This window comes from Cervus elaphus, chromosome 5 (assembly GCF_910594005.1).
Source record: "Cervus elaphus chromosome 5, mCerEla1.1, whole genome shotgun sequence".
NCBI lineage: Eukaryota > Metazoa > Chordata > Mammalia > Artiodactyla > Cervidae > Cervus > Cervus elaphus.
Window position 1 is genome coordinate 3173597 of NC_057819.1, and position 138244 is coordinate 3311840.

The following is a 138244-nucleotide window of genomic DNA, read 5'->3' on the forward strand; positions in this document are numbered from 1 at the left end:
CCAGGCTAGAATACTGGAGTGGGATGCCATTTCTTACTTCAGGGCACCTTCCTGACCCAGGGATTGACCCTGCATCTCCTGCGTTGGCAGGCGGAATCTTTACCATCGAGCCAATGGTAAATGGTGCTGGGACAGCTAAGCAAACACATGCAAAATATAACACCCAAAGCACAAACAACCAGAGAAAAAAACTTTTGTGCATCAAAGGACTCGCAAGGGACTTCCTTGGCGGCCACAAAATGGAGAGGAAACCAAGTATTTTCTACCCCATTTCTAGATCATGTGGATTTTCATAACCATCAGCATAACAAGAGCAAAATCAGAGGCTCAGCTGGGCTTCAGCTGCTGATCTGAGACGGTGGCAGTAACAACAATCATATTAACAATAATAGCTCTTCATACGTGTGAGACGCTCTTCTAAACGCTTTACATATGTTAACACTGTCGTGTTTACTGGAGCAGGTTTTACTCCGACAGCCAGGAGAGCGCAGAGCCAGAGCAACAAGCAGTGAAACAGCTGATGGCAGAGCCACCCGGGGAACGGGAAGCTTCTTCATAAACCTGATGACTCGGGAAGGTGACAAGAGGCCCCTCGGTGCTGGAAAGGACAAGGTCCTGGAAAGTGGAAGTGCCCCTCCACCACCTGGGCAGCGACAGCCTGGCTGCGACTGGGCGGAATTTCTATTTCTAATATCAGGACAATAAGGAAGCGGCTGCCAATACTGCATAAAACTCGAGAACGCTAGGCGGCAATGGCTGCGTTCCAGCTGAGCCATTAAGGTAAATGTAGAAGAAAGTTCCAGGTAGAAATGTCACTGGGAACTCACAGGATACACTGAGAGTCTGAGGCTGATACATAACCTCCTATCACTGAAATCAAGGTCTTGCCGAGCTGGGGCCAAACTGTGTCCACTTACGACTCTCCTGTGACACACGTGGTTCTGTTATCGGGGCTTCGCAGTAATAAGACATTCATTTCCCTCATCCTTGCACCTCCTCCTGCCACAGTCACTTTATGATCCTGTATGCAATTTTTTTTTTTCTTCTCTCTTCATTTTACTGTAACAGAGTCTAGAGATTATATATTACAGTGCTTATTAATATTTTCTTAAACTATATATATATATTATATATATATTTGGGGGGAGGGCTGCTCTGGGTCTTACCTGAGGCACATGGGGTCTTAACTGTAAGCAGGTGGGATCTTTAGTTGTGGCATAAGAACTCTTAGTTGTGGCACTCGGGGATCTAGTTCCCTGATCAGGGATTGAACCCAGGCCCCCTGCATTGGGACTGTGGGGTCTCTGAGCCACTGGACCACCAGGGAAGTCCCTAAAGGATATCTCTGAAGAGAAGATGGGATGAAGCTAACTGTGGGAAAAGGTGGGTGAAGATAAACATGCATGTGACAGTGCAGAGCAGGAGCGGGAGGAGAGGAGAGTGCATGGGAAAGGAGAGTCAGCCCAGACACAGCTGCTACTCAGAGAACCAACAGGATTCAGTAGAGGAAAATTTCAGGATTCAAAAGGTGGTACAGTGATATTTTCCCAGCTACATGCTAATTCCTGCATCCAGGACAGATTTAACAGTTAAACACCCAATTTACATACTGTTCACGTAAATATAAACGCTATTAATAACTACTGCCATGTAGGACAAATTAAAATAATTCATGGCAAACACTACGATCATGCTAGGCACACCTGAAATGACACGGATGATCGCTTTTACATTTTGAAGACACGGCAAAAGTGCTGCCTCCCTAAAGTCAGCCTGCAGAGTTCATCATGTCATGTGACTGCCCACACCAGGCCTAGCAACTGGCCAAGGTCAATGACTCCAGCTCCAAATCCAAGTTGTTCCTTTCCTGCTTCCTCTCCCTGACAGTCTACAGCTCCTGGACTCCACACTCCACTTCTGACCTCCCCAGTTTATGGCAAAAAAAAATTTTTTTTTTGGCTGCACTGGGGGGTCCTAGTTGCAGCATGTGAACTCTTAGGTGCAGTATGAGGAATCTAGTTCCCTGACCCAGGGATCAAACTCGGAACCCCCTGTGTTGGGAGCATGAGGTCTTAGCCTCTGGACTGCCAGGGAAGTCTCACTGACGTATTCTTTTCAGCTCTTCTTTGACGCTCCTGGCAGCATCTGGCAACGCTGACCCCTCCCTCCTTCCTGAAACAGCTTCTCTAACTTTAGACACTCTCCTGGCTGCCAGCCACACACCTTTGGCCACGGTTTCTCAGCCTTTCCACAGCCTGCTCTTCCTCTGGCTCCTGGTTTCAGCAAGTGGCACCACCACCACGTCCCCAGACTCTGTAGGTCCCCCGGCTTGTTCCCAACACCCCCTCAGCCACAGAGCCCTGCTCATTCTTCCTCCTCACGTGCTGCATCTCCTCAGCCGCACTGCCTGTGTCTGTGAGACTGTGAGTCGGACAGGTGTGTTCCAGCTGCTTTAATCCTCCCGACAAGCCTCTGATGTAAATTTTATTACCATCTTCAATTTTCAGATTAGGAAACAAGAGACACAGGGGCGTTACGTAACTTGCCTGAGGTCACACAGCTATTAGGTGGTAGTTCAGTTCAGTCGCTCAGTCGTGTCCGACTCTTTGCGACCCCACGGACTGCAGGCCGCCAGGCCCCCCGTCCATCACCGACTCCCGGAGCTTGCTCAGACTCCTGTCCATCGTGGGAGAGCAGCATTCACAGCCAGGCGGCCTCAGTCCCAGGACAGGCCCACTGTTCTGTCACCGAGGTCACTGCGATGGCCTCCTCCAGGTCTCCAACTCTGCCTCGGCTTCCTCCGATCCTGCATGCTGTGGCCCAAGTCATCTCACTAAAACACAAGTCTGACTGCATCGGCCTCGTCTTCAGGATAACGCCCACATTCGGGAACCTCCAGAACCTGGTCAGTGCTTCTCTTTGACTTCACTTGTTGGCTTCTTGGACTCACTTTTATCACCTCCCTGAAGGCTCCACCAGCCACGGCGACAGGCCCCCTGCCAGGCTTCTGTACATCCTCTGACCTGCTGAGAACATGGATCTTTCCCTTTCAGATTTTACTTTTTCTGATAAGCCTTTTCTGACCTCTTAAAACTAGACCACACGCCTCTCCTGTGAGTCCCAGTAGCAGAAATCTCTAGAGTAGTGCTGACATCTCTGCGTTTTTTTAAAAAAACATTTATTTGGCTTCGCTGGGTCTTAGTTGCAGCACACAGGATCTTCAGTCTTCTTTGCAGCATGAGGGATCTTTAGTTGTGGCATGCAAACACTTTGGTTGAGGCATGTGGGATCTAGTTCCCTGACCGGGGACCAAGCCCAGGCCCCCTGCATTGGAAGCAGGGAACCTCTGCCACTGGAGCATCGGGGGAGCCCCTCTCTGCACTCTTCCGCCTGTCCACTGACACCTGATCTATCCCAAGGTTGTGAACTTCTCGAGAACAAGGACCTGGTGGGCTCACTGTCGTATCCTCAGCACTCAGCCTAGCGCCCGTCTGTGAACAGCATTTAATAATCACTCAACTGACAAACCTTTATTGTCTGTGTCATACTTTGTTGTTGTTGCTGTTAGTCGCAAAGAAGTGTCTGATTCTTTGCGACTCCATGGACTGCAGCATGCCAGGCTCCTCTGTCCTCCACTATCTCCCAGAGTCTGCTCAAACTCATGTCCACTGAGTCGGTGATGCCATCCAACCACCTCATCCTCGGTGGCCTCCTTTCCCCCTGTCATGCTCTTTAACACCTACTTATAAATGCCCCTGTATTATTTATATTTTCACATGTGTTAGCCTGGTCTTCATAACCAGATGGTAATTTTCTGAAAGACAGCAAATGTACTCAGTACTTCTAAGTCAGAGGTTAGTGACACAAAAACGGACACATTTATTAAAAACTGACGATTAGTCAAGGCTTCATGAATGTCAACAATTCAGTGGTGCAGGCACTGTTTTTCTCTCGCTCTCCCATTTAAGGAGACTGAGTCAGGGAGTTTAGTAGCTTCCCTACTAGTAGCTAGTGACAGAGCTGGGACTTGAATCCTTACGTCTGTGTTTGTATTCTCAACCCCTACAGTGAGAGGCTAAGGACATGTGACATTACACATGCTAAGTAATTTGTTGTTCAGTCTCTCAGTTGTCTCCGACTCTTTGCAACCCAATAGTCCTCGAGGCTCCTCTGTCCATGGGATTTTCCAGGATGGAACACTGGAGTGAGTTGCCATTTCCTACTGGAGGGGGATCTTCCCAACACAAGGACTGAACCCACATCTCCTGCATTGGCCAGGTGGGTTCTTTACACTGAGACACCAGGGAAGCCCTTGGATGTTTTATTGCTTACCCTTAAAAAATTACTACCTCTGTGGGCTTATTAGACTCTTTCCTTCACATACTCTGCTTTTCCCCTTTGTTTCAAATGTTTGTTGAACACTTAGTCATGTACCAAAATGTACATAACCTAACTCACCAAAGGCCAAACTTTAGAAACACCCTTGGAGTTTAGCTCTTTTGACTGGACTATTATTTCCTTAACAAGTTTCATAAAATCACCCCCTGCTCAGTTTGTGATTGTATATCCAAACACCTCTCAGCAAAATCTCAGTGGTCACTTTTTTCCTTTCTGGCCGTGCTGCAAGGCATACAGGATCTTAGTTCCCCAACCAGGGATAAATATCAAGCCCGTGTCCCCTGCAGCAGAATCCTGTAGTCTTAACCACTGGGTCTCCAGGGAAGTACTTACGGCCCCTTTGACAACACATCACATGGAGAGAATATCTGGAGTCAACTCATAAGGTCTCATCACAGACTTTTTTAAACCAACATCTTGGCCCTTTCGCTGACAAAAAGGATTCTTAAGCCTTTTAACAGATTGAAGGCTTTCTTAGAGCTAAGTTCAAAGCAAACTGCCCATCCTTCTTGGGAAATGCTCTGGAGGCTCCCTTCTGAGGTAATTTGATAGCCTTGTCTCTCTGGATTAGCAACGATTTAACATGAACCCAAAAGTTAAACATCCCTGGAATAGTTAGTAAAATATGTTATATTTCACAATGCTGTCTTCAGGAAATAAACAATCCAAAGTGACTATTTTGGGCAGTGCTATATCACAGTATTATTGTAGTAATACTTCCAGAAGAAATCTGAAGTTTGGAATAACTATAGGCCATAAAATATGACCAATATTGCACCAGTACATGAAGCAAAATTCAAATTTGGATCCTAAGGAAAAAAACAAGACATCATCAGTGATGATGACAGGCACATCTCTGAACTAAATCTGATTTCCCCGAGGAAGGGAGGCACTGAGCCTATTATAATAGAGTATGCCTTTGAAGGACTGAGAAACAAGTCCGTCAGTCTCAAAAAAAATCAAATCAGCTTGATAAGTGTCTTAGTTACAAGGGAGAAAAAGCAGAAATGACTAAGCTGAAAGAAATCTCTTCTGGCCTGTTTTTTTCTCTCTTTCAGGCAGTACTGTTCCAGATGAGTTGCACAGCACAAAACATGGTTTTGCTGTGTATCAAGGTGTGTAAGTCAGGGTAGACAGCAGTGTTTTAAAAGGGGAAATTAGATGATAAGAGCAACAGGTAAAGCAGCTTTGGGCTCCGGAGGAGGAAGTCCTGGCAGTCCTCTCTGGGCACAGTGGATAATCTGAAAGTGGTGCGAGTGCCGAGTGCCGGCCTGAGCCCAGCTGCCTCTACTGTGATCAGGAGGGAAGGTATCGTGATCTGGCGGAAGCAGCCCTTCAGAGTCCTGGGAGGAGCATTTCATCAGACAATAACTGAGAGCTCACTGCTTACAAAGGCAACGGATGAGATGCTGAGGGATCAGTCCGCAAGAACCTCCTGCTACTCTGAAATCAGAGCTGCATTCTCATTTTCCCAAGCTGACATAGTGTATGTAATGAAATAGAATATGTATCACACATCTCTTGCAGTGGTGTAAGAGGACTTGGGACTCACAAGGAAAACTGAGCAATGAACTTCCCCTTCAGCCTTTTCCCTGTAAAAATATCCTCCTTGAAAACAGTGTAAGTTTTCTTCAGCAAGTGAGGTACCACCTCCTTACTCTCCCTCTCTTACCCAGCTTCACTTTTTTTCATAACACTTAAGACCACCTGACGTTTTTACAGACTTGTCATTTGTCTTTTTAAACTAGAAGGTAAGCTCCATGAAGGCAGATATTTCAAATATTTTGTTCACAGATATCTTCTCAGTATTTCAGTATACAGAACCTTAACTAACATGTACTTGTAGGAGGTTCTTAAAATTTTTGTAAAATTAATTAAAAGTGTTTAAAAAAGATCCCTGAATATGTTAGAATTATTAAAGAATAAGAATTTGGCATATCTGTGTATTTATGTCTGTTATTCCCAAACAAGACTCCCAAATCGGGTGTCAGAGGACCAGAAGCTTGTGTAGAGATGGGAGAGCAACTGCAAAGACAAAGCAATGTGTCTTATCTGATGGATGGACGGAACCCACTGTCACCAAACTTCTACAAAGAGTAAACTCAATTCATCCCTCTGCCCTTGCCATGTCTGAATCTGAGTGTAGTGAATTCAAATTCACTTCACATTACTAGGCTTAACATTAGCTTTCTTCCTTGAGAAAACGTCTGAAACTTATGTAGTAAAGTTTTTTTGTTCCCCTCCTCCCTAAATTACTGCCTGCTAGATGCAAGCCCTCAGATGGAAACCATCTCCCATTTCTATTTTGAGATTCGCCTGAGTCACAAGGTAGTCTTGGCGAATCACTCTGCTCCATCCCTCAGTTTATTGAGCCTGCCTGGGAACAGGCGCTGCCAGCCAGACAGGAAGAGGGCCGTGTTGCCTAACTCCAAAAGGTCTCAGGCGTGTGGATGTGGTGAGGTTTAATAATGGATATAAATCGCTGCAGATGGATTTCCCACAGGGTGGGGGTGGGGAAAGGGCAACCATTTTCCTAAACTTCCTCTATATGAATTCATGGCTGGTACAAAGGCCAGGCTATTAAACATAGCTGAGTAAATGTCCCAATGTCTGCAGGACATGTGTTTCCAACTAAAGAGACCCCTAGTGGGCTCCTACTATATATGACACCCCCAAGCCCCAAAGAGAAGCAAAAGAATGTGACTGATATGACTCTGGCAAAGTTACACTGTTTTAAAAAAAGAGTCAGTGTTTATAAACATGTATAAACCACAAGGCCCTTTTCTTTTTTTCAAGAATGGGTATAAAGAGCTGCTTCCACCTGGATTCTCTTATCTGTGCCCCATCCAGTCTCGAGTTCCTCCAAGTTGTGTAGCTAACATGTTCTAAGTGGTTCTGCCTTACTGACTGTAATTCCAAGCTCCCTGAGCCCCCAACCCCCAGAGATGCCTCTTGACAAAATTATTCTTTATGTACTCACACAAATGTAAAAAGAAGAGAAGAAAGGCCCCGGGGATGCAGCCAGTGCATGTCTCACGCTGAACCACTGCTAAGCATGACCTGAACTTTTCTGCCTCTTTCCGCTTGGCTGAGTTCCTCTCTTGACTCAGGGCAAAGTGATGAGCATGGCATAGGAGGCTTAGGACCCAGGGGGCGCCTTTCAGCCGGCAAAAAAAAAAAAAATAAAAAAACCACCTCGCTGCAGCAAGCTTGCTGGAAGCTCCCAGTTCTAAAGAGAGGCTGTTTACCAGAAGCGCATAACAAGAGCAGGTCTGACTGCCAGGCTGGGAACGGGAGGCAGAGCCGCCGCCTAGGGGGACCCCGGCTGGACTCTGGTTGGTCAGTCACCTGCAGGACGAAGGAGGTGAGGATGCTGTTGGCCTGGGTGCGAACAATCCTCGTCAGCAACATGCTCCTGGCAGAAGCCTATGGAGCTGGAGGTGAGATTACCACCTTTCCTTTCTGCAGCAACTTAATGAGGCAGAAAGGGTGAAGCTTCCTATTTCCCGAGCAGGAAGACGACAGGAAACGGAGCTTGTAGCAGGTTCCTGTTGTCCCATGAAAGCTTTGTTGGTTTTGTTTTTTTCCTTCTCCTTTCCCTGCCTGGAGCTTGCAGCTCCATCTTTGCCATTAAGAACAAAGGCAAGTAACCACTTTCTCTTTTCTTTTTCTTGCTGTTGGCTCATGAGTGGATGGAACCTGGGGGCTCATCTCCTCCACTCCTAAGTCCTGTTCTTTTCGGGGGGCTTTGGGGGTGTCTCCAGAGCGCTGGCCCTCGTTACCCAGCCCCTTCCTGCGGGCCTCCTGCTGAGGGGAGTGGGAGTTTGGAGTCACATCCAGGCAGCAATTAGGCAGGTTCCCTCCATTTGAGGCTCTCCTGTGCCTGACTGGATATAAAGGCCTTTGTAGGATTCTCTTGGGAGGGAATGCTGCCTGTGAAAGTGTGGCCTCATCCACGGAGACAAGAACACCAGAGTTTATATAACATGGAATGACAACACAAGGATGGATTTTGGGTCCTGCCGCCCCCCACCCCGACCCAAAACTCCCACCGTCTCCACAGAGGGTCCTGAACCCAGGGCTCCCCCCGCATCTTCCTCCAAAGTGGTCACAAGTTCCAGAGCAACAACGCCTTGCACTTATGCAGTGCTTTCCGGCTTAAAAAAGAAAAGAAAAAAGCCAACACTGAGCAGAGGGGGCCGGGCACCGGCTGGGGCTCTTCACTCGCCCGCCCTCCCTTCTCTTTCCGGCCTCACAACAGCCCAGCGAGGCAGGCGGGGTTTTCCACGTGAGGGCAAGGTCTCCCAGCAGGGGTGGGCCCGGGCTCCCTGCCGGCCACTCAGTGTCCTGTCGGGGGGCTCCTCCTCCTCATAGGCTGCTTCTGGGATAACGGCCACCTGTACCGGGCGGATCAGCCCTCCCCCGCGCCAGGCCACCGCTGCCTCAACTGGCTGGACGCGCAGAGCGGCCTGGCATTTGCCCCAGAGTCGGGTGAGTGCCCGTCCCGGGCGGCGGGCGGGCGGGCGGGCTGGCGGCGGCCGTGTCCCAACCCGGGCCCATGCTGCCTTCTCTCCCCTCTCAGGCGCCGGCAACCACAGCTACTGCCGGAACCCGGACCAGGACCCGCGCGGGCCCTGGTGCTACGTCAGCCGCGAGGCTGGAGCTCCTGAGAAGCGACCTTGCGAGGACCTGCTTTGCCCAGGTACCCGCCCCGGACCCCGGGCCCAGGGCTTCCCAGGAGCTGTTGCTGCACCCGCCGCGCACGTGCGGCCGCGCGACGCCGGTCGGCCCCGCCCCGCCCCGCGCCGTCCGATTGGCCAGGGCTGTCTCCAGGCCGCGGGACCCGAAGCTCATTGGCCGGCGCCGCCGCCCGGAATGAGCTCATTCTCCTCCAGCGCCTAGTAAACAACCGTGGGCGGTTAGGCCCCGCCCCTCGGCCGAGCTCGGTGCCAGGAACGCCTCTGGGGGAGCCCCGGAGAAGTGCGTCGTTGGTCCACGCCCTTAGCTCGCCCCTCGGTGTTTACGCCCGTCGGTGTTTGTGTAGTATCTGCTGTGTGCTAGGCACTCTTTCACAGCCCCCCTCCACCCAGTTTGGGGGATCTAAGATTCAGAGAGAAGTTCAGCGACTTAACCAAACGCAGTGGCAGGGTCCAGATTTAAATCCAAGTTTCTTGAGACTCCAGAGTGCAGCTTGTGGCTCCCAGGGCAGCAAGGATGATTCTCTAGGATTAAATGGGATATGTAAGCATGTAACATAGAGATTGGCATAAAGTGTGGGCTCAGCAAATGTGAGCTGTTTAGAGGAGTCACGCATTGCCTCTTGGCATAGAGGGGGTACCCCTGGAGCTGAGCTGAGCTGGGCCTTGGAAGACGGCAAGAATTTGTGAATATGAAGACGTGGGAGGCAGGTGAGGCCCTTTCTCACAGCCTTCTTTGTCTTGTTCCAGCTGTGGTGCAGCCTTTAGGCCAGATCTTGCCCCTAGGTCTTGATTTCAGCGTGTACACTGCATTCTAAGGTGGGCCCACTCCGCTTCCCCCACACTCAGGCCCCTGTCTGATGAGAGCTGTTTTCCCACTTCACCTCCAGATACCATTTCCCAGGGCCTGCCAACCTCCACAACAGGAACTGAGGAGGCCGCTGAAGTGCCAGGAGATGAGGTGTTTGCTCCTGCCAACGCCCTGCCTGCCCGGAGCGAGGCTGCAGCCGTGCAGCCAGTGATTGGGATCAGCCAGCGGGTGCGGGTGAACTCCAAGGAGAAAAAGGACCTGGGACCCCTGGGTATGACTGCCTGCCTCTGTCCTTGTGAAATTCAAGGAGAAATATTTGCTGATTATCTGGGGTGGAGCTAACGGGACCTTGTGTCCTGTCCTTGGCAGGCTACGTGCTGGGCATCACCATGATGGTGATCATCATCGTTATTGGAGCTGGAATCGTCCTTGGCTACACCTACAAGAGGTCAGTAGCTTCTTTTCTGGGCTCGGTGAGAGAGGAGAGGAAGGTACACAAAATCAAACCAGACTCCTTTGTGGCATTCTTCCATGTAGAGGAAGGGAGGTATTGGGTGCAAAGACTTGGTTCTAGTTTTCACCAGGTGACCTTGGACAAACCTTCATCTTTGGTGCCTTTACTCTTCACCTAGCAAGCCTGATGAGGTAGGGATTCTTATTCCCCATTGTATAGGTGAGGAGGCCTTCATCAGAAGGGTGAACTAACTTGCTCAAGATTATACTGCCTGGGAGTGGCTGGAGTCACATCCAGCTCTCTTGACACCGACATTCCCTGCTGTCTGGTGTGGAAGCATGTCTGCTGTGGAACTGGGTGGTCTTTCAGAAATGAGGCTGGGCTCTCATTGCAGGGACTGGGAGATTGAATTCTTTCTGTGTTATAAAATTATGCTCCTAGAAAAGGTTCCCAGCCACTGCTTTTGCAGTTGGGGCTTAAATGTCCTGAGCTGTAAGCAGTGGGATCTCCTCTAGGACAGGAGGAAGGAAGGGAGTTGGAGTGCATGATGATAATCAAGTTGTGCCCATTTTTCCAGCACTGGTTGACTCTGGGAAGATTATTTACAAAATGTTGGGCAAAAATCAGGGGCTTTGACTTCCATTCCTGAGTATCTGTGATATTTCTTTTCTGTGGTCTGGGAAGGCTTCCTATAAAGGAAGTGATGTGGTGGCCTGCGTTTTCCAGTGGTGAGGACCACAGCCCCCGCGGGTCATCCAGTATTAAAATCGAGTTGTCTCTAGAGTGTTGTAGTCAGCCTCATTTTACAGATGGAAAAGGGGACATGTTGGTAAGAATAATATCAGTTCTAGCAGCAGTATTTCTGAAGGCCAGGTACTGCTTCAAATGATATGTGTGCTTTAACTCAGTCCTCACAATCACCCCGATAAGGTCAATGATATTTACAGATAAGGAAACTGAGACTTGTTTGAGGTCACACACCTAGCATTTGGTGGAGCTAAGTCTCAGTCCTGCCACTGACTAGCAATCTGCATGACTTCAGGCAGCGTGGTTCTATTTCCTACTCCAGGCCATGGCTGTTGCTGAGATACTTGACTTCCTGGACCAAAGAAGGAGGTCAGTAAACCATAGTTGTTTCTCTTTTCTGTAAAATGTGGGCACACTGCACTTGCACTCTCCAGGCTCCATCACTTCTCTGATCTTCTGTGATTCAGGAAGCACAGGTTCAGAGAGGGGACGTGTTGACCTGAGAGGGTCTCCTGTCCCCTAGCATAAGGTCGCTGCCCTCAGTGCGATAGTGGCTGGGGCAGGTTCAGGGGCACCTGTTGGTCAATTCAGGGAGTTAGGGGGAGTGATGGGGAGGCCCTGGTTACAGTTCGCAGCTCAGACCCAAACCCTGTTGGCTGATTCTAGCTGTTGAAATATTTCCTCCTCAGCCACTGGATAGTACTGGGCTTGCCTCCAGTCCTGTGACAGTGTCCAGGCCTCCAGGTGCTTGAACTGACTGTTAAATGTCCTTAATCGCGAACTCAGTTCTCAGGCCGGACGAGGAAGCCACGCCTTTTTCTTCTAGATCTGCTCCTCTAGGCTGTCACGGGAGTGCCCCAAGAGCCTATATTTTCTTTCCTGTAATCTCAGGGCGAGGCACCGAGTCACCAGACTCCTCATCACTAACCACCAGACCACCCCTTTCCTCAGCAAAAGTGCCCCAAGCACAGCCTGTACAACAGGAAACCGCATGTGGGCTGGAGGCAAACGCTCAGCTCCCACTCTCTCCCCAGAGTCACAGAACAGTGTCCTGGAAAGTGCTGTTGAGCGCAGGTCCTCCCACTTCTCTGCACCTCCTTTTCTCGTCTGTTCCATGGAGCGGTGTCCCCTCTCCAGCACACCCATACCCACCCCAGGTTACCCTTAACTAGTACATGTAGACAGCAGAACACCAATCAGGTTAAATAACCACTACAGCCACCTGGACTTTGTCAGGGAGACCCACTGAGTGTCCTTCCCTGATGATAGCACCAAAGCCGCAGGACCACACTAGAAGGACCACTTTTACACCATTTCACAGCGAGGAGCTGAGACTGAGAGGAGTTCAGCAGTGTGTCCAAGCTACATGGCCAATAAGGATTGCCAGTGTCTTCCAAAAGTCCAGCAAGGCTCAGGAGCTTCGTGCCAATTCGCTTGGGATTGCATAAGACAGTCGCAAGCTTCCCAGGTGGCTCAGTGGTAAAGACTCCTCCTGCCAATGCAGGAGACCCAAGTTCAATCTCTGGGTTGGGAAGATCCCCTGGAGGAGGAAATGGCAAAGTATTCTTGCCTGGGAAATCCCATGGACTGAGGAGCCTGGCAGACTGTAGTCTATGGGGTTGCAAAAGAGTTAAGACATGACTGAGTGAACACGCACAGAACCTTTCAAAATAAAACAGAAACTTTCAAACTATAACAGCTGGGCTTAAAAGTCAGAAGAACCAGGATCTGGTTCTGGAACTGTGAGCAGTTCTGGGTGTGACAGTGGACAAGTCATTTACCTTCTCTGCTTCCCTCACGTGTAGAATAGCATGGGGCAGGTTAGCGATGATCCGCCCAGCTCTAACATTTCCTAAGGACAGTATTACTTGGTGGTGGTCGCAGGCAGTACTAGGTTCAGATCCCAAATCCGCCCTCTGCGTGAATAAATGATGGAGCCTCTCCACTTCTGCTATCCTGTCCCTGAAACAGAGATCCTAGTAGATGCCGCATAGGTTTGTTGTGACGATGAAATGAGTGTAGTCTGGGCAGACAGTTGGTATCCCTGACCTTGGCTGCCTTGAGGAACTTGCCCTGAGCAGCAGTGTGGCACAGCGCCACTTCTGACAGGGATGAGAGCGGTGGCCCAGAGTTACATAATAATGTGGCAGCCTCTGTTGCCTGAAGGAGGTCTCGAGTGCCTCTGTCACCCAGCAAGAGGATGTCAGATATAGGCAGCAACTCCGTACATGCTTGCTTTCTGGCCAGCCCAGCTACCAGGCCTGACCCTGGAGCAGTCAGGATAGAATTCCTGCAAGCTCTGAACCCTTCCAAGGGCCAGGAGGCTAGTGGGAGGGAGTCTTCCCCTGGCCGGGAGGGGCGGGCAGACACCAGGCTTCCCCCTCAGGGAGGAAGGGAGGCAGGTGGGAATGGGCAAGGGCTCAGCCTGGCGGGCCTCTGTCCTGGTTGTCTGGTTCAGGGGGCCAGCCTGCAGTTCCCTGCCCCGAACGAGTGTCTGTGCTCTGGCTCTGATAAAAAGGCAAGGGGAAAACTGTCAGCCAGCAACTCCTCCGCCTGCCCAGGAGAGGAACTGAGTTAGTGAATGAGTCTTTTGTTCTTTCCTGGCTGTCAGACAACAGCCTGGGCCATCCCCCCACCTCACAGGTGGTGAGAAGGGGCTGAGCTGCCTGACGGTCAGTGCAGGCATCCTGGTGGCCTCTCTGAGACCCCAGAAGGAGCTGGGGGCCGCCATGGCACCTCTAGGACTCACAGGAGCCGTTAGCAGGAGGCATGCAGGGCTGAGTGTGTTTTGAGGCTTCTAAATGGAAGAGATTGCCATCCGGACTTGTCCCGGCACCTGCTCATTGCATTTACCCTTGGCTGAGCTTCAAGCCCAGCTCTGTCCCATTAATCCATATTGATTTTTCCCCCCTCAAGACTTGTGTATGATGCAACCTGACCATTATCAACAGCCTGACTGACCACAGCCAGATGCTTGGTAAAGGAGGCAGTTGAGGAAAGCCTCAGTTTCTTCGGCTGTAAAATGTGGATGACACGCAGTGCTGGGTAGAAATGAGACAAAGATGATGCATGTACAAAGGGTGCGGCATCCAGCCGGTGCACAGGTGACCCTTCTCAGGATGGACGGTGGGAAGGCCATTTCCTGGCACCTTAGGGGTCCTTGGGAAGCAGGAGTTCCTGCTTCCTCCAGCCTCTTAGGTTTTGAAATTCAGGCCTTGGCACAAGGCTCTGGGCACATACTCTGCTACTTTTGTAAATGGCCTTTGGTTCTCTGCTGGCTTGTTTGTGGGCTCCCTGGTTGTTCAGTCGCTTGGTCGCATCTCTTTGCAACCCCGTGGACTACAGCACACCAGGCCTCCCTCTCCTTCACTATCTCCCAGAGTTTGCTCAAACTCATGTCCGTTGAGATGCTATCCAACCATCTCATCTTCTGTCGCCCCCTTCTCCTGTCCTCAATCTTTCCCAGCGTCAGGGTCTTTTCCAGCGAGTCGGCTCTTCACATCAGGTGGCCACAGTATTGGGGCTTCAGCTTCAATATCAGTCCTTCCAATGAATATTGAGGGTTGATTTCCCTTATGATTGACTGTTTTGATCTCCTTGCAGTCCAAGGGACTCTTCCTTAATAGAACTAAACCCAGACTTTCCAAGTTTCTCCTGACATGGGCAGACTGCAGTTTTCTGTTGTACGCTGGAGGTAGAGGTGTTCTCTTGTCTGTGGCAGTGGCCGTAACCGAGAAGCGCCCAGAAGCAGAGCGAATCTCGGGCCGTGAGCGGGGGTGCGCTTGTTCCAGGCAGTCGTGTCCCCGTGGCCCTCCTCAGCCCCTCTGGGGGCTCGGGGTGTCCAGTGCAGAGCGCGATGAGGATGGGCAGGAGCTGCAGGCTTACACGCAGAGACTTGGCCCTCCAAGTCTTGGGTGGCATGAGCATGTAGGTGTGCCGTCTGTGACCCGACAGTGAGGAGCAGGGGGACGTGGCGCCCACGTCACGCTCGGGATCTCACAGGACGTTAGGGGCCCTGGAGGTTCTCAAGTCCAGCTCCCTGTTTCACAGGATGATGAAGCTTAATGCCTAAAGCGGAGGGCAGTGGTCGGGGTCACATAAACAACACTCACCCTGGCTGTCCAGTAGGAGAGTTCCCGTGGGAACCCAGATTAAGATAACGTTGCCTGGTCAGTCACATCACCTTTAGGGCAAATCACAACAGCCCCCTGTGAGCTTTATAGCAGTCCCATGGTTTTCGAAATGCTTTCCCATTCAGTAGTCTTGCCTGGAAAACCCCATGGACGGAGGAGCCTGGTAGGCTACAGTCCACGGGGTCGCAAAGAGTCGGACACGACAGAGTGACTTCACTTTGACTTTCATCATCATATTTGGAGTCAGGTATCATTCCCATTTCACAGATGATGAAACCAAGGCTCCCCAAGGCCGAGTGTCACACAGCCCAGGCTGGGCTGGGCCAGGGGCAGAGAACTGGGTGATTTAAAGGCAGTTGGGAGGCACCTGCTCTTTCCTCTCCAGTGCCCGTGTCCTCAGCGTTGTGTTTCTGGAAACCTTTGTCTTTGCACCTCCCTGGGCGATAGCTGTGTCATCCGTCTGCTCTCAGCTGTCTCCCTGGGGACTCTGAGGCAGGCCTGTTTGCCGCACCAGGTCATCCATCAGCTACTTGCTTCAGGGCCTCTTCGGGATGGGCTCCTTCTGGGAAGATTTCCTCTGACAGCTGAGCCCACGTGTCTGATCGCTGTTAGAGGATGCTGACCTGGGTTTTGGCGTGCAGTATGCCAGGCACACACCACACCCTTTGGCTTGCAGTGGGTGTGGCCGGTCCAATGGGGCGGGCCTGACATGCACAGCTGGAAGACTGGGTGGGTGAGGCCCTGCCCTATCCTTTTTGTAGGGGGTGACCCTGGTAAGGTCAGAACTTCTCTTGAGCATCAGCCAGAATCCAACAGACTTGGGCTTGAGCCCACCGTGTCATTTGGAGAGTTCAGCGTCTCTGGACTCACTTCCTCATCTATAAGATGAACGATAAGACCTAACTGTTAGGGTTCAGAGTGAAGTGAGGTAACGCACGTAAAGCCCTCAGCATGGAGTGAGCACTTCACGTGAATAAAATGGGGTAACACCTCAGCCTGAGAAGTGCCAGGAGAAGGCCCGTGAACACCCAGGGGCCCCATGGGCCTGGTGTCCTTGTTTCCCGTTGACCTGAGCAGCCCTCAGAGGCTCCTTGCCCACTGCACTCAGAGGGGTGGTCCCTCTTTGTAGCCAGGGCTCACACCTTCTGGGAAGGGGATGGTCCCTGTTTCCAGCCAGAGCTCACACCTTCCGAGACTTTCTGATGAGGCGTCTCAGAACAGGATGGTCAGGTCAGTTTTCTGGGCAGCTTTATGGGTGCGGGCTGAGGGTTTTTCTGGGTCCTGTGGTGCCTCGGGCTGAAAAAGCAAAACTCCATTTTGCTTTAAGGGTCTCTTTCGTCCCCACCATCTTCACTGAGCCCCACTGCAGCTGTGTGAGGTCGGTGCTGCGGTCACCCCCATCTCACAGACGAGGTTTAGGGGCTCCTTGCTGAGTTAAGGCAGCCTGGCAGAACAGCCCTGCCTGGCTGTGACTGTGGCCAGCCCCTGCCGGGCCGCAGGGTGCTGGCCACGAGCAGACTGTGCAGGCGTCACAGCCTGACGCCTCCCTCTTCTCCCGCCAGGGGCAAGGACCTGAAAGCCCAGCACGAGCAGAAAGTGTGCGAGCGGGAGCTGCAGCGGATCACCCTGCCCTTGTCTGCCTTCGCCAACCCCGCCTGTGAGATCGTGGATGAGAAGACCGTTGTGGTTCACACCAGCCAGACTCCAGTCGACCTCCAGGAGGGCAGTGCCCCCCTCATGGGCCAGGCGGGCACTCCAGGTGCCTGAGCGCCCCCCACAATGGGCAGGAGCCCATTGCAGACACTGGTGCAGGACCACCTACCCCCGCCCCCCCACAGCTGGGAGGATCTACACCTTCTGTTGTGCTTGAAACCCCCCACTTTTTCTGTTTGAACCCAAAGACAGGAGCAGGTGGCACTGTGGGCTGAGAGCGAGGCTGGGTAGGGTCCTGCCAAGGCTCTCTCTCCATACCATGGAGCAGGGTTTTGCCCACGGATGGGGACAGTGGCAGCCCCCGCAGCAGCGCTGTGACAGGGGCTTCCTGTGCCCCGGAACCAAAGCAGGGACAGACAGGGGGCTTCCCCAGCTCCCCTGTGCTTCATTGTGCAAGGTGGCCTCAGCCTCAGCCTCCCCACGTGCTCGCTGTGGGTCTGAGTGGCGTGCGCTGTTATTCACAGGTCGAGAGGCGGTGTTTAGAAAATGTATTTAGTTTTTTCAGTATTTGGGACACAGTCCCCCTCTGACCATTTCTGAGAAATGGAAACAAGTCTGTACGAAAGTTAGCACTGTGGGTTGAGAAGAGGATCCAGGCGGAGGCTGCTGGCAGTGATGTGCCTTGAGGACTGCGGGCTGGGCCCAGGGCCCCGGGGCTCTTCCTGTTCCGAAAGGAAGGACAGCACTGAACATTCCACTGAGGAGGAGGGCGAAGGGTCCACAGCTGCCTCAGCCCCCAGGACCTGAGTGGGCCCGGGGCACCCCTGACCGACGGCCTCCCTTCAGGGTGCAGTGACCGCTCTGCATTCCTCAGGGCTGAGACAGCAGCCAGCTGACCTGCAGGAATGATGCTGAGGGCGGGGCCTCGGTGATGGAAGGACTCAGGACCACACCTTCCTGTGGGGAAGTAGGATGAGGGTCACGACCCCTAACTTGTGAGACAGTCAGAGACCCACTGGGAGGGTTCTGAGGGTTCCTGACGGTTACTTGGACAGAGCAGGCCCGAAGGGAGTGACGCTCAGGTTCCAAGAGGAAGCTGCCGGCACGGTCAGCCTCGAGGCCCTGACGGCACACTTGGGGGGCCTCAGCAGGGCTAACCTGTCCAGAGCTTCCTTCCCAAAGCCCTGTCACCGCCCTTCACGGAGGCCAGGTTTGTGGGGCCCTGTCTCTCCAGCAGGCTGTTCCCAGAAGTGACCTGCTGAGGGGATCCAGGCCTCAGGGGGTCTGTTGTTGGTCATGATGCAGAAGAGAACATTACCGGTTTCTACTTTTCTATAAAAGCATTTCTGTGTACCTGTTTTTATATACCTCATTCTGACACCTGCAAATAAAAGTGCAGGAAATTGCTCTGCATTTGACTCAACATAAATAAATTAAAAAAAAAAAAAATCCCTACTGCCAAGTTTTTGTGGGTGTCAGGACACTCCTCCTCAAAGTTGGGAAGTGTTTGGTTACCTTGTCAGCACCTGCGGGCGAGCTCGGCTGTCTGTCCTCCCCTTTGGCCCACACCGGGGGCAGCGGCCGGGTGGTCGGTAACTGGAGCGTCGTCACCAGGAGAGCCTCTCGGGTCGAAGCTGCAGGAAGGAGGCTGTGCGGCTTGGCAGAGGGCAGCCAGTCACTGCAGACCCTCTCCCCCCAGCATTCTTTAGAGGTTAGGGAGGGGCTGGAGACAGGGTGGGGGGATGGGTGTGCAGAGGGGGGATGGGCTCCCAGGAGCTGCTCTGGCCGAGGGAGGTCCTCGCAGGGTGACTCCTAGGGCTCCAGCGGAAGCTACCAATGGCAGTTTTTTGGGGCTTTTTAGCAAGGATTTCGCAACAGGTTCTCAGCCTCTAGGACACCCAGGGTGACCTCTGCCTGTATCTAGTCACCTCTATATGGCTGCCAGCAAGGGGCACCCTAGCGCGTGTTTTTCCAGGAACCAGATCGTGGCCCTGACTCCAGCCAGCTTCGGGAGAAGCCACCTTTGGGTCTGTGGACTTGTGCTGTGCCCAGGATCTCGCGAGCCGGATCACATCACCTGGCCCAGCCGGCACCCCACAGGCCCCGTGTGCAGACGCAAGAAACAGGTCTCCTCTCGAGCTCTTGGAAGGACACACCAGGGGCAGGGGTGGCGGGCACACATTTCCTCCCTCCGTTAAGGTGGCACCCGGCCCTGCAGAGAGGACTCTGGGACGGCCGGGCTGTGGGAGCGCGCGGACGGCGGACGGCGGGCCGCTCACGTCCCCTGGAGCAGGCTGGTGTCTGTGTGCAGAGGTGGGGTCAGAGCACGCGCAGCCCTGCCGTGGGGTCACGAGGCCGGGGCTCAGAGTGGCCAGCGCGCCCTCCACGTGCGTCTCCCTGGGCCAGGCCGCAAGTCACAGTCTCACTCTCCGCACCATCAGTCATGTTAACTGCTTAATTTATTTGGTCTGCTCCACGGCCCGGCTTGGGCCCACCACCCCCAACTCCTGCGGGGACCGCCGAGGCGGCACCAGCCGCACTCCCTGCTGCCGGGAGCCCAGGGCGAGAGCCCGCACACTCCACACCTAGGCAGGGCCGCGACAGCAAGGAGACTGGCCAGAGGCAACACCTAGGCCCGCAGCTCATCAGGTCTATGTACAGCGTTTCACGTATCACCACCACAGGTACACCACCAAGACAGTCTGAACGGCAACCGCCTTCTCCCGCGTCACCCAGCCGCCCCTGCCCCCAGCACAGCCACACACGCCGCAGTAAGGTCCCAAACCCACTCCTCACTTGTTAAATATGGTGCAAGTTCACCCCACACTCCACACGCTGGGCCTGCCACTAGCCAGTGTCCTCCAGAGCCTGCCTGGCACAATCCCGGGCTCCTGGATGAAGCGCACGTGAGCGTGCAAATGACAGCAGCCAGGACAGCAGGGCTTTCGAGGGCGGGGCCTCTGCCTTCAGCCTGGCCGCCTCCTGCGCTTGCCGCCGCCGCCGCCGCCGGCAGGACAGGTGCGCACACGAGTTCCCCGCCAGTCTGGAGCTCAGTGTGAGAACACAGTGGAGGCTCCCCCTCGATGTGGCCCCGGGGCCCAGGAGGCGAACAGAAGCCAGCCCTGCTCCTGACTCCTGGCCGGACCCACCACAAACCGACCAGGAGACGCTTTACAGCCCACCCCCTCAACGTTGCCCAGGGGAGGGCGGGACGCGCCAGGGCCGGGGAGCACCGCGGTCGCTTCCCGTCCTCGGAGGGCCGCACTCTCTGCCACACTCCACGAGAAGTCCTCCTGCACAGGCGGAACCAGAGGCGTCAGGGCCGCCGGCGGTGCACCTGGGAGCCTGCCCAGCAGGTCCAGGGTGTGCTGGTTAGTGTCAGCAAGGGCCTCCGGGAATCCACTGCCAGGGGGCTCCCGAGTGGTCACGAGTAACAGACTCCTCCTGGCTCAGGGACCAGGCTTTGCTTGTTTTCTTCACAGCTTCCAGGCGAGTGTTGGATTTACAGACAGTAACCAGGCTCCAGGACCCGCGGGGACGTTTCCCGGTGCTGTGCCTGCTTGCCTCCAGGGACATAGGAGGATGGCCAGTCCTGCTTCTGAATGAGCTGCCGATCCCTGTGAGGCCTGGCCGGCCCTGCCCGCAGCAGGGATGGGCGCAGAGGGGGCAGTGCTGGCTGGGGGATGCCCCCCGGAAGGGGGTTGGGCCAGGGCTACGGAGGTGAGTCCCGGATCAGGCCGTACTGCACACTCACGGTGTGGTCCAGCTCCTCCAGCTCTGCAGGCAGAGGGATGCCCAGCTCCCCCAGGTATAGGGACAGTGCCTCAAAGCAGTCCTCCAGCTTGGAGAATGCCGGTCTAGAAAGAGGAGGAGGAGACAGGTGAGTCACAGGGGTGGGGCCAGGCAGTGAGGTGGCACAGAAGGCTCCCCCGGGCCTGGGGCTCCACCACTTCCTGGGTGTCTGACCTTGGGCAAGCCCTTAACCTTGGTGTGCCTTGGTAGGAAACAGTCATATGACTGCACAGGCTGTTGCAAAGATGAGAGGTGATAACACAGGGAGAGGTGGGTCTGGCTCAAAGGGGCGGCTTGAAAACGAAGTCCAGAAGAAAAGCCCCTTCCAGGTCTCAGAGAAAATGCAATCATCACAGGTGGGTTTGGACTAAGTGCCCTTTTAAAGATCCTTTCAGTCCTGAGACTGAAAGTCGTTTCCACATGGACGGGATCTGCCCCGGGAGGGGCTTCTCACAGACTTGGCAGCTCACCCTATGGAGAGAGCGAATGCCTGGCTCCTACTGCCCTGGAGACAGCTCAGGTCCACTCCCCCATCTCCTTCTCGGTTTGCTTAAACATCTTGTTGCCTTCTTGGCAAGACCTACTCTGAGCACCATCTTAAAGATGGTAACTTATACCTTGAACAACTCTTTTTGCTTGGCTTGCGTCCTTTTTCCATAGCATCTGTCACTTTCTCACATATTAAATACATGTTCTCATATACTAAAGATAATTTTAAAAAGATTTCTTTAAAGGAAAAAATTGGCTAATGCATAAAGATGCTCATTGTAATACCTATTGTAAGGAGAAGCTGGAAAAACCTGAGCACCTACACGTGTCTGTTCCTACAGTCTCCTAGTGAATTTCATAGTCAACAGAAATGATAACCTGGAATACTGGGTAGTGACAAAAATGCAGAGCAAAATGTCAAACTTTTCTCTATTTAGGAAAACTCTATAAAAAAAATGTGTTTGGACATGGACATGGGAATACGGAAACTCGAAGGCACTGTTAGCATGGTATACAGGTTTACACGGTATACAGGTTGGGGTGAATTTCCTGCTGTTAAGGTTTAACGCTGCTTCTGGGTCACTTGCTACAACACCCGTCTTCCTCCCTGCCAACTGACACGTCGGGGTCGTCAGGGGGCTTCTGTGGTTGATGGCCACATCCTCGAGCTCAAGGCTTTTGCACCCCCGTGCCTGGGAATGGCGTGGCGATGGCTGAGGACTGGGGCGAGCATCCCAGGACCATGCGGGCTGGGCGAGGGGAGTGGACTCCAACCTGCTCTCAGGCTCTAGTCTGCAGCAGATGGCGGCCAGGGGGAAGAAGGCTGGGGGGCAGTCTGTAGGCACAAACTTCTCCCAGAAGAGCTTCACGTTGAGGCCGAAGTCCAGTGTTCGGGGCAGGCAGTCAGGATCTGCATACACCTGCCCGATTATCTGCAGGTGGAAAGACAGTGGTCAGGACGGTGCAGCCATGTGGTGGGGGAGGGGGGTGCCGGTGTGGGGACAGGACAGGAGGGATGGTCAGAAGCGGGAGGCAGGGGGACTTCCCTGGTGCTCCAGTGGTTGAGAATCCATCTGGCAATGCAGGGAGGCAGGTTCAATTCTGCTTAGGGAACTAAGATCCCACATGCTGCGGGGCAACCAAGCCCGTGAGCAGCAACCACTGAGCCTGCACTCTAGAGCTGCGACTCAAGGGAAGACTACGTGCTGTAACTAAGGCCAGACGCAGTCAAATAAACAGAAGAGGAAGGAGGTAAAAAACAAGCAGAGAGGGCTGCACCCTCCGTCTCTCCATATCTTGCTAATGCAGGCTTGTCTCCTGACAGAGTCTGCTCACTGAGGGTCTGGAGGAGCCCCGACCGGCCTCTGGAGGGTGGCTTCCACATGGCCCCACCCCGCCCCGCTCAGTCCCCTTCTGTCCGAGCCTCCTGCTGGAGTCAGGCCCTGAGAAGGGAGGCACTGGATCTGATTCATGTCTGAAGCCCTCTGGCGCCAGCTCAGGGCTCTGCAAACTGTAGATGCTCAACTGATTTCCGTTAGAGTGAACGATATTTTTAAAACAACGAGACTCCAATGTGTCCACAGACCCGTGATAACCGACACGGCCCTCCACTCCTGCTGACTCTGTGGCACTACTCATCCTAGGAGGAGGAGCCCCCGTTCTGACTGGGGGGCCGGGCTGCCAGGTCTGCTGCCTCAGGCCTGGCCTCCGCGCTGGGGCTCACCTCACAGAGGACGATCCCAAAAGAGAAGACGTCCACTGTCTCGTCGTAGCTCTTTCCTTCGGAAACACGGGAGAGCAGGCTGTTAGGTCTGGTCCTGTCTCTGCTCTGCACTGAGTCTGCAGCCAGGTCAGGTCAGAGCCAAGAGCCAGGGCCAGGAGAGGTTCTGTCGGGGGGCCCCTAAGGCTGTGGGGACGGGCCCGTCTGAAAACCACCTCTCCTCAGGCAGCCTCAGAGAGAGCCCATGAAACAACACTGCCCAGGGTGAAGCCGCATAGGACAGTGAGAGAGAACTGGGTCAGGGTGCGCCTGGACTCTGACACTGCCTCCTGTGTGCTCTCTGCACTGAAGGCCTCAGAAACAGTTGCAGTGGACCACTTCTGCAGTCTCACGGCCCTATCGGGCTAAGGAGTCCTGGCCAGCATCTCAGGCTGGTTTGCACCTCAGCCACGAGGGGGCAGCACACTTCAGTTCTCAGCAGAGAGAGAACAGGCACTAAAGCACCTGAGCGCTCAGCTACCCCCTGGGGCACAGGAGCTGTGGTCAGACCTCAGCATGGGCCCAGGACGGGGCACCAGCCAGCCTGCAGGCCTGCTCTCAGGGAGGAAGGTGTCTTCAAGCTCTAGTCTGGCATAAGATGAAAACTGTGCACCCCCGGCTTCAGGTACCTGGCCTACCCACCCTGGGGCTCTGCTGCGAGACGCGGCCCCACCTCCCCGCCAGGGCAGCAGGACTGACCGTTCAGCATCTCGGGGGCCATCCAGTAGGGGTTCCCCACCACCGTGTAGCGCTTCTTGCGGTCGCTCTTGCGTAAGGTACGCTTCTTGGCGGTGGCCTTCTCCACAGGGGGCTTCTTTCTCTCCTCGACTATGAGCCGTGACAGCCCAAAGTCAGCCACCACCACGGTCTTGTCCTGAGAGCACAAGGGTCAGGTCAGCCCGGGGTGGGGGGGGACGATGGGGCGGGGACGGGACAGTCCCAAGAGAAAGAGAGAAGAGGCATATGACCAAGGGGTGTCTTGACATACGGGGCATGGTGTTTTCTCAGTCTGCGTGCTCTGCAGGGCAGACACCCCCAGACCCAGAGGGTGTTCTCAGCAGAGGCCCTGGAGCCTGGGACTTGGAGAGTGGAACTCAAGAGGCAGAACAGAGGATTTCTTTTGTTTTGCTTTTTTTCTCATCCTGCCTTGTTCTCATTTAAAGCTGGAACCAGGATAAGACAGAAAAAGACAAGATACAGGCCTTCCGTGGGAGTGGGGGGCGAAGGGGAGATAAGCTCTTCAAATAGCTACAAGGCAGTCATGTGGAAAAGGGATTAAGACTGTTTGGTGTGAGTCCAGAGGGCATGGCCAGGGCCAGTGAGTGGACACCCAGGAAGCCACACTGCAAGTCAACAGGAGTAACACTGTAACAACCAGAGGTGACCACCTGGGGAGAGGGAGGCTGCCCCACATCCTTCCCTGTGAATTTGGGAGCTCTGTGGCCTCCGGCTGAGGCTTCAGGTGCCACAGCTGCAAAATGGAGCCTTTGGGGAGCTGTCTTCCCCAACACAGGGCAAAACCAGGAAAAGTGATGGGGCTCTACAAACAGTTGAGGAACTTTAAGTCACTTCCAACCACAGGATTTCAAAGGCTGCTACTGGGAGGAGGTGGGGTTTGTCTGCCGTGTGCGGGGATCCCCCAGAAGACAGGAGCCCGAGGCAATACCTCTGGTCCAAAGCCAGAGGGGCCAGGCAGTCCTGCTGGCAACAAGGGAGCCAGGAGGGCCGCCCTGGGGGCACGTACCAGCTTGATGAGGCAGTTGTGCGAGTTCAGATCCCGGTGGATGATACACATGGAATGCAAATAGGCCTGGAACCAGAGGTAGGAGCTGAGGCCCACCGCCAGTCAATCGGCTGGAAGCTGACTCTGAGCCTCGGGGGCCCCAAAACCCGCTGTTCCCCCAGGACACTCCCACACCCCCATGCCAGCTTCAGAACCCAACCGGGACTCCAGGGCCCTCCTGCCGTCACTCCTCATCCCAGTGTCAACAGAAGCCGACGGCTTCCCCTCTCCCTGCCGCCATCTCCTGCCCAGCAGCCTCTATTTACCGATCCCAACCCAGGGGCTGCTCTGTCCTCAAGTTCCCGACTCCCCGGGCCCTGGTGAGCTCCCCCTACCCCTACCTACTTTACTCAGATCTAGGCCACCCCCACCCAGTCTCTGGCTTTAGCCACCCTGGATCCTTCCTGCTGTGAAAGGGGAAGTGGCCACCTCCTGGCCCAGCTGGATCTGTGCTCCCAACACACACTTCCCTCTCTGTCCACACTTTCCCTGTGGTCTAGTGGTTAGCATTCAGTGCTCTCACTTAAAAAAAAAAAAAAATTTATTGACGTGTAGTTGATCTATAATGCTGTGTTAGTTTCAGGTGTATTGCAGTGAATCAATTACACATATACATATATCCACTCTTTTTTAGATTCTTTTCCTGTATAGGTCATTACAGAGTACTGAGACTTCCCTGTACTATTCAGTACGTTCTTAATAGTGACCTGTTTTACATATAGTAGTGTACATATGTTGGTTTCAACCTCCCAATTTATCCCTCCCCCGCGTCCCCCGTGACAGCCACGAGCTTGTTCTCCCCCTCTGTGGCTCTGCTTCCCTTCTGTGCACAGGTTCATCTGCACCGCTTTTTCACACCCCACAGAGAAGCAGGGTCATGTGTTTGTCTTTCTGTGTCTCGCTTACTTCACGCAGTGTGACAATCTCTAGGTCCGTCCACAGTGGCGAACGGCCCTATTTCATCCTTTTCGTGGCTGAGTCATACTCCACTGTGTGTATATACCACATCTTCTTATCTCAGCGCTCTGACTTTAACCTCTCCCTCTTCCTACTCTCATGTGTCCAAACTAGTCTGTATTTGCCATTTCCCCATCCAGGCCTCCGCCTCTGGCTCTTGTCATCACGCAGGAGTCACTTCCTTTCCCTTCCCTTCCTCAGTAAGAGTGGAAGGACCCCCCACCCACCCACAACACCGGTTCCCTCCCTTGGGCTCCTGGAGTTGCTCACATGCTCCAACCTGCCTGCCGCCCTCCTCAGGGGGAGCCCACACCTCTCCTGTGCCGCCTGCCCCCAAGACGGTGCATGCCTGCCTTTTCCTTCTGGCCTCCTCGATCTCAGCTCCTCTCTCGTCACCGCTAACCCTTACTAAGCAGCCACGTGCCGGCCTCAGCAGATGCCTATCCAAGCTTCTCCCAGACCCACTCTGCTGGCTGTCGGCAGGACTCACCATTCCAGAGGCGATGCCTTTGGCAAACCTGACCTTCTGCTGCCAGGGGAACGGGTCCTGCAGGATGGAGGAAGTCCCGTCAGAGGCCGCTGGGCCTTGTTCTACTGGTGGTCCAGGCCCCGTGGGTCTACGTGATCCACAGTAAACCCTCCCTACCTACGCCCAGTGCCACCCACCATGGCCCCTTGCAGGCAAGGCAGCGGGTCTCTCTGACTGACCACTGTGGCTCCAGAGCAGTGGTGACACAGGGGCCCCCCTGATGAGCCCCAAGGCTCTCGGGGGCTCTGGGGGTGCTGGGCTCACCGCGCTGCGCAGGAAGTCCTTCAGCGTGCCCCCCTCGATGTACTCCGTCAGCAGGTTCAGCTTCTTGTCCTTGTACAGCACGCCGATGAACTTGAGCACGTTGGGGTGGTCCAGGCTGCGCATCACCTTCACCTGCAGGGCGGGGAGGCCACGAGGGCGGGGCCCGGTTGCTTCCGCACCCCTTCCCTCCAGGGAGTCAGCGTGACACACGTGCCCCGTGTCTCCCCCCTTCTGTCTCGGGTGCTGGGGAAGAAACACCCACGTGGATGGGGACAGCCTCCCAGGCCTCGTGCCTGGGACCCTGCCTTTCCAGGAGCTACATCTGGGGAACTGGAGAGGCAGGGCCCCAGCGTGAGGTGGAGACCAGGAGGGCAGCACGCTGTGGGGCAGCAGGCAAGGACACCAAGGCGCCAGGCTTGCCCAGCGGCGCCCAGCTGCTCTAAAGCGTCCGTGCTCACCCCACACTCCACGAGCTCTGTAAGCACACCTCACTGTACCGGCTTGTGCTGTCCTCAGTGTTTTTCGTACAAATAATGTGCCGTCATTTACACGGGGGGGGCAGGGACATTTCTCTAATGGTCTGTTCTGCCTTAAGAAAGTGATGACTCCAAACTAAGCTTCCTCTTCAGATCTTTTTTTTTTTTTTGGTGCCAAAAGCTGGGATTGAAGTCATTCTTTTTTTTTGAAGTCATTCTTTAGTATCAATTTCCCTCTTTCAACAGTGACACAAACTCCTAGCCACCACCCCGCTTCCTACCTCAGTTAGAAATGTCTTCTGCGTCTCCTCATCACACCGGATCAGCTCCTTCATGACCATCACTTTGCCTGTGGCTTTGTGCGTCACCTAAAAGGAGGGTGACTGTCACTGGTGCAGAGAACACAGGCCCTCCCGGGGAGCTGTGCGCAGATCTGTCGCTGGCCATCCCATCCCCTGGAGGACACACTGAAGTCATCGGCCGGATCAGACTGACAGATCAAGTGCAGAACACACAGCATGGGCCTCAGACGGGAGCACACCTTTCTCCCTGGAGAGCTGGGCATGCACAGAGGAGAGGCGAGAACCCACAAAAGGGACGTGATGGGGGAGCGGGGGGAAGGGCGCTGCCAAGCCAAGCGGGGGTTCTGGTCATCTGACCCAGGAGCGTGTCTCTCGGGGAATAGGAGTCTGGGGGGCAAGAGGGTCAGTGCCACAGACATGCACCAGGGAGCTGGGGGGTTGGGAGGAAGCTCTCCAGCCCCATGGCCCCAAAGGCTGAGACACATGGCTTACCTGACCCCCCCTCCCAGCTCTCAGCAGAGGAGGAGGAGGAGAGAGAGAGAGAGAGGTTAGTCCCTGAGACTGTTCAGCAGGGAGGCAGGAGCCACTCCCACACCGAGGCCTCTGGGCACCTAGAAACACTCACTGACTGGAGATGGGAGGGCCACAGGGGACCTGGTCCCACCCGGGGCTCCAGGTCCCCCAAGCTCACACCAGGAGCAACACTGCCTTCAGGTGGCCTGGGAGGGCAGGTGATGAGAAATCCCCAGAGGTGGGTGGGAGGGCTGGGGGGCAGCAGGGCGGCGCGGCGCTCACCTTGATGGCCTGCCCGAAGAAGCCCTTCCCCAGGACCTCGCCGTGGATCAGGTCGCAGGGCCGAAAGATCTGCTGTGAGCAGCTACTGGAGCAGCGCAGGGACTCTGAGCGGCTGATGTCACGGCTGAGCAGGAGCGGCTCCTTGGGGGAGCTGGGGCCGGGGGACTTGGAGATGCTGTTACTGCGCCTGCAGAAGAGGAGGACGGATGAGGGTGGGGACGCGGCAGGCCTCAGAGACCCAGCACGGAAGCCTGGAGGCAGGAACCTCAGGGCCACCCCGGTCTTTCCAATGTCTGCAGCCAGAGTGCTGTGATGGGGGAAAGGGACTCTGACATCAGACAGAGGTGTCGTCTGGGGGCGGCAGACATCCGGAGTCTGTGTAAGCATGGGAAAACCACCCGCAAAGCGGGAACCCTGAACACCTCTCACCCGGAATGAAGGACTAGACTCCACCAGCGGGCAACACTGTCAATGGGTTGATGGGAATCCACCACCTTCCATGTCTGTCTGATTTAAGGCCCTGACTGGCTTAGAGCAACAGCCCAGTACCACCCAAAACAAGAGCAAATGGGACATCTTTGTAGTACCGGCCTGCATTTCCTGAACTTTAATAAATGCGTATGATTTTTACAGCAAAAAAGCCACTGTTTGTGACACTGTTAAAGAGCAGCCGATGGTTGGTGACTGTCACTCTGACTTCCTGAAGAAGGGATTTCTGGTCCCCCCTTGTGCATTCATCTCTCTTTCTGGTTTTCAACGTCCTTATCCACACTTATCTGTGCCCCGTGTCCAGCCTCGGCACCCCACGCTTTCCCCACAGGCCTTGCTACCCTTTGGGATCCAGCACCGCTGCCTCCTGCCCAGCTCAGAGTTCAGTGGACGGGGCCTGACCCTCTGGCTTCTCCTGGAGAAGGAAATGGCAACCTACTTCAGTATTCTTGCCTGGACAATCCCATGGACAGGAGAGCCTGGCAGGGAACAGTCCATGGGGTCGCAAAGAGTCGGACATGACTTAGCAACTACACTCTGGTTTCCAGGGAAAGCTGGCAGACAGCTGGGTCAGGTCACGCATGGGCCCTGGCTGTGAACGGTTATCCGCGGGGGCGCTGGGTCAGCACAGTCCTCACTGCCTGCCCCTGGCCAGCTGGCTCCCTTCCTAACTCTGCTGGCCTCAGAGAGCCAGCTCCACTCGTCCGAGAGCTGGGTGTGGGGCAGCACAGAGCCAGGGCAGGACGGGGCACCTCAGGGAGCGTCTCCTCAGCGTCCCCTCCAGGTTCTCCTTGGTGTCCAGGGGGCTGAGGGTGTTCGCGTGTCTGTCATTCTGCGCACGGGGAGAGAGCCGTGCATCCAGCCGCAGCTGGTCCAGGCGCTGGGAGACCGGGTCATGCTCGATCAGGAGCTGCAGCGTCTGGCTCGTCTGGCTGATGGCCTCTTCCACCTGCGGCCGGGAGCAGTGTGAGGCGGGCCCCGCAGGGCATCCCATCACGGGCCACCCACTGTCAGGCCAGAGGACCAGAGCCCGCTGTGGCCACTGGCCACACCGTGCCCTCTGCCCACACCCTGGCAGTTCCCCCACCTGGCCAGCCATTCCTGCTGCCCTGGGAACAAGCCAGGCCGACAGAGGGGGTCACCAGTGCTCACAGGCTCAGTGGCAAGACAAAAAGGGTCTGTTCATGGTCCACCACCCCTGCCGAGGACGCACGGTACCTCCTCCACGCGGAGCGTGCGCACGGGGGCCCCGTTGATCTCCAGGATACGGTCCCCGGGGTGGATGGCATTGCGGTTGTCCGGACTGATGTGCATCCGGTTGACCCTGGGCCAGACAGGAGAGGAGGCAGAGCAGAGGCATCTTCAGGCGGCCTGACCCATCTCACTTGTGCAGGCAGGGCTCACCAGGCCCTGGGCCCCGGCTGGCCCCCCAGGCCCAGGCCACTCAGGGAGAGGCCCCACCCCATCTCGGTGAAGGGCACCCCACTCACCCAGAGGCCTAAGCCTGAAGCCTAGACGGCACTCTCCACTTTGGGAGTTCCCTCGCTGCCCCCCAGTCCTCACGTCCCGAAGAATGCTCCATCATCATGGTTACCAACACCCCTCTCTTGCGCCGTGCATCAGGCTCCTAACTGGTCCCTGCACCTCTAGGCCTGCCCCTCTCCTGTCCCACTTCCACAGCAGCGATGCTTCTAAAACGCTCACCTGGTCGTGTCACCTTGCTGCTTAAATCCCTCAAGAGACCCAGTGGGTCCTCATGATCCAGGCCCTCTGTGACTTAACAGGCCCCTTCTGGCTCCTCCCAACCACCCAACCTACCCCAGACACAGCCACAGACTCCCACCTCTGTCCTGAACACAGCTTCAGGCTTAGAGCAGACCTCACCTCCCTCTGACTTCCCAGCCCCAGGACCCCCTACCTCTGCTGTGACCACCCAGCGCCCAGCACACAGTAGCACATGATCACCATCTACAGGGCTGGGAGCCACAGTGCCTCACGACTGGTATTAGATGGACAGACCCTTTCCCCATCCGGGTGCCAACCTGGACACAGCATGGAGTCTTTACCTCTTTCTCCTCCTTCCTCCATTCACTCACTCAACCAATGAAACAATCCATGTGCACCCACTATGTGCCAGGCACTGCTCCAGGCCCTGGGTGTGCAGCAATGAACCAGACTAAGTTCCACAGGGAACTCGTGAGGAGGACAGATGATAAACAGACATAACCAAGCCAGATAATTTCAAAGAGCAAACATGATCTGAAACTTGACCTGTGAAAGGTGAGCGGCTCTGGTGTTAGGTATCTGGCGGGAAGCGGTTGCGGTGGGGGGTCAGGGCAGTCAGTGCCAGGGCCCAGGATGGTGACAGTACAGTGGGCCCAGGAAGAAGAGACGCGGTGTGGATGCGGGGTCTCTGCTGAGACTCTGGGGCTCCGAGGCCTGCCTGTGTGCTCCGCTCCAGAACCCCCACCCCAGGCACTCACTCTTTCACTTGCACAGTGGTGGCGTAGTTGGAGCAGGCACTCTCCACGGACACAGAGAAGCCCCGCCTGCCTTCGGTGGTGGCCGGCATGGAGATGTGTGTGACGGAGTAGGGCAGCTGGTCCTGGACGGACTCCGTGGACAGCCTCTCAAACATGGGTGCCAGTACCACCTCATTGTGGCACTTCCCACTGCGGGGAGGAGGGGAACGGGGGCTGAGATCCTGGAGCCCCACCTGGAAGGCCCCGGCAACAACATGCCTTCCAGCGACAGAGTGCGTAGCCCAACATTCTCCGCCCTTGCCCGATTCCAGCTGGCTGCTCAGAATGAGCAGCCTGGGTTCTCTTCCCTCTTCCACTGACTCAAGGTAAGAACTGGGCCTCAGCCTGACTTTTTCTGTTGACCGAGGCAGTTGGGCTGAGTGAGTTCTAAGGGGCCTTTGCCTTTAACATCCTGGGCTCCTTCTCCGAGAGCCCCCTCCCAGCCATCGTCTCCCTCTGGGAGGCCTGCAGGGCAGTATGCTTATTCTCCCAGTAGGTAAGGACAGGGGGCAAAGATGTTCCATTGTCTTGCTCACAGCTTTCAGAGCTGGTCAAGAGCCAACGCTGGGACAGGAATATAATCAGTGCATTAAGACCCCAGCAGTCCTTCTGCCCGATTCACACTGCCACTTGCCCCCTCTCTTTCAGCCACCCTTATCGGGAAGGATGGACATGGGGCCACCATCTTACCAGTAGAGGGTGGCGTGCTGCACCAGGGCGTATGCGTCCCCATCCTCAATGATCACCTTGCAGCTCATACAGGCAAAGCACTCTGGGTGGTACTTGTACTCCCCGGCCACCTGTGGGCAGGTGGGGAGAAGGGTGGACAGACACGGGGAGGAAATGAGTTGTCACTGTTGCTGGAGTGGAGGGAGGGGTGGGTGAGGGGCCTCCCATCAGGGATCTACAGACCATCCCTGCCCAGTCATCGCTGACCTTTGCCCTCCCCATCCCAGAGCTTCCAGAGAAAGGGCTGGATTGGTGCCTCTCTGTCATTTCTTTCTTTCTTTCTTTTTGTCAACACTGTGTGACCTGCAGAATCTTAGTTCTCCAACTAGGAACTGAATCCAGGCCCTTGGCAGTGAAAGCGATGAGTCCTGACCACTGGACCAGCAGGGAAGTCCCTCCCTGTCATTTCTGAGATTGTAAGAAAACTCAGTCTCAGCCATGGGCACAGGCCCCCAGAAGTCATCGTCCCCAGGAGGAAGGCTCATGCTCCCCTCTGGGGCCGTATCCCATCTCACCGTCTCCCCTCCTTGCCTGCCCACCCCTCCCAACATTGGACTGTTAAGTCTCTGAGAGACGGATCATATCTGGCACTTAATAGGTCCTAAAAATCATCTGTTAAGTGATTGAATAAATAAAGGAAGAGGCCTTGGCTGACGGGAAGACAGAAGGTGAATGGCCACAGGGAACTGGAGGCACTGCCAATGAACTCTGACAACAGAGGGGGCAGAGATGGAGGGATGCACTCACCATGACGGGCCCCGTCATCAGCAGAGAGCATCCGTGGCAGAACTCCCCAAACTTCCCCCAGTAGTCCTTGTGGCAGTACAGCTTCCCATCCTTCTCGTAGTACCAGTTGGTGAGGGAATCCTGGCATTCAGAACACCTGAAAAGCAAGGCAAGAACAGAAACCTAAACCTTTTTGGGTCTTGAAGCCCTTGGAGAATTTGATAATTTGATAAGAGCCAAGAAACCTCTTGGCTTTTGAACTGTGATGTTGGAGAAGACTCTTCGGAGTACCTTGGACTGCAAAGAGATCAAATTGGTCAATCCTAATGGAAATCAACCCTGAATATTCACTGGAAGGACTCATCCCGAAGCTGAAGCTCCAATACTTTGGCCACCTGATGCAAAGAGCCGACTCACTGGAAAAGACTTTCATGCTGCAGAAGATTGAGGGCAGGAGGAGAAGCGGGTGACAGAGAGGATGAGATGGTTGGATGGCATCACCAACTCAATGGACATGAGCAAACTCTGGGAGATAGTGGAAGGCAGGGAAGCCTGGTATGCTGCACTCCATGGGGTTGCAAAGAGCCGGACATGACTTAGCGACTGAACAAGAGGCCTCTCCCAGAAAAATACACGTATGAGGAAAATGTGCATATCATTTAGGTATGGCGTACATGTCATAGGACTGAAGCCCATTCATGTGCCAGTTGAGAACTTCTGGTCTAGACTGATACCTCAACGAACCAAAGAAGCTCAGTGACCTCCACTCTTCAAAACCTACCAATCTCCGACAGCATCACTGATGGAGCATCCCTGAGAAAAATAAATTAAGTGTATGGAAAGGGAAAGGGAAGTCGCTCAGTCGTGCCCGACTCTTTGCGACCCATGGACAGTAGCCTGCACCAAGTTCCTCCATCCATGGGATTTTCTAGGCAAGAATACTGGAGTGGGTTGCCGTTTCCTTCTCCAGGGAATTTTCCCGACCCAGGGACTGAACCCAGGTCTCCCGCATTGTAGACAGACACTTACCGTCTGAGCCACCAGGGAAGTCCTAAGTGTATAGAAACAATCAGGCAAATCCAGAAAGGGAGGTCGTTCTATAAGAAACTGTTTTTTTCTCTTTTAAAAAGTTAAGGCACAGGGATTAGGAAAGACCAGAGACTCAGAAACCCCCAAATGCAACACCTAAACCTTGGATTCGATTTTGGATTGAAAATGAAAACAGACAACAAGAGTGACATTTTTGGAACTGAGGAAATTTGAATTTTGACTATACATTAGACTATAATGTAAAATTATACTGTTAATTTTTTAAATGCAACAACAATACTTTGGCTATATAGAATTTGTTGAAGAAAAATAGTAAAGTCATCAGGAGAGTCAAGATATTTGCAATTTACTTGTAAATAAGTAAAAAATAAAACTGTGTATGTGCGTATACAGACATATAAAGTGGCTTAAACTTAACAAGTGATGAATCTTAGGTGAAGGATATATGAGTGTTCTTTCAACTAGTCTTTCAACCCTTCTATATATCTGAAATTTTTCAAAATAAACTAATGAGGGGAAGAAAATCTCCATCAGCACCAGGTAACACATGCGTGTGAGCCCCAGAGCTCCCTTCTCCAGTCACTGGGCTGTGAAGCTCCACACTTGGTCAGGCTGGGGGTGTTCTGGGGACTGTCTACACACACACGATCATCCTCACGTCTGACCCTGGCACCTCGAGCGAAGAGCTCCTCGGTCAGGGGAGCCTGTCCCACCTCCCTCCTCCTAGTTAGCAGACTCTGTTCCTGTCGTCGAGGCCTTGCGGCACCCACACTTTCCTTGCTTTCTGAGAGGCAGGGTGGAGCTGCTCTTGGTTTGAATCCTGACCTGCCGCTTACTAGTTATGTCATCTTGGGCAAGTTATTTCACTTCTCTGACCCAGCTTCCTTATCTGTAAGATAGACCACTGTGAAGATAAAATAATACGTGTTAAAGTACAGGCAGTTTGGGACTTCCCTGGCAGTCCAGTGGTTGGGGCTCTGTGCTTCCACTGTAGGGGGCAAAGGTTCGATCCCTGGTCAGGGAACTAGAATCCCACAAGCTGTGTGGCAGGGCCAAAAATATTTTTTAAAACAGACAGCTTATATAAAAGGCTTGCACTGTAGGAATGCTGTAGTGTCCACTGCTATTGGGTGATGATGATAATGGAAACTCATGGTATCGGCCACTTACTGCCATTAGCTGGGTGGTTTTTGGACAACTTCTCTTACTAGCTTTTTCTCACTGATAAAATGTGACTAACAGCATCTACTACAAAGAGCCACTATGAACAAGTAAGTTAATAAAGAGGAAAGTCTTCTGCAAACTGTGAAGGGCAAAGCACGTGTGTTCTTAGAGTAACTTGGTAGTAAATTGGTAGGCGCTGCAGATAAAATAGATTATACAGGGTCCCCTCCTCCACTTCCAAGAGCTCATAATGAGTTGAGGAAGAGAAAATCTAAACAAAACTTGATTAACAGTGCAGGGGGAGAGGCCGAGATGGGGGCGTCTGCCATCAGCCACCCACCCTTAGCGTTTCTCATTTGTCCTTTGGATGCTGAATTTCAGGTAGACGACTGTGGATGTGAAGTGCCCAGATGGCTCAGTGTAGACCACAAGTTACGGGAGGTGGAGGGGAAGACCCCATTCTGGGCATGCAGCTCCAGCCCCTCTCAACGTAAAAGGCACAGTTTCACCCGAGCTCTGAGTTGGGAGGAGACACTGGGTTCAGGTTCTTAGGAACAAAATGTCTCTGGACAAGCCCCTCTCCCTCTCTGGGCTCAGTCTCCCCACCTGTAAACTGAGGGGATTATTACTGTGGTGCTCAAATCTCAGCACCACATACCTCCCCCCGCCCCGCCCCCGGCTGATCTCGGGCCAGCGGCTCCTCATCTGTGAAGTGGCAACATCACCTATTTCCAGGCTAGCAGTGAGGACAGAACTCAGTTCTGGACGGTGGTGACATGCCCAGCGTGGGGCCAGCACCAGGGGCAGGGCCTTCCTTCGTGCTCCCACCTTCTGATGGAAAGCATCTGGGTACCTGCCTTCTTCCTTCACTGAGGAGAGGAGCAGCGTCCCACTCACCCCTGCGAGACTCAGCACCGTGCAAAGGGCCTTTGGAGTAAGCCCTCAGCAAACATTTCCAGAGTGAACACTGTGGGCCTGGCGAGCACCCGCGGTCCAGGTGGGAGCACTGGGGTTCCATGGCTCCCAGTCACTGGGCCCTGCCCGCCCTTCTCCTGTCTGAGGTGGAGGAAAGCTGGGGCAGAAGAACCTGCACCAACTGTTGGCCGGGCCCTGTTACACCCTTGCCATGGTATGTGCGCTGCAGGGCATGGGAGCACCAAACATGTCCTCCTCTCCACTGCCAATATCCTGCTTTTGTTTGTTGCAAGTAGCCCAGGCCAGGCCCGGGAGCAGGGCAGGGAGAGGGGCGAGTGCAGGCATGCAGGAGCCAGACATGCCGGCCTCCTGGAAAGAACACCTGGCCGGAACGTGACACCACCACGCACATCTGTGTCAAGGAATGCCTCTGCAGGGCACAGCCAGCTGCTCGGCCAAGGCCGGCCACCGCAGGGGTCTCTGAAGAACAGGAAGGTGAATGCCTGACAGCAGCATGGCCTGTGGGTCCCCAGGCTGCTTTACACAGGACACACGTGGTCCTGGGCCTCCAGGACATTGCCAGGGCAGACTTGCTTAACTGTTCACAGCAGCTACAGTGACCTGTTTCGAGAACGTAAGCATACTCCGGGGCGCTGTATGAGACACCTGACTTACAGGAGCTCTAATCCTGACTGCACCCTGCAGGGGGATAGGATCAGCCCTGTTTCACAGACTAGGAGACTGAAAAGCAGAGTCAAGTCACTTCTGCGCAGTCGCCCGGGACACACGTGACGGAGCCGGAAGCTGCACCAACGTGTGTCTGCGCCTCGCGGTACAGCCCGTCCACCAAGCTGGGCCTCGGGGCTCGCATCTGTGAAGACACAGAGGCTGGGGCCCTGAGAGCTCGCGTCCCTCTGAGTGTCAACCTGCTGGGGCTTTTCCTGAAGCTCAAGGACCCAACGTTAAGTGGCTCAGTGACTCTCCTCCTCCACTGAGTCCACGGCAGGCTGCTCCCCAGCAGACTCTGCCCCTAAGGGTCCAAAACGCACTCTGGGAATGTAAGGTGCAACTCAAGAGAATCCCACCTTGGTCCTCAGGGGCCACGGCCACAATACCTTCTCCCCAAAGCCTTTCCCAGCTTTCAGTTTTCCAAAGGTTCAAGTGAAAGTTAGCATGTGCCCTGGCTACAGGCCCAGGGCATTGAGCTTGGAGGTGGTGGGGCTGGTGGTGGAGCCAGACCCCAGGGCCAAGGCATCAGCCACCACACTCTCCTGAGCAGTGAACGGAGTGGAGATTCTCCAGCCACAGGCTTTAACAACCTCCAGAACTTTCCCTGAGTGCTATGGAGAGCCTGGGCGGCGAGAGTGGACCAAACCCTGGAAGTCAGTTCAATGGGCAGCTCAGATCCAAGCTAAAGCCTTTGGAGTCAGCAGGGAACATACCAGTTAAAAAATAATAATCAAATTTAGTTTAAAGTTTCATAAATAACTTAAGACCTGGGTCCACAGTCTGTCTTTGCCACTCACTCTCTGAGTCACCTGAAGCCGGTTACTTCATGACCCTGAGCCTCAGCGTCCTCATTCGCACACTGGTGATGATGAGAATTAAACCACATACAGAGATCCAGCAAGACCCTGGCCCAGAGCTGGGGCCCAGGAAGTGCTCATCTCCCCGCCTCCCTCTCTGATTTGAGAACACCCAGGGTGAAAGGAGACAGACCCCTCCCTCTCCCAGGCCCAAGCAACAGGGACCTGTTTCTTGGCCCAGAACCAAACAGATTTCTGGAAACAGGGAAGGTCCCCAAATGAATTATTTATCTAGCCAGTTAGAAATCAATTGATTATAATCAATTCCAACCACTTAGGAAACAGTTACTGTGTATGGAGGGTGTGCAAGATGGAATAAGCAAGGTGCTGAGAGAAGCCAAGCGAGATAAGACAGAGGCCCAGCCCTCAGTCACATGAAAATTCTCCAGACCAAATGTTTACAGGTAAATTTTCCACCTTAGGTGGTGAGAGCACCAAAACGGCCACTGTTATAGCGGATTTACACAGGTTAAAGAACAAGCCCTCCCATGTCCTGCTTGAGGGCCTGGCCGGATGCTTGTCCTTAGCCTCTGACTGAGCGGAAAGCAGAGTGGGAGAAGCTTCTTCCACCCCTGCCTCTGAGCAGAGTGGGGTGGACAGGACACCTGGCAGATCTCTCTGCTCTGGCCTGAGCGTCACGACTGGGGTTGCCACACCTCCCCTGGGCCCAAAGGGGTGGCGGGCAGACAGAGACTCCGGTCCGTCAGACCTCAGCCTTCTACCACCCCAGACCCCTTATCACCCCTCCTTCCTGCAGACCCTGAAGACTGAATACAGGCTGTCAATTAAGCTGTAATTATTATGGAATAAATAGGTTGTTATCCTGTTTGAAAAAATTAACCAAACACATAATGAGCCTCTGATCAGCAAGAAATAAGTGTTGCCAGAGTGCATGACTCGGTTCCAACCAGAAGCCAGAAAGCCTGTGGTTTCAAGTAATCTGTGCCGTGGTGCTGCAGCTAATGGAAGAGGGCTTGTGTGTCTCTGAGGAGCCACGTGGGTAGCAGAGCTGGGAACCATTCACCTGATCTGAGTTCTTCATTTTTCAGAGGCGAGAGAGAGTCCCAGGGGACCTAAGGCAGCTGCCAAATATGACTGTGAAGGTGGGCAGGGTTCAGAAGAGCTTCTCCTTTTAAACAAGGGTTGCTTTAGAATACAAAGATGCACTTTTTTCTTCAAGAGACAATGTGTAAACCAAACTCACTAAATCAACGTCAGGCAGTAAGGGGAAAGCTGTTAAAAAAAAAAAATCCTTTAACTATGTCAGACAAAAGTCCCCCCTTAATTTTCTTCTTCTGTAAATTCCGACTGGGGCGGTTTTCTTACTCGCGAGGACACTAGTGACCACGTCTCAGCCCCCAACCCTGGTGCACTGGCAGAGGGGGACGAAGTCTGCCTGCCGGGCAGGGGCGCCTGGGGCACAGAAATTGCATTCTTCATCCCCGGCTCCCACTTCCCTCCCCGGCGAGCTGTCACGCCTGATCATGTCCCCATGGAATCTGGTTGCGTCACTCTCCTTGAAGCCGCAGACCCAGAACTGTGTGCTTAAGGCCTGGGGTCAAGGACTTAATTTCTTCCACAGAATCTGGCAAGGGTCGTGTTGAGGAGCCCAGGAAATCCAGTCCCTACACTCCGCAGGGGAGGAAACCGAGGTCCAGGGTGGGGTCAGGCACCTGGTCAGAGGGCAGCCCTTAAGGACATCCTGCAGTAAAGGAGGGGGCAAGAGCAGGCGCGCCTTTCTGACCCAGCAGTGACACTGGTGACTGATTGGACTGCTACCTGGGAGAGGAGAGGGTCTGGGTGGTCCCTGGGTGGGGAGGCAGGGCACAGAGCCCCATGCTTGGCTATCTCTTCAGAAGTGGCCTCAGGAATGTGGCCTCCCATCTGGAGGGAGGGGAGAGGGTCTATGGCCCGCCAGTCAGTCCCCCCCGGACTCCAGCTGGGCAAACAGAGCCGGGGGGAGGGCTGTCAGGTCGCCCAGAGGGGCTGGGGCAGAGCAAGACAAGGCACGGGCAGACCTGGGGGGCGTGGTGGCTGGGTCCTCACGGGTCCATGCTGAGTGTCCATCATCTGCTTGAGCTCCTGAGAGGTTGTGTTATGCCCCCAGAGATTAAAAGGGGCAAACATTCCTGGCTTCTAAGGGAGCCACCCCACCCCCAGGCTGCCAATCCAGGATTAAGAGTAAAAGGGATTAATGAGGCCCTGGTTTAAACTAGTGGCTGCTTCAAACACTTGGCATCCTGATTCCACATGGGACAACTCAAGATCAATCCCCATCCCCCGTGGTCCTGCAGAGGAGGGTCTCTGCTGTCCCCGCCATGTGCCAGGAAAACTATGGGGAAGCCTTTTCCTGCTTGCTTACTCTCCTCTGGGAGAGGAAAGCAAACCTGAGACTGATCCTGGAGGAGATACACGCCGAGGGAGGTGCAGCCTCCTGAGGACGAGAAAACAACCTGATGGAGACAGACGAGGCTGGCCAGAGAGACCCTGCAAGTTAACTCTGCTGAAAGCAGCTGCCACATCTGTAAAATGGGGGACACCAAAGGTCTTGAGGCTGTCAAGAGATGGCAGGATGAAATGCTGGGCAGGATGTCTGGAAGAGGCAGCCCCAAGGACCGGTCTCATCCAGCCCCGTCAGATCCTGGGGTTTCCCACCACTCAGGGTCCAGTAATTCTGAGAAACCACGTGGTGTTCTGCTTTTCTGCCCAGGGCATGGCCACCTGACTCTTATCCCAGCAGCGTGGTCTGGGCAAGGGGCTGGGCTGGGGACGCCAGAGGGAGAAGCCTACCAGGACCACTGGTGAGGGGGAGGCAGACCTCAGAACAACAGGCTGCTCCCAAAGAATGAAAACAAGCTCCACCCCAGCCAGGAATGGCTCCATCCAGGAGGGACCCAGAGGCCAGAACCCCCTGGGGAGTTTCTGTTGGGAGGTGGGGTGGGGCAGACAGCAGAGAAAGGCAGGTCGGAGGTAGACCGGAAGTTTCCACATCTCCCTGTGAGAAGCCCCGCAGAAGTTCGGGCCTGGGGACCTGGCAGGCCTGGGGGCTGGCCCCCCAGCTCAGGACCCTCCAAAGCCGGGCTGCCCCAGGTCTCACGTGCCCAGACCTTTGCCAGGCAACCCTACTCACAGGGAATGCAGGAGCCCTTAGAGGCCAGAGGCCAAGGCGCCTGCTATTAAGAGAACAAATGTGTGTAATGAGAGAGCTTACTGTGTACCAGGCTGCCCACACCCAGCCTTGCCGGCTTCCACGCTGTTTGGCAAAACCTGCCCATCCTGCTTGTTGGGACAAATTCCCGGGCAGGCGGCACAGCCCGCAGGTGAGACGTGGAGAGCTGGAAGAACAGCCCCTCCTGCGCTCCCCCCGGAAGAAGTAACACCGCGAGCAGGCCAGCTCGGCAGCACCTCGCACCTCTCGGAGGCTCTCCAGGTGCGTCTGGGAAGCCCCGGGAGGCCGAGCTCCCTGGGGGCTGTGTCCCGGCCGCCCCCCCTCCCCGTTCCCAGCACCTGGGGTGGGGGGACCTCGTTCCGTGGGAAAGCGGCTTCCATTGGCTTCTGCCTAACAGACGCGCGGTCGGAGGACAAGAAAAACCCGAGAGGCAGAGGGGGGCGGCCTCGGCCCTCCCGTCAGGACCGGGGCCCAAAGAGGAGATGGAAGCGCGACTCACCGGAAGGGGTCTCTGGAGGTGAAGTAAGCCTGGACGGACAAGTAACTCCCCATCTTCTTCCCACGCCAGACACACAAGCTCAGCTGCAAACCCGTCGGGGAGGGCCTCCGGCCTGCGGGCGGCCACCATGACAGGCCTGGGGCTCCGGCAGCGCTGGCTGCCCAGCTCACCTCTCCCTCCGGGGCGGCCGGAGGGGCGTGAGCGCTCTGAGCCCCTTGCCCCCCAGCGAAGTCAAGCAGGGGCTCATGGCTGGGACGCTGCTCCCCGGTTCTCCGAGGCTGGGCGGCCCCTGGGGACTCAGGAGAAGCACCTCTCTGCAGAAGCTACACGCACGCAGGCATTCTCAGGCAGGGGCCGGTGACTCGCCAAGAAAGAGGCGCTGCTGTCAAGTTAGCCTTCCTCGGCAGCCCCACCCCTGCCGGGGGAGGGAGGGAGGAAGGGGAGGGGCTCCGCGCGGAACGAGGTGTGTGGTTGGAGCAGCTATTAGGAAACAGACCTTGCAGGCAAGGGGTGGAGCCGAGCGGGAGGGAGGCTGCAGGCTGGCGCCGCAGACAATAACCAGGACTGGCTGGGTGTCCATCCCTGAGCCTGGGGAAGGGCAGGGCAGGAGACGGGGTGAGCACAGCTGCCCCAAGTGTCCCCAGCCTGAGGAGCTGCCCAAAGGATGGGAACGCTGCTCGGAGGTGAAGAAAAGCCCAGGAGGCCAGCTCCAGGCCAAGCCACACCCCCTAAGGGGGGGGCCCTCTGGCCGCAGAGGCCAGTTGGGAGACCCAGGGCCAGGGAGCTGCCCTCTGGGCTCTCGGCTCCGGGCTGGCATCTATCTACTCGGTGCTGGCACGAGGGTCCCCATTCATTCCTTCCCTCTGCCTGGCCTGGGCACTGGCACTCCACTTCTGGGCAGAGCTGCACCGCGGATGAGGAAACAAGGCCCTGAGAGTTACGTTGCCTGCCATTTCTCCTGTGACAAGCGCCCTATGATACTGTCTTATTTCTCTGACATGGGGGCTATCTCCTCAGTGGAAACAAGGGAAGCAAGGTACAGAGAGATCAGGTCACTTACCCATGGCCAAATAACTAGTCGGCAGCAGGGCTGGTATTTAAATGCAAACTCATATGACTCTAGAGCTGGAGGTCTCAGCCACCGAGCTTCATTCTGCCTCTTCAAAGTAAACCATCTCCCACAAAACCCTTCTGCACACAGGAGGAGCACAGGGACTGGAGTCCAGGTCACTTGTGCCCTCTCATTCATTCATTCATTCGTTCGTTCATTCCCGGAATGCCACCCATCGGCCTCAGCAGGCAGTGGTGTTTCTTCCCTGGTTGTCCACGGTAACCAGGCTTCTCACACTGAAAACCAGGGCACGATGGAGGGCAAGGCCCAGGGTGCCTGTGGGGACGATGAGCCAGGTGTCTGGAGAGGGGACTGGCCAAACCAGGGCCCACCATCAAGAGAGTCCCTCACCCTCTGCCTGAGGAAGACGGGGGCACGTCCAGACCCCACTGCTGGACTTGAGGCAGTGACGCCTGCTTTCTCCCACCCGACACACTCTCCTCTCCATGCAAGTCACCCTGTCCCAGAGACAGGAAAGCCCGTGGCGAAGGTGGAGGCTGGGAGTTGGGGGGGCCTCTTCCCATTCCTCTCCTGATGGGGCACCGGGATAAGGACGCTAGTGATAAGACAGGGTGTCTGCACCCTGTTATAAGCTACCACTTATGGAGCACTTAGGACGTTCCTGGCCCTGCATTATCACTTATCTGTCATACTTAAATGGCCAATACGTGGGGTAGATGTTATCACCCCCATTTAACAGATGATGAAACTGAGGTTCCTAAGCGTTGTGTCACTAGCCTGAAGACAAACAGCTGCTGAGTGAGGGAGCTGGGTTTCAAATCCAGTAAGAGCCGGGGTTGGGACACTTTTTCTGTAAAGGGCCAGAGAGCAAACACTTTAGGCTTTGCAGGCCTAAAATGAACACAGATTGTGTCACTGCAGCACAACAGTGGCCTATATTTATAAAACAAACGAATGGATGTTGCTCTGTTCCAATAATGCTTTATTTATGGATACGGAAGTTTGAATTTTTTGTTTTCACATGCCACAAAATATTCTTTTGCTTTCCTCTGTTTAAGAATGTGAAGGGACTGCCCTGGTGGTCCAGTGGTTAAGAATCTGCCTTCCAACGCCAAGGACATGGGTTTGCTCCCTGGCCAGGGGACTAAGAACCCACATGTCGCAGGGCAACCACAACTAGAGAAAGCCCACACACTGCAAGAAGACCCGACGCAGTCAGATAAATAAATAAATATTTGAAAAAAGATAAAAAATGTGAAAATCAAAAGGTTGTATAAGAGGCGGCAGTGGGCTAGTCTGCTGGCTTCTGCCCACAGGCAGCTCCCTCAACCACACTGTACCTGGCCTCTAAGAGTGAAGACCACTCCTTGCATTCGTGCAGAGTGCGGCCACATCTGTGTCCCGCCACACGTGCCCTACACTCCAGCCCCCGAGGCGGCTGGCAGGCAGTGAGCCCTGGACCAGCACGCACCCTGCCCGGAGCCCTGCTTGTAGCACCTTGCACACATGAATGAACTTAAACCACCCCAGCTGACAGTCCTGTGACTCCCCCCTTTATACGGTGGAAGGAACCGAGGTACACAGAGTATAACCCCGTGCCTGAGGTCAACCAGCTGCACGTGTGAGAGGTGAGGCCAGGATTCGAACCTGGGCTGTCGATCCTGGGCTCGACCGTTGCTATGCTGGAGCCTGGCCTGGGACCGCAGCCAGACTGTCTGGGTTTGAATGCGACAAGGCCCTGCACGTAAGCCCTTGGCATGCAGTCTGGAACACATTAAGGGTTGATAAATGTTAGCTGCTAATATCATTAAGACCATTGTTACTACCGCTACGGGCTCACTCTGTGGCCTTCAGCAAGTTGCTGCCTCTGTCTCGGTCTCGGTGAGGTCTCTAAAAAACTGCCAGCTTCCATGTTTTTCAGCCCTATGAAGTTGCAGAGGGCTCCCTGCTTCCCCTGGGTCTCAATTTGAGTTTAGACCTCTTGAGCTGGCCCTGGGAGGATCAGCATTCTGGTGTGGGGGCCACACAAGAGCCAGAGAGGAGGGGGGCACAGAGTGGAGGGGGGACGGCATGGGGGATACTGAAAGGCCCGCCCAGCTGCAGAGCGGGGAGCTCTCTTTCTTCCAGCCAACTACTTCTCACCAAAAATCTATTATGTTCCCTTGTAATTCGATCAGGCAAGGAGGGGGCCCCAAATTAAGTTTGGAACTAGCAAATTATCTTCTAATTGCACCTTCTGATTTCCATCTGATGAACAGAGTGCGGGTGGAAGAAAATGCAAGCCACAGCGAGACAGGGCCAGGGAGCCCATGAGCATAACTCCTCTTGACATTTCACACAGCTCTGCTGTTCCGGCGGCGGCGGGCGCAGTGAGTCGGTGTCTAGGAATGCGAGTGAGGCTGCAGGCACTCTCCATCCCCCTGCTCCCTCACAAAGGACTCGGTGGGTGGGTGGGTGGGTGGGCGGGCGTGTGGGGAACTAGTGTGAGGACCTCCCCCTGGAAGAGGTGCAGCCGCCTCCTTGGCCCCTCCCAGGTAGAGTCCGCTTGACCCCCATAAATCCAGACCTCCAGAGAAACCACAAAAGATGGGGGACCACCAGATGTGAGAAGCCGCTGGCCGCTCAGACCCAAGTATGTGGCTCCTCGGGGCCAACTTCGAAGGGCCTGAACCCCTCAGAACGGGAGGTGAAAGGTCACAGGGGAGGAGGTACTTAGGTCATAGTGGAGGCTGTACTTCCACGCCCTGCCCCTGGATACTGGTTCTGGGTGGGAAGCCACTCTTCTAGGTACCAGAGCGGCTAGGACAAGACGCGGCGGCTGTCAGAGGCAGTGCTGTGATCCCTGGACTGGCGGTGACAGCGGGGGAAGACGGCAGGAGAGGCAGTAATCTTCTGCACGTTTCACAAGCTGGAAACCTGGCAGGGAGCCCAGCCAACCGACTCCTCGGAATCAGCTGAGGCGTGGGGCTTCCAGGTGGCTGATGAGAGGCTGGAGAGGACAGCCCTCCAGGCCGGCGGCCCCAAGTGAACAGTATGAATGAATGAATCACCCCAGCCTCTTCTTGGAGGCAGCTCTGGTTAGATAGCCTGACGCCTGAGGAACTGTGTCCATGTGGGGCCCTCTACTGGCCGGGAGGACTCTGACCAGGGATGGGTGCTCAGTGACCTTAGCGGGGGGGCAGTGTCACCCCATCTGCTGACGGTTCTTCCTGCCTCTGCTCACCTTCTATTCCAGCTCATTTTCCACACTACAGCAGCCGTCAGCTCTCAGTAAGGAGAGTCCCAGCAGTTCTATGGCTAGAAATTTTGCCCAGAGAAATATTCCTACAAATGTGCCAAGACACGTGTTCACAGCATGGTTTAATACTAAAAGATGAGGAACAATCCATGTGTCTAGCAGCAGGACTGGGTTAAATACAATCTCCCATCCATGAGACAGAATATTATGCAGCTGTTAAAAACAATGAGGGATGGAGAAGGAAATGGCAACCCACTCCAGTATTCTTGCCTGGAAAAGTCCATGGACAGAGGAGTCTGGCGGGCTGAAGTCCATGGGATTACATGACTGAGCATGTGTGCACAAGGGTGGAGGGAAATGGGTTGGTAGCAATAAAGTGGTAGAACTAAAAAAAAAAAAAAAAAAAAAAACAATGAGGGAGACCTTAGGTCCTGAAACAGAAACTCTCCTGGATAAGGGGTTATATGAAAAATCCAGGCATTGGAGAGAATGTGCAGAGTGATCCCACTGTTTCAAAAGTCTGCATACATAATCCTTAGCAATCACCTGGTGGGTTCTACTGCATGGTTAATCGGTTTCTCTTCAGGGGAGTAAAACAAGCAGCACAGATGAAACACCATTCATTTTCTACCTTTTTGATACTGCTTACATTTTTTTCTTACACTTAAGTGCTGCATATATATATACATTAAAAATTTTTTTTGGTATGCTCCAGGTCTTACTTGCAGCAATGAGGGCCCTAGTCCCCTCAGTGGGGATCAAATCCGGGCCCCCTGCGTTGGGAGAGAACAGGCTTAGCCGCCGGGCCAGCAGGGAAGTCCTAAGTGCTGCGCTGGGTCTTGGCTGCTGCGCATGGGTTTTCTCTAGCTGTCCCCAGCAGGACTACTCCCTAGTTGCGGCGCGCTGCCTCCTCATTGTGGCCGCTGCTCGTGTTGCAGAGCATGAGCTCTAGGGCACGTGGGTTCAGTAACTGTGGTGCACAGGCTTAGCTGCCATGCAGCACGTATGATCTTCCCAGACCAGGCGTCGAACCGGTGTCCCCTGCATTACAAGGCGAATTCTTAACCACTGGACTACCAGGGAGGCTCCTAAGCGCTGGTTTTTAAAATGATAAATGGACAAAACCAAAAAGAAGTCCCACAGTTTAGAGCAAACACCTCCTCATACGTTTTTCCTAGTGCTCCTGTCCAAAGCTAAGCCTGCCTGGGTGCCCTGCACTAGGGACCCCCAGGCTGTCTCCGCAACTTCACTCCTGGGGTTACAGCTCTGGCCACCTCCTCCCCTCCACCTCCTGACCGGCCACGCAGGCTCTCCCTGCATAGTCCCCAAGCTCTCGCTCCTTTAGCTCCTTCTGCGGCCTCCTCCACCCCCAGCTGGCAGCTGTCTGCTCCCTTTTCCAAGCCCACCTCCCACAGAGCACTCAGTCTTCTCGGGAAGGGGATTCTCTGATGCATCCTCAAGCACATCACACACAAGAGGGACTCGGAGCCTGTATCTACCTACCTCCAGATCGAATATGTGAGGTCCACACCTGATGTTCACAGATGCCTAGTAAATGGTTCAGGAACCCTGTTATGAGCAACTTCTAGAATGGTGATGAAAACTAAGGTTTATAAAGTGTTCTCCATTTACAGAGAGCTTTCAAGCTCATCATCCAGGTCAGTCCCTGCCAACCTTGAAAGGAGTATGTATAGCACAGACAAGGCAAGGGAAACCCAGAGATGTTAGCAATCCATCTGAGTTACTGTGGGAAGCTCAGGGCTGAGATTAAAAGCCAGGTCTGCCGACCTCCAGTCCTAAGGCCTTTCCTCAACAGGAGCCCAAGTGAGGTATTCAGGAATCCGGCCTCTGCAACAACACAGGGCCCCAAAGTGCTGGGTACCCTGAACTTCTGCCACTGATTTCTCCAGATTTCCTGCCTACATTCGCACTGTCAGGATATCACAAAAGATTTTATCCAATGCCTTGTAGAATTCAAGAGGACCCAGTGAGAACATGAAGTCTGGTCTAACGAGTCATGACGGATCCACGGCTGCTGAAGCCTCGAGATCAGCCCCTGTCCTAAGTGCTCGCTGCCCACCTATTCCATCATCTGCAAAATTCCACGGAACCCCACTGGAATTTGTCCACAAAATCCCCTCAGGACTTTGTGAAGGAGTCAAGTCAAAAAGATTATGAGTATTTTTTCCAGGATCTCTATTTTTCCTCCTTTTTGAAAACGGGGCCAGTTAGCCACCTCCATTCTTATTCATGATTAGATCCCCAATGCCTGGAACACAGCAGGTATTAACAATTATACAGTAACAAGCAATTATACCCGGGGGGATTATCCCATTCTAAACAGTTTCTCAAAAGTTACTAACAGTGGTTTTGTTGCTACACCCATAAGGTTGCCCCACCCCCGCCTTTCTTTCTTCAGTATATTGGGAAATAATTTTTCCATCTGAACATCTAAACACATTTCATGTGACTGGGTACCCTTGTATACCTTGGGCTTTCCATCCTCCCTTCTGAGTTTCAAGGACTCTATCTTGAAACTATCTTGGACTCTATCTCTAAGGTTCTATTCAGACTTCTGTGCCATCTGATTAAGCTGGGTGCCAAGGACTGTCTTTTGTCTTGTGTTTGTTAACACAACACCATGTTCCAGAAGTAGTGGACACTTTGCTCCCTTTCTGTAAAACACTGACCGAATTCCATGAGCCCTTTACTGAGGTGGGCTTGCTGACATGAACATTTTCATTTAATTCTCATACCCGTGAGGTTGGTGTGTAACAGCTCCATTTTACAGATGAAAAACTGGAATTCAAAGAGAAGGTCATTCAGGGTCACAGGTCTGAGAATAGGCAGAGCTGGGATTTAACCCAAGACTTTGGATTCCAGGTCCAAGAGTATCGTCTGCTTTGTACTTATGAAGAACTGAAGCTCAAAGAGAAGGTCATTCAAGGTCACAGGTTTAGGAATGGGCAGAGCTGGGATTTAACCCAAGACTTTGGATTCCAGGTCCAAGGCACTAAAGTTGCCTCGAATAACTATTTTATACTTGTTCTTTGATTTATAGCGGTGTTTCTGAAATCGTGGTTAAAAGAACGGCATCGGACGCCCCTGGGCAGCTTGTTAAAGATGAAGATTCCTGAGCCCACTCCAGGCGGATGTAGTAAGAACTGCTGAGAGTGAGCCCAAGAACTGCATTCTGCGTAAGCTGCGGTGTTTCCGAAGCAGACTGAAGGCTGAAACCACAGCTTTCCTCTCTCCTGTGTGCTCCTCCCCTTGATTCCATCCTGTTCTCACACAAAACCTGAGGCAGGCAGGACAGATGACTAGCATCCCCTCGCTACGAGTGAGGAAACGGCTACAGGCAGTCTGTTCATCTGCTTATTCTGGATGCAACTGGAGTAAAGAAAGGTTTGGTGGCTGACATCATGTGAAGCCTTGGCTCACTGGGGACGCCGCCCTCCTGGCGCTGTTCTTACTCGTCTGGAACCCACCGTAGCTGCCTCTCTCTTGTCCTCAGTGACACTGCAGTGTTGCTCAAGGTACAGTGGGGAAGGTGACTCCAGAATACAGGGTCATCTCATGAGAAGGCCACCTCTGGAACTGAAATAAGTTAACAAAGCAAAGCACAAGGGCTGACAAAAGCAAAACCAGGGACTTCCCTGGTGGTCCAGAGGCTAAGAATCCATGCTCCCAATGCAGGGGGCCCGGGTTTGATCCCTGGTCAGGGAACTAGATCACACATGCTACAATTAAAGAGCCCACATGCCCCAACTAAGACCTGGCTCAGTCAAATAAATAAATATTTAAAAAACAAAAACAAAACAAAACAACAACAAAAAAAACCCAAAAACAGCCGGTGCTGCTGCAAGAGTCAGTGCTACTGACAGGAGCAGACAGAGCCCCTCCTGATCTAACCAGGATCACTAACTGGGTAAGGCAGGACCAGAAGATGACTGACACATAGAAAATCACTCGGATAATCCGGCCTGAGGTACTGGGAGGTTTTTCCTGGTCATGAGGAGGAGGGTGGAGAAAGAGAGCCTGTTAGCACTCTTCCAGCAGTGCCCAAACAAGGAGGGGTTCTAGCACCATGGGCTGGGCTGTGCAGAAGGCATGCCATCCCTCAAGGCTGCAGCACTGTTGGCGTTAGACTCCAGAATGACATTTACAGATGGAGGTCTTATTCCATGCCCCCATGTCAGAAAAAGCGATCTCACCTGGGAGAATACTGCAGAGCGAAGAGATGGTGATGATGTGTACTGGACAGGCTTTATCCAAGAGTCAAAAGAGAAAGGTGGTCGTTGGACAAAAACATGGTTTGCCCGACAAACCCCAAGTGCCTGCTGTGTTCTTAGCACTCTGCCAAGCTCTGGGCTACAAAGATGAACTGGATGCAGCTCCAGACTGAGAGAATTTCATGCTCGGGGAGTGATGCTAGACTTGTAAACAAATACTGACAGAGCCATGACTGAGGTTATACAAGGAGAATAACAGAGAAGGAGAGAGAGTCTCCTCTGACTGGTGGGGAGGAGAGCGGGCGCGTGTGGGGAGGCCCTTCCACGAGGGATTGGCCGCATCTAACAGGCTGATCGCCAGGCAGACAAGAGGCATTCCAGCTGAAGGAACAACATATGCAAAAGCACTGAGGCGGAACAGAGCAGGCCCATCCACCGCCGCACCAGGCACATATGATGGGCGAGCAGCGGGAGGCTGGGATGATGGGGGGGGTGGGCAGGCCAGACCACCAAGAGCCAGGTTGCCCACGGGCAAGAGGAGTCATCAGAGGCGTTAAGCAAGCAGAGGCTCTCAACGAAGAGAACAGGAAGACTGAAATACAAAGGGAGTGCCGTCCTGTGCTGCCAGTTCCTCTCCCACTACTGGCATTTGTCTCAAGCCCACAGCTGGCTGCGCGTACATCCACTGAAGCCTGCTGGCCAGCTAGTGTTCACCAACAGCAGAGCACAGCTTCATCCTCAGGCCAGGTCTCCATCGAGGCGGTCCTTTTATTTACTTTTTTAAAGTCCGTTTAGGGACTTCCCTCATGGTCCCGTGGTAAGATACTGCACTTTCACTGCAAGGGTGAGGGTTCGATTCCTGGTTGAGAAACTAGTATTCCACATGCCATGTGGCCGAAAAAAAAAAGAATCCCAGGAAACTGAATTAGGCATCAGAAGGCTGAATGTGAGCATGAACCTAAGATAAAGGGAAATGAAGAGTCATGGAGAGAAATATCATTCTGGGAGTTATGAGCTAACCAAACCAGCCCCACCTGCAACAAAGGCGGCCCTTCTGGTGACTAAACCCAGATTCGGTTTCTCTATGTGGACATACTTCTAGTTTTGCCTGACTTTTCACTTTTTGTTTCATTGCTGGACACTCATTATTCTACTGATTTTTCTTTTTTTAAAAAATTATTTATTTTGGTTGTCTCTGTTGCTGAGCAGGCTTTTCTCTAGTTACAGAGAGTGGAGGCTACTGTCTCGTGGTGGCACGAGGGTCTCTCATCACAGTGACTTCTCTTGTGGAGCATAGGCACTGGGGAGTGTGGGCTTCAGTAGTTGCAGCTCACAGGCTCTAAAGCACAGATTCAATAGTTGTGGTGCATGGGTTTAGCCATTCCGTGGCATGTGAGATCTTCCTGGACCAGGGATCGAATCCATGTCTTCTGTACTGGCAGGTGGACTATTTATCACTGAGCCACCAGGGAAGGCTTCTACTAGTTTTTAAACTAATTTTAACTGAGAAAAAATCATTACTTCTTTAGTTATGTTCAGTTTAGTCAATCATGTCCAACTCTTCACGGCCCCATGGACGGCAGCAGGCCAGGCCTCCCTGTCCATCACCAACTCCTGGAACCTACTCAAACTCATGTCCATTGAGTCAGTGATGCCATCCAACCATCTCATCCTCTGTCGTCCCCTTCTCCTCCTGCCTTCAATCTTTCCCAGCATCAGGTCTTTTCAAATGAGTCAGCTCTTCGCATTAGGTGGCCAAAGTATTGGAGTTTCAGCTTCAGCATCAGTCCTTCCAATGAACACCCAGGACTGATCTCCTTTAGGATGGACGGTTGTATCACCTTGCAGTCCAAGGGACTCTCAAGAGTCTTCTCCAACACCACAGTTCAAAAGCATCAATTCTTCAGCGCTCAGCTTTCTTTATAGTCCAACTCTCACATCCATACATGACTACTGGAAAAACCATAGCTTTGACTAGATGGACCTTTGTTGGCAAAGTGATGTCTCTGCTTTTTAATATGCTGTCTAGGTTGGTCATAGCTTTTCTTCCAAGGAGCAAGCGTCGCCAATTCACAAACTGATTCAGCCCTGGGAGACATCTGGCTCCCTGGCAGCTACCAACAAGCAGATAACAGTGACAAGTGCTCGCTCTGCAAGCCCTGGTCCCACCAGGGCCACACAGGGCTTCACTCATTCACCCCCACAGTAACGCCAGGAGGCAGGCAGTAGGCAACTGTCTCCATTTCACAGATGAGGAAACAACGCACAGAGAGCTAAGTAACTGCTCAAGGTGCACAGCTAGTGGACGGCAGGACCAGGATTTGCCTCCAAGCAATCTGGTTCTGGAGTTTTTCTTAACTACCACACAAGACTGCTCCCGTTCCACATGGACCCAATCACTCTAGCTCCCACAGGACAAACTTCACCTCCAAGTTCTTGGGGAATCACCCAACCATCCACACTCTCCCCACCATGAATCACCCACAAGTCAAAGATACTTTTCCCCCGGCTACTTTATACTCACTGGTCATCTTTAGCTAATGCCATCTTTCAAAGATTTCTAAAAGTTTAAAAAAACAAATAAAATTTAAACCTTACAATTACAATTGGGATTTGGCAGATTTCAGGGCAGTTCGTAACCAGTTTGGGCCACAGTAGCTGAGCTCTTTCTCTCTCTAGGGCTTGCTCCTGTCTGGACTGTACCTATACAGAAGGACAGGTCAAGACCTGCCGCTGGACAGGAGGACTCCTGGGCCAGCCTCTCTGGCTCCTTCGGGAGCAGAAGACAAGTCTTTAACTTCTCACCTCAACAGGTGCAGGCAGCTGTCCCAAGTAACCCAACATTCAGATCCAATCACTCATTGCCGTTTACAGTAACTGCAGCTACAGTGGCTGCCAAGGGAAGGATGTGGGGAAGGAAGGGCAAGGAAAGGCCTCCCTTACATCACATCTCTTGGCCGCCCCCCGGCAATTCATTCAACAACGACCCCTCCCATGCCAACATGACCTCAGTGGTGACACATGACAGGCAAAAAGCCCTATGGTCCCCGACCAATTTATGCTAGGAGAGTATAAATCTGAGAATGTCATTAAGGAGATGATCAAGTGAACAAAAATTCAAGCTTAAACCCACAAAAAAGTCTTCAAAGGGAAAGGTCTATGAAACAGGGGCCATGACTTATTCTGCAGCGATTTCCCTGAGAATCCGTTCCTCATCCAGGTAGAGATCTGAAGGATGAGCAGGTGTTAATTAGGCCAAAAGAGGGTGAAGAGGCATTCCAGGCAGACCGAACAGCAGCAACAAAGTCCCTTCAGAAGAAAGAAGGGCAAGTTTTGGACCTGTGAAGAGCAGCAAGGCTGAAGCAGAGGGAACAGAGGCTATGGGGTGAGGCCAGGTCACAGGGGGCTCTACAGGCGCCCGAAAGGACTGTGGCCTTTATCTAAGAACGCTAGAAAGTTGCTGAAGTGTATAAGGCAGAGAGAAAACAGAATGTGATGTGGTCACACTGTTTTTTTTTCCCCCACAGATCACCCACTCTGGTTGCTCTGTGGAGAATGGACTGGGGGTGCAGAGTGACTATGGACTGTTAGAAGTCTACTGTGGTCATCAGGTGTGGGATGGTGGTAACCCAGAATACAGTGGTGACAGGAGCAATGGAAAGAAGTGGAGGCATTCAAAGCTATTATATTACTATTCAAAGAGATATTAATAAAACTGACAGACTTGGATATGCGGATGACAAGAGGTGAAGGACACCTGGGCTGTGGCTTGGGCAGTGGGCGGATGGTGGCACCATTCAACGGGACAGGTAACGATGGAAAAGAAGTCAGTTTGGGGGGGAAGATTGAGGGTCCAGCGGGGTCTGAGATGCCCACAAGACATCCAAAGGGACATGTAAGGTTGACAGAAGGACAGCTAGTCGAGAACTCGGTGGGAAGGTCTGGACTGGTACTGGTCTCATCAGTGTGTGGAGTATACAGTCACCAGTGACTGGACAACAGGAGCCGCAGGGGTGGATGAGGCTGCCCAGGGAGGAAATAGAGTGCCCGGAGGGGCGGCAACATTTCAGAGCTGGGTAGAGACATGTGAACAAGCCAGAATGACCAGAGAGATCAGGGAAATTCAGGGACGCCAACGGAAGGGGCAGCTTCCAGAGTGACTGAGACACCAACAATCAACGCTAACACCTATTAAGTCCTGACTACAGCCAGGCACAGTGCTGAATGCTCTGAATGCACGATCAAATTTAGTCTGCACAATGAATGACCTTTTGAGATGGGAATCAATCCACTCTTTTATAGAGGAGGAAACTGTGGCAAAGGAAGATGAAGGCAGCGACTCAAGAGGCACTGGGATGGAAACTCAAGCAGCCTGACTGCGAACTCTGGTTCCTGTTACCACCTCCAGCACAGCTCAGAAGGCCAGACAAGACGGACTGAAGAGTGGTCGGCAGACAGACTGGTGGCGCTGGCCTCTGGTCCAAGGGAATGTTCCAGGGAAGAGACACAGTGGAAGCCAGACTAGAGCCCACTGTTAAAAATGCTTCAAGCTAGGAGACCAGGCCAACAAGTCATCTGTATCCCCAACAGCAGCCAACTGAACGCTTTAATACAGCAGATGATGCTCCGAGTGAAGTCAGAACTAAGGACCACAGACTTGCCCCTGACCCTTTACATTACCCCATCCTAACGTCCTCAGTGCTCTCTGATCCACTATGTCTGTGATGCTCACAGTGACTTCATGAGGTGGGTAACTTCCACCACATCTTAGAGATAAGAAAATGAGGCTCATCTAGCCAAGGAACTGGTCCACAGTTACACAGCTGGTCTGGCTCAATTAAAGCTCAAATCCAGGTCTACTGTTCCTTTGTGGAAGTCACAGTGGAAAGAAGACCACCCCCCCAACAGCCAGAGAGACCTGAATTCAGATGTCAGCTCTGTGTGACCCTGAGCAAGTTACCTATCCTTTCTGGGCCTTCCTGTTTTAGGATAAAATGGGGTTGCAGGATTATTGGAAGACAATCTAAGTGAAACCAATTCAATCAGATAATCTAAGTGAAAATCCCAATACAATGCTTAGTAAATATCAGTCGTCCATCCCTGGCTCCCCACAACCCCTCTCCATCTCTACCCCAATAGCTGCTGCAGGGCTTCTATGGGATCTTAGTCTTCTCTTTCCAGAGAACAGAGCAGGATTAAGGCGCACAGTGAAGGACACACAGTTCTGCTACGTACCAGCAGAGCCCCTCTGTTCACCGAAGGTGGCCCGGTGTTTGCCCTTTCCCTTCCCCGTGGGGAAGGCCCCAGGCCGCTGACAGCCCGCCTTAATGACCTGCGGCGGACTATTTCCTTAGAGATAAACTGGACAGACGGGTAAGCAGGCACCAAGGTCTTGAGTGGGTAAACGTGGCGGCAGCACCAACAGTACAGCAGCAGGGGGCAGGGTTGCTCCACTGCTCCCACACCCGGAGCCGAGCCGTTTAACAGCGCTTTCTGTTAACACTAGAGTTCGTGAAGCCTTTGAGGTCCTCCAATGTTATCTGATACCACCAGTAGTCTCTTTTCACCGTGACGTTATAGAAGAGGAAACCTAGCCTCAGGGAGGTTAAATGACTGCCCCTGTCAGGAACGCAAAGACTCTGGTAAGTGAGGAGGCAGGACACCTCGGTTTAGATCCCAGCTATGCCAGCTACTAGCTCTGTGACTGTGGGCAAGTAAGCTCCACTTCCCTTTATTTGTAAAATGGGTAAGACCAGCACCACCATTATTAGGGTACTGTGGGAATTAAATGAGATAATGTACGTAAAGTGCTTAGGACAGTGTCTGATGCAGACTGAGCACTCGACAAGTGATACCTGTTACTCTAATTATCAAGCTACTGAGCTTGTGTGGATGGGGGTGTGGGTGCTCTCAGCACCACGGAAAACCCTCTGTCGTCAGCCAGCCCATTACACCACAGTCTCGGTGGCTATGCCTGTGATTTCTTCACCAGCCTTTCCTGGAGTCACAAATTTAGAGGAAATGGTCTGCAGCTTGATGAGGTGACAACAGCTTTCTATCTGCAGCATCCCTTTCCCAGAGCTCTGCCTTTAGAAAACACTTCTCGAAAGAGAAAGATCTTCACGATCCTGAGGAAGAAGGCCCTGAAAGTTCGTAGGAACCTCATGGCGGGGAAGGGGCATGGCGTTTCCCTCTGCAAATGATGTCAGATCAGGTCAAACAGCAGAGTTCTAGGTCAGGGCCATGAAGACCAACAGAGGCAGCTTTTCCCTCCTCCTTGGCCAAACGTCTCTGACAAGGGTGAAAAGGGCAGTCTTCAGAAAACCTGTCACCTGCTTTGCAAACATGCCAAGAGGCCAGGTCACCATTCACAGCTTCTTGTTTTACCCTCAGCTACAAACAATGAGTGCCAAAAAATGGATGCTTTCGAATTGTGGTGCTGGAAAAGACTCTTGAGAGTCCCTTGGACAGCAAGGACATGAAGCCAGTCAATCCTAAAGGAAATCAACCCTGAATATTCATTGAAAAGACTGAGGCTGAAGCTGAAGCTCCAATACACTGGCCACCTGATGGGAAGAGCTGACTCACTGGAAAAGACCCTGATGCTGGGAAAGATTGAGGGCAGGAGGAGAAGGGGGTAACAGAGGATGAGATGGTTGGATGGCATCACCGACTCAATGGACATGAGTTTGAACAACCTCTGGGAGACACTGAAGGACAGGGAAGCTTGGCTTGCCATAATCCACGGGGTCAGAGAGTTAGACACAGCATATCGACTAAACAACAACAACAAACAATGTGTGGCCCAGATGCTTTCCTCCCCACCAAGAGGGGGCCAGTTTTCCAGAAAGCTTCAGAGAGAAGGGCGCCAGCTCTAGAACCAACAGCACTGCTTATGGAGAAGAAAGGTCGGAGCAACTTAAGAGTCCAAATGGGCCCACTGCAAAGGCTGAGGAGAGGAAGCGGGAGGGACGGTCACCAAGCATCCAGAGACCACAGGGATCCTGGCCAGGCGCCCACCGGCACCAGCACAATTCCGGACTTCCAGGAGGTTTGTCAGCTGGCCTCCACCGTACAGCCCTGGTTCCCAGCCTCAAGTGGTTTCCTATTGTCCGGGGAACCTGAGAATCTGGCGGAAGGCCCTATCAGAGGCAAGATTACGGATGTGGCTGCAGACAGGGGATGGGCTAGTGTAAGAAGGCCAGGGGAGGAGTTTCGGCTAAACTCCAGCAATTTCTCCATTCAATATCCAGCCCCACCCTGTGACTAGGAAAACAAAGGTGTGGGGGAAGGGGAGAAGAAAAGTCATTTCCTTTATTGTAACTGGAGCCCAGCTGGGTTGGGAGTCAGAAAGAATGGATTCCTTTGGGTAGCTTGAAGGGAGGGTCCTGCTTCTAGCAGACTAGACCCTGGCCCCTCTGAACCCACACTCTGAAATCAGATCAGTTGGGGTGGAAGAGACCTTTTAAGACCGTTCAGGTTGAGGCCTTGTGCTCCTCATAACCAAGGTCACTTCCAGAGTCAGAGAGAAAATGCAGTCCTTCCAAGCCCTGAAGATATTCGTCCAATTCGGGGCAAAGTCAAATTAGCAAGAACGAAGCAGTCAATCCTAAAGGATATCAACCCTGAATATTCACTGGATGGACTGAGGCTGAAGCTCTAATACTTTGGCCCCCTGATGTGAAGAGCCGACTCATTGGAAAAGACCCTGATGCAGGGAAAGACTGAAGGTGGGAGGAGAAGAGGGGCAAGAGAGGATGAGATGGCTGGATGGCATCACCGACTGAACGGACATGAGTTTGCGCAAACTCCAGAAGGCAACGGAGGACAGGGAAGGCTGGCGTGCTGCAGTCCAGGGGGTCACAAAGAGTCGGATATGACTGAGCGACTGAACAGCAACAACACATTGACTCCAGAGCAGCCAGTCTCCCCAGGGCAAACCGCCAGGCTCCGTCTGAGGGTCCCACGCCATCCAGTCTCCATGGGAAAGCTCAGGAGGCAGGAGACATGACCCGTCAGTACAGCAAGATCAGAAAGACTCTGTCTGTGAGGCAAAGCTGCAAATGGGAGACTGAACTGAAATACTCTGCTTCCCCCAAAGGCATGACATTGGTTTACCTGTGCCAGGGTGGTTCAAAGTTAAAATACTCATGTGCGCGCAGGGGAATACAGACACACACTCAATATAACACTTAATGACAACTACTGATTATTTGTGGTTTTCTATGTGTCAGGTGCTATGCCAGGGACTTTTACGGGCCATCACATTTAGTCCTCCTGAACAACCTTGTGAGACGAGAACTGTCCTTCCCCATTTTACAGACGAGGTGCCTGGAGCTCAGGGGAGTCGCTGACGGCCCGTTAATAAACCGCAGAGCCAGGACCGGAACAGTCTCCTCACAGCCTGTGCTCTGCCCCCAGGACAACGTGCCTTACCTCCTTAGGAGCACGTACTTGTGTCTGTCTCTCACACACACAGTGCACGCGAACAAGCTAGCATCCCACCAGACCTACTAGTGACCCAAGACTGCAGTTCTAGAGCCAGCTCATTTCATCCACGGCCTGTCCATGTAATTTTTGTCTTTCTGGTTTCAGGCCTCGAGTCTGTGATATAAAGTGGCTGTATCATTCAGGAAGTGGTGCTTCTAGTTATAGGAGAATCCAGCAATTCTCCTATAGCTTTTCTAGCCATTCTTGCTTATTTTGGATAGAAGATATCCATACAAATAGGAAAATGGCAGGAACAAACACGACCATGTGGGTCAGAGGCCGAGGAGAGTTCCAGCCTGGGAACTCACAGGGCTCTGATGTTGCTGGTTTAGCTGAGCTGTAAAATGAAAGGGCAGCCAGAGGCCCCTGCAGCTCTGACACTCTGCTCCTATCTTACCAAAGAAGCAAAACAGAAGTAGAATCAACTTCCCCGGGGATAAGAGGAGTAACCAAGGCAATCAGATGCACAGCGAAGACTGGCGAGCTCTGAGTTAGAGCTGAAAGGGCAGGAAAGTGCTCCAACTCCTCCAGAGGCCAGAGCCCTCCAGGCCAACCCCTCACATAGTTCCCTGGGTAGAGGCAAGTGCTCAAAGGTCAACTGAATAACTTGCTATCAGCACAGTGGGCGCTTTGCTGTGTGTGGGAGCTGGAATTTATAGCACGTGCTGCCCGTCTGCACTCTGTCTCATTCTCCATCACGAGCACAGCGCTGCTGCTTCAGACCACGAGGGCCACAAATGCCCACCCAGCCTCCCGGTGAAGAATGACTGTGGGCCAGGCGCTGGGCTCTGTATTATACAAAGACAAGCTCCTGCTTTCGAGGATTCCAGCTATTCAGTGGGTACCTACCAAGGGCTGGACCACTGGCATATTTGACTTCATTAGATCTCAACAAGTCTGTGAGAGAGATATTTAACATCTGTATTTTCCTGATGAGGAAACTGAGTCTCAGAGAGCAGGAACAGATCTGACATTAAAGGCTGTGCCGTTTCCAAAAAACCAAGCTGCCTCCAAACAATCATCTAAGAGCCACTGATATAACAGAGTGAATAACAAAAAGCAGGAAGCTAGGGAGGCATCCTGGGGCGAAGAAGAGCCGGCTCTGCCAACAGCCCTCAAGGCACCTGTGTAATCAGAAGTGCAGGGGTCGGAAAGCCGCGTGTTCTCGTTCTCAGTCTCCTCATCTGGCAGGTGAGGGTGCCGGGACACCCTGAAAAGGGCTCCTCCCATCCTCAAACCTCCCACCCCGGCCTACCTGGCCTGCGTGCCATTCTTCCAGTTCCATCTGGCGTCAGGGGGCCCCACCTGACCTCTGCTCATGTGCACTTCCTGGGCACCTTCCTCTCTGCCCCTTGAACACCACCCCTCAATATGGAAACTCTCAAGTCAGAAGCTTGTTCTGTATATTCCAGAGGATGAAGGCCAGTGCCTGGCCCACAGTGTATTGGTGAAGACAGGCAAATGGACTCACTTACCGGAAGCAGGAGGTGTGCCAGGCTTCGCTGACGGTCCTGTACAACCTCTGGTTGGGAGCAACGTGGTCTCCACAGCCCTGACACCTCCAGGCATCTTCACCTGCACACAGAACCGAGGGGTTCAGAGGCTGAAGAAGCAGGGAGTATGGGGGCAGGACCCCTACCTTCTAGAAGAATACGGAGTTAACAGACTCTGGTGTCGGAAGGGCTGAGTGACGCTCTGCTACATGCACAGTTCCCCCCTCCACAAGGTCCCTGCTGAGCAATCATTCAGCTGCTCATCTCCCCAGGGGCAGGGACTCCATGGCCTCAAAGGTAGTGTCGTTCCACTTTTTAAAAAATGGTTCTGGCACTTCCCTGGTGGTACAGTGCATAGGAATGCGCCTGCCAATGCACGGGGCCCGGGTTCGATCTCTGGTCCAGGAAGATTCCAACGAAGCCCTTGTGCCACAACTACTGAGCCCCTGTGTTCTGACTACTGTGTGCCTAGAGCCTGTGCTCCCAAGAGTAGCCCCTGCTCGCTGCGACTAGAGAAAGTCTAAGTGCAGCAACAAAAGACCTGAGGCAACCAATAAATAAGTATTTTAAAAGCCGGTTCTGGTTGTTCCTTTTTTTTAAATGAAACAAAACCTGCCTTTTCCTTCCTTTCAGCCCATACTTACAGTCCTGAGTACAAGAAATGAACAAGTCTCTTTCTTTTCAGGTCGACCTTTCCTACAACTGTCCCTAGCCAGCACCCAGAAAGGTCTACTCTCTAGGTTACACACGTTGTACTCTCTAGGTTACACACACATCCTTCTCCTCAAATGCCCTAGTTGTGCTGATTTCCCATCACTTCGTCCAGGAGCTCATTCATTCAGTCAGCATCATGGGTATTTTCACTGGACCCATCGGTCTAAGCTCTACCCTGGAGGCTGCTGGATAAATCACCTTGCTCCTGGAAGAGGAAATGCGCTGGAAAAGAAACATTCTTCCATATTGTAATTTTTTTTTTTACTGAGATGTTATTTCACAGCAAAGTACTTAGTTCAGCGAAAGAAATTACCAGTACAGTACGAAAAGAACAAACATTTCATGAATGCCTCCGACTTGCCAAGAACTGTGCTAGGTTCTTTCACAGACCCAATCTCAATTCTCAAAACGATACCATGAGACAGGTATTATATTCATTTAATGGTGAGGGAGCTGAAACTTGGGGCTGGGGGTGAAAGCTCAAGCAGCAGCGTCAGCATCCTAGCTCAGGTCTGGCCACTCTCAAGCCTGTGCTTTTTCTAGTTCCTGCTCATTCTGCTCAGGGGAGCCAGGAAAGTGTCTGCAGGGGAAGTGGAGCCTTGAAAGACGGGGAAAGTTTACTAAAGGCTGAAAAAGGATGGGGAAGGGCTGTGTGGGCTCAGAGATGAGTATGGGCCGTAGCACAGAGTCTGTCTATGTCCCTCCAAAAGGGATAGAACACAATGCTCCTGGTGTGATTCAGATGCTAACTTCGTGAAATAAAGTGGGCAGCTGAGATCAAGTTGTGGTACCTGACTCAGCCCTAGGAAACGGGACAGGGTTGTTACAAGACTCTGTTGTGTGCCTGTGTGTGCAGCTTTGTTCTCTTTGGGTAACTCCAGACTGCCACAGGCACAGTGACAGGCACCGGACCCTGGTTTACAGGCACAGGGGCCATGAATAGACAATGCACGGCTCCGTACACTTCAAGACTGCTTGGCGGCCTTCTGGGGCTGCCAGGGCACCGGCAGCTGTCCTCCCAGCACAGGGAAGAGTTGAACAAGCTGGCAGAAGGTTTTAATGCCTCAGCCCACCCACTCCTCTCCTATGCACGCATCACCTCCTGGATCTAAACTTCTTAGACTTTCAAGGGGAAGAAGCCTTTGTGTTTTGAGGGTGGTAGTGCTCACACAGTGCACCAACAAGTTCACAAACTCTGAGGCAGAAAAGTCTGAGATACTCCCTCCAACCAGATTATGGGTGAAACAGTGGTTTAGTGAGAGGGGTTTTAGTGAACACAGACATCAAAATGAATCTTCCCAGTTCTGGAGGTACTGGCATAAAATGTTTTGAGAACTCTTACATGAAAGGCCTGTTAAGACTGCCGAGTCTCACCCCCAGCAAGTCCCGTTATTTTAAGCCACACCTGTTTCTTGCTTTAACTTTTTAACCCACAAGGAACAGGCTCTGAACTGACCACCCACTTACTCAACAATCTGTCTTGGCTCTGAGTGACCTCTGGCTGTTTGCAAAATTCAAGAAGAATCAGGACTTTCCACTATGAAGATATTCAAGCTAACTTGTTATGTCCATACCCTCCAGAGCCTGTGGTGCTCTCCAGTCTTGAGAAACTCAAAGCCATTAAACACACACTTAACACATGCTCTGTACTAGACATTGAAAGTGAAAGTGAAGTTGCTCAGTCGTGTCCGACTCTTTGCGACCCCACGGACTGTAGCCTACCAGGCTCCTCAGTCCATGGGATTTTCCAGACAAGAATACTGGAGTGGGTTGCCATTTCCTTCTCCAGGTTATCTTCCTGACCCAGGGATCAAACCCGGGTCGCCCGCATTGTAGGCAGACGCTTTACCGTCTGAGCTTTCCGTACTAGACATTAGAGGGGCAAAGATCAAGATCCCCACCTCAACTTCCTCCTCTCACATTCACCCGACTCCACCTTTGAAAAGTCTCCGTGTCCTTCAGCACGGCCACTCCCCCACCCTGAGGTCAGCCCTTTGGCTCCGTTTCCTGCTGTACTGCAGTCGTAGCTGACTCACCCAGATGCCCCAGTGTCTACAGAACTCAACTGCTGAGCACTGTGCTCTGGTCTGGACTCCACCCCATCACACCTCTCAGAAGACAGTCTCCACCACTCCCTGTTCCACTGCTCCTTCCAACTGCCGTTTAAAGAAGTTCAAGTCTTTCCCATTCAAAACAAATCTGGAGCCCGCTTTCTCCTCTAGCTACCACCCTTGCTTCTCCACTTTATAGCCACATGTATTAAAAGCTGTCTAATAGAAAATAAACTTATGGGACTTCCCTGGTGGTGCAGTGGATAAGACTCACCTGCCAATGCAGGGGACTGGGATTCGATCCCTGGTCCAGGAAGATCCCCACATGCCGTGGAGCAACTAAGCCCATGAGCCACAACTGAAGCCTGAGTGCCTAGAGCCCGAGCTCTGCAAGACAGAAGCCACTGCAATGAGAAGCCCATGCACTACAGCAGAGAGCAGCCCTCACTGGCCACAACCAGAGCAAGCCTGCACAACCGTAAATAAACAAACATGGATCAAGAACAAGTTAGTGCATCATTTAAAAAAAAAAAGGGATTCCTTGGTGGCTCAGCTGGTAAAGAATCCGCCTGCAATGCAAGAGACCTGGGTTCAATCCCTGGGTTGGGAAGATCCCTGGGAGAAGGGAACGGTTACCCACTCCAGTATTCTGGCCTGGAGAATTCCATGGACTGTATAGTCCATGGGGTCGCAAAGAATCGGACATGACTGAGCGACTTTCACTTCACTTTCCCCTTCCCTGGCAGTCCAGTGGTTAAGACTTCACCTTCCAATGCAGGGGGTGTGGGTTTGATCCCTGGTCAGGAGCTAAATTCCCACATGCCTCAGAGCCAAAAAAACAAAACATAAAACACAAGCAATACTGTAACAAATTCAATTAAGACTTTAAAAAAAAAGAAAGAAAGAAAACAAATTTAAGTACCAAAGGGGAAAGGACAGGGAGGGATAAATTAGGAGTTTGGGATTAGCAGATATAAACTACTATATACAAAACAGATAAACAACAAGGTCCTACTGTAAACCATGGGGAAACATATTCAATATCCAGTAAAACCCAAAAACCAATACAACACTATAAGTCAACTATACTTCAACTTAAAAAGAAGCTGTCTACACATACTACACTGCCTTCATTTCCACACTTCCTATTTACCACACAATCCACTGCAATTTGACTTCCACCCCCACCATTTCTCTGAAACTGCCTCACCAAGATCAACAGTGACTGCTTACTGCTAAATTCAATGGACATGCTTCAGTCATTCTTTCAGCAAATATTTATTGCATGCCAACTATGTATCTAACTGTGCTCGGTCGGAAAAAAGCAGCACACAAGAAAGAGATTAAACATAGAGCATATATTAAACATTAACATAATTATTTTCATTATAATTGTGGCAAGTCATAGGAAGGAGATATCAAGTTTATATAACGGAGCAAATGGTGTTGGGTAGGGCACACAAGAACATATTCCCGAAGGAAGTAATTTCCAAGTTGAGCTCTAAAGGATGAAGAGAAATTAACCAGGCCCGAAAGAGGAAAGGATAACTGTGCAAGCTGGGATGGCAGGCAGATCTGTGCAAAGCTCCTAAGGCAGGAACACAAGCTCCTCACACACACTGCTGCTGCTAAGTTGCTTCAGTTGTGTCCGACTCTTCGCGAACCCATGGACGGCAGCCCACCAGGCTCCTCTGTCCATGGGATTTTCCAGGCAAGAGTACTGGAGTGGGGTGCCATTGCCTTTTCCTCACACACACTAAAGCTGGCTATTGTCAGCTCCTTGGCCTACTGCAATCCCTCAACAAACATTTATTGAAAGGAGGACTTCCCTGGTGGTACAGTGGTTAAGAAACTGCCTGCCAATGCAGAGAACATGGGTTAGATCCCTGGTCTGGGAAGATGCCACATGCTGTGGGGCAACTAAGCCCATGCACCACAACCACTGAAGTGTGTATGCTCCAGAGCCCATGTTCCACAACATGAGAAGCCAGAACACTGCAATAAAGAAGAGTCTCTGCTCACAGTAATGAAGATTCAGCCACAGCCAAAAATAAAGAAATAAATTAAAGAAGAAAAAGGAAGAAATGGCCCTCGACTAGGTGGCCCCAAAGAACCTTTAACACCCCTTACAAAGGAATGTTCTAGTCACATCTTGATCTATTTTTTATTCCTGTCACACACATTTATATTCCTGCATCCTAATGCTCACACCTCTAGTTACTCTGGGTGTTTAGGCTACTGTTTACCCACCTTTTCTGCCCCCTTCATCAGACGTCCATCTTCCCTTCATGGTCCCCTAAAGGTAGGAAGTGTTTGTTTCACTTTGTCAAATACCTGCTTAATACCTTTTGTTCTGTAATTTCAGTTCATGTTTCTGCCTCCTTCAGTACCGCCCTCTCTGCATCACTGCCTCCAGCTCTAAGGGGCAAAGATTATATCTTGATCATCTTCAGATCTCCAGGGCCTAGCCTAAAGGTGGGTGCCAAATGGATACTCCTTTATGTGGCAAATCCAACTGAAAAACTGGACCCAGCTGCCAGCTATAGAGGTAATTTCCAAAGATAAGCTCCAACAGTCAGCAGTGATGAGTCACCTGGAATGTATCCTTGGGACTAACTCCAGGTAAAGTCACATGAAGATGTCCTGGTCTGTCACACTGTAACTGACCTACGCAATTCCCTCAGAACCTTCAGCCTCCCAAGCCTGGACTTTCTTCAGAAAAATACTATTGGCCTTTTCCTCACGCTTACAGCCTTAAAAGTCAATGATTCTCCCTTACAACCTTCATTCTAGGAAAAGGAAGAGAAATGTAGTAATACAAAGTCTTGGAGATTTTGGTGAGGCCCAGTGAAAGACCAATCTAGAGTGCTGTCTGCCTTGGAAAGTCTTCCTCTAAGAAAAGACCTCATTGTACCAGGCTGTTCACCTCTCCCTTGACTGTGTTTACAGATCCTGTGTGCAGACTTAACAGTGCCTACTGACTGTCAAGAGTCTAGAAAAGGGAGCCTGGCTACGTAAATGCCCTTAGCAACTCTGAAGAATACAGAGCTCTTTTTAGGTGTTTAATAATCAAAAAACTATGCCTCCACAGATTAAGACTGAAGGCAGGAGGAGAAGGGGAGGACAGAGGATGAGATGGATGGATGGTATCACCAACTCAATGGACATGAGTTTGAGCAAGCTCCGGGAGTTGGTGATGGACAGGGAGGCCTGGCGTGCTGCAGTCCATGGGGTCGCAAAGTCGGACATGACTGAGCAACTGAATTGAATTGACTGATGCCTTCATGGTTATTACTGGGATTTCTTGCTTTTAAGAAGTGCTAAATGTGTGATGCAGACAAGGTGACAATTATAATAAATGGCTCATTAGGAAGTTTCTCACCTTCAGGATCTTTGGAAAAACAGTATAAAATATATTCAGCTTATACATGCTTCTCTCTCCCAACTTAATAATTGGTGATGTGACCCTCAAACAACCTGTGACTCTACTGGGGCAGGCACAAGGGTACCAGGATGGTAAGGCTAAAAATCATCTATTCAAACCTAACCCTTTCATTTTTCTGAAACATAAATGGGATCAGAGGATAACTGAGTTGTCAAACCATGAGAAAGGCTCAAACCCAAGTTCTGAGACCACCACACCTGTTGCATTTTCATGACACTAGGCAGCCTCAAACAAGCTGAGACTTGCTCAAAACTACAGTTACTCTGTGGAAGGCTCAGCCTACCACCCCAACTCAGAGCCAGTGCATTTCCCATAAGACACTAACATTTACCTTAATCTTGATCTAAGAGTTGGGTTTCTGCAAACTAGTCCTTTTCTGACTTCAAAGTGGTGAGAAATTCCCAAGCACTGAGAGCTCATGAAACCATAAAGCCTGACCTGAACCAACATGTACAGATTCTATCCTTTCACTTGAGAAAAAAAATCTTTGGTGCTTCTCATGTTCCACTAGACAATGAGAACCAGGAACAAAACCCAGCCAATTCAGTGCAGCACAAAACAAGTATGGTGACTGCTGTGCCCCCTGGGAGTTGACAGGTCAGGTATAGAAATCTGATTTGTTCAGGGATAAAGCAGGAAGCCAAGGGGCAGGGCAGCAACTGGTAGGAAACAGCAAAGAGAAAAAATATCACATTTCAATGACGTGACTACCAACAAGACTAACAATAATGATTTATGTTCCAGTAGATACTCTTCTCTGCATACCAAAGGATTTTCCTCCTCACTAGCTTCCCAAATACACCAAAGGGAGTGTCTAAGGAAGAAAGACTGGATGATTTTTAAAGATGCTTATGGACTTTTCTGGACCTTAGATTCTTCATAAAAGGAGCGATCAGATTATTCCTACTGAGAGTCTATGACACCAAACCAGGGGCCTCTCATTTTTCAGGTCAAGGCACAGACACAGGAATCTCAGGTTTTTTTCTTGCTGTTGTTCCCTTCTGCCCTTCTTTAGTTTATTGGGAAACATTTGTAAGGGTTAAGCAGAAGAACTGGAATTAGACCTGGGTTTGAAACCTGACTCTGTGTCCTTGTGCAAATTATTTAACCTCTCAGATCCTGTGTCTTAAACTTTTTTCTAAGAAAGTAAACAAATAACTTTCTCCCCCAGTTCCTATCAGTTAGGATTTTAAATTGAAATATAGTTGATATACATTATGTTAGTTCCGGGTGTACTGTATAGTGATTTGATGTCTGTGTACATTATAAAATGATCACCACACTAACTTCAGTAACCACCTGTTTCTGTACAAACTTACTACAATGTTATTGACCATATTCCTTATGCTGTATATTACATCCCTGTGGCTTATTTTATAACTATTAGAGGTTTGTACCTCTTAATCCTCTTCACCTATTTCACCTCCCTTGTCTCTTAATCTTTAAAAAGAGGATAATATCATCCACCTTACAGCATTATTAAGAGAATTAAGAGAAATACATTACATGAAAATACCTCCCACAGTGCCTGGCACTTAGTTGGCAACTGAATTGTGAGTAGCTTTCCTTCCTTCTTTCCTGCATACCTAGGCAGTTGGCTCGGGAAAAGTTTGAGCTATTAAACACACTAGCCTCAGGACTTCCCTGGCGGTCCAGTGATTAAGACTCCGCATTTCCACTGCAGGGGACACAGGTTCAATTCCTGGTGGGAGAACCAAGATCCTGTATGCCATGAAGCCAAAAACAAAAACCAACAACAAAAAAACCACTGGCCTCTAAAATCTGAAGGTGAGGTTTTCAAAACAAATTCAGCAAATGTTTTCTATGTGCCCACATGCAAGACATAAAGTAGGCCACAAACTTCTGGGGCCCTTCATGAGTGTAAGGGGCAAGGATATGTACAAAAATAACATACCTCAAAGAGGGACAAACCAGGTGCTGGGGGCAGGGCAAGCTTGGTAGAGAAGTAAGATATTTGGTAGAGACACAAACTAGACAGGTGATTCCTGCAGCTTTGGGGCACTCAGGTTCTCACTTCCAACAAGTTTACTTAGCTGTGAATGAGTGGGCATTTTCTGATCTGTGGGAAGGGCTACAAATTGGTGAATCTGGTTAACCAATCACACACTCTTGGATGGTCATTCTCAACCCATTGTCAATGGCAGGGAAGAACTACTTTGAGTCCTTATTATGTGTCAGGCAGTGTTCTAAGCACTATGCAAGCAAGAACTAAACGAACATGGTTGGAAAAATCCCCTGGAGGAGGAAATGGCAACCCACTCCAGTATTCTTGCCTGGAGAATTCCACGGACAGAGGAGTGTGGCGGGATATAGTCCATGGGGTCTCAAAGAGTTGGACACGACTTGAGTCACTAAAAACTAAAAATCAAAAATAAGGATTCTATGAAATAAGGATTAGTATTGTTTCTATTTTACTGAAAAAGAAACGGAAATGGTCCATTAGCAAGTGTTAGAGCTGGAATTAGACCACAAGGTTTGCTAGCTCCAAAGTCTGTGTCTTTAACTACATTCTAGACTTTCTTTCCTGGAAAAATAAATCATGGCTAGAAAGATCTGACCAAACAGAATCCAGGTTGGATGTTCAAGGTTTATTTTAATAGAATCAAGCAATGGTTTCATGTTTAGCTACTGTTGGATGTGAATGAATAGGTAACAGAGTCTAATTCTTGCTACTGTATAAAGAAAGGTCAAAAATGGGAAAGAACAGACTTGTAAGAGACTTGTCCAGTTCCCCGTGCTCTCACTGAAACACCAAAGTGATACCTGGGGGTGGATCCCACCCCTCCCTAGTATGCCTGAGCCTGAGCTCCCTGCCTCAGTTTGCACTCATCAGAAGCCAGCCCTGGACTAGAAACCAGCCCAGCCTCCAGAAAAGGCAGAAAACCCACCAGGAATGTGGAAAGCCTAACAGTTGGGTTTCTATTCTATGATGGGTTTCTATTCAGCTTTAAAACCTTGTGGTCTTCTTAGACCCTACCTTGCTCCCTCCATCCCATATCCAGGGCCATTCGTATCACCCTGCCCTGACCATGACAAAAGGCATTTCCTCTGGTTGGTGCCTCCTTCCCCATTCCTATCACTAACAAGCTCAGCTCAGGGCCCAAAGTACCCTAATCCAGACTGGTGCTCTTCCTCACCCTTGTCCAATCCATCGTGCCCACCAGAAACAGATTGATAGTCTAAACATAAAATACCCACATCATGCCACAAAACCTACAGTCTCTACTGCAGACCAGAAAATTCTACAAGCCTGGCATTAAACCCTCCACAGTCTAGCTTCACGCACCTTCTCAGCCTTACATTCCACTTCCTACGGCTCCCACACCTTCCAATCTTTGTCTCCACCGTACATATCAAGTCACCACCCCTTGTGAAGATCTTGAAACTCACCAGCCTTTGCAATTGTACTCCCACAGTTTCTCCCTTACCAGGATATCAACCTGCTAAATTCCATCCCCCTTTCTTTAACCTACCTAAGATTTCTCAAATCTTACCCTCAAGTATTCCCCGAACAAATCCGGTAGCCACTCTGGACACCGTGCTGTTCTTCAAACATGCCAAGCACATACCTGGCTCAGGGTCTTTGCTCATTTTCTTGTATTCCCTGTCTAAAATCTTCTTCCCCCAGATACGCTTCATTTCTCTGCTCAGATGGCATTAACCACAGGGGTTCCCGTGACCTCCCATTGCACCTATGCCCTCATCATACTTCATTTCTCTTCAGAGCATTTACCCCTGACATATGATATTCATATATTTACTTAGTGTCTATCTCTCACCACCAGAACACACACTTCACAAGGGAAGGGATTTGATCTATCTTGCTCTGTGCTGAATCCCCCAGGCCTAGAAGTGTTTGGTATACAATAGGAATTTAATATAAATTTGTGGGATGAATGAATGAATAAAGTTCTCCTTCACCTTTGAAATTCCCTAGTGTTATCACTTGAAAGCTTCCCTGGTGGCTCAGATGATAAAAGAATCTGCCTCCAATGTAGGAGATGCAGGTTCCATCTCTGGGTCAGAAAGATCCCCTGGAGAAGGGAATGGCTACTCACTCCAGTATTCTTGCTGGGAAATCCCATGGACAGAGGAGCCTAGAAGGCTACAGTCCATGGGGTCACAAAGAGTTGGACATGACTGAGTGACTAATACACACACACAAAATGTTATCACCTACAGGACTCATAATAGCTTGCCTTGATTTGTTTATTTTTTCCTTAATTACTCTAAATAGTGAATTTCTCAAAGGCACAAACCACATATTATTCATTTCCACAAATATTTACTAAGGGTCTACTGTGTGCCAGACCCTGTACACCTCAAGGACTTTGGGCTATTGGAAAGAGCACTGGACAGGTCAAAGGTTAGTCCTGGATCTACCACTAGTTGAGTGACCCTAGACAAATCCATCTTTCTCCCTGGGTCTCAGTTTCTTTACATGTAAAATGAGGAGGGTTGCATTATCTCTAGCATCTGTTAACACTTGGACCCAGCTCAGTGCCTTAGACATCACAGGTACTTAGCAAATATTTGATTTCTTTGTTGCTGATTCTCCTGTTACACAGGAATCTGAGTTGTCTTGGAACACAGTTCAGACATAACAAGTAAAAGTTTAAGTCCCACTTCCTTCTCTGACTCCATGGGCAACTTCATTCTAGTGTTTGTGATATAGAGAGGATGATGCACCAAATTTGAAGCTGGAAAATATGAATTCTGACCACTGCCATTTACTTGGCTTTGGAAACTTGAATAAGCAATTTCTGAACCTTAGTCTCCTCTTCCATAAAACAGCCATATTGACCTTCTCATAGCTCTTCAAAGGCACCACATGCCTTCCTGCCTCGGGGCCTTTTTATGTTCCCTCTGCGTGGAAAGTTCTTTGCCCTTTCTTAGCTGGACTAACTTCTACTTATCTTCAGGGCTCAGTATAAACTTGCTTTTTAAAGGAATGTATTCCCTATCCACTCCCCTTGCCCCTGGTGCAATCTTACTGCAATTATCTCAATTGCTCACCTCAGTTATTATGGCATTTATCTCAATTGTCACCTCATTTATTTACTGTTCATCTCTAGGAGTGTAAGCACCACAAAGGTAAGAACTGTGTCTGTTTATCTTTATATTTCTCAGCACTTGGCTAAGTGCGTGGTCCAGAAGTATCCAATAAATATTTTTATGGAAGAATGTACAAACTAATGCATCCAGAGGCACTAATACCTCCAGACAGCTTTTCGGTTCCTTCAGAGAAAGAGCCAATAAACATTACTGCACTATAAGATCTTTCCCAAGTTTCTGAGAATCAAGGTTCAAGACAGGGAACTGACATTACCTAGAGGTTAGAAAAAAAAAAATTAGAAATCATTTGAGATAAAGAAACTCTGAAAGCTAAAAAAAAAAAAAAAAGTAAAACAGGAAGGGACAGGCAGCATGTCTACCCCTAGCCCTCTTTCTCCAGTAAGCCTATTATCAAGAATAAGGAGAAAATGCCATGCTCCCATGGTGAGGAAGTGACCCATTGGTGGCCTGCTCCTTGTATTCAGGATGGAGGAAGTGACTGTCCACAGGCTGAAAGCCAGGAAGCGGGGGCAGATATCCAGGACAGTCTCCCTCCTCCACTATTCCCTCCTGCCAGCTCTAGAAAGCTTCTGGATGCTGACCCTGGTCGACCTAGAGGCTGGGCCACCCACACAGGTGGCTGGGAAACAGTAAGGTCCTGGTGCTGGGGGACCGACAAGGAGGGCAGGAAGCTGCACGGTGGTGTGAGGTGATGGGGAGGGGACTGCAGGCCTCACCAACCTAACCCTGAAGCTACCCTTCACCCTTGGATACTTCCTTTTAGGAGGTGTTGGCCCACATTCCTCTCTGCTCTCAGAGGGGCCCTCACGGGGGGCGGGGGGGGGGAGCCTACTTGCCCCAGAAAGATGCACTCTCTCCCTACCCTCAATCGCTGCCTAAACCCCCAAGGAGCCCACACTGCTTACTTCCTGCAAAGAACCCCAACCCCCCGAGACCGACTGCAACATACCCGCCAGAAGCCTTGGATCCCACGGGGAAAGCCATACTCTCCGCAATTTTCCACAGAAAACCCATTACCCGGGGCAACTCTCCATTCCCTCCTGGCCCAAACTCTGAGGTTCCCGTACTCTCCGTGTTCTCTCAAACCCCTCACTGCAAGGAAACCCGGGCTCCTCAGCTTCCATAGTTTTAATTTAGGGACTTGCAGCCGCCAGGGCCACAGAAAAAGATGCTCCCCGGCATTCCCCCGCTCAGGGACCTCAGCTCGCGGGAAACCGACCCTCTCCGCTAGCCCCCCGCTTCTCGCGAGCTCTCTTCCCCGCCCCCCACAACCTCCGAGTCTTCGGGGAGCGCTGAGCTCACTCACCAAACTACCCCTCTGAGGAGCGGGGACCACACAGAAACCCCCGAGAGGTCGCCAGCTCCCCTCAGGCGCTCCGAGCCCAGAACAGGACGGCGCGGCCCTTTCTTACCCGCCGGCGCCGCCATGGTCCCGGAGGCGCGGAGATGAGGAGGAAGAGACCGCTGCCACACCAGCTCCGCGAAGCTCCCGCCGCCGCCTCAGGCGCGGGAGGACCTCAGCCCCGGGCGCGAGCGGGTTACGCCGCCTACGGCGCCCGGGGAGGACCAAACCCGCACCTGGCACGGGGGCCCGCCCGCCGACGCCCCGCCCAGCGGAGGCCAGGCCCCGCCCCCTTGCCTCGGGCTCTGTGGCGGCCCTAGCGCCCCCTAGCGCTAGAGGCGCCCGCCTTGGGTGCCCGAATTGGTGAGGGTGATTCTGAGCAGGCCCGAGATCTCAACTCAGAGGACCCTCTACCCATTTTAGGGACGAAGAAAACAGAGGGCTAGAGGGTAAAGTCTGACTACCTCAAAATGAGCTGAGCTGGAATGGGAACACAGGCTCTTAATCTCCAGTTCAAAGCTCTTTTCAATAGAGTGTTTGGAATCAAGAATATGAATCTGGAGAAACCATGTTTACCCCTCAAATAGCTTTGGGGAGGGTGGTGGAGGGTGAGCTTTTCTTAGAAGTTTACGGCTCAGAGAAGTCACTTGTCTGTGCCACTAGAAGCAAGCTCACACTCGGTGGCAGATCCTTAGCAGGCCAAGTGTGTATATAAATGACTCCCGAACACCAGACCTTCCAATGGAAATATACCTGTGGTCTGGATTTACCCTTTTCGGACTCCTCTTTGTAGAGAAGAGCCCTGGACCAGGATTTAGGACAGCAGACAGGTTTCTGGCAGCCACTACCTGGCTGATGGCCTTGAGAACCACTTCCCTCGCTGGATTTGGTTCCCTGTGTGATGAAGGGTTGACCACATCGGCTGGTCCCTGAGGTCCTTCCTGTCTGATTCTCTTGTGCTGGGTCTTTCCTTAGATCAGATTTAGGTCATGAGAAAGTGTACAAATGACCAGGAAGAGACAGGAAGGGGGCCCAAGGAAATGAATCAGGACACTCCCACCAAGGACAAAGTTCAACCCAGCCGACTCCAGTCCCAGCAAAGGTGAGCACAGTTCTCCTGCCCTGACCATGTAGTCCAAACCAGATGCAAGTCAGATGGGCCCCTGACGTCCTGAGTGTGAAGAAAGTGCTGAGGGGCAGTAGGGGAGATGCGCCTAACTTCTGTTAGTTCCTGGGAACCCTCTTCAGCAGCTGCCTTTAGTGTCTGAGGAAATCTCTGCTCTGATATACTAAAGACGAAACTCTGTGTTGAGTTAAAGTGATGGGGATCCAGGGAACTCTCCTGACAAGCCACCTCAAGGCTAGACAAAAGGCGCGGGACTTTTATTTGTTCTGCACATGGAAGAGATTACACTGTATTTTCCCAGACACCCAGGCACTGGCAGCCTTGGAATCAAGATCCCTGGGAGGCTTTCCCTCTCCCTCTGCCCCACAGCAAGGTACCCAGGTCTGTTTAATCTCCTTCCTCACTCTCTCTCCCTTCTTTCCCATCTCCAGCCTCATGGTCTTCACCCACTGGGCAGGAGGGGATAAACAACTCCCCCAAGTTGCCCCCTGGGAAGTTGAGGGAACTCTGAGAAACGCAAGGTAAATGTAAAGGGAGAGAGCAACCGTCTATAGAAATGATATAACCCAGAGAAAGCTTTTCAACATGGACATAAAGAACATTTCAGAAGCACTTATGAACTCAAAGGGAGTTCTGGAGGGCAGAAAAAGCCTGTGTGTGCAGGGAGAAGGCCCCCTGCGTTTCTGGTATCAAGTCAGCTGTCCAGTTTGACTACATGACCACGGCTTGGTCAGTCCTTGAGGCCAGATACTGCTGACTGACTGACTCACAATCAACTGACTGGGCCAACAGAAATGGGAACCTGGGCCATGACACCACCTTAAGGTTCAAGCTCTGACATCCTGAGGGAACTGGTCTATTGGTCGACAGCTAGACACCCCCAGTGTCACTTCCATGTGCTTCCAACCAACTCAGTCTAGGATCTCTAATCTCCTCTCCCTGAATCATCCTACCTAAAATGGACTGATGAATCGTCCAAAGTTATGCTTCTGTCACCTCTCTGCTCACCTCTCTGTAATAGCTCTGTAATAGCTCCCCGCTGCCTACACAGTAACAGCCAAACCAGGCCCTCATGAGCTAACCACATCTCACCCTACAGCCTTCTCTTCCTACTCCCGTCACTCCAGGACTCTGCTTTCTCCTGAACGCACTCTGCCCTGGTACCCTTCTGCCATTCCGACGGCCACCAGTTGTGCCCACCAACCCCACTGCTCCCCACCTTCTCTGTACTTTTGTTGTCCCATTCTGCCAGAAGAGCAGTCTTGTTTCTAAACTCTTAACACATTGTTATTTTCAACTGTATCATTTTGCAACCCCTGTGAACTAATCTAAATCTGCACTGTCAGGTGTGGTAGCCACTGGCCATATGTGGCTATTTAAATTGAGATTACAAAATTCAGGCCACCAGCCACGTTTCAGGAGCCTGACAGCCCCCCCGTGGCTGGCGATTACTGTGCTACACCGTGCAGACAAAGAACATCTCCACAACTGCCAAAACTCTTCCACGGTGCTGTTCTAGACAATGATCAGGAAAGGCTGCTAACGTCACAACGAGGGACTACCAGACATTGTGTGTCTCCTGATATGATGCAACAAGTATACACTACCACCTATGACACAGTCTTGCAAAACAAACAAAAAAATAAAGCCTGAATCTGGCCAAGTCTCTAGACTTAACATCAATTTACAGGAAATACAAGACTAAGTAGACTTGGTTAATACCACAGTGATGCAAACAGCAAAAGTGAAGCTGTGGGAAACTCAACAGGACAAATGAATTGGTTTTCTTAACAGATAAACCGCAAGGGAAAGAAAAGAGATGGAAAAGGATCATATAGATATAATAGACTTAGACATCCAATAGCAACGTATGGGTCTATTTTGGATCTCAACACAAACAGATTGTATGAAAAAGTGATGAGACAACTAAGAAGATTTGAACAATGATTGGATACGATATTAAGGAAGTACCATTGATTTTTAAAGGTACATGAAAAGTATTTTGGTTAGTTTTAAAAATCATTATTGAGATGCACATTCAAATACTTAATTGATGGGATATGACTAGAATTTGCTTCCTAACAGTGTTCCAACAGGACAAATGAATTGGAGAGGAACAGTGTGAGTGGGATAAATTAAGACTGGACCTGTGTTGATGGTTACTGGGGTTGGAAGACTGGTCCATGGAGGCTTTATTGTCCTGTTCTTGTGCCTTGTTTCCTTTTCTTACTGGGTTTATGAACTCCTAGAGCTCCCTTATCCTTGCATTTTCTACTACATCTTGACATTCAACTTGCTAACTGTGAGGTCAAAGTTTCAGAGGGTGAAGAGAGCTCCTTTCAGTGGGATGACCTGTAGCTCTGATGTGCTGGGGAGCTTGAGGCTGGGCCAGGTTTGTAATCCCACCGTCTTCCAAGGAACCTCACAGAGCAGCATGGCCCCTGCTCAAGGTGGAGGGCATGGCTGGAGGACAAGACAGCCTGCCTTGTCAAGGAACATGGAGAGACATGCTGACACTCAACAACCCGATTTTCCTCAAGGCTCTTTCGGGCCACAAGCTAGGATCCATGGTGGCAGCCTGCAAGCTTCAGATTTTCATACACTTATCAGAACTGGGTCTGTCTGCCACACAGGTCACAACTTGGGTGGGGCTGTCTATGAAACCAGGCCTCTAACCTAAACTTCTCATTTCTAACTATCCACGGGTGTCTGAAGACTTTCATCCTCAGTTTAACATTCCTGAGGACGCAAAGGTGCTTTGAAGAGGTCAGACCAGTGTGATGAGTCCCCAGCCCATACCCCCAACTCCACTGACACAGAAACTCCACAGCTCACAGTTATGTAAAACCATTTGTTTAATTCTAAATCAAATCACTTTCACAACAGTGAAAATTAGTGACTGGTCAAGGTGTGCCACTGTACACGGTGTTGTTTTCTGACTGTGGTTGGGACCTGGTCTTGATCCACAAAGGTGGCAGGAGGGGCTGGGGACCAAGAACATAGAAACACACACAAAAGAAAGGAAAACTGCCTCAGCAGAGAGGCAACATGGTGAGCCTGCAGGGGGGTGGTTGGAAGGGGGCTCCCTGTCGGGGCTGGGCCAGCAGTCCCAAGTTGGCTCTCCTGCCCCAGCTCCTGGCAGAGGGCAAGTGGGGACCTGCAAGGTTCAAGATTAGCACAGGGCCAACCTGGCTTTGCTAACAGGTTCCTGGGGTGCCTTTGCTGGTGGAGCTCTCCTGGGCTCACTACACTTCGTTGAAGGGTCCAAATTACTTGTCTTCCTACCTGCAATCCTTCTTTCTTTAACCTTTCTTCTGCAGACCCATTTCTGTTGGATCCATCCAACCGAAGTCCTCTTGCCCATCACTAGGTGGGACCATCACACTGAGAAACTTCAGGGGCCCTCACACTTTGGGGATTTCCAGAGGTGATAAAAAGGGCACTCTTCCGTGGGCGCCCAGAGAATGTTTAAAATCCATCAGGCACGCTGTAAAGCAGGTGGCTTATTCCTACCAAATGGGTTCGGTAAACGAACCACCTATTCAATACTTGTGTTTTGTCGGTTTGAACACTGAGTTCTGGCACTGAAAGGTATGGGGTGGCAGAAGGGGGTTGCAGTGGAGAGGGCAGAGGGCTTCCCTCATCTTCCTCCAGGTCTTGGTTACCACAGGCTGTGCAGAGCCGTATCTGGAACACACACCAGGTGGGGCTCTCAACTGGGGTAAACCCAGGAGCAGTGTGGACCAGTGAAGGGACAGAGCGCCCCAGAGTAAATCCACCTTCCCCCACCCTGAGGGTCTCTCCTGTAAGAGACTAGATTTCTAGGAAGAGGCCAGACCGGCAGAGCGAGAACCATCCCACCCGGTGAACTGGCCTGCTGCCAGCACCACACTTCCTCAATCACATTCAGAGGAAGAAGCTTGTGAGATTGAAAATCAGATCAAGGGCTGGGGAGGAATGGCTTCCCTGGACATTTCCAGGGGAAGCTTTCCACGGGAAGACCGCATCCTCTCATCATGCTGAGGCTCTTGGTCTCTGCGCCCGGCTCTACAAAACACCAGGGGCTGCCTGCTCTGGAGTCGCGTGCTCCCCTGGGTCTAGCACACACAGGGAAGGTCCTGGAGCCGTACCAAAATCAGAGTCACATGCTGGTCTCCCCGTCCCCGCCTCTTCATTAAGGACAACCTGGTCTGAGAAGAGTGGTCTTCAACATGCTGCTGGGATGACTCAACACGGCCTCCCAGTCTCCTCTGGGGGGTCTGGGCGAGGATGCACCCAGAGCCTCTGTGGCCTTTGGGATGGCTGCTTGCTCAGTCCTCTCTGCATCCAAGCTCGGAACCCCACCTCAATCCCACAGCAGGTCTCTCCTAAGATGCAGTCAGTCCCAGGCTCGGCAATCACCTGCGTTGGTGCCCCCGGACAGGAGGCAGATGTGCATAGTTCTGGAGGATAAGGTGATGGGCAACCACATGTCTCTGAGGGTAATCTATGTCAGGAAATCGGGAGGTCATTCAGGCCACTCTGGAGCCAAAGACACTGAACAAGGCCCAGAGGCAATAAATCTTTGGGTCTCTGGTGAGTTCATGAATCAACCCAGCTCCAGCTGCTGCAATTAGGATCTTAACAGAACAGCAATTTCATGCATCTCTGCTGAGGAGAAAGAGGAGGAAACAGGACAGAACAGCACTGGGATGCGGCAGCAGAACCTCTCTGTTCGAGGAGTCCCACCGACTCCAGAGGCCACTCACCAAGGGGTATTTAAAGAGATGGAAGAAAGTTTCCACAATGGGTTCATCCCTTTGTCTTTGTAATGTTAACTTCGGGTGAAACTGGACAGTTCTTCTTCTGCTTCTCCCCTGTGAGGAGTCAGGACCTGCTGAGCTGGCTGGAACAGAATTTCATGGTGTAACCAGTGAGAGACCAACTTGATGCCAAGGCCTGAGGTTACAGCAGGGTGTTTACAGCAGTGGCCAGACTCCAGAGTCCTCAATGGCTGGTCTTGAGTCCCAAAAGCTCTGATGGAGAAGCAAGACTCCTTGACGTGTCGCTAACCCCGCTGATTCCAGGGGTCAGGATTAGCCAGGAAGTCAAACATCAAGAGTGGGGGTGGCGTGTCACCGGTCCAGAGGCCCTGCCGTGGATGTGGGCTGGGAGCCCAGCATTAGGCAATCAATAGCCAGAACATGATCACCAGGGCCACAAACAGGAAGAGGCGTGAGAGGAACTGCTCGTCCACGTACTGGGGCGTTCCCGGGACAGCTGGAGGGACACGAGGGAGGAGAGAGGCTGTGAGAATGCTACAGCTGTACACACTGCCTGCTGGGGTCAGAAGTCCAGAGCATCAACCTTCCTCTCTTTACAACAGAATCCTGCTACACTAAAAATACTTCCAACCCCAAATAATGTCAGACAAAACAAAATTAAAATTATTTTAAAAAATGTGGAATCATGTAATAACGAGGATAAAAGTCTCCAGTTTATCCTAAGAGGGTTTTTGCCTGTAGGTACACATAAAATAGCAAAGTCTTAGAGGAAAAAAAGAAAAGAAAAGCTACTATCTGTTAAGTATCTTATGTGTGCTGTTTAGTATACACACTACGGCCTAGTGGGTACTTTTATCCCATTTTGTGTAAGAAGAACTGAAGCACAGGTATGAGGGGACCTTCCCAACACCTTGAGGTCCATGAGCTGGTGGAGACCCCGCAGCTGTGCTCTCAGCCTCTGCACACCGCCCCCGAGTCATGGAGTCTCCGGGTCCTGGCACTGGTGAGTCAGGAGGGGTTTCAGGGAGCCCTGTGTGGGGTGTCTTCCTTTTCCAGAGGCAAGAACTAGAGCCCAGACAGACAAGACGACCAGTCTCCCTTAGTGCACAGCAAACTCAGGGCAGAAATGGGCTGAGAACCTGGGTCTCCACTCCTCTCTGCTCTGAGGAAAGCTACTATGCAGAGCTCCTCCTCCTGCTTTGTGCGGCAAGGAGTTAGGAGAATCTCCACCCCAGATGGGCAAACTGTACTCAACACAACAGGGAAAACCGTCTGTGACTGGGGCAGGGGGATGAAGTGATCTGGGGTCAGCCTGGCTGTGAACTCTGCGCACCTGGGAAACCCCAGGCGAGGCTGGGCCAGGCTGGATGGAAACATGCTCCCAGGCAAGTGCCTGCTCCTTCCCAGCACCCTGACCGGCTCCTGCGGAGCAGAGCACCCCTGGCACTTTGGGATCTCTTTCCTCTGCTGAAACAGCAGATGAGGAGAGGAGAAACTTCTGGGGTGGATAAAGTCAGGAAGGGCAGTCCCCAGATTGCGTGGTGCCGAGCTCCTCCCCAGTGAGGCGCTCTGGTGGAGTCAGGCAGGCAACAAAGACTCGTTGATTGTCTGCCATGTGCCAAGCACCAGGGTGGAGGCAAGAGAAGAATGGACAGCTCAGGAGAGGCTACTGTCCTGAGAGCATAAGCTCCTGGTCTGGAACCATGCACTGTGCCCAGCACACTTGAGGCCCCGGTGAGCACAAGCAGTGCTCAGTGGCCCTCGGCAGCTCCGGTCAGGATCCAGGCCCGGGCATCAGACTGTAACAGAGCCCAGGGCATCTACCTCACCACCCCGCCCTACATTGAACGAGTTGGCACTCAAGCTGGCTGAAGGGACAAAGGCAGAAGCAGGTGGCAGACCCCGGCAGAGTTCCCAAAGGAACAAAGGGTGGGATTTAGGACCAGCCCCACATGTGTCCTGGGGGAAACTGGCCAGATGCTAGAATCAAAAGGTCCTGATGACTCCATGCAGTCTCCCTGCCCTCCCTGCCCCCAATGGTCAAAGGTGAGGGGTATGCGCCCAGGATGATGCTTCTACTCAGCTGGTACAATTTGTCCCTTTTCATTTTAGGGGCATGGGATATATCTTGGGAAACTACTGAGTGTTTTCTGATTTGTAAAATGGAGCTGATTGCACCCCTGTCCCACAGGCTCATCGTGAGGACCCCCAAGTTTATGATGGAAAGCACTCTGAATGTGCCTAACGCTTGGTAAGTGTGCAATGTCATGACCAGGACTACCAGTAATTTGAAAAGAGTTTAGCACATTTTGAAAAGCCTGATTATCCATGTAGTAACATACATACTGCACAATTCCAAGCAGTCTGCAAGCAAAATTACCAAGAGAACAGGGTCTTACCTGGAGGAGGCCGCCCATCATTTATGTTAAATGCTGTGGCAAATATGCCAAAGGGAAAGGCCCCAATTCCAAAAGACATCTGGAAGCCACCATCTCCAAATCCAAACCCTTGGAATCCCTGTGTGGAAGAGATGCAATTTAGGACCAGCAGGTTTCTCCCATACCTGTCACATGTCACCTTACATACGAGTGGCACCTCCCACCCTCTTTTCCTCCCTTCTCAACCCCAAGGCAGAGGAGCTCTGCCCCTCTGCCCTTCCAGGTGGCCCAGCCAAGGAGCTGCGAACGCCAGAAAGGACTGGCTCTGGCCCAAAGTGGAACTCTCTACTGATGCATGTGAGGGTTCTCAGAGCTCCAGGGCTTCTTTCCCAGAGTCCCACAGTAGCCAGTAAAACTTTTCATGCTTTATAACAGCCGAAGTGGCAATAACCCCTATGTCCAATTACAAAGGAACATAGAATAAGCTACACACTATCTGTAACAGCAAAAGAAAGTGGAACCATAATTAGCCAACAATGGAGACCATGATCACAATTTCCATACCTCCTCCCAAATAACGGTACAATGACTATGCAGGAACATAGAAAGACTCTTGTGACAAGTTATCAGATAAAACTGCACACCATGATCACAAGTATAAGACAATATGTACACAGGTGGAAAAGATATGGCTAAGTATTTTCCCTCAAATTTTTCTTTTAATATTGTCACAGAGAATTTTAAGACTTCAAAACACTTTTTCTCCTGATTACAAAAGTAATATATGCCTGCTATGAGAAATTCACATATTATAGGAATAAATGACATAGAAAGTCAGAGGTCTCCTTGTTCACCCTCCACTTCCTAACTCCTCCCTGCAATGATCACTGTCTGCAGTCTGGTATCATCCTCAGCTTTTTTCTCTATAATGTGTTCTACACGGCATCATCTTTCACATGAAAAGATTCAGCAGGAACTGCAATACTGCAAATAGGTTAACTTCTATTTTCTAAGTGCCAACTTTGTGCTGGGCACCAAGTGAAGCACTGGGATACTCAAATCACATTTAATTCTTACATCAGCATCACCCACATTCACAGAGGAACAAACCAAGGCTCAGAGGTGAAATAACTTGACCAAGGTCACACAGCTGGTAAGGGGTAGAGTTTAGAGCTGAAACTAGATCAATACGGTCTGAAAGTCCAGGCTCTTTTTTTCCTTTTTTAACATTTGGCTGCACCAGGTGTGCGCCAGTTGTGGCATGTGGGATCCAGTTCCCTGACCAGGGATGGAACCTGGGCCCCCTGCCTTAGGAGCTCAGAGTTTTAGCCACTGAACCACCAGCGAAGTCCCAAAGCATATTGTTTTTATTTTTTTGGCAGCACCGAGCAGCATTTGGGATCTTAGTTTCCTGACCAGGGATCGATCCCGAGCCCCCTGTAACGGAAGTGCAGAGTCTTAACCACGTGGAGCACCCCCCCTTCCCCCGCCATGTTCTTAATTATTGTGCACATCTTAAAAAAAACTCTCCTCCTCTGCATCTGTGGGTAGATCCTTAGAATGAATGATTTTAAAATAATTTTAGTAAGAAAAATTGTTGGGCTAACTGCTCTCCACAAAAAGCTGACTGGCCTGCACTTGTGAGTCTTTCGAAGGTCATGGAAGTGGTCGCCCCATCCCTACTGAGTGTAGCCTGGCACCTGCTCTGAACTTCCTGCTGGGCAGCACTACCTCTAAAGCCTAACAGCTGATTTTGATAAGAGGGCAAATGTACAGGGAAGGAAAACAACTGGTTTCCATCTCCTTGGTACAGAAAAGCTCTGACTCAGAGCCAGCCGGGTGGAGTCTGAGGGCTCCCAGGATCAGGGCAGCCTTACCCAGTAAGGTGCAACAGTTTCATCAGGAACCACCACCTCATTCAGGGCCAGCCCAAGAACTAACCCTCCAGCCCCACTTCCAGCAACACCTGTGTAACCCCACAAGTCCTCGCATGTGGTGGGCTTATGCTCCTGGGGCAGAGCAGGCAAAGCCTGCCTGGCAGCTGTGAGTGGACGCTGGTCGACGTCAGAGGTGCACCGCAGTTTTCACAGCCAGGGCCTCCGCCTTCCTGGGGCCTCAGACGACTGTGTTAGGAGCAATGCTCTGCTGGGAACCAAAGCCTGGGACAGTTAACATGGGGTCATCTGGTAGTCAACAGCCAGGACCTCAATACAAGCCTGGTCTAGGTTTCAGCTTTGTTGTGTGGACAAGTCACTTCACAAGCCTGTCTCCTCTTTTGTTCAGTGGGTTGATGTGAGGTTTAAGTAAGATCATACCAAAAAAAAAAAAAAAAGATCATACATATAAAGCCTTAACATAAAGTTCTTTACATATAATAATCATCTGTCAAGTGTTCACTGCTGTTATTAAGATCGTCAATCTGAAAGCAACTAAAAGGTCCTTCAATGAAAAAAAACAAATTATAATGCCTCAAAATTCAATGAAGTATTTTTTATTATTATTAAAACTAATAAAGAGGACACTAAGAACATCATGGAAAATATTGTCAAAATTAAATTTTAGCATTGGTAATCAGCTATACCCCAATACAAAATAAAAAATTTTTAATTAAAAAAAATTTTTCTTGGAGAAGAAAGCAGAATGCTAATGGTTACATAAAAATATACATACACAAGCACACAGATGAAGAGAAGATGGGGAAATGAAATATACTTGTTTTGTGCAAATTTAAACATGCAAATTTTTAATCCAGTAACTCTACTTCTAAGAATTTATCCCAGTAATCATGAACCTGCAAAAAATTTATAAATTCATCAAAGGGGGAATTCTCTGGTGGTCCAGTAGTTAGGACTCGGTGTTTTCACTGCCGAGGTCCTGGGTTCAATCCCTGGTTGGGGAACTAAGATCCTACAAGCTGGCTGTGCAGTGTGGCCAAAAAAAAATTCATCAGAGTATTTTTTAAATATAAAACAGAAAAGGATGCAGTTAGATATCCATTCAATCCAAAGGATTACATAAATTACGTTAAGTCCATCTGAACACTTAAACGGCCAATTAAGTAAAATATTACTGATGCAAAATCTCAAGATACATCATTACAAACTCCTCCCTCTGAGGGTATTTCTCACTGTACTGTGCCTTGCTTTACTGTGCTTCACAGACACTGTGTTTTTTACAAATGGAAGGTTATGGCAACCCTGCACTAAGTCTGTCTATAGGCACCATTTTTCCAACATCATTTGTTCGATTTATCATATTTTGCTAATTCTCACAGTATTCCAAACTTGTTCATTATTATATCTGTTAGGGTGATCGATGATCAGTGATCTTTGGTGTTACTACTAAGACTTGCTGAAGATTCAGATAATAGCATTTTTTAGCAATAAAGTATTTCTTAATTGAAGTATATACTTTTTTTGGGCCATAATTTAATTTACTGTCTAAAAATTATGTCTGCTTATTACACATTTAAGAGACTATAGTGTAAACATAACTTTTATACACATTGGGAACACCAAAAAAATTGTGTGACTTGCTTTACTGTGATACTCACTTTACTGTGGCAGTCTTGAACTGAACCTGAAATATCTCCCAGGGATGCCTATGAACTCCATAGACACAGGGATCTTTAGTATGTTCACTATGTATATCACCAGTGCCTAGATTAATGCCCAGCATACAGAAGGCATTAAATAAAATTTTAAAAAGAAATATTTTTAAAAATAAATTTTTTAATTAAAAAAAAATAAAATTTTAAAAGAAGGTTACAAAACAGGAGCCAAATGCCATAAAAATAAAAACACATGTATACAAACAGATCTATCTGTAAAAGATACACACACACAAATAAATCTATAAAGTTTGTGTACACAGATAATTATAGAAAAATAGAAAACAGACCAAAATGTTTCCAGTGGTTATCTCTGGATGGTGTGATTATAAGTTATTTTCTCCCCTCTTTTCGTTCCTGTATTTTGCAAATTTTCCTTTACTTTTGTAATCAAGGAGAAAAAGTGTAGGGCCAAGAGGGAAACTTCTAAAGCCAGGGGCTCAGTTCAAGAAGGTTTGTTCTAGAATTTTCCTTACCCCTCTGTTCTCCGGCTCTGGCCTCTGCCCTTGAGGACGGGGAGGGGTCTTCTCTCTGAAAGAAATGGTATAAAGTCAGTCCATTAGGAAATGCTTTGATCTGTTTCCTGAGTGGGGGAGCCCTTCACCAATAAGGTCAAGGCCAGGGCCCCTTTTCATGCCCTGCACATGAAGCAATGCCAAGTAAGATCAACTATCAACTCTGTGCTACCTGCAATTGCCTTTCCCTAGTGTATAGAAAACCAGAGAGAAAATCCACTTGCTACAAGATGCTCATCAGATTGCTCTTGGCTTACTCCTCTAATAGAGAGCTGGACCCAGACTGGTTATGACTGCCAGTGGGTCACCGTGTCAAAAACCCAAAATCCAAACTGGAATAGAAGACGGCCTATCAGCAGAGAGGGCTGAGATTCAGGGTCTCTCTGTTCCGCCCCATCACCTTCAGCTTTACCTCCCACTACCCTTGGGCAAGTACTTTACACTGTTCTTTTGCCTCTGGGTCCTGACCCCTTCCATCACTCACCCTACAAATACTGGACTGAGGACTTATTACCCATCAGGCAGTAGGTTATGACAGACCCTACTTCTGAGATGTTTGTGGATTAAAGGGGGCTACAGTCAATCACACTACTGTGTAGAAGGGGCTTCTTTAATGGAGGTGCCAACTAAATGGAGCAGGGTGCAAGCAGCTAAAGTGGGGAGGAAAGGCGGCTTCAAGGAGGAGGTGACTTTAGGGCTGCTCATTAAAGATGGAGAATTTAGAGGAGGAGAGGGGAGTTGAGCAGGACCTACAGGGAAGAAAGGGCAAAGGGACAATAAATACAATGGCTCATGAAGGTGAAAGGGTAAGTGTGTCCCTTAAGGGAAGGCCAATGTGTCTGGGTACAGGGTATGCTGGAGTGGGGCGGAAGGTTGAGAGACGCTTCAGAAAGTTTGGGGGGAAGAGAGAGAGAGAGTCTGTGTGTGCGTGATGCAGGCAGAGAGAGAGTGTGTGGGGGAGGAGCTGCAGGAAGACTGTGTGTGTGTGTGTGTGTGTGTGTGTGTGTGTGTGTGTGTGTGCGCACCACACCATGGTGTGTGTGTGTGTGTGTGTGTGTGTGTGTGTGTGTGTGTGTGTGTGTGTGTGTGTGTGTGTGTGTGTGCGTGCATGCGCACCACACCATGCAGGCTCTCAGTACTTGTGTCTACAGCATGCCAGACCTGCTCATGCCTCCAGCTCCAGAAATCTCAGACCCCAGAAAGTCTCCCAACCCCGTTCCCTCCCGCTGACTCTCTACATCACTGCTACAGCCACCGCCCTCCCTGCAGACCCTCCCGCTGGACACCCTGCTCCCCAGGCCCCCTCACAGCACCCTGCACACCTGCAGGGGTGGAGTCCGCATGCTGCCCAGCACACGACCTGCCCATGAGCAGGTGCTCAGGGCACGTCTGTGTTACAGCCCAACAAGCGGCAACCTGGCTCCGCTCCCCTCCTGGCTGACTCCCATCTGGATCCCAAGCGCTGGAAACTGAGGGTCTCTAAGCACCTACTAAAGGATAGGGGTGAGGGATGCTGAATGGAAGTGAGTTTGCGTCCACGGGGAGCAGTAAGAGGGGCCCCATGAACTCACCTGGGGTCCTGCTGCCCAGTGCTGCCCCTGCCATAGAGCGGAATGACCTTGTCTCGGCTGATGCCAGCTTTGCAAACTGGACACACCTGTCTGTTAGGTCTCGTCTCCAACCACTGCAAGCAGGAGAGAAAAGTGCATGAAGGGAACAAGCCCACCAGGGTGGTGGGTCAGAGCCAGCAGGGGGGCTACAGGGACCAGAGGCCCCACACTGGAAACATGAGCACCAGCAAGGAACATCTCAAAGAACCCAAGTCTCTCATCTTGCACCTGGCACTTGATAAATATTTACTAGTGGTGCAATCAAAACTACCTTTAAATGCCATCATAATTAAACAGGCTTTTTAATGCTTCATTCTCTCATGGGGCTTCCCAGCAGGAAGAAACTGCAGGCCTGGAGCTGTGTCAAGAGGTCTGACAGATCTAATCTCAGGTTAGGTTGTAGATGTAACAAGGGTTTCCCAGGTGTCATAGAAAGTGCAAAGTGAAAGTGAAGTCGCTCAGTCGTGTCCGACTCCTTGCGACCCCATGGACTGTAGCCTACCAGGCTCCTCCGTCCATGAGATTTTCCAGGCAATAGTACTGGAGTGGGTTGCCATTTCCTTCTCCAGGGGATCTTCCCAACCCAGGGATTGAACCCGGGTCTCCCGCATTGTAGACAGACGCTTTACCGTCTGAGCCACAGGTGTCATAGTGGTAAAGAATCCACCTACCAAGCAGGAGACGTAGGTTCAATCCCTGGGTGGGGAAGATCCTCCAAGAAGAAAATGGCAACCCACTCCAGTATTCTTGCCTGGGAAATTCCATAGACAGAGGAGCCTGGCGGGCTATATATAGTCCATGGAGTCACAAAGAATCAGACATAACTGAGCACGCACACCTAAGTATAACAAACTTTATTTTTCTTTTTGGCCATGCCCTGTGTTATGTAGGATCTGTTTCCCGACCAGGGATTGAACCCCCACCCCCTGCATTGGGAGCACAGAGTCTTAACCGTTGGACCCCAGGAAGTCCCAATATAACAAACTCTACATCTCCACCTCCCCTAACAGATCAATTGTATGATCCTGACAGTTATATTTTTCTGTTTCTTGTTTTTACAGCATTTCCTCAACAACTATGTACCTTAGTCATCAGTATCTAGACATAAACTGACCATTTTCTGGTTATTTACTATGTGCTAAGGATAGATTTTTCTTATTATCTAAATTTGCTTAGTGTTTTTTAATGCACTTTCATTAATTTTTGCATTCAACTACTTCTTTCAAAATTAAAAACAACAATCCCATTTTGAGTTTTCAAGGTCCTTTCCCTGGTCATATTAAAATAACTTTGTTTAATTTTCTCAAAAACAAAATTAAAATAGAAATACATTACATTAGTATCTTTGTAGACATTACTTATTTATAATCTCTCTGTATATATATACACACACACACTCAATATTTATCTTAAAGCATAAATGGTACCTTTAGACACAGTGATACGTAGTTTATCACATAAATGTGAATCTAGAACTTCAGGGCGAGGAGAACGTAGCCTCCGATGACTTTATATCCTACTGCCTTTATTTTACTGTCAGAAGCACGAAAGTGTGCTGCGTGCTCTCTATCGATTTAGAACAGACATGCTCTACCCGGTTCCCCTGGGCTCAGAATGCAGAGCTGGAAATGCAGTGGAAAGCCCTCTTGCCTCCTCTGCTTCTCCCATTCAGATTCGGAGGCTCCAGCGGTCTGGAACTTCTAACCTCCCCCTACATTCCCAAGCCACCTACGAGTACAGGGCTTGACTGCCAACAACCATGGAGACTGTCAGCCAGCAGAGATTATTCACAGCCAGCCAGGCCCCGCTCTGTCCCACCAAGCAGGCGCCTGGGTCTTGGAGAAGACTTACTAACTGGTTTTCATAATAATCAGATGCCGGGAAAACAGACTTCTTCCCTCTCATAGAAGCTCTCCATTGATACCAAAAGAGTTCTCCCCTTCCTAGTATTTTCAAGGTCTTTAAGGCTAGAAATATTGTTGATATGATGGGAGGTACCTTTTATAGAAGCACAATCTCAACAATAAAATCTAACATACTATCACATCCAACCTGATTTACACATAAGGGAATGAGACCCAGAGAAGAGCAGCTTGCCAAAGCCACAAAGGCCACTGGCAGCAAAGTCAGGAGCATCCCACCTGGGACGCCACTGACCTCCTGTTTCATCAAGTGGCTGTCAGCAGGCAGGTGTATACACAGGGTTGGGGGGGAACGCAGGCAAATGAGCCCACAAGCAGGGGAGATTGCAGCTGCTGACAGCAGTCTCCTGAGACCAGGGGTGTCTTGTGCAACCACAGCTGATGAAAGACAAAGTAAAATGAAATGCATCTTACCTGATGTAAACACGGCCAACTGCAAGAGTCCCCAGGGCAACCATTCATCAAGGAGAAAGAGAAAGGGGGAAAGGTAAAAAAATGATTTCGTTAACAGAAACACTGGGTAACGTGGCAGCAGAAAAAGGGGCAAAAGGATTGAACTGTGGAGCACTGCAACCCACTGAGGGTCTGCGGGGATTGCTGGTATCAGAAACTAGGAAGACTGAGCTAAAGCCACAGAGCAAGGGAAGCAATGGAGACAAGATCCTAGTCTCTACCCTCGGAGTCCCACTACTTATGAAGATCCCCAGGTTCCAGACCATCCCAAACCCAGCTTCTCTACAAATCGACCTTCGGGGAGTTACGACCTCTGAAGGAAACCAAAAAAAGCTAAAGATCCTCTGTGCAGGGAAATTCATGGGGGCATCCTCACACACATGCACATGCACACATGTCCTATTTTAGACTCAACTTCAGTGGGTTCACAGCCTCCTCAGGCTTACAAGGAAGGTGGGATCTAGACCCAGTTTAACAAAATCTTCAGGCTATCCTCAGCCCTGAGAGCGCTGCAGGCAGGAAGCAGCTTAAAAGTTCAAGTGCACTGTAAAGACATCTTGAAATAATGGAAAGACTGGGACACTGCTTGGCAGAAAGGTCCACCTCCAGCTTAGGGAGAGACTGCTGCCTGATTTCTCATTGTACAAACGAAGAAACCAAACTCTGAAACATGAAACCACTTGCCTGTGGCACCAGGACTAAAACAGAAGTCTGGGCTTCCCTGGCTCAGTGGTAAAGAATCCTCCTGCCAGTGCAGGAGACATGGGTTCAATCCCTGATCCGGGAAGATCCCACGTGCCACAGAGCAACTAAGCTCATGCACCACAACTGCTGAAGCCTGAGCATCCTACAGCCTGCCATCTGCAATGAGAGAAAAACCTGCTCAGCAACGGAGATTCAGCACAGTCAAAAATAAATAACACAGAAGTCTTCTGGCTTCCAGTTTCCTGTCCCTCTTCTGCCCAGCACTGGGTGCAAAAGACGTTTACAGAATTGAAGGAAAAGTTACTCTACCTCCAGATTTATTCTTTCTCTCTTCATTCATTCATCCACTCAGCTAACGAATATTTACTGCATGCCTACCAGGTGCTAGAACAGTAGAAAACGCAGACATAACCTATCTTCTCTGGACTCAGAGGATAATTCCCTTCCCAATTACTGAACAACACGTCAGCCTCACAACCCAGACACACAACCTCCCTGGACTTGACAGACACTTGACTCCAACATTAACCCTGCAACTCCATTCCCAACAGAGCAGAGGGCACCCCAAACTGTGGCAGCTCTCCAGTGGCAGCTTCCCTCACAGGCTGCAGGGGAGAAGACGGGGTGCCTCTCCAGGAAAAATTCTGGATTCTAACAATGATAATGGTCACTCCCAGGCAATAAACAACCACTGTGTGCCAGGCTGTGGCTCAGTGACTCTTCCTGTATCCGTGTCACTCAACAGTCGTCACATTAACCTTCGAGGGACTGCAACCGTTTCTGTTTCACAGACAAGCAAGGGGGTACAGAGTAAGGACAGCAGATTTGCTTGGGGACAAACCACTTGGGTTGGAAGCATCTGTTTCATTTTTGAATCTGTTCTTTCCATCGGTACCCTGACTGAATTCTTCATTTTTTTTCAAATCTTGGTTTTATGATACCTCAGTCACAAAACTAGAATATCTTCCATTTCTAAGAGAGGGCTGATGACAAACAGTTTTTGCATAAAACTTGATAATCAGAGCAAAAGCCTCCTAAAAAAAAAACAACACTAATAAATTTATCCTTTTCCCTGCTGCCAATTTAAATTTACTGACACATTATTTAAATGACCCTTTCTTCACACCACTCCTCTGCTCAAAAACATTCAACAGCTCCATGTTCTGCTCAGTCAAATCTAAGTTTGACAATCTGGCCCACTTCTCCTCTAACCATCTTGTTTCTAATACTCCCCTGCCCACACAGCAGCTTCAGGTCTCACATGAACCCGACCACGCAAACTGCCTGCCTCAGGTGGCACGCTCTGCACCTTACCTGGCTGGCACTCTCATCCCTCTAGTTCCCCCAATTTGCCCCTCAGGGTCCAGATCAAAAGCAAGAGGAAAAAAATAAATCAATAAAATCTTGACATTCACCCAGATTCTCAGAGCCAGGAGGGGCTTCTGTAAGCACCAAGGCTGAAATGGACACTGACTCTGCCACTTCATTGTGATATACATAAAATATGGTAACAAACATTAGGATCACAGCCAAAACATAACATTCACCACGTGCTCTTCTAAGTCACTGAATGCTCCGAAACAATCCTATAAAATGAAGCACTGTGTGAGGAAGCACCTTGCCCATGGTCACTCAGGAGGAAAGTGGCAGAGTCAGGATTCAGGGCAAGGTCCTTACTCAGGACCATTGTGCTGTAACTGCCTCTTGGATCAGGGTGGCAAGTGGGCATGGAGTAGTGCTCATTAAATGGTGAGCACTGTCACTTTAGCGATGGGGACAGGGAGCCCAGGGTGGGGACAGAACCTGTCCAAGGTCACTCAGTTTATCAGCAGCATGGCAGGGATGAGACCCCAGGTCTCCTGCCTTTGGGCCCAAGTATATCAGGACCCAAAATGCTGCAAAGCTGTCCAGGGCCACAAGCTTTTTAAACTTGGCACGTGTTCCCCAGAAGAATGGAAGGGGTACTGACCAGAAGAGGTGGCCGCACAGGCTGATGACGGCGTCCTTGGCTGTGTCCAGGCAGATGTTGCACTCGAAAGTGCTGTCCTGGCCTCCGCTCTCACCAGCGCCATTGCTGCTGCCGCTGGGCCCCCCTGCACTGGAGTTTTCAGGGGACGCAGAAGCCGAGGGCCCCTTGCTTGCCATCCTTGGCTGTCAGCAAGCTCCGAGTGACGATTCTCCCCAGGGAAACCCTGAAAGGCAGAGACATGATTGCCCATTTCTGCAGCCCACTCCCTGTGTCCCCCTCCACACCAACACCCCCATCTTCTCTCATGTCTGGAAGTTCAGATTATGACTGAACCCCTGAGACTTCCTAGAAGCGGCAGAGGGTGCCAGTCATGGGGTGTTAGCCAGAGAAAAATGACTCAGAAACTTTCCGTGAATGTAGCCCAGAATGGACCATGTAAATAACACAGTGCACAAATGGAAGACGGCCTCCGCTGGAACCAGGACCCTGTCTCAGTGTCTTTCCATTCTCCCGGGTAATTGCCCAAGTGATAAATACATGCTCAATCAGACTGAAAGTTCACAGGCAGTCCTCTTAACTCTGGATGGCCTCTATGTTGGTGGGTGACTCTGCTCAGGCCAGAGGATTGTGAACAGCACACACCAGAATACAAAGAAAACCTTGGAACCGTGAAAGGTTAGGAAACTGGCAAGGACCACAAAAGTCATCTGGTCCAACATTTTCCACACTGCCATCTTTTGCATTTTCCCTTTGGCTAAGCTGGAATCCTATCTACCTTATTTTGTTTAAATCTACCAACTTTCAATAAAGAGAAGACTTATATCCATGCTGAAAATAGAAAATCAGTATCACCTACTGTAAGTAAAAAATAAATATAAACGTAATGAAGGAAAAGCTTCTACCCCTCAGGAAACTGCAGCATGAGACCTCTCGGCGGACTAAGGGATGTGGAGTTGAGGCCGGGACTCCTGACAGTCTGCTCACACCACCACTGCGGCACCGCAGGGGGAGGAACAGACCACCGTTCATAACCACCTCCAGGTCAAAGATCCACCAGGAGTTGAACAAGCACAAGCACAAGAACACCACCAGAGGATACTCAGAAATTCTGGGTGCTGAGTAAGAATCTGTCACCTCAGAAATTCCAAGGGGGAAATGCTAGCTGGCTACCAGTCAGAGAATCAGAAGCTTGGATGCTGGTCACGGATGAGCCTCCAGCTTGCTTATAGTAGTTCCAAGACCACTCGCTAGGTGATGCTGAAACCCCACCCCGTCTCTGGGCCACGGTTTCCTCATCTGTAAACTGAGTCACTGGACTCCCTGGTCTCCAGGTGCCCCTCCCGTTCTGAGGCTGCTGCTCCAGGCCATCTCACTCGCTCTCTCCAGTGCAGGTAGGCCCACCACAAGTCTGGGACTCACCAATGGAGCAACAGAAGACCTCCCTGATTTCAGCTTCCAGGGTACCAGGAGATAAGCACCAAAAAGCCACAGTCTTTTCAGGCCCAGAGCCTTCCTACACACCACGGACTTGGAACTCTGCGTCCACGAGCACCCCGCACCACGATAGCAGCTCAGCGACTTGAGCAGGGAGAGGTAGACAGCTCACCACCACTTTTTCACTCAGTTACATCATTTTGCATAATGTCCCAGAAGAGCAGCTGGCTGCCAGCAGCACAGCGCCGTGCTGGCCTCAGCTCCAGGCCCTTCCCCGTGGTCCAGGGCTTCCTCCTCTCCACACATCTGCTGTCTTCTTCACAGCATGGAGCCTGTTTGTGAGGGCCCCATTATGGCCTTTCTTTGTCATTCCAACTCAAGTACCCTGACACGTGTGTTTCCTAACAAAAAATTATTTTTAAATTAACGACCATGTGTACAGATATGGAAAGACAACTGTCAGTCAGGTTCACCGATGGATCTTAATGACAGTCGCCCGATGTGATGCAACAGGAAGCACACAGCACCAACAACAAAGCGTCCTCGCCTGAGAACACAGACTCCAGTCAAGTCTGTAAAACAAATGATGACTTACAGAAAATACGGGGCACAGATGCACGTGTTAAACAACTCCAGGGAACTGCAACCAGCAAATTCAGAATGTGGCGGTTTCTACAGGGCAAATAACCTAAGTTCTCCAAAAAATAAACAGCATGGAGTTATAAACTGAGACTTGAGACAAACCAACCACTGGCAGCATGCAGGTCTCACTGGAGCCAGACTCACACAAACCACCTGTATAAAGACATTTGTGAGATGGATGACAAAAACCGACTTAGCCTGGGCATTAGTTTATATTAAAGAATTCTTGTTAATTTTATTGGTTATGATAATGGCATATTTAAAATTTTTTCACCTGCTAGGTATGTATGATTAAGTCTTTATGAAGGAATGATAAAATGTTTGGGACTTGCTTTAAAGTACTCGAAGGGGAAAAGTGAAAGTGGAGAGAAAAGATGAAACAAGAACGAGGAAGTTGATGGTTGTTGGAGCTGGATGATGAATGCGGATTCATCGCATTAGTTTATTTATGTGTGCCTGAAAATTTTCCATAATAAAAGGTACTTTTCAAAGAGGTCAGGCTGCAGAAGAATACGTGTATGAGTTTATTCAGGTAAGAAGAAATAAATTATATTGATGAGTATACATCCACACATTCACAAAGAAAATGTCTACACTATCAACTATCAACAGTGATTTCTGGGATTAGGAGGGCTGGGGAACTTTGCAGGTGGGGGTCAGAGGTCCTCCCTGTTTATAATACTGACATTTCTACCTGTATTCTAAAGTCAGACAATAACAATGCACTTAAAGAACTTTTCCCCTGATGTTTCAGTTCCCAAACCTGAGAGTTCTGAGCTGAAGTCCTGGCTCCACACTGACCAGCCGTGTAGCCCTGAGTAAGTGCCTTGATGGCTTAAATATCTCACCAAAAAATGAAAATGTCACACCTCCTACAGGCTGCTTAGGTGGCCGTATGAGATAACACAGTTACTTGGAGAAGCCACCAACGTAGGAGGGGGCTGCTGCTATGGGGAGATGCATGTACATCCACTAACCCTGGCTCACTGCCCTCTCCACTCACTGGCCCTATAAGGCTCCACACAGCACATTTCCTACAGAGGCCTAAGGGGACAATCGGGGTCATGGCAGGTGTCAGGGTAGGAATGGCCAGGGGACAGTGACAGGTCACCTCAGAGTTTGCAGGGAATAGCAGTCCTGCAGCAGGCAAGGCACTGGGACAGGCCGGCAGGTCCCAACTCTAGGTAGACTATCACTTTCATTCTAATTCTTAGCAGACTGATCACGTGGTCCCTACCTAAGCTCCAGAGCTTTATCCCAGTAGGCACTCAAATATTTGCTGAGTGAGTGGGTGCAGACACACATGACTGGTTTCAGTCAACTCCCAGCCGGCTGCTCACATAAGCTCTCTCTGCAACGTACCCTGGGCCCCATCCCCAGAGCCTCCTCTCCCCACCTCCTGCCTTCCCTCAGGCACAGGAGCCTCACCACACCAGGCCAGCGGGGCAGAGATGAGCTGCCTTCCCTGGGGCCGTTCACTAAGCACCCACAGAACATGATGTGGACAGAGCCTCTGGGACACTGGTCTAGAGAACAGAGGGCCCGGTCAGCTCAGGAACTGGACGGAGTGGAGAGGAAGTAGACCCCGGGTATATGCAAGCTGCCATCCTGCTGAAAGCTGGCCTGGTCCCTACAGGACCTCGATTTGGACCTGACCACAGAGAAGCCCTGCAGTAATCAGTTATGTGCCCTTGTCCCTACCCCTACCGTTCTTCACTCCTGATCTGAACGCACTTTCCTGTTTTCAAAGCACATTCACATCTACTACCGCTTCTGACTCTCACTCCACTTTACAGAGGACATCAGACCAGAGATGTCAGAGGACCTGCCCAAGGTCAGGCCACTGCACATGTTAATTCCGTGCCCAATTCAGACTTTCCAACACATCAGCAATCTTTCCACTCTTACCTGTTGCCCCTTTAACATGCAGCTTTACAAAATTAAACATCTGGTCTTTGCTTTTCCTCAAATGCATTCCTCTAACTTTTTTGTTCTCTGCAGTGATTGGAAAGCAAACTCACCCTTCATCCATCTATGCCTGAGACCAAAGGATCTCTACTCCAGCTATAATCGAGGCCCAGTGCTACCACTTGGGGTGACGGAGTCATAAAGAAGAGCAAGACCATGCTGAGTCCCTGGAGTCTAGAATAGGAGTTAACTGTAAGAATCCTTAACAAGGAGCTCCATCAAACTTGCCTGTTTTTCCTAAACAAGGCACCCTCCCAGAGATCTGGTTCCTAGACTCCCTCAGTGATTTAAACAGGACCTGGAACTGGATGGTGGGATCTTTGATCTTCGTTGTAAGATCTTTAGTTGCAGCATGTGGAATCTAATTCCCTGACCAGGGACTGAACCCGGGTCCCCTGCTTTGGGAGCGAGGAGTCTTAGCCACAGACTATCAGGTAAGTCCCAAGAACGTGTATTTTAAGTAAGTGGGCCCACAGTCCACTCCAGATGATTCTGATGAAGAGTTCTGGAAAATCAGCTCTCAAATAAGAGAACTCTACCAGAAAGCAGTTTGGAGAGATGATAACCTCAAGGCTTGTCCTTCAGAATGCCCAATCCCCAGCTACAGTCCACAGGGACCACAGAGAGGTCAGGTCAACTCACGGGGTGGGGGGAGGCAGGGACAAGTCTGCTGAGATCTCAGACCAGCCGGCACCTGGACCATCCGTGACAAAGCTGATCATTTAAAGAACAAGTTCACACCTTGCTCTGAAAAACATCTCTAAATCTGAGATGTCCAAGGCACCACACATAATGCTGGGACTAAGGCAGGTTTGTAATACTCCATGATCCCTTGGGAACGCCAAGCCTGGCAGCTGGAGTTGACTGACCAAGCAGCCTCACTCCTACAACCTTCCCAGAGCTGGCCTGGCTTACCTCACAGGAATGAAGCAGAAGAGAGAAAGCGAGAGTTGCACATCCCCGAAGGAACCACCAGGGAACGTGAGCTCATGAAGAAATCTCTTTGCAGTACTCTTGTGCTCAGTTCTTAGGTCCTAGAGAAAACTGCAGGAATGCATAATCTTCCTTCTCTGCCCCTTTAACTCTAAGAATTCCTTGACCAGAGAATACAGAGGCATCTGGAAACGTCGGTTCTAACTAAGAAGGTTACAGATTTGGATGATAAATAACTAGCATGATGTGAGAGGTGATCCAGCAGAGGTCTTGTTTCTGTGGGCAGATACGTGTTCACACAGAAGTCTTCTGTCGGGAACAGTGGTGAGCCCCAGCCTGTCTTCACGGCTCATCAGGCTGCTGCTGGACACACAGGCCCCGCATTCTAAGAATGTCGACATCACACTCACAGGTTAGAGTGGGAGGAAATCTGAATAAGCTGACTGAACTCAGAACACACTGAAACCAGGCTCTAAAATTTTGGCGTCTAAGTGGAGTTTTGGTCCTGCAGCTAGCTCACAGGGATTAAAGAGAGAAAACAATGAGGGCTGGCAGAGTTAATCCCAGTCCACTGTTAAGTTTCACAGAGCACACTGAAGGTGTGACTGCTTCTTCACACTCCCCATGGAGCTATGCAGTCAGCAGGTATTTATTTGATTAATTTGCTGAATGAATGAGTCAAAACTTCCCTTTCTGAATGAGCACTGTTCCTTGAAGGCATTGTAGGTGAGACAGCAGAACTGTGTATGAGGAAATCCAGAACAGGACACAATTTTTGACCTGGGCAAGATCAGATTTCCCCCAGCAGTGTTACAATCAGGAGGCCACTGTTATATCTGTTGTCACTATGAGTACCATCAGCTGACACTGTGCTCAGCCCTTTACATGAACTGTCTCATTTAATCTTTACAACCTGCCTTCAAGGTAAACACTCCCTACCATATATATAGCATCCCCTGGGATGTTAGATTGAGGCACAGAGTAGTTAGGTCATTTGCCCATGGTCACAGAGCCAGTCAAAGTTTTCAACTCCCAAGCCAATGTGCCTAATTAAGTACCTCCATGATTCATTTGTGTGTCCTTTCCAGTCCAGACCCAGATTCTAAGTGCCTTACTCAGCACAGGGCTAGACACCTCAAGAGCACCTCATAAATGTGTGTGGGTTGATGGATCTGATGCTCAGGAGTACTCTGAACTGTACAAATCAAGATAAGTCAATGTAGCCAACTAAAGCTGTAAAAAATCAGTGTCCTAAAAGCACAAGACATTATTCAGTGATGTTTTTCAGAACTGGAAATGTTACATAACTGTTTTAGAGTAATTTTTTTCTTAAGCATTGTCCAAAACTCTTCAACAAATGAAAGAAAAAAAAAAGATTATGGACATGGGACCATAAAAAGTTCAGGTTTCCCCAGATTAGTACCGATCAGTATCAGAGATAACACTACTCACACACAGGATCAGTTATTCACTGAACTGTCTTGCTCACTCTAGTTAAACACCTCCTAGAGTCACATGCACAGTACCTGACACACAGTACATATTCAATAAATATACATCAATAAACAAAGGATTGACAATTTCAGTTCAAACCAATATAACTGGATAAAACACTGTATCAAAGAAAGATCTTCGGAGTGGACAGGTCCTAGTTAAGCATGGCAAATTTCTAGTATAATACAGTGAGAGAAACAATCTAGAGCCAGAGGGCCTAGTCTGATGCTCTCAGCTGGACCTCTCAACTAGGCCAGGGTCCTCACCTGCAAATGGGGTGATTGTGTTTGTCCTTCCTTTGTCACCCAAAAACTTTTCAAAGTGAGAGTTCTGTTTTTGTTTTCACGTGGCCAGTGAATTCTTATTCAGTTCAGATTCTACAAAATCTCACTAATTCAAATTTTATCTGAAACTGAGGACCTCTGAAAAACTCTAAAGACAGAATATCAAGAAAATGAATAAAGTCGACAAGATTTAACTAGTTAACAAGAAAACTTTCTAAGAGTTTTAATAACGTCGGCATATACATCACAAAAACAATGATCCCACTTCTCCTAAGGTCCCAAGGAGGACCATCAGGAAAGTGGCGTGTAAAAGACAGATCAGGGGAGTTCCCTGTCTAGTGGTTAGGATTTGGCACTTTCACTGCTGTGGCCTGGGTTCAATCCCTGGCCAAGGAACGGAGATCCCACAAGCCATAAGGCCAAAGGAAAAAAAAAAAAAACACACAACTAAAAAACAGTATCAACAGAGTAAGAAAGCAACTTACAGAGTGGAAGAAAATATCTGCCAGTCATGTATCTGAGGGATCAATATACTGAATATATAGAGAACTCTTAAAACTCAACAGCAAAAAAATGAACAATCTAACCCAAAAATGGGCAGAGGACTTCAAAAGACATTTCCCCAAAGAACATATACAAATGGCCGGTAACAACACAAGAAGATGCTCAACATCACTAATTATGTGGGAGATGCAAATTAAAACTGTGACACGCCATCTCATACCCATTAGGATAGCTACTATCTAAAAAAAAAAAAAAAGAAGATCACAAGAGTTGGTGAGGAGGTGGAAAAATTTAAACCCTTGTGCACTTTTGTTGGGATGTAAAATGGTTCAGCTGCTGCGGAAAATTGTCTGGCAGTTTCTGTATTCTGCAAAATGTCTAGTATGAGCACAAATTACTTTCACAATCAGAATTACTGGTGTGGGGACTTCCCTGGCGGTCCAGAGATTAAGACTCCACCTTCCAATGTAGGGGGTGCAGGCTTGATCACTGGTTGGGGAGCTAAGATCCCACATGCCTTTGACCAAAAAATTTAAAAAAACAAAACATAAAACAGAAGCAATACTGTAACAAATTTTCAATAAAGACTTAAAAAATGGACATTAAAAATTTTTTTAATTAAAAGAACAAAGAAGAATTACTGGTGTGTGTATGTTTTCCAGACAGTCTCATGAGAGCCGAATATTTTGGAGTCAGGAGATGCATGAGGGCACTGGCAGCTCTGCCACCGGTAGCAGCGGCCCAAGGCCATCACCAGTCCCGACGTTGCCAACTACCTCTGACTCCTCAAGTCTCTGACTGTGACCAGACAAACACAAGAGTAGCTCCCGATTGACAGCATCTCCTAGTGTTCTTATCTTGTCTGGGGTGAGGCTGCAGTACCCCTTTCACTGGACGTGGCCATCCCAGCTCTGCACAGTCAGCAGTAGTTGGGGCTGAACCAAGCTCTGTATGGTCAGCAGTTTCAAACAGCAACTTACTTTGAACTTCATGCTCAGTCACTCAGTTGTGCCTGACTCTTTGGCGACCCCATGAATTGTAGCCCATCAGGCTACTCTGTCCATGGGATTTTTCAGGCAAGAATACTGAAGTGGGTTGCCATTTTCTCCTCCAGGAGATCTTCCCAACCCAGAGATGGAACCCACATCTGCTGCATTGGCAGAATTCTTCACCGCTAAGCCATTGGGGAAGCCCCTTCAACATGTCCAAATACAACTGCATTCAGATCAGGGAGTTACTGGCATCGCCTCAGATTTTGCAGTTTAGCTCACTCTGAATTACTTCAAAGGGGTTTGAAGGGATCTGCAAACTCTGAATATTTACATGCAAAATTGTACATGATGACAAGTAACTCAATTACAAAAGGACTAAGGGTCTGAATAGACATTTCTCCAAAGAAGATACAAGGATGTCCAATATGCACGTGAAAAGTTATTTGACATAATCAAGCCTTAGGGAAATGGGAAATGCAAATAAAACTACAATGAGATGCCACATCACACCCACTAGGGTGGAAAAAAATAATAAAATAATAAAGGACAATAACAAGTGTTGAACAGAGCGTGAACAAAATGGAATTCTCATATATTGGTAATGAAAATATAATGGTGAGGTGCTGTAGAAAGAAGTTAGGCAGGTCCTCAAAAAGTTAAAAAACAGAGTTGCCATATGACCTAGCAATTCCACTCCTAGGTATACACATCTAAAAGAATTCAAAATATGTTCAAACAAAACTTTGCACATGAATGTTCAGGGCAGCATGTCATAACAACTAAAAGGCAGAAACAAATGTCAATCAACTGACAACTAACAAAACACAGTATATCCACGCAGTGGAATATTACTCAGCCATAAAAAGGAATGCAGTACTGACACATGCTATGACATGGATGAACTCTAAAACATTATGCTTAATCAAAGAAATCAGAAACAAAAGGCCACATACTACATGATTCCAGATTAGTGGCTGTAGGGACGGGAAGAGGGAAGAATAGGGAGAAACTGCTAACATGTACAGGGATTCTTCTTGGGGTGATGAAAATACTCTGGAATTCAAACAGCGGTGAAGGCTACATAGTTTTGTGAACATTCACACATTAAAGTAATGAATTTCATGATATGTGAATCTTATCCCACCCCCCCCACCCCCCAAATTGAGAGACATCTACAAAATAATTGGCCCATTCTCTTCAAAAGTTTACAGTCAGGCTTCCCTGGTGCCTCAGTGGTAAAGAATCTACTTGCCAATGCAGGAGGCACTGCACTGATCCAGGAAGATCACAGATGCCAAGAAGTAATTAAACCTGTGCACCACAGCTATTGAGCCTGTGCTCTAGAGTCCATAAGCCGCAACTACTAAAACCACTTGCCCCAACTACTCCAGCCTGAATGCCTAGAGCCAGTGCTTTGCAACAAGAGAAGCCAGCACAAGAAGAAGCCCACACACCACACCTGGAGAGTAGCCCCCACTCTCTGCAACTAGAGAAAAGTCCACACATCAATAAAGACCCAGAAGAGCCAAAAATAAATGAATAAATAAATCAAGTTATCTTTTTAAAAAAAGTTTACATTCATGAAAGCCAAAAAAGACTGAGTAACTGTTTCAGATTGAAGAGACTAAGAAGACTTGATACTAAATGCAATGTGGGAAACTGGATTGGATTCTGGAACAGAAAAAGGATATTAGTGAAACAAATGGCAAAACTTGAATAAAGCCCATAGATTAGTTAGTAGACTGTATTTATGCTAAATTTATTAGATAATTTTATTATGGTTATGTAAATGTTAACATTACGGACAGTTGGCTTAAGAGTAGGCTTGAAGTTTATGTATTATTTTTGGAAGTCTAAAATCATTTCAAAATAAAAAGAAAAAAAAGTATATGGAGCAGGTCAGTGGTTGGCACATTTTTTTCTGAAAAGCACTGTATAGTAAATACTTCAGATTTAGCAGATCATATGGTTTTGGGGGCAATTACTCAACTCTGCTGCCAAAAACAGTATGTAAATTAATGGATGTGGCTGTGTTCCAATAAAGCTTTATTTATAGAAACTTATATTTGATTTTCTTATAATTTTCATATATCACAAAATATTCTTCCTCTTTGGATGTAATACACACCATTAAAAAATGTAAAAAACCATTCCCAGCTCACAGGCCACACAAAAACAGGCAGTGGGGTCAGATCTGGGCCCCAGACTGCAGACTCCCGCTCTAGGTCAGAATTTGCCAGTGTGCTTCAATTACTCAAAAAAAAAAAAAGTGCTTCACATCAATTGAGTTTGGCAACACTAGATTAAACAAGGTTAGGCACGTTTCTTATCGACGTCTCAGTGCCTTTGACAAGATCCTACACACTGAGAAGCTCTAAGAAGGGATAATCATACGTAGCTTTTTCCAAACTTACTTTAATCACAGAATACTTTTTTCAGAGGCTTCTCTTCAGACTAGCGGCCTGAAGAACACACTATGGAAATGTTGCTTAAGTTACTTTTTTAAAAGGAAAACTTCAGATTGAAAAGTTTTAAAGACACCACCAAATTAAAACCACTTTACTCAGCACCTGGATAACATCTGAATAAGCACTTCACAACTTTAAAAAAAAATTCTAGGAAACACAAAAAAGGGAGGAAGAATAAACACAAGCAGGAAGTCCTGGCTCAAATCCAACCTTTTTTGGCAAAGGCATGTCAGCAGGATTGGGTCATAATAAGGAACCTCTGTTCCATAGGGCAACCTAAGCATTCTAACTGGTTTTTAAAAAGTGATCTGCTTGGAGTTTTGTAAATCACAAAATAAGGAGCTTTAACGTTTAATTAGAAAACGAAAGATACTAAGAAGAGTATCTACTAAGAAGAGTACTAAGAGTCATGCTAGAAGCATTATCTGCAGATTACGGGTGAGGATGCACTGGCAAGTCAAGTCCATCAAAAAACTGGTTTTAAATGCTGAAGTTAGCCAAGAGATTGCAAAAATTCTCTCAGTAGACACATCATCTATAACAACACACTGCTGGAGAGAAGAAGAGGGATTTATGTCCTGGGGCTGGGGGGAGGCTGGCTTGAACAACCTCAAGGGGGTCTTTCTTTTATATTTTGTCCTACCTCCTTTCGAAGACAATGGTCTGCTTTTCTGGGCGCCTGATGACCTCAGCTAGCGATCAGAAGTTGTTTTGTGAAGTTTGCTCTGCATTCAGTTATTCTTTTGATGAATTTGTAGGAGAGAAAGTGGTCTCCCCGTCCTACTCCTCCGCCATCTTGGCTCCTCGTCAAGGGGGTCTTTCATACACAGGCTCCTCAACTGAGTCCAAAGAGTTTACTGGCTTTTCCTCATCAATCACAAAGTCTTCAGATTCATTTCCAAGTTGTTCTAAGACAATAAGCTCCAAACCGAGGGAGTGGGGACCTTTCTTAGTTATTCATTCAACAAACATTAATGGCCCTGATCAGATGGGCCATTCCAAAGTCCTTGAAAAGAACGGTACACAGAACAAGGAAGAGATTACCTAAATTTAGATCCACTGGCCTCACTTTTAGGAGATGTAGGCTGGGGGGACGTAGATATTAAGAAAAGAGGGCAGAAAAAAAAGAAGTCAGCACCAGAGAAGACTCAAAATAACTACTTAGAATTAGACACTTTAAAGTTGAAAAGGACTTTCATCTAAAAACTCCTTCGACAAGAGTACACCACCTCTGGAGGCAATCCATTCCATTGCTGGTCCCCTGTGACCAGCCTTAAGTTCTTTTATTAAAATCTTGTCTTCCTGTAGAATCCACCTATTGGTCCTAGTTTCTGCCTCTTTCAACAGCAAAGATGGAAGTGGAAGCTCTCTTCACTGTAACAATGCTTTTGATGACAGTTCCCTTCCATTGCTCTCTTTCCTGGGCTAAACACCACCCCACCCACTTCCAAAGACACTGAAGGAGTTCCAGTTGCTCAAAGCAAAGAATGGATATCTAGAACCCACAGCAAGAAAGCACTTACCATTAGTGGGCTTCAAACATGGGTGTGCAAAGGACCCCCAAGGAGTATGTTCAAAATGCAGTTTCCCTGGTTCCGACCCAGATTCTAAATCAGAGCTCTTATTTGAGTCCGGAACTGTGAAGTATGCACCCCACGGCATTTCAAAGCATAGGCTGTGAGAACCGTATTTAGAGAAACACTGCCCTGTTTTACAAACGAGGAAACAGGCCTTGTACCGGGAAAGGACTTGGCGCAGAAAGCACAACTGGCTGTTGGCGGCGAAGTCTCCAGCTCTGGTCTCTTACTCCCAAGCCCAACTCTACTCAGCCCGCTTCCCGGCCTCGGCCTCTCCACTGGGGGCAAACTCATTAAAAGCACCCCCCACATGAGAAGCGGCCTCGACTGGGAGTCAAAAGTGAGTTCCTGACTGGAGAGGGGAGTTTGTGGGAGCCTTCTCTCTACTAAGCCTTCAGTTTCCCCAAACTGTAATCAGTGGACAAAAGACCACAACATAATCCTGAACTCCCTTCTGGGAAGGAGGGCCTGGGCCAGAGTCGGGCTTGAAGTCTCTGCGCTCCTGGGCTCAAGTGTCGAAGTCCGTGCGCCCAGTGAGGGCGGAAACCGGTCCCCGTCCCTCAACCTGGACTGCCCCGAGTTGACCCCCTAACCCCTTATGTACCTGCCTCTCCTCAGTTAACGCCGCAAAGGCCACCCCAGCCTGTCAGCCGTCGGCCCCTCAGCCAGTCTCTTACCTGGGTCAGTCTGTCCGGCCGGACCTCGGAGCCCTCCTACGCGGACTCTGGTCAGCTGACGCAAAGCCGCCGCTTTCCGATGAACTTCCGGCCAAAACCGGAAGAGGCTGGTCCGCTGCGCTGTGCTCCGGGCCAGATCCTGGGCTCTAAGGTTCCGCCTGCCGGGAGGAAGCAAAAAAAAAACCCACAAGGACTGTCTGGAATCCTTTGAGAAAGCCAAGGTGTGACCACGGAAAGCGTCAGGCAAGCTTGGAACATTTTGGAATGTGTAAGGATGTGTAAGGATGATGGGAATCAGACTGACGAGAATATGTCAAAGGACACATGAGCTAACTTGAAGATCCAATGGCCAAATTGGCCCAATTTGAGCAAAATGCATGATGAGAGTAACAGTATAACTGATTGACTAAAATGGTAACCCAATGAGTCTTTACTGATATAAAGAAGTAATTAAATAAATGGGGGAGGAGAGGGAATTCTTCCTTTCAGTAGACTATGTGGTGTGTGTGTCTGTCTTGTGTGTGTGTGTGCCGTGTTGGACTCTGTGACCCCATGAACTGTAGCCCACCAGGCTCCGCTGCCCGTGGAATTTTTCAAGGCATGAATACTGGAGCGGGCTTGCTATTTCCTACTCCACGGGATCTTCCCCACCCCGGGGATGGAACCCATGTCTCTTGCCTCTCCTGCATTGGCAGGTGGATTCTTGACCACTGCGCCACCTGGGAAACCTTTTAGTAGAATGCTGACCATCAAATATGATGGAATTAGAAAACCAGTAATGGATGGTAAACCTGGAGGAACAGGATGGTTACATAGTAAAGGGTCTCCCATAAATTACTTACTGACTACAAAGGAAAAATAGGAATTTTACAGAGGTTAACCTTGCAGGACGAGTGAATCAAAATGATCAGAGTTAACATCATCAGTTATAGGTCAGGTAAAGATAATGTGCCTCCTGAAAGAGATCAAGTTTGAATATGGATTGTGGTTTTGCTGTTAATACAAATTGTATCAGTGTTTAAATTTCTACATTTGATCATAGTATTGCTGTTATATGTTAAGAGAACTCCCCTTTTCTTAGGAAATATTCACTGAATTATTTAGGGGTAAAAGGGCACAATGTTTCCAACTTAATTTCGAATGATTCCCAAAAAATGTATAAAATTGAGAGAATAAGCAAATGAGGCAAAATAGTAAACAAGTGATGAATCTAGGTGAAGGATATGTGGAAGTTCCTTACATAATTTTTGCAACTTTTCTTTTAGTTTTAAATATCAACTGAAGAAAGTCTCTTGACACCTGGTTCTATGAAGATTGAGTCATCAGCCACCGTAGTCTCTGACCTCCAACACACAAAGAAAGGAGTTTGGGGGTGGAGATCAGAAATGAGGCACTCTGTACACTGGGAAAACTGGCAGAACAGGCCTTCAGATGGTTAGGTATTTTCAGGAGAAAATTTTAGGAGCCCAACTTCTTGCATCTTATCATACCTAGAAAAATTTTTGTCATTAACTGAGATATGTGTTTCTCGTGACTTTCAGCAAACTTCTATCAAGATGTGTACTTGATTGCATGTAAGTTGTGCCTGAATCTTTGTGACCCTATGGACTGTAGCCCACCAGGTTTCTCTGCCTGTGAAATTTCCCAGGCAAGAATACTGGAGTGAGTTGCCATTTCCTTCTCCAGGGAATCTTGCTGACCCAGGGATTGAACCTGCATCTCTCACATCAGCCGGCAGATTCTTTACCACTGAACCACCAGGGAAGTCCTGACTTCACACACAATTATTTTAGATTTATAAAATTTTACAATTTATATATGTGATTTCAGATATAAAAGTCACATATATACTGACCTCCACTACCATTTGGGAGCAGTTCCTCAGAGCAGTTCCTCTAAGAAGCTATCTCCCCCTTGGCTATAGTCCTCAGTAAGCCCCCACCCCAAAATTGAAGCTGACTGCTGTCATACTGTGTGTTTTTATTTCACTTGACAGAAATTATATAAAAATGAAAATTTACCCTCAAAGTGAAGGGAGGGCCCAGGTCCTAGCCAGTTTACTTATTTACGTATGAAACATTTGTGTGCTTGGCATGGTGATGCAGTAGAAAAGAAGACAAGATCTTTGCTTTCATGCCTAGCAGACAAAGTATTAAACATACAATAACAAAAGTAATGGGCTACTTAGCTTGGAAATATTAATAGCAAATGTTTACCGAGCTTGCCTCAGCACATTGCACGCAATGGTTCATTTGATCCTCACAGCGGTCTTATGAATGGTTTTGGTCATTACCTCTGCTTTACAAACGGTAAAGAAAAGCTTTTAAAAGCTTATGCAATTTTATCATTTAATTAACAGTTTTCAGATGACATACTGAAAGATGATAGAGCTGCAATTTGCACTCAGACATTGCTCTCTCGAGTTCTTAACACCCATCCTCATTGTTCCATTAATTCAACAAACATTTATTAAGTGCCTACCATTATCCCAGGGACTGTCTTAGGGGTTGAGTCTGACTAGGAGGTGAAGGCAGTAGATGAAATAAACTCATAGATGAGATTCCTCATCCGCCATCCTTCTCTTCAAGTTCCTGCGGACACAGGAGATGTTTCTGATGTCACATGAACCTGGATTTGAGTTCAGGCTCTGAGAAACAGAATAGTCCCTGATATCCAGGAGCTAGGCTGACACTCACAGGGAGCCCTTGGTGTTCTGTTCAGCATAAAAGCAAAGCACAGAACATCGACATCAGACAAGGCCACTCCATGACTGTGATGGATCAAGACATTAACAAGGCCTTTCCATAATCATGTCTGAGTCAGACAAAACAAAGAACATTGTCCAAAGCGCAAAAATGACCAAGTATTTCCCTACTATGGCTTATACAGAGATTGCTATTTCTTCATCAATTACAGCTTTAGTCTCTGTCTAGTGCCTTGTTCTAGATAAGATTTATCAAGATAGCAAGTCATACACAGCATCCGATCCAAAAAACCTTGCTTCCTTATTTAACTATAGTTGATTTACCATATTGTGTTAGTTTCAAATGTACAGTTTCAGATTGTTTTCCATTATAGGTTATTACAAGGTATTGAATATAGTTCCATGTGCTAAACAGTAAATCCTTGTTGTTTATTTTAATTTTTAAATTTTATTTATTTTTTAGCCACACCAAACAGCTTGTGGGATTTTAGCTCCCCTACTAGGAGTCAAACCTGGTCCCTTGGCAGTGAGAGCACAGAGTCTGAACCACTGGATCAGATTCCCTATCTGTGTTATATATAGTTGTGTCTATCTATTAGTCCCATACTCCTCATTTATCCCTCTTCCTCCCCTTTCCCCTTTGATAAGGATAAGTTTGTTTTCTTCATTTGCAAGTATGTTTCCACTTTGTTATTAAGTTAATCTGTATCATTTGGACGCCACATATAAGCGATATCATATACTATTTGTCTTTCTCTCCCTGACTCACTTCATTTAATATCACAGCCTCTAGATCCATGTTGCTGCAAATGGCAATATTTCATCCTTTTTAAAGTCTGAGAGCTCCTGGGACTGCAAGGAGATCAAACCAGTTGATCCTAAAGGAAATCAGTCCTCAATATTCCTTGGAAGGATTGATGCTAAGGCTGAAACTCCAATACTTTGGCCACCTGATGCAAAGAACTGACTCACTGGAAAAGACCCTGATCTTGGGAAAGACTGAAGACAGGAGGAGAAGGGGATGACAGGGGATGAGATGGTTGGATGGCATCACCAGCTTGATGGACATGAGTTTGAGCAAGCTCCAGGAGTTGGTGATGGACAGTGAGGCCTGGCGTGCTGCAGTCCATGGGGTCGCAAAGAGTCAGACACGACTGCGCAGCTGAACTGAACTGAGCTGAAAGTCTGAATAATATTCCATTTTGTATATCTATGTATGTGTATATATATGTCTTTATCCATTCATCTGTTGATGGACATTTACACTGCTTCCATGTCTTGGCTATTGTAAATAGTGCTGCACTGGGGTGCATGTATCATTTTAAATTAGACTTTATATCTTTTTCAAATACATGTCCGGGAGTGGGATTGATGGATTATGCGGTAATTCCACTTTTAGTTTTTTGAGGAATCTCCAAATGGCCTTAAACAGTGGCTGCACCAACTTACATTCCCACCAACAGTGTAAGAGGGTTCCCTTTTCTTCACACCCGCCCCAACATGTATTATTTGTACTCGTTTTTATGATGGCCATTCTGAGTGATGTGATGTAATAATTTATTGTAGTTTTGAATGACATTTCTCTAATAATTAGTGATGTGAAGCAGCGTTCCATGTGCCCATGGGCCATCTGTATGTCTTCTTTGGAGAAATGTCTGTTCAGGTCTTCTATCCATTCCTTGATTGGAAGCCCTGCTTCCTAAAGCCTATCCTCGAGTTATCTCTCACAAGCCCAAAGCCTAAATGACCTTCCTAAGGCTGTGTTACTGAGATGCCCTATTGTTTCTCATAGTTCACATCCCCTGCTTTGCTGTAACAAATAATAAACCCAACTTGTTCAGCCACGGGCTTGTTTCTGCTGATCTCTGATTGGAGAGTGTTCAAAGGTCCCATGAACTGTAGCTGTGTGACTTCAGACAGAAGTGTCACCTACAGAAGCCTCCATTTCCTCTCCTTTTGCAATGGGAAGATTTAGTCCTCCCTCAGAACGTTGTTGTAAGGATATGGAACAGGCTTAGTGCTGAGTGAGCGCTCCGTGTACATTTAAAAAATTCCTGTTTGAGATGCAAATTATTACATATACAATGGATAAACAAAGACGTCCTATTGCTTTGCACAGGGAACTGTATTCAATATCCTCTTCTAATAAAATGGAAAAGAATATGAAAAATAATGCATGTGTGTAACTGAACCACTTTTCTGTACAGCAGAAATTAATACAACACTGGAAATCAACTACACAAGAATAAAAATAAAGTAAATTCTTGCTTAAGCCGCTACCTCCTTTGAAAAGTCACAGAGCACCATCATTACGAAAAGATACTGAAGCCAACAGCTCCATTTAAGACAGACTTACTGATTGTATTCCCATTTGTCCTTTCCTTGGGTTCTTGAGTCAGACTGAAGGTGAGAGTTCAACTTTTCCTTTGTCAGAAATGAGGTCATTCTCACGGTCTCTTCTGGAAACATTCCCAAAACTTTAACATTGGGGAAATAGCACTGTTTATTTCTTCATGTTCTCGCTATTAGAAACGTTCCCAAGACATAACAGGATTGGAACTACCAAACTTGGAAGCACTTCAGCTTCAAGAATATATCAAGTAATAGCTTTCTGCCTAGCACATGAAGGTACATACAGCCCCCAGAAGCCCCAGTGGTGATGTTTGCATTTATGTTGCTAGGACCTCGCATGGATTTAATGGTATTTGATGCCTACCACAAGCTGTGCTATGTGAAAAATATTCATTTTAGTGGGGAAGAATACAATAAATAGAAATGTTCTGATTTCTTCCTCTGCTTGCTCTGAGCATCCCCAGAGTTTTTTTTTTTTTAATGTTTACTTATTTGGTTGTGTCGGGTGTTAGTCATGCAGATCTTTCTTTATATGCAAGGGCTCAGTAGTTGTTGAGCCTGGGGGCAGGGGGGTGGGGGGGGGGTGAGGGGGGTGTTCGGTTGCCCAGGGGACTCTTAGTTCCCTCACCAGGGTTCCAACCTTCATCCTCTTCGTTGCAAAGCATATTTCTAACCACTGGACCACCAGGCAGGTCCCCAGAGTTCTTGTTTTAACAGCCCTAACCTTCCTCCTCGCCCCACATCGCCTCTCCTCCTGCTCGTCTAAGACAAATACTAACACTCATGCTAATAATGGGTGCCAATGTTTATTGAGTGTTTATTAATGAGTCACACACCATGCTAAGGGCTTTATGAAGGTTAATCCTTCATAAAGGATTAACTTTATGGAAAAAAGTCCTTCATAAACCCCCATTTTTTTGGCTGCACAGCTCGGCCTGTGCGATCTTAGTTTCCAAACCAGGGATCGCACCCACACCCCCCACAGTGAAAGCACTGAGTCCTAATCACTGGACCCTCAGGCGATTCCCATCTCAGGGAGTCCTCCCGACAGTTCATGGAGGAAAGAATTATCAGCCATACATTATACAGGCTTCAACAGTACATGAACCGTGAACTTTCAGGTGTTCAAGCTGGATTTAGAAAAAGCAGAGGAACTGGAGATTAAATCGCCACCATCCACTGGATCATCGAAAAAGCAAGAGAGTTCCAGAAAAACATCTACTTCTGCTTTATTGACTATGCCAGAGCCTTTGACTATGTGAATCACAACAAACTGTGGAAAATTCTTAAAGACATGGGAGTATCAGACCACCTGACCTGCTTCCTGAAATATCTGTATGCAGGTCAAGAAGCAACAGTTCAAACTGAACATGGAACAACAGACTGGTTCCAAATAGGAAAAGGAGAACGTCAAGGCTGTATATTGTCACCCTGCTTATTTAACTTATTTGTAGAGTACATCATGACAAATGCTGGGCTGGATGAAGCATAAGCTGGAATCAAGATTGCCGGGAGAAATGTCAATAACCTCAGATACATAGATGACACCAACCTTATGGCAGAAAACAGAGAAGAACTAAAGAGCCTCTTGATGAACGTGAAAGAGGAGAGTGAAAAAGTTGGCTTAAAGCTCAACATTCAGAAAACTAAGATCATGGCATCTGGTCCTATCACTTCGTGGCAAATATATGGGGAAACAATGGAAACAGAGAGAGACTTTATTTTCTTGGGCTCCAAAATCACTGCAGATGGTGACTGCAACCATGAAATTAAAAGACGTTTGCTCCTTGGAAGAAAAGCTATGACCAACCTAGACAGCATATTAAAAAGCAGAGACATTACTTTCCCAACAAAGGTCCATCTAGTCAAATCTGTGGTTTTTCCAGTAGTCATGTATGGATGTGAGAGCTGGACTCTAAAGAAAGCTGAGCGCCGAAGAATTGGTGCTTTTGAACTGTGGTGTTGGAGAAGACTCTTGAGAGTCCCTTGGACTGCAAGGAGATCCAACCAGTCCATCCTAAAGGAGATCAGTCCTGGGTGTTCATGGGAAGGACTGATGCTGAAGCTGAAACTCCAATACTTTGGCCATCTGATGCGAAGAACCGACTCATTGGTAAAGACCCTGATACTGGGAAAGATTGAAGGTGGGAGGAGAAAGGGATGACAGAAGATGAGATGGTTGGATGGCATCACCGACGTGATGGACATGAGTTTGGGTGAACTCCGGGAGTCGGTGATGGACAGGGAGGCCTGGAGTGCTGCAGTGCATGGGGTTGCAAAGAGGCGGACACGACTGCGTGACTGAACTGAACTGCTATATCGCCACCAGGGGGCAGCCGAGGTTTGCACAGCTCCCAGTGGTTGGGGTGACTGGAAACGCCCAGGTCCTGGGAGCAGCAAACCCCTAAAGGGATCAAGATCTCAGACTATTTTCCTTTATCCTGCTCCCCCATCTGTTCACCTTCAGTCTCCTTCACCCCCAGGAAATTGCCTCACCCTTTGTCCACTCAGGATCAGGCCAGAAACCTGGGAATATTTTTTTCCCCAAGACTACAGATAATTTGCATACATAATAAGGCCAAAGTCTTAAGTGTTCGGCTCCATGGGTTTTTACATCTAAACACACTTGTATAATCACCACACAGATCAAGACACAGAGCCATGCTGTACATTTCAGTAGCCTCTAGCGTCATGTTGCTACTGAGTGCTTGAAATGCGAAATCCAAATTCAGAGGCACCATGCTTTTGAACTGTGGTGTTGGAAAGACTCTTGAGAGCCCCTTGGACTGTAAGGAGATCCAACCAGTTGATCCTAAAGAAAATTAGTCCTGAATATTCATTGGAAGGACTGATGCTGAAGGTGAAACGCCAATACTCTGGTCACATGATGCAAAGAGCTGACTCATTGGAAAAGACCCTGATGCTGGGAAAGACTGAAGGAGGGAGAAGAAGGGGACGACAGAGGATGAGATGGTTGGATGGCATCACTGACTCACTGGACATGAGTTTGAGTAAGCTCCAGGAGTTGGTGATGGACAGGGAAGCCTGGCGTGCTGCAGTCCATGGGGTATCAAAGAGTCGGACACGACTGAGCAACAGACCTGAACTGAACTGATGAGTATGAAGCGGGCTTCCCAGGTGGCTCAGTGGGTAAAGAATCCAGCTGCCAATGCAGGAGATGCGGGTTCAACCCCTTGGTTGGGAAGATCCCCTGGAGGAGGGCATGGCAACCCACTCCAGTATTCTTACCAGGAGATTCCCATGGACAGAGGAGACTGGTGGGGCTACTGTCCACAGGGTCACAAAGAGTCGGACATGACTGAAGAGACTTCACGCATGCACACGAATGTAAAATACACAAAGATTTCAAAGACTTAGTATGAAAAGAGAATGCAAAATAGTTCATTAATAATTTAAGTTTTGATTACACACTGAAATAATATTTTGCACGTGGTTTACATAAAATGTATCATTAAAATTAATCTCACCTGTTTCTCATTTTTTTAAACTGTGGCTAGGAAATTTTAAGTTACATTCACGGCTTGCACTAGACTTATTGTTCAGCACTGGTGTGGACAGAACTGATTTGTTTACCTGTACAACAGGGACTCAGATAAGCGGCTTTACATTGCCCAACTGTGGCAGAGTAGGATGGGAAACAGGGTCCATTTGAACCTTGAATCTATGACATCCACAGCGCCTCCCTCCTCCAGTCCCCTGTCCTAAATGAGGGTGCTGCTGCTGAGTCCTGGGTGCTGGGTGTGGAGGGTGCTGCTGAACCGTGTCCTGGGTGCCCCTGATGCAGCAACTGCCACCCCCTCGGTGAGCCCATCCTGGGTTAGGGTAGTCAGGGAGGAGGAATTCCCGGAGGAGGTGATTAAACCAACACTTGAAAGATGAGCAGGAACAAGCCCAGGAGAAGCAGAGGGAAGTATTTTAGGTAAAGGGAACAGCATGTACGAAGGCCCTAAGAGGGCCTGGTTATTATAAAAATGAAAGTAGTTCTGTGTGGCTGGAACAGAGAAGCCGGGAGCTGCTGAGTTCAGCCAGGCCCAGATCCTGTAGGTCATGACAGGCTTCAGCCTGAAGGTCAGAGATGGTCAGGGGAAAAACCTAGCCAGGCTTGTGTGTGATCTGATAAGATCACTAAGTGTGGTCACTAAGATCCGCTGCAGGATCTTAGTTCCCTGACCAGGGATTGAACCCAGGGCCCTAGAAGTGAACGTGCCGTATCCCAACCACTGGACCACCAAGGAACTCCCTCCCATGGAGGCAGCTTCCTAGAAGACACAGCCCAGGCCCCGGCTGCTCCAGGTTGCACAACCCCTGACCCCCAAGGATGCCTCCCACCTCCATCCCCTAAGTCAAGCATCCTTGACCCCCTTCCCCTCCTCTCTCTGTGCAGGTCTTTGCCCGTGCCTGACACAAAGTAGACTCTCAGTAACTATTTTAGTTTTGTTTTTTTTTTTTTTAATTTTAGTTTTTGAATGAACGCAGAATGCTCTGGAGCTAGGCACCGCCTGCACCACTGTCCTGGCAGAGAGAGCTGCAGAGAGTCCTCGGGGTGGGGCCAGGAGGCCAGCTCCAGGGGGCAGAGGGAGGAAGGCCCTGAGGCAGGGAGGTTCTCTAGGAGCTGAGAGTCTCCCAGGGTCAGAGGAGGCCCTCCCCACAGCCTAGGGGGACGTCTGACCTGGCTTCTCCCTTAATCCACTGTGTGACTCCTGGCAAGTCACCTCCATCCATCTGGACAATGGGATGAGAAAACCTGCCCTGCCTGTCTCCCCAGGGAGGGGCAGGGGTTGTGAGCATCAGATGAGGTCATGGCTGGGAAAATAGGAACAGGAAAGAGCTGGGTTAGGCTGGGTCGCGGGCCTGGGTTCAGGGTGTGGAGCGGGGAGAGGGACAAGGAAAGCAGGAAGAGAAAAGAATTAGGAGAGACAGACACACACACACACATGCATGCGCAAAAGAAGGAAAGAACAGAAAAATCTGAGAGATGGGGAAAGAAGGAATGAAGGAGAGAGACAACAAAAAAGAAAATGTAGAGGCAGAGTGAAAGAAATGGAGAGAGGAAGGAAGATGGGAAGTCAGGGGCAGAAAGATGGAGGTGGAGGAATGGAGGAGACAGAAAGAAGTTATAAGAATCAGAGTCAGGGCAGGAAAGAGACAGAGAGCGATGGGAGAGGGGCAAGGAGACAGGATGATGGGGGTGGGGGCGTCAGACGGGAAGGGAGGGAGGGGGTACTCCTTCTCCCACGGACCCCAGGCCGGGAACCACACCGTCACCGACTCTGCACCCTGCCACTCCCCGGACGGGTGGGGCTCCTCTTGTCTGTGGGCCCCGCTGGTCTGGTCCTGTCCTGCTGGTTTGGCTCCCAGCACCCTCCCCTCCGAGGCTGCTGAGGGGCGCCCCCGGGGGAAAGCACGGCCCCAGAGCCTGTCCAGCTGACGTGGCTGCTGGTTAATCTGAAGGGAAAATCCAGTGACACCCTCCCTCAAGGCCCCAGGCAGGCCGCAGCCCACCTCCCTCTGGGGCAAGCAGGAAGAGACCTCAAAGGTCAGCTCCACTGCACCCGGCACTGAACAGAGCAGGAAACGAGACCCCGAGAGCGGCAGGGACAAACCTGCAGTCACATCACCAGGCAGGGGCCTCACCAGGACTCCCCACCGCAGATGCTGTGGCCCCAAAACCTTGGGGATGCGCCTTCTTCTGGGTAAATTGCTTCCTGCTCAGGGGTGTCCTGAGCCTTTGGCGACAGCATTTCAGATGCTGGGCACTGTGCCCAGGGTCCTGTGAGGTGGCCACCGTGAGTATGTCCATCACATAGATGAGAAGACAGAGGCTCAGAGAAGCTGAGACTTCCAAGCCTGAAGTCACACCGTGCCAGGACCCAAGCTTGGTCTGTCCCACCTTGAAAGTCTGGTTCCTTACCTGGTGCCTCCCAGACTCCCTGGGTGGTGACCAGCACAAAAAGGTTCTGTAATATAAAAAAGGAGGGCAAGGTGTGTGACAGGGTTTTATACTGGGAAAGTTCTCAGAACAGTGGGAAGATCAGACTTCTTCCCAGAGGGACCCCCCTGTGTTCAGTCCCTGCCTTTGGGAACCCCAGGTGTCCCTACCCTTCCGGCCACCACTTGTTCTACCGTACAACCCCCTTTCCCAGCCTCTGGAGAGAAGGAGTTTGGATGCTGGGCTCCCCTCCCCACCTCCCCCTCCTCTTTACTGTCCCCAGCCGTGACCTTTGGAGCTACAAGACCCAGGCTGCTGCTGAAGCCAGAGATGCATTTGCATAGCCTGTAGCTCCCTTCTCCCTCCTCTGCCCCAGGGAGCTGCCCTTCCCCACATCTGCCCCCACTGGGACTCGTCCTCCTGGAAGAGACCCAGGTGGAGATTGAGGGGATGTTACAGGAGCAGTAGGCTGACAGGCAGAACAGAAGAGACACCGTCCCAGCCGGCTCTGACCCCCCAGCAAAGCCCCCCAAGAGCTGCACTCCCAGCCTCTAACCCCAGCTCTAACCCCTCTAGTCCCCAGCTGGAGTCTGACTGTCAGCTGAGGTTTCCTCACCCTCACTGAATCTCAGTTTCTTCATCTGCATGTGGGCTTTAAGTACCCAGCTTTCCCAGTTGGTTGGAAGTTGAATAATACATCAGCTTTGAGATGCAGGAACATCTGCTGGGTGCTGCCCCTCCCTGATGGAGAGACCACATGGGTCTCCTGCAGGACGCAGGATGGCAGTGTCCCCAGGTGAGGGCAGTCCAAGCAAGGAGGTGCCGGCAGACCCAGCCCCCCAGTCCACCTCTGCTCCTCTGGGGACCTCAGTCCCTTAAAGTCCAAAGGATCAGCCCAGCCCAGAACTGCTTTCAAAGTCTGCGGTGGCTGTGAGGGCTGCTACTGGGCCACGCTTGTGCTTGGAGTCCAGGAAGCGGGGAGACCTGGGACTCTGTTCCCTGAGGATGCGTGTGCCTTTCCTAGAACCAGGACTGGGCAGGGGGAGCACCCCAACGGGCCGGGGGATGGATGCTCCCTTTCCCAGAAGCCTCAGAGCTCCCGGGTGAGGGGGTGGCCACAAAGCCCCGATTCTGCCCTCGTCTCCTTTACCCAGCTTTGGCAGAGTCTCACGGCCTTCCGCCAGCTTCACGGAGGTGGGCGTGGCAGCCACCTCTGAGCGGGGCCATGAGGCCGAGTTCAGGAGCCTCCTCTGAGCCCCTGGACACTCCTCCCGCACCCAGGGAGACGCAGACACCCCTCCTGGTCCCCCCGCCCCCAGGTCCCAGGGCTTTAGCTCCTACTGTTCCCATCCAGGCGGGCTGGGCCGGCGGCAGGTGACTGGAAGGCGTGGAGGAGAAAGGCAGGCTGCGTGGGGGCGTGGGCCCCGGCAAGTGCACTTCTCAGCCAATCAGCGGCCTGCCTAGCCGGTGGATTCGGTTACAAGCCCCGGATCACCGCATACTCCAGGCTCCTTCCTACTCCTCCCAAAGCTCCATTCATTGGCGCCGCCACACCAGCTCGGCTGGGCACCGCTTCCGCTCGGCGGCCGGCAGGGTTGCTGCCTCGTGGGCCCACCAGGGTAGGCTTCCCGAGGGCTTTGTCTGGCTGGGCCAGGGCAGGATGGGGGTTCTGGTGGCACTGTGGGGAGTGCTGAGCTTCCTGGGGGTGGCTCCGGGGGGCTCCCCTGCCCTCCACTTGCACAGCACCTCCTGCCACTTGACCAGGCCCATCGCCAGCATCTCTTTGGGGTCCCTGAGCTTCCTGGGCAAGGATGTCCAGGGACTAGCCCTGTTCCATGCCCGCTGGGATGGGCACGGGAGACTGCAGGTGTGCATCCGGCAGGATGAGCCGGAGCTCACTGCAGCCTTCGGCGCGCTCTGTGCTGGTGAGATCACCCGAGGCTCCTTCATCCACACCCTTGGACCCGAGCTGCAGAGAGCCCTGGCCATCCTTCAGAGCCAATGGGAGGTCTGCCAAGGGCCTGCTGAGAGTCCAGCGGGGACCAGGCAGAAGCGAGCAGCAGGGCGGAGTGCAGCGCCTGGCATCGGGCTCCAGCGGGTGAAGAGGGGCTGGACTATGCCTGGCACTCTGTGGTGTGGAGTCGGGGACTCTGCCAGGAACTCCACGGAGCTGGGTGAGACCTCGGGGTGCGGACTGGGGGGCTGGTGGGAGAGGAAGTGCAGGCTTTAGCCCCGGCATCCACTCTCCCAGGCTGCGTGTCCTGAGGGAGCGACTTAGCTACTCTGAACCTCAGTGTCCTTATCTGTAAAATGTGCATGCATGCTCAGTCGTGTGCGACTCTTTGCAACCCCACAGACTGTAGCCCGCCAGGCTCCTCTGTCCCTCCAGGTTCCTCTGTCCATGGGATTCTCCTGGTAAGAATATTGGAGTGGGTTGCTGTTTCCTCCTCAAGGGGATTTTCTCTACCCAGGGATTGAACCCGTGTCTACTGCATGGCAAGCGGATTCTTTACTGCTGAGCCACCAGGGAAACCTGTAAAACGGGGTGACCATAAACCTCATTTTGGGGTGCTCAAATGAGGTTATAGATGGGAAATGTCCTACTCACATCTGGGAGCCATCATCAATCACCATTAGTCACCAGGGAGGGGGCTGACTGGGGCTGGCTGTCCAGGTTGGGCTGAGCCAAAAAGCCATTACCCAAGAGGAGGATTTATAGGCACAGGATGCCCAACCAACTGGACGAGGAGACCCAAAGGCTTGGGTTCAAATCCCAGCTCAGCCCTTCCAAGCTGAATGAGTCACTTCCCCTCTCTGAACCTGTACAGTAAAAGTGACAACTCCCTCCCAGGGCTGCTGTGTGCTGGGGTGGGAAGTGCCAGACGTTTGGAAGATGCTCAGTAAAGGGCCTTATTGCTCGGGTGGTGGAAAGCACGCATGGCTTTTTTGCACTTCTCAGTACAGCTGTCTGCGCTTACGTGCGGAGGGCTGTGGGAGGACTTGGCACTTGCATTGGAGCAGGTTGGCGTCCTGACAATGCCTCATTGCGCCAGCGAGGCTGCACCCGACTGTTTGCCATCCCATTTCACACACATTTGGAACTTTGGAGTTTCACTTGGGGTGCAAGCCTGAGAATTCTAGAGGCAGACACCTGTTCACCTGAGGAAGATTTTTCCATGGGCAAGGGCTTCTGGGTGGGCTGCCTGGCACTTGCTGTTGCTCAGCAGAGGCTGCACCTGGGTGTTCTCTTCAAGTGTTGGAACCGTGAGTCCCACAGAGGGAGACACGGAGGTGTCTCTGCTCCTGACACCACATGGGCAGAATTGGCATGTGGTGCCCAGGGTCCGGGGACCCTGCTGAGCCAGTGCCCCCTTTGCTCCCTGCAGGGGTCTTCCAGGGCCCTGATCTCTGCTGCCAGGAACACGACCACTGCCCCCAGACGGTCTCACCCTTCCAGTACAACTACGGCATCCGGAACTACCGATTCCACACCATCTCCCACTGCAGCTGTGATGCCAGGTTAGTTAGCGGTGGGCAGGGAGGGCTGGGAGCTCAGGGTGGGGTTATCCAGTTACTGGGTACAGAGTCTGAGCTCCAGAGAGTCCCAAAGGATCAGCCAACCAGACTCCCCTGTGCAGTGGGAAAGCTGAGGTTTAACAGGAGCTGGGATTCTTGGACTCCATGTCACCTGGCTGGTAGTGGTGGCTGGGTGGTCTGGGAGAGGAGCCAGGTGGCCTTCTCAGATCCAGGGACTGAGCGCTGGCTCTGGGGCAGGTTCCAGCAGTGCCTACAGAACCAGCGGGACTCCGTCTCCGACATCGTGGGCATGGTCTTCTTCAATGTACTGGCGATCCCCTGCTTTGTGCTGGAGGAGCAGGAGGCCTGTGTGGAGTGGTACTGGTGGGGCGGGTACGTTGGTTCCCTGTTTGACCCCCTTCCCAGCCTGGGGGGCAGGGGTAGCTGGGGCTCCAAGGCTGGGAGGGAGACCTGTCTGTATGTCCGTCATCCAGGGAACCATGTCTCGTCCTGTCCTCCCTGTCCTCTCCTCGGGGAAGAGGTGGGGGCCCCAGGATACAGACATTCCCTGGGTGCCCTGCACAACCCAGTGGGCTGTGGGATGAGGGGATGGGACTGGCAGAGCCCCCATCTCCATGGAGATGAACCTGGGGACCTCTGGGAGGGACAATTCTGGGTGACCAATGCCAACATGTGCTGCCTCCCAGGTGTAGAAGGTACGGCTCTGTGCCGCTTGCTCGTCTCCAGCCCAGGACCCTCTACAATGCCTCTTGGAGCTCCCCTGCCACCCCAACTCCCAGTCCCCAGAACACAGCCCCAAGCCAGCCTCAGCCGATGCAGCATCCTCGGACGTGGCCAGCACAGCAGAAAGAGTCCAGGCACCCCAGTCAAGCCAAGGCCACAGCCCTCCAGGCTCCTGCAGCCTCCGCTGGAGGAGTCCAGCTCCCCAGAGTCCAGCTGGAGGTCACCAATCCAGGCCTCCAGGGGCCTCGGGGTGGCATAAAACCTCAGGGTGAGCACAGAACCTAATCTAACTTTGAGGGCGCCTGAGGTAAAGAGGAGCCTCTGTGTGGGGTTGGGGGGGTGCCCTGTGTTATTTCCTTTCCTGCTCTGCACTCCTTCCAGTGACTCCCAACTTCACCCATCAAATCACACTGCAGCCAGAGGGATTTTTGTAAGCTGCAGTCTTGACCGTGGGACTCCCCGCTGAGCCCCCACCACAGTGTTCCAACACTGAGGGGTTCTTTGGGTGCTGGTCCTGCAAACCCCACTCCCCAGTCAAAATTCCAGCTTCACAAACTGCATTTGTTTCCTCCGAAGCGGCTTGCTCTCTCCCACTGCTGGGCCTTTGCACATGCCGCTCCTGTTCCCTGGGGCATTCTCCCTGAGTCTTCCTCTTTCAGCATCAGCTTAGCAGCCTCTGCCTCCAGGGAACCTTTTCTGACCACGCTTACCTCTCTGGGCCTCCCCCAGGGCAGCGCTGCTCTGTATGTGTGTGTGGGGGTGGGGGTGTGTCCTCTACGTGTGAACCACTCTAAGGGAACAGAAGACAGGAGACGAAGGGACAGTGTGCATGGAGGACTGAGCCTGTGCCAGAGGGCAGCGGGCAGCAGTGAGACCTCGATGCGGGACAGGGCTTCCCTCACCACTGCACCTGCCCCCAGGTGTCCGCCGGGCCTGCCGCAGCTTCCGCCACCTGGACCAGTGTGAGCATCAGATTGGGCCCCAGGAGACCAAGTTCCAGGTGTTCAACAGTGCCCGGGACCCCCTCTTCCACTGCAACTGCACGCGCCGGTGAGGCCTGCTCGCACCCCTGGGGGGTGGGCTGCCTGTTGCCAGGCACTGGGAAGGGACGGGCTCCAGGCTGGAAAGGCTCTACCCCGGCCTGAGCTTGCCTCTGCCCTCAGTCTGGCCCGCTTCCTGAGGCTCCACAACCCACCCGTGGGTGCCATCGTGCTTCGGGAGCTGCTGGGCATGAGCTGCTTCAAACTTGTCCCTCCGCTGGACTGTGCTGAGGACAAAGGGTAGGTGACGGCAGGGCCAGGGGGGACGGGGGACTTCTCCAAGGGGGTGGGTTGCCTCTGCCCTCTTTGTGCACCGGGGCTGAGAGGGTGATGGAGGGGGTCGGGGCCCACGTAGGTTGCATCTCAGCTCTGTCGTCTACTTCCTGTGTGATCTTGCCAGCTGAATCACCTGTCCACACCTCCATTTCACTACCTGTGAAATGGAGGTAGACGCCAGGGCGTGTTGTTTGTGATGTCTATAGGCAAGGCCTGCAGAACACCTAGTGAAACACCTCCTGAACTCTTCCTCCTAAGCCACAATCTCATTTTGATTCCGATTCTCAAAACCAACTCCTTGTTACTTTTCCTATTTCACATGTAGGGAAACTGAGGCCCAGACTGGCCCAGGTTTCTGCAGTCATCTAGGGCAGAACCCCGGCCGCTAAGTAGCAGATTAGGTTTATTCTGCCCCCTGCTAAATATAACCACTCCCAACCCCAGCCCCATCCCTGCTCCTCTCTGGGCCTTGGTTGCCCTGTATGCAGAGCAGGGTGGGTTTCTTGCCAGCTACGACCCCCTGTCTCCCTCTTCTCTCCCCACAGCTGTTCCAGTGACCCCAGGGCCATCAGAGTGTCAGCTCGGCACCTGCGGCGACTTCAGCAGAGGCGACTCCAGCTCCAGGGGACGGGCACACACCACAGGCAGGCAAGGCCTTCAGAGCACCCAAAGACCTCCATGTCATTCTACGACCGGTGCCTGCAGCTGACCCAGGGAGCCGGAGGACCCAAAGGACAGCAGAAACCCTGGAACCAGTGACCTCACTTCTTATTCTCCTGGGCACTAGATCGGACCTTGTCCTGGCTTTGCTGGGCCCTGGGGTGGGTCTCAGCTTCCCCTCCATTGTGAGACTGAAGTGTGGACAGACAGAGGGCCGCATGGAGAGTTGTGGGGGCCAAGGCCCAAATGCTGGACCGTGCCTCCTGCTGTGCTGAGCGATCTTGGGCTGGTGACACAAACTGTCTGTGCTTGGATGTGGTATTCAGGAGGCTCATTCTGCTGCCCCAGGCTTGGGCCTTCCCAGGAAGTTAACAACCAGATGGGAAAGAGGAAAGGGTAACACTGCAGGAACCCCAGGAGGTACCAGGAGGAGGTACACGTATGTCCGTGTTGTGAAACTAACACACATCTCCAAAGAGTTGTCCAGGAAAGCCCCAGAGCCTGCCTGCTGAGGTCTTGGGGCAGAGGGTGGTGAAGGAGGGATGTCACAGAAGTGCCTGTGTCTGAATACAGGATGGGGGAGCTAGAGAGGGGCTTCTTAATTCCCCTCCTCCCCAGGGGACCCCCTTCTATTAACAGCTGCTATGCCCTTCCCGGCCCACCCCTGACCCATTCTTTCTGCCCTAAACCTAAATTCAGACCTTCCCTATGCCCTTGAGCAAGAGACCTCCTTCACTCTGAGCCTTAGTTTCCTTCTCTGAGAAAGCGGGGTGTACACAGGAGCTACCTCATAGGGTTGTTGAGGATTAAGTGAACCAACTCCCAGACAGCACTCAGCACCCAGTAAACGTTCTCTCCCTCCAACGCCCAGCCAAACTGCACTTAGACGACTGATTTTCAAAGGTTCACAGAACCTCTTGGAGGCCTCAGTTTGCTCACGTGTGAAATGGGGCTAAGAACTGCACTGAAGTCAGTGCCACAACTCAGGCTTAGGTGCCGATTAAAGGAGATGGCATGTGTGATGTGTACAGCTGGTGCCTAGTCATTGTCAAACCTGTCATCCTCTCGCCTCTGTAGTCCTTTCCTCCGACCGCCCGCTCCCCACCCCAGAGTGCTAGCAAGTTAGGAAGGAGTCGGGAGTGAAGCTGGAGAATTTAATTCCTAAACAATGACCTCTGGGTTTGCTCCCCTCCCCCATCCCAGATGGGGGCCAGGACGGGGCTTTGCTGATTGTCACAGTTGAGGTGCCAGGACCGAGTTCGGGGGACCCCAGGTGGCCACCCCTGGCCAGAACAGAGTGGCAGGTGCGGATCAAGCTGGAGCAGCGGCAGGTGGGAGGCAGGTGGGTTTGCAGAAGACTGGGGCAGAGTGGGGGCCACCTGGGCCCGCCCACCCACCTCACCCTCAGGGCCCCAGGCCCCCCTCCTCCAGCCCCTGCCGACCCTGGGGGCTGGGAGACAGGCTGCTGGAGGAGGCCAGGGCCTCCCGATCAGGTCCCCAGGAGCTACCCCCACCGGGGTCTACGGTCTCTAGGCGCAAGGCGGGCAGCAAGCCCAGGCTTCGAGGCACAGATGGTGGGAAAGCCCAGGCCCCCGGCAGCCCAGGGGGCCCCTCCTCACTGCTGCCCCGGCTGCCACCGTTGCTGCCCCTGTCGGGGGCTGCCTGGGGCAGGTGGCGGCTCTGGGGCGAGGGGCTTCTGCTGGTGCCCCGGCGCTCCCGGGACGAGGGCCGCAGGGCGAGGTTGGGGAAGCGGGCCAGGCCTGGGCTGCGACTGCGGTGCCGCTTGGACTTGCCAGGGCTGGGGCTGCGGGACTTGGGTGCCAGCAGCTCCAGGGTGCTGTCATCCTCATCCTCCGAGCTGGAATCCGAGCTGTCTGTGCTGCTGCTGGTCGGCTCCGAGGTAGGCAGCGAGATCTGGTGGGGCAAGGCTGCTCACTGGGGTGCCCCTCTCCCTGACCGGCTGTGGAGGCCTCTGGGAACCCCTCCCGCTCTCCCCACTGGCAGACCCAGGAAGGTCAGGCTACTGTCGAGCTTACAGAGAACGCAGAGGCTCTAGAGGATCTGAACAGTCTTCTGGCGCCACCTCCCCACCCACAGCCCCAAACTCTGCAGCCAGGACCACTCACCTGGAAGGGCTCAGTGACACCGATGAGGATGCTGTGGGTGTGGCTATAATAACCTAGAATGAAGTCTCCGTGGCCTTTGGGCAGTGACTCCTCACTGAATGTCACCTGGTGGGTCGGGAGGTTTAGGCCCAGGTTGGGGTGAGGGAGGCAGCCTCAGGACCCCTGAAACTGAATCCTGAACCCCCAAGGGCCATGAGGGCTTCATTCCACTCTCCCCCTCCCCTTAAATACCTGGTAGGTGCTCCCGTCCACATCCTCGTGTTTTGCCCAGACATAAGCCACGTAGTCCTTGCAGTGACGGAAACCCACCTGGGGCGAGAGCAATCAGGATCGTGACCGGTAACGGTGACCCTAGCAGCCGCCCTGGGTGACATCAAACTCTGGAGAAGCCCTGTATGGATCCCTGGCTGCCCCTTCAGGCCCGAAGTTCCCTCCCCAATCTGCTGACCGCCCCTGCCCTTCTCACCCGGTACAAGCCGATCCAGTCCCAGGAGCTGCGGGCGAACACCGTCTCTATGCGGTACCTCACCACGGCCTGCTCCGGCCGCACCCACTCATCTGCCACCTTCAGCCGCACCAGAGGCACGTCGTCTCTGAAAGCAAACTGCCCGGGGGGGAGGCAACATCAGGCGAGACCCTATAGCATTCTCTGCACCTAGAGCCCTTGGGCCTGAGTTGGCACAAATAAGCTGAGATGAAGGGCCTTTGAGGCCGCTGCATGGACTGGGAAACTGAGGAAGAGCAGGTCCAGGATAAATGCCAGGCTTCCTGCCTCCCAGCTCAGGGCTACTTTTGTCCTTAGCCTCCGTGGGGAGTGAATGAGAACACAGTTTTGACCCTTGGTAGACTGTGGGTTTGGCCCTGGCTCTGCCACAGGCATGCAGTATGACCCGGGGTGAGTTTCTTGACCTCTGAATACCTGGGCTCCTGTCTGTAAACTCTGATGGATCACATTTAACTTGGGGTTGCTCTGCAGATTCAGTGAGATACCCTATAAAGCATCCTATAAACTTCTCAATATACAGTAGGTGCTCAATGAATGACTCCCTTATATGCTAACAAAGGAGACAGGTAAAGTCCCACGATGCCCTGGATATTCTGGGGTAAACTGAGCACCCCTGAGCCAGCAAGTAGAGCTCTGGGGAGAAGCCTGAAGACCTTCTAGGCTCTGCTACTAACCTGCTCATGACCTCAGGTAAGTCCCAAGCCACCCTAAGTGAGACCCAGCTTCCCCACCTGTACTAAGGGGCCACTATGAACCTTGTTTGTCACCAGTCCGTGGAGACAAACAATAACCATGAGCCTCCTCTTCCCAGGGTCACCCCAGGCTGATCGGGGGCTCACCATGGGGATGAGGTTGCTGGAGTGGCAGGTGGCCAGGGTGCTGGCTCCTGCTCTGTCCCTCGGGGAAGGACTCAGGTGGTGCCAGCCTCAGGCTTTTGTTGGCTCCCCGGTTTACCTGGTTTCCACTTTCTTCCCTGCCTCAGCGTCTAAGCCAAGCTGCTTCAGAAGAAACCAGCACCTCCTCTCCCTGCCCCTGGGTTCCTGACAGCAGGAACCAGGCTGGGGTGGCCAGGCTCGGGTCTCGGAAACACCCTCCAGGGCCTTGTGGGGTCAAAACTCCTGCTGAGCCCTGTTCTATGCTGCTTTGGGTAAGAGACTGAAGTTCTCTGAGGCTCTGTTTCCCTCTTTGGTGAAACCAGGAGGAGAATGTGGACATCCTTGGGACCTACCAGGACATTAAAAAAGATGACACATTGATGTATCCTACACATGCTCGGGCACAAAGCCAGAGGAGGAGGTGAGGAGGTGCTCAACGGGTAATATCTTATAAGGGACAGAGTTATAGATAAAGAATACAGGATAGAGCACCCAAAAGGAGTGGTTCTTAAGGTGAGGTGCCTGATTGGGGTTTAAACCTCACATTCAAGGCTTTTACCAAAGGTCATAGGAGGTCAGACATAGGCAGATTTCCATTCCCAGCTGAGGACATTGGCTGCCATACAGCCGACTGATCATATGACAAAGTTAGCTGGGAAAATATTTTCTGGCTTGCTGGGCTCCATCTTATCAGACCAAGAGAATCGGAGAGCCCAGAGTTGGGTTTCAGGGCTGGAAAGTGGGCTCCACCCTACCGTGCCGCTGAGTCTGTGTGCAACCTGGGGCTCATGCCTACCCCACTAAGGGCCTCTGTTTTCCTGAAAAACGGAGAGTTGGATCACATGATCTCTAAGATCCAGTTCTGACATTCTTGGATTTCCCCTCTCTACTTTCGCAAGTAGAGGTCTCAATCCTAAACACAATGCTAAATTTTATAGTAACTATTTAGAGCCTAGCTGTGTATTGTTTTATATCTCTACTCCCTCTCCCCACCACATGGTAAGATGGCAAATAAATAATAAGTGAATGTGAATGAACACTCCATGGGATTTGAGTATATATTTTGAGTTCGCTCATCTTACGATACATGTAAGTTTTAACACAATTGCCCTAAACATTTCTTGGAAAAAGAGAGCTAGAAATGAATGGAAAACACAGACTCTTTGAAATCAGCCTAGCCTGGGTTCAAATCCTAACTCCTCCCTTTGTTAACCATGTGACCCTGGGCAGCGGATGCTGTGTCTCTGAGCCTCAGGGTTTTTTCATCTAAAAATGGAGATCATAGTCCCACTCCCAGTCTGTCACGATAAGTGGATGGTGGTGAGGGCCTGGGGTCACCCGTGGGCAGTGGGATGCTGAGCCGGGCTTGGGGATGTCATGAGGGGAAGCCAGGACTCACGTGCAGGACGAACTGGGCGGCCACAGGCTTGTGGTCACTGACGGTGTACTCCATGTGGCTGCGGTAGCTATACTGGGTCACCTGGAGCCGGTGGCTCTCCCTCCCTGAGGGGCTGGGACCTCCACCTGGAGCCTTGACCTTCCACAGGATACGGTCTGTCCAGGCTGGCTTCCGCTTCTTCGCACTGCGATGGGCAGGGGTAGCCTGAGTATCAGGGGCTGTGAGTCAAGCCCCGCTGTTCCCCTTTCCTCTCCTTTATCCTTATTCCTTTATCCCCTTTATCCCCTCTCAGCCCACATCCCCACCTCTCATCCTGGGGCTGAGCTCACCTGGTATCATATTTGTTAGTACCCACGTCAAACTTGAAGGTGGGTGCAAAGTTGAGGGGCCCCTCTTGGAAGCCCTTCAGGATGGGCCAGGTGTTCTTGGCCATGTTGAGCTGTGAGGATCCAGAAGCAGAGAATTGGACAAGAGCTTGGGCAGAGCAGGTGAGGGCAAGGACCATTGCCTAGGGTACAGGTGGTCCTAGGGCATGTTCTGTGTGCTTGGGGTTTGGGGTGCAGGTTGCAATTTCCCCACCTGGTCTTTCTCCCAGAGCTGGTGGAGCTGCTCACTATCGATGGCAAGCTTGACAAAGTGCAGGTCGTAGCTCTCGATGCGGAAGTTCAGGTCTCCGAACCAGAACACGAGGCTGTTGCGGGAAGGGAGGGGGGTGTGGTCAGCAGGGTCCATGGGAAGAAGAGCCCAATTCCATCTTCTCTGCCCCCTTCCAACCTGACAGAGCTGGCTGCTCTCAGTGATGACACAGGGGGGTGGGTGGGTTGTCAGGTTTTGACTCCCAGCAAGGTCCTGCCCCTCAGCAAAGATCTATCCTGCAGGATCCATCCACTTCCCGATCAAAGTGAAGGTCACTCAGTCGTGTCCGACTCTTTGAGACCCCATGGACTATACAGTCCATGGAATTCTCCAGGCCAGAATAGTGGAGTGGGTAGGGTAGTCTTTCCCTTCTCCAGGGGATCTTCCCAACCCAGGGATCGAACTCAGGTCTCCCGCATTGCGGGCGGATTCTTTACCAGCTGAGCCACAAGAGAAGCCCAAGAATACTGGAGTGGGTAGCCTATCCCTTCTCCAGAGGATCTTCCCGACCCCGGAATCATACCGGGGTCTCCTGCATTGCAGGCCGATGAGGGAAGCCCTCCCGCATTCCGGTTCCTAGACAGAGTGCGGGTGGTCTCCACCCCCAAAGGCCCCGCCTCTCCCTACAAGGCCTACCTACCACTCCTCCTCCGCCAGCCCCGCCCAAGCTCCAAGAGGTCCCGCCCCGGCCCGTACTCATGATCCAGGATGCCTTGAGCGCCAGGCCCCTGGAACTGCTGGAGGCTGAGGATGGTCTGGAAGTTGTCCTTGCGCTGCTCCGCTTTATCCATGTGGGCCGGCAGGTGGCAGTTCAGGAAGCACAGCATGTGCCCGAAGGCGGCCAGTCGCACACTCACTCCACCCTTGTTGCCCTGGGGAGACAGGTTGGGCGGGTCGTGGGCGGGGCTTAGACAGGGAGGTGAGTCCTGGGCAGGGGTTTGGGTGGGCGTGGTCAGTGGGTGTGGCTTCAGGCTTGGAGAGCGGTGGGTTCTAGGGAAAGGAGTGGAACGCTAGCAAGTGGTGGGAATAGAAAGGGGTTCCTCTTTGCAGCCCCACGGACCGAAGCCCGCCAGGTTCCTCTGTCCATGAAATTTTCCAGGCAAGGTTACTGGAGTGGTTTGACATGTCCTACTCCAGGGGATCTTCCAGACCCAGGGATCAAACCGTCATTTCCTGTGTCTCCTGCATTGGCAGGCGGATTCTTGACCACTTGGCCACCTAGGAAAGTTTTATAGAAAGGGGCGGGGTCTAGAAAAGGAGAGGTAGCGGTGGGTGGGGAGAGGCAGGTCTCAGAGTAAGGGGTGGGTTTGGGGAGGAGATGCTGCCACTGCTTGGGGGCCGGGGACTAATTTACAGACCCTTTAGGTCCCCGGTCCCTCCCAGGCCGCTCCCACGCTCACCCAGTAGCCTCCCAGGCCGGTGCGCGTGCGGTCAGTCTGTACGTCCCTCAGGAAGGGTAGATGGTAGTACTTGGCGAACAGCAGCAAGATGACACCCTGCATCCGCACAGTACTCACCTGCCGCAGAGGCGAGAGGAGGCTGAGCAGCGGGACCCGGCTCCCACCCCGCCCTCGCCTTTTCCGGTCCTTAAAGGTCTGCTCCTCCGTCCTCCTATTTCAGAGACCCGGCCACAGAGGCTTAGCGGGCCCCGCAGTGAGTCAAGGCAGAACTAATGCGGGGAAGCCAGGGGTCTCCACCTCCCTGGGGGGCGGCTGAGTTACGCGTTACCAGCACAAAGTTGAAGGGCCCCAGAGCGTCCATGAAGAGCTCGCTCCACTGGTCCGTGAAGAGCGCGTCCTTGAGCCGCTTGTTGATCATGGAGTTCACTTCCTGCAACCTGGGGGGTGGAGGGGGCGCGCCATCCTCGCCATCCCAGTTCGGACTGGGGGGCGCCCTAGAAAACCCCTCCCACGGGTAAGGGGCTGGGAGGCCCCAGGGGCTCAGGAGGGAGCCTACTCGCCCTGCCCCCTCACCCTATGGCGATCATGTCTGCCCTGTCACTGTCATCGCTGGTGCTGCCCAGGTGGAGAAGGGACGTGACATCGTCGGGGGGCATGGCGGTGCCCACGTTCCACGTGACCACAGTGATCCTGGGGATGGGGGTATGGGAGGGGTTACTACTGGGCACCACTCCTTACCCTCAAGCTCCCTCCCACAGGGCTCTTAATGGGGAGACAAGCTGTGGGTGAATGCCCACGGAATGCCACTGTGGGCCCAGGGCCCCTCCTACCAGACTCTCCAGGGGAGATCAACTGAGGCAGGGGTGGGCAAGTCCTTTCCGAGGGGACTGCTGTCTTCTGAGGGTCCCAGAGTGGGTCTAACACCCCCAGGGACTTTTCCTCAGGGGGGTCAGCTGGGGCAGAGTAGGTCCCCCCACCAAAGGATTGCTTGTCTCATAGCTCAAGCCCTGGCAGCCAGCCTCTCCGGAGAAGGCCCTCACCAGAAGCCAGGGTCGCTCTTGCAGGTGGGCTGGGCTGACCAAGAGGAGGATGACGAGGTGGATGCAGAGGTGGAGGTGGTCAGCGGGACCAGAGTTTCTCTGGGCTGAGGGCTGGGACTCAGACGCTCACCAGGTCCGGCACCCTGGGTGCTAGGCCTGGGGAGGGTCATCTCAGGAGCTGGGGGGACACCTGGGGAGCGGTTGGGGGAGCGGCTGGGGGAGCGGCTGGGAGACCGAGGTGGCTTCGGCAGAGGTGGGGGCACAGTCTGGGCTAAGGTGGCCCCTGGCCGGAAGGTGGGGGACAGAAGTCCCGGGGAGCGAGTGCTAGGCTCTGGAGGACCCTGGCCCACATCCAGGGGCAGGGTCTGGGGTGGCCGGGGCAAAACAGGATCCTCGGGGCTGCTGCGGGGGACCTCGGGCCGGGCTCTGAAGGAGGGGGAGACCCGAGGATCTGGGGGGGCTTGCATTAAGGATGGGGAGCCCATAGCACCAGATGCCTGAGCTGGGGCCGGGAGATGCCCGTCAGAATGGGGGGGAGGTCTAGGGGCTGGAGTGTCCCTCTGTTTAGCTGGTGTCCAGCCTGTGGGGGCCAGGGCTGGTGTCACAGATGCTGGAGCCAGGACCTGTTCCTGAGATGGCGACAGAACCGGACTGGGCCCTGGGGAAGAGCTGTGGGGGGGCTGTGGGGGCTGTTTCTCAGATGTCATGGCCCGGTTCAGGCCTGAAGCAGCCAGTGCTGGCTCGGGTCCCATGGAGGCAGGTGGCACCTGCTCCTGGTCCCTGGATAATGGAGCCAGCCTGGGCCTCGGGGTAGCTGAGGGAGGCCTTGGCCCAGCTGAGGCAGACATCAGGAGCTGCCCCAGGGACGACGGAGCCAGGACTGAGCCTGAGGTCGCAGGAAGAGGCTTCGGCCCAGCCGAGGCAGACATCACCAACTGGCCCACGCATGTTGGAGCTAGGCCGGAGCGGCGGTGGGCAGGAGCTGTTTTCTGCCCTCCAGGGGTGGACGCTGGAGCCAAGATGGGTTGGGGAGACGCCAGAGCCAGCCTTGGCCCCTCTGAGGAAGGCGGTATCGCTGCTCGTGGCCCCACAGGTGTCAGAGCCAACCGCGGTTCCAAGGGCACTGGGGCTGACTTCTTTGCTGGGACCTGAAAAGGTGAGTCCATCTTGTATGCATGCGTGCTAAGTCACTTAGTCATGTCTGGCTCTTTGCGACCCCATGGACTGTAGCCCACGAGGCTCCTCTGTCCATGGGATTCTCCAGGCAAGAATACTGGAATAGGTTGCCATGCCCTCCTCCAGGGGATCTTCCTGACCCAGGGATTGAACCCACATCTCAATGTCTCCTGCATTGGCAGGCGGGTTTTTTTTTTTTTTTTTTTTACCACTAGTACCACCTGGGAAACCCCCTTCTTGTATAGGAACAGGCAGAGACTCAGGGTCAACCAACCCTAAGCAGTCCTCCACTCCACAGAGATCCTAGCCGACTCTGTCTAGCTAGAAAAGGCACATCTTTCTGAGGAAGTTCTTCCTAATTTCTCACCTCAATCGATTCTGCTGTGAATCAGTTTCACTTTTAAAGGAAACAGGACACAGAAACCTATCCCCTCCCTCATCTGTGCAACCTCTTTCATAGATGCAGAGTTTAAAATCTCCGACTTACAGGAAGCAGAGTGTAAGCCTGGGCCTGAGGGCTCCCCTTAACCTCCGGGCTGGCATCTGCTTCCTCGCCACCCTGAAATGTTGGGGCGCTGGAGCCAGCTTCCCTGAGCACTGCCCCACCCCCCTACAGTCCGTGCTGCTTGCCTGGCCAAGGGCTACTGATCTGACCCCCCAGACATGCCTAATCTGGACATCCTGGGTCCAGCCTGTTAAACAGCCCCCCTTCCTCCACTGTACCCAGGAACCCTTGTGTTCCCCCCCTGCGCCCAGCAAACATCCCCGCCTCCTTGGTCACAGTCCCCTCTGTCCTCTTCACCTATTCCCAGACCTCCTGCAGGAGCAAGAGCCCTGCTGGGACTGGCCATGCTGATCCCAAGCCCAGCTCTGTGTGACCTTAGGCTAGCATTTCCCTGCCTAGGGCCTCTGTCTCCCTGTCTGTAAAGTGAAGGAACCTGGTGAAGGGTCCGTGGCCACACTGATCCTGGGGAGCCCGGTCTCCACTCTCTGCATTTCTGAGCTCATTTGCTAGGATTGCATTTGAGCTCCAGGGAACTGTCCATCCTCTCGAGGGTGATTTTAACATCGAGAGCAAGTCCAGGGTTCTGTTGATCCTGGTGCCACACATCTGTGCACAAGTTGTACCCTCTTACCCTCGTCACTTCGCCTGGGAGATCAGGCCAGCAAGTACCCTCTTTCTCTCTGGAGGTGGAGTTGGGGGTATGGGGCCCAGCAGGGAGGTCCTCTCCCTTTCCCATCTGTTCTGTTTCTGATGCCCCTGTGTCCAGAAGTCAGGATGAAGTGTCCTTTGCCAGGGAGGGCAAATGAAGGTTTGCACTCACCCTGGGGCGGCCCCATCCCTGCCTCCAGAGATGCAGTTCTGCTGGTATCCCGCGTCCTTCTCGGTTCAGAGAACCTGAACCTGTCTCCACCTCTGTCCCCAAACTCAGCTGTTTGAGGCTTGCATTTTGGGCATCTTCCTTGGTTTCTAGTGTCCCACTCCACACCCCCCGCTAAACACCACACCGCCTCCAATACTAACAACTTAGACATCCCAGATGTCACAGTTTCAGTCTTCAGGGACAAGCCTCCTCATTTTGCATTGGCTCAGAGAAGACAAGCAACTTGCCCAAGGTCACACAGCAAAGCTGAAGCTCGGCTGGGTCCCCTGATACCCAGTCCAGGGCTCTCCCATGGGGTCCTGGAGATGGCTAGCTCCATCTCTCTCTGGGTGTCCCATCGCTACCCCCTCAGACCCTAGGGTACCCTGTTTGCCCAGTCCCTGCTTGGTGGGCAGAGAAGAGTGCCAGCCCCTCAGCTGGGGGCACCAAGGTGCCTGCAATGTGTGTAGGGTGTGGGACCAAGGATCAGGAATGGGGGGGACTAGCTTTAGGGGTCTTACCTTGGAGGGTGCCCCAGTTTGTGAAATGCCATGGGGCATGGGCAGGGGGCCCAGGCCAGCCGGGGTCCCTGGCCTCCCGCTGCCACCGACGCCCCGGCCCTCCATGTCTGCAGCCCAGGCAGCCCCAGGTTCCCTCTGGCTCCAGCTCCAGCTCCTCCGCTCCCGGGAACCAGTGATGTCATCAGTCGGTTCAACCTGCTGAGATTTTAAAGGCACAGGCACCCACTTTCCAACCTAGAGGTGGTTGGGCAAGGTGGCCTTCCCTCTGGGGACTGGCTGCTGAACCTGGAACGGTCTTGGTAGGAGAGGAAAGGGTGGGGAGTGGGCCCATGGGCCTGGCACAGGTCCCAGCATAGTGGAAGCTCTCTTCTTGTTTTCACCCTCCTTCCAGTAGGGCCTGGCCAGCCCTTGCTCAAGGGAGGGGTGCTGACATACCTGAGGTAAGGTAACTCAAAGGGTCAGCCCCCTCTCCAGGGCCTCGGAGACACCTGGGTCCCGGCCCTGATCCTGTGACCTTCCTGACTCCCTGCCAACTCATGGCTTGCCTTGGCCCCCACCTTTGCCCCATTTTCAGGCCCTGGTGCTCGGCCCCCTTCCTGGCTCTATCCTTCCCATCCCAGAGCCAGACACTCAGGCTCCAGCAACTGGAGCCCGTTTACCATCTCAGCCTCAACACCAGCCCCTTCTCTTTTGTAGACACCTCAGCTGACACCTACAGCCAGGCCTGGCGGCTCCTCTCAGCTTTCCTTCTCCAGGACTCACTGGGTGTGGCTTGGGAGAGGGACTTTCTCAAGGTCATCTGGTGAGCTAGGGAGGTCCCCTGAGCCTCAGAGAGGACAGAGAGCTGCCTCTGTGACCCACAAGAGCCAACTGGGGTTTCTGGGGGAAGAGGACTAGGGTGGAGAAAGGCCAAGCGGTGGGAAACAGATGGTGAGAGGGTCAAAAACAGGCCTGGGAACTTCCTTGTCCAGGACCCAGCACAGGGCCTTGTCTCTCCCACACCTAGGGAAGTGCTGGTTGAATGGATGGACCAATCAATCAATGAGAAGAGTGAATGAGTGACAAGGGTCAGACATGGGTGGAAACGGCTGTGGGCTCTGCTTCTGCCTCTTCCCCACTGTCATTCTCATCTGCTAAGCAGTCCCTGAAATTTCAGTTCCTCCAGAACTACCAGATTGCTTAGGAAGGAGTGCTCTCACTCAGTTTAGGCAGAAAATGCTCAGAGTTTTGAGCTCCTTGCTGGTCAACAGTTCCCTCAGTATCCTCATGGACCCGTGTGGTCCCCTGCAGAAAGGTCATGTGGACAGAGGCCTCCTTCCCCTCTCCTGGATGGGCTTCCCACCTCTGCTTGACTGTCTCTGGGTCTAGTCTGAGTTTTGGCCCAGTGTCTCCATGAGGCTGGAATTTGAAGAGGCAGAGACCCAGGCTGCAGTAGGGTCCTGGGGTAGAAAGGTTGTTTTTGGGTGGCGATGGGGGAGGTGATGACACTGGTGACTACAGGGGTGGAGAGGAAACGGCACATAATTATGATGATGGAAGGGGAGGACGGACAGGGATGTTGCAGGGGGTGAGGTGACAGTGCTGGCAAAGTGGAGGTGACGGTGATGGGGTGGACAATGTGATAGAAGGGATAGTGGGGGTGATGGTGATGGCAACAGTAGAGGCACTAGCAAAGCTTGGTGATGGTGGAGGTGGTAGAATGAAGAGATGGTGATGAGGGTTACAGTAAAAGTGGAGGAGAGATGTGGGCAGGAGAGGTGTTGGGGGGTGTTATGTTGATGGAAGACGAGGTGGTGGTAGAGTTGGAGGTGAAGATGGGGTGGCAGTGAGGGAGGAGTTGAGTGTGGAAATGGTGGTGATGCTCAGGCCACTAGAAATGGAAAGGAATTTTGAACCTACCCTGCCTAGCCCTCTGACTTCTATTTTACAGATGAGAAAACTGAGGCCCTCAGGAGTACTTGGCTTCTGTTGCAACCCTGGAAGTGATAGAGGACAGATCCAGGTCCCAGGAACCAGTCCTAAGGCTCAGTCACCAGGGCTGATACGGGGGCATCAATGCCTTTGAAAAGCCAGGTAAATGTCAGGCAAATAAGTGTGCAGGGGGCTCCTCTGCAGGGTCTCCACCATCTCTCAGATCCTGCAGAGGACTCTGTTTCCGGCTGTGCCACTGACTGACCTGGAGAGTCACTCAGATTCTGAGTGTAATGCAGATTAAAAACAGTAGCTACCTGCTAAGGTTGCTGTGAGAATGCCACCGTATGACACATATGAAGGGTTTAGCGCAGAGCCCAGCACAAGCAGGGCTTGCCAGGTGGTAAAGAATCCTCCTTGCAGTGCAGAAGCAGGTTCAGATCCTGGGTTGGGAAGATGCCCTGGAGAAGGGAACAGCAACCCACTCCAGTATTCTTGCCTGGGATATCCCACGGAAAGAGGACCCAGGCGGGCTCCAGTTCACAGGGTAACAAAGAGCCGGACACGACTGAATGATGACATAGCAGCCGCAGCAGCCGGCACAGGCAGGCTCTCAGTAAAGGCAGCTGCCCTGGAGTTACCACCATCGCCACCACCACCAGCAGCATCTATTCCAACCTGCACATTTGGCGGATGACGAAACAGACCCCGCATAGTTGTGTTCCTGGGGACGGGAACGAAGAGAGGCTCTGAGACCCAGACATGGCCTTGCCACGGGAAGGGGGTGGGGGGCGGACCCCGGCTGAGAAAGGAACAGGGTAAAAGCTATATTTGAGCTCCTGGCATGATGACTAAGGAGGTTGATAACAGGCTCTGGGGCTCAGGGCGGCAGGCTGGGGGCAGCTGCCAGGGAGAACCGCCCCCCTGGAGACGGCTGTCTCCGGAGGCACCTCCTGGCTCCCAGCTCCCATCCTTCACTCCTGGGGGTAGGGGGCGGTGTACCAAGGCAGAGAGTACATCTCGTCCTGCCCCCCTGGGGATCTTCGTTTTCCCCTCTAGGCTGTTTGGGTCAGGGACAGGAAAGGAGGTGGCTGAAGCATTAGCTCAGTCACTCCATAGTAACCCTGTGAGACTGGTAATCAGATCCCCATTTGACAGAGGAAGAAGTCCCCCAGGGGATTACCCAGCCAGGAGGGGACAGGGCTTGGGGTTTTCAGGTAGATGGTGGATAATTCTCCCGCACACAGATTCCCATTGAACCCTTTCATTTTTTAGAAAAAAGAAGATTCAGCCACATTAGTTTAAAAAATTTATTTACGCTTTATTTTGGTTGTGCTGAGTCTTAGTTGCTGCGCGGGCTTTTCTGTAGCTGTGGTGGGCTCTAGAGCACACAGGTTTCAGTAGTTGTGGCTCACGGGCTTAGTTCGCCCCTCCCCACCACGCCCATCCCCTCATCCTGGCACGTGGGATCTTCCCCAAACAGGGATCAAACTGTGTCTCCTGCCTGCCCTGGCAGGCAGATTCTTTATGACTGAGCCACCAGGGAAGCCGTGAACCCATTCTTTGGAGGAGAATCTGTGTTGCCAAACTGAAAAGAGAAGAAACGCCCTGGAACGCAGAGAGAGAAGCAGATGCAAAGATATGGAGTGTGCCAGGCTCTGGCTGGGAAAGGATGGACACGTGCCCTCATGGCCCTTTGGCTCAGAGTAAATCCTCCGGAAGCAGGAAAGGAAGGGAGAGACTTTCTTCTTCCTCTTCCTCAATCCGATGGTAATGGTACAGAAGGGTCTGTCCACCTTCGGTTTTCTCCCCAGTCATCTGACCCAGGCCCACTGTGAGGAAGGCCACTAGTTGAGAAATTATTTGAGATGTAGAAGATGCTACGGAGTATTGTGGGAAGGTGGATGAGGTAAGCATCAGGGAGGGCTTCCTGGAGGAGGAAGTATACTGGGCTTGGAGCATTTCTCCTCCCAAGGCTTCACTCCTGAGTTACTTACTGGTACCGAGTGCCACATGTTATATTACTGTCCCCTCGGGGAGGTGGCATCCTCACCTCCCACCCTGGCCCTCAAAAAGGGGTTCTAGGAGGAAGAGTGACTTTCCCAAGGTCACACAGCTGGGGCCCAGCTCAAGCATCCATCCTCCCTCTCCTCGACTCCCCCTCCTCCCAGGCAGCCTGGCACTGTTGTCAGCTGCTCTGAAGTGAGCGGCTATTTTTATTCTGGTGTGAGGGGATCTCGGGCAGCAGAGCCATGTAGGTTAGAAGGCTCTAGGACAACCGGCTTCAGCAGGCAAGGAGAAGTTTAATGCAGCAGCGGAAGATTGCCCGGGGGCCCTCCTTTCTCGCAATGCTGACCTGCCCTTGGCTCCCAGGTCTCCGGAAATGTCTTTATCAGAGCTCAGAACAGAGCACAGAGCCTGACTAAATCCTAGCCCTGATCCCAGGTCCAACTTGAGCCCAATCTGGTGTTAACTGAGCCCTGGTCCCACACTGAGCCTCTACCCCATCTCTAGATTGAGCCCTGACTCTGTCTAGTCAAGTACTGAGCCTGGGCCAAGCCTGACTAAGCCTGATTCCAACTTGAGGCCTCTAGTCTGGACCCAGATCAAGCCCTGATCCTAGCTTAAGACTGAGCCATAATCACAGACTGAACTCTAACCTTGGTCCAGACTAACCCTTGATTATAGACTGAGTCCCAAGTCCAGGTGTAGACTGAGGTCCAAGTCTGGTCATTAACTGAACCTGGTCTCAGACGGAACCCTGACCCTGGATCACACAGTTCTGGCCATACAACTGTGCACTGACCTGGCCAAAGGCTGGCCCCTGAACTTAGGCAGGCACTGAGACCAGATCCCAGTCACTGACTGAGCCTGGACTCCAGCCCCAGCCTCAGTTCTGAATGTGGCCACAGGCTAAGAACTGACCCCGACCTTGTCTGAGCCTGGCAGTGTCACCGTCTAAGTCCCAGCACCAGCCCCACCTGAGCAAGGCTGCTGGCCTAGATTACAAACGGCCACACAGCGTGCGGATTACGAGCAGAGATCTGTTCTGGGAGAACCTGGGCCTCCTGGGGCTGCCGATGCCAGAATGTTCCCGGCACTGTTGTGGCCAGTGTCTCTACCATTGGTTCCACTAGCTGCCTAGTCAAGGCTCAGCAGCTCAGGCTCCGGCCCCTCCAGAGACCACAGTGTCCAGGTTAATGCAACGAGAGTGGTTTGGTGGCACCTGTCCAGTGAACAGTGTGGGCCCGTGAGGCACCGAGCTTTGGCTCTGTCAGCGGAAAAGCCACAGGCTCCATGGGGCCTCTGGTTCAGCCAGTCTGGGGCCCTTGCTGGGGTATGGAGTGGGGTAGTGGGAACCTAAGGCTGTGACCCATTATTATTGTAAACAAAGATTACTGTTTCTGTTCATGTGATACATACTGACTACAGAAAAAATATTGTAAAGGAGGGAAAAACATTCACCTATAGATTCAAGTACCAAGAGACGACCGTTTTGATTTCCTGGGCTGTTTCCTTCCAGACTTTGTGTTTTGGTCTAGGCATATGTATTTATATACACATGTTTTATACAGTTTTTTTGCTACTCTGTTGCTACCACAACATCCTTTGCAGCTCATATCCTTGACGGCCTTCAAGAATGGGTCCCAAACAGTTAAGCCAGGGAGCATTCCCATTCTCTAGCCACTTGATTGGACCATGGATGGACCTAGTGAACTATGAGAAGACTTTTGCTGGGGGCTTTTGGGAAAGAAAGTTTGTTTTTTCTCCTGAGAAGTTTACCAGAAAAAAGAAGAAGATTTCCCCTTGATTAGACATGAGTGAAGAAGTCTGTCGTGGTCCTGATTACTGAGGGCAGTCATCTTGACACCATGCAGATAACTGTGCTAATGACAAACTGATGGTATGGAAAGCAGAATGGAAAGAGATCAGGCCTTGGTGACTTTATCAACCAGATCAAAC

The 138244-nt window shown here is 51.3% G+C and overlaps 5 protein-coding genes across 9 annotated transcripts; 2 read left to right on the plus strand and 3 right to left on the minus strand.

Annotated features, from left to right (window-relative positions):
• The first annotated feature begins 7610 nt into the window (after positions 1–7610).
• On the plus strand, positions 7611–18306 carry PIK3IP1 (phosphoinositide-3-kinase interacting protein 1). Of its 2 annotated transcripts, XM_043901301.1 has the most exons (7): positions 7627–7838; positions 8773–8889; positions 8981–9100; positions 9986–10177; positions 10276–10354; positions 11430–11476; positions 16803–16960. In XM_043901301.1, the coding sequence occupies exons 1-7, from the start codon at positions 7769–7771 to the stop codon at positions 16814–16816; spliced, it is 639 nt and encodes a 212-aa protein (XP_043757236.1). In that variant the 5' UTR covers positions 7627–7768; the 3' UTR covers positions 16817–16960. The 2 variants fall into 2 exon arrangements, with proteins under 2 accessions (XP_043757235.1, XP_043757236.1); XM_043901300.1 differs by lacking the exon at positions 11430–11476 and having other exon boundaries at positions 7611–7838; positions 16803–18306.
• Positions 18307–19334: 1028 nt separating this feature from the next.
• Positions 19335–72285, minus strand: LIMK2 (LIM domain kinase 2). Of its 3 annotated transcripts, XM_043901296.1 has the most exons (16): positions 72133–72285; positions 59396–59495; positions 32527–32662; positions 31741–31850; positions 31012–31200; positions 29747–29852; positions 29281–29477; positions 28040–28226; positions 27224–27310; positions 26467–26598; positions 26164–26220; positions 24678–24743; positions 23633–23807; positions 22898–22953; positions 21949–22106; positions 19335–20750 (listed from the first exon to the last, which is right to left on the minus strand). In XM_043901296.1, exons 1-16 carry the CDS (start codon positions 72146–72148, stop codon positions 20606–20608), a joined length of 1917 nt encoding a protein of 638 aa, XP_043757231.1. In that variant the 5' UTR covers positions 72149–72285; the 3' UTR covers positions 19335–20605. The 3 variants fall into 3 exon arrangements, with proteins under 3 accessions (XP_043757231.1, XP_043757232.1, XP_043757233.1); XM_043901297.1 differs by lacking the exons at positions 59396–59495; positions 72133–72285 and adding an exon at positions 40889–41294; XM_043901298.1 differs by lacking the exons at positions 59396–59495; positions 72133–72285 and adding an exon at positions 32797–32828.
• Positions 72286–76025: 3740 nt separating this feature from the next.
• RNF185 (ring finger protein 185) lies at positions 76026–104179 on the minus strand. The gene is made up of 7 exons (XM_043901302.1): positions 104087–104179; positions 91114–91336; positions 88401–88419; positions 86026–86138; positions 84416–84470; positions 80351–80468; positions 76026–78447 (listed from the first exon to the last, which is right to left on the minus strand). The coding sequence occupies exons 2-7, from the start codon at positions 91287–91289 to the stop codon at positions 78350–78352; spliced, it is 579 nt and encodes a 192-aa protein (XP_043757237.1). The 5' UTR covers positions 91290–91336; positions 104087–104179; the 3' UTR covers positions 76026–78349.
• Positions 104180–116613: 12434 nt separating this feature from the next.
• Positions 116614–122352, plus strand: PLA2G3 (phospholipase A2 group III). Its single transcript, XM_043900820.1, has 7 exons — positions 116614–117266; positions 118479–118611; positions 118867–119001; positions 119316–119620; positions 120273–120402; positions 120516–120632; positions 121214–122352. The coding sequence occupies exons 1-7, from the start codon at positions 116753–116755 to the stop codon at positions 121425–121427; spliced, it is 1548 nt and encodes a 515-aa protein (XP_043756755.1). The 5' UTR covers positions 116614–116752; the 3' UTR covers positions 121428–122352.
• A 116-nt stretch (positions 122353–122468) lies between these two features.
• Positions 122469–132537, minus strand: INPP5J (inositol polyphosphate-5-phosphatase J). 2 transcript variants are annotated; one of them, XM_043900823.1, is made up of 14 exons: positions 132371–132537; positions 129800–130457; positions 129310–129343; positions 128843–128959; positions 128598–128706; positions 128270–128386; positions 127566–127741; positions 126813–126924; positions 126563–126672; positions 126234–126417; positions 123921–124058; positions 123686–123763; positions 123455–123559; positions 122469–123242 (listed from the first exon to the last, which is right to left on the minus strand). In XM_043900823.1, the coding sequence occupies exons 1-14, from the start codon at positions 132473–132475 to the stop codon at positions 122733–122735; spliced, it is 2553 nt and encodes an 850-aa protein (XP_043756758.1). In that variant the 5' UTR covers positions 132476–132537; the 3' UTR covers positions 122469–122732. The 2 variants fall into 2 exon arrangements, with proteins under 2 accessions (XP_043756758.1, XP_043756756.1); XM_043900821.1 differs by having other exon boundaries at positions 129310–130457.
• Between the last annotated feature and the right edge of the window lie 5707 nt (positions 132538–138244).

Excerpts from the sequence above, each read along its gene's own strand:
- PIK3IP1 (XM_043901300.1), top strand. The coding sequence starts at position 7,769 with ATGCTGTTGGCCTGGGTGCGAACAATCCTCGTCAGCAACATGCTCCTG. Across the intron at positions 10,178-10,275 it reads AAAGGACCTGGGACCCCTGG|GCTACGTGCTGGGCATCACC; the intron begins GTATGACTGCCT and ends TGTCCTTGGCAG. Across the intron at positions 10,355-16,802 it reads CTTGGCTACACCTACAAGAG|GGGCAAGGACCTGAAAGCCC; the intron begins GTCAGTAGCTTC and ends TTCTCCCGCCAG.
- LIMK2 (XM_043901296.1), bottom strand. Across the intron at positions 29,853-31,011 it reads ACCACTGTGCAAGTGAAAGA|GGTCAACCGGATGCACATCA; the intron begins GTGAGTGCCTGG and ends TGTCTGGCCCAG. Across the intron at positions 22,954-23,632 it reads GGCCCCCGAGATGCTGAACG|GAAAGAGCTACGACGAGACA; the intron begins GTCAGTCCTGCT and ends GTGTTTCCGAAG.
- RNF185 (XM_043901302.1), bottom strand. The coding sequence starts at position 91,289 with ATGGCAAGCAAGGGGCCCTCGGCTTCTGCGTCCCCTGAAAACTCCAGT. Across the intron at positions 80,469-84,415 it reads CAGAGCCGGAGAACAGAGGG|GGATTCCAAGGGTTTGGATT; the intron begins GTAAGGAAAATT and ends TCTTCCACACAG. Across the intron at positions 78,448-80,350 it reads TGATGGGCGGCCTCCTCCAG|CTGTCCCGGGAACGCCCCAG; the intron begins GTAAGACCCTGT and ends GTGTCCCTCCAG.
- PLA2G3 (XM_043900820.1), top strand. The coding sequence starts at position 116,753 with ATGGGGGTTCTGGTGGCACTGTGGGGAGTGCTGAGCTTCCTGGGGGTG. Across the intron at positions 117,267-118,478 it reads CAGGAACTCCACGGAGCTGG|GGGTCTTCCAGGGCCCTGAT; the intron begins GTGAGACCTCGG and ends TGCTCCCTGCAG. Across the intron at positions 120,633-121,213 it reads GACTGTGCTGAGGACAAAGG|CTGTTCCAGTGACCCCAGGG; the intron begins GTAGGTGACGGC and ends CTCTCCCCACAG.
- INPP5J (XM_043900821.1), bottom strand. The coding sequence starts at position 132,475 with ATGGAGGGCCGGGGCGTCGGTGGCAGCGGGAGGCCAGGGACCCCGGCT. Across the intron at positions 128,960-129,309 it reads AAGAGCGACCCTGGCTTCTG|GATCACTGTGGTCACGTGGA; the intron begins GTGAGGGCCTTC and ends CCCCATCCCCAG. Across the intron at positions 126,673-126,812 it reads AGCTCTGGGAGAAAGACCAG|CTCAACATGGCCAAGAACAC; the intron begins GTGGGGAAATTG and ends GGATCCTCACAG.